Here is a 143,981-nt window from a genome sequence, read left to right on the forward strand (position 1 = left end):
GAGACTTGACACCAGTTGGCCTTGCTTATCTGGAAAAATAGTTATGGGCACAACGAAAGAGACAGGTGTGGGCACTAGAAGCATCAAGTTTCTTCTGGGAGGGCCTGAGGTCATTTCTTTGCTACTAGCGGCTCCATCTGAAGAAGCAGGCCATTTCAGGTCACTGTAAATCAAAAAATATTTAATGATCCGGGAAAGTGTTCACAATATACTGTTAAGTGAAGAAAGTACAATACAAAACTTGAATTTGAATTCAACTATTATAGACGCACCTACCAGTGTTAATAGAGGTCACCTCCGGGTGACAGGACACAAGTGATTTTTACGTTTTCCTCTTTCCTTTTCTGTATATCCCAAATTTTCTATATTTATGAATAGTATTTATATAAACCAGATAGAAAACTACTGCTGTTGTTTTTATCTGCATTGAGCAAGTCTACCTAAGTTTTCTTCATAAAACCTTGTCACTGCTTCAGCTGCAATGTGTTTTGCATAATAACCAGTGATTTTATAGCAGTTGATTCTCAGAGGACAATTACGGAACCACAGTTGAACCTTGCAAAGTCATCTTCCTCATCACTCTGACTCTATAGTCTTAGACGATTCCAACCAGATGCAAATTCCACTTCCTTGTAGTCTTCCAAAAACAAGGGATTCCAGAGGTTTTTGCACTTACGCTCTTAGATGTTCTGTCTTAAATTTCCTTTAAAATGGAAACCGTGGCTGGGAAAGATATCCTAAGCTATCAAGTAGCTTTATCTTCTCACGGGAAAGATAAAGGCATACTCAGAAATAAAAGAGCGAGGTTTCCGGGAAACTTATGCAGTGTCTGAGCTCAAAAAGAAAGAGGTAGTGGGAAATGCTTGATGCTTTATTAGAGGAAAACATGTTTGTGACAAGTGCAGTCAACGATTGCAAAAGTTGGTTTCAAGTTAAACCTGCTGCTTTCTTCCTATTATTAGTATTATTACCTAAATTATTATTGCTGTGCAGTGTTTTAATCATTTAGGAGAAAAGGGAGTAATTTTGTAAATTCTCCTTAAGGAGCACTTTCTGTTTAAATGATACTGAAAATTATACATAAAATTTCAAGATTAATCATAAACACCTATTCTTTTTACTTTTTTAACCACAAAAACCTTTTAAAAAGCAAAATTTCTATTAAAACATTTTCATAGTAAAAATTTTGAGTTTTCATGTGTTTATCAAAAACAAAATGGTTTACACTAAAATGTTAACATAATTTCTTTCTTCTGGATGATTGGATTATAAAGGATTTTCTTTTCTCCTTTTATACTTTCCTGTCTACATATTTTTTTAATTTTATCATAGGAGTACTTATTGATTTTATTGTAAGAAGAATCAAATATTATTATAAAAGTAAAAAAATGGTTTTTATAATTTTGAGCAAACCTATCTCGATGGTATTTATTTTTTTCCCATGGTGTTTATTATTCAAAATATAAAATAAGATTGTTTTTGTTCTCTGTAATTCCTTTCTTTTAAATTAATCTTCTAAATATAAAATAATGAGGCTGTTTTTAATGCTTTGGAAGGAAAACATTAAGTTACAAACTTTTCTTTTAACTTTTAATTTTTTTTTTTAATTTTTTTTTTCAACGTTTATTCATTTTTGGGACAGAGAGAGAGAGACAGAGCATGAACGGGGGAGGGGCAGAGAGAGAGGGAGATACAGAATCGGAAGCAGGCTCCAGGCTCTGAGCCATCAGCCCAGAACCTGACGCGGGGCTCGAACTCACGGACCGCGAGATCGTGACCTGGCTGAAGTCGGACGCTTAACCGACTGCGCCACCCAGGCGCCCCTTAACTTTGAATTTTTATCTTTCAGATTAATTTACAATTTACAAAATACTTGTGTGTATATTATCATTTTTGATCCTCAAAAGATCACTGTAAAATAGCAGAAACCAGTATTATTATTATTCTCACAACCTCATTTTATATGTAACTGAAGCTCAGAAAGGTTAAGCAACTTACATAAAGCCACACAGCCAGTGAGTGAGAGAACTCTCTAGATCAATTAACTTCTACAACATTTTCCCCTTCAGCTAACAAATTACATTTCAAACTGATTCATTAACACAGTAAAAGGTATACACAGAAGAGAGACATGTAAAAAATCAAGAAAATCTGTTATTTTAAAAGGATCATAGATTTATTAATATAAAAAGATACAAAACTAAAGTATCTGTACAATTAAATCCTAATTTTATATGAAAAAATATATTCATGTCTAAAAGGATCGAAAATAATTACATCAAATAATAGTGATTGTCTCTGGTCAAATTGAAGATAATTTTTTCACTTATTTAATAATTCTTTCATTTTGGGTACTCTGCAAATTTTTAACAATCAGAGTTAATTCTATAATCAGAAAGATAAACATTACAAGCTGTTGTTAATAAAGTAATATAAACATACACTTTATTCTCATTAGTGATTGTCTAATGGAATTGGTTTCACTTCCATTTTTGCTTTGCAGCAAATTTTTTATTAAAAAGAAAAGGCAGATGTGGTTTCAATGTAAAAAAAAAAAAGTGATGGGAAATCACAGCACTGTATTCTGAGGGCTTGGCTCTCTATTCTAACCCACTTAGCAATACAGGGCAAGTTTCAAGAATGTTACCTGAAAAACTATTTCTGTGGCTTTCCTTGTCTCCACTACAAGTCCCAGTGTTAACTGTTACTTGGATGCCTACCTGCCCAACAGCTATTTCCTCTTCCTTGCTAAAAGAACCTCTATTTGGGGATGGGCAAAGTGTCCCAAATCAAGGGATGAACCATGACGTCCAGTCAAAGACAGTGAAAGAAAATCTTTTAGTTCCTGGCTTCCCAGCTTCCCTTGCAGCTCTGGGTAGCCATGTGACCCAGTTCTACCCAATAAAATATTTGGGAAAGTCTTCTTGAGTGCTCCTGGGAAAGATGTTCCTTTCCAGTTAGATCATAGAGACGTGGTCAGAAAGCACATGCCTTCCTTTCATGTTTGGGTGTTGTCATAGGAGAATACTCTCTTCCGAGAGCTACAGCAGCCATCTTAGGACAAGTAGGAAAGCCAAGAAAACTACAGAGACACAGAACCAGAACATTATTGACCCACTCACACCTCTTAACTTTTATTATGTGAGAAAATTATCTGCCTGCATTACTTGCAACTGAATGTCCTCTAATGATGTAGTAACACGTAACAAAAATTTGAAGTTGAAGCTATCAACATCTTACAAAATGTAAAATAAATTAGCAAATGCCCAGCCTAAATGGCCAACAGTGTAAAGTGTCATACAGAAATGGCTAGGTAGACACAATATTATATGTCAAATAGGTCTCAATAAAGCTGGAAAATAAAAAGAAATGATTAGATTATTTTACTGGGATATTATACAGTTACTTTAAAATAATATTTAGGAAGACAGTGCGGCCACATGAGATTCTCATAGTCTAGGATTATGCGAAAAGAAAAGAAAAAAGAAAAACAACTTGGGATTATAAACGCACAATGATTACAACAACGTTTTCAAAGACTGTGAGGAAATAAACCCAAACCATTAACAGGAATTGTCTTGGGAAGATAGGATGCCAATAAATTTTTTTTTAATCCATTCCTCTATTTTCTAAATATTGGACCTCATAGGTTACAATTTTTACATTAAAAAATATTAAATAACTCATATAGGCATGCAATATAAATCCTTGGAAGAATTAATATCAAATATAAGAATATGCTTGGCTCCCTACTGCCAGACTCAAACTTCCCAGCTTGACTTTCAAAGCCCTTCCAAACATGGCTCCTGCTTACCCTGCTATCCCTGTCCGCCACCACATGTCCAGTTCCAGCCACACTGAACACTCTCGTGTGCCTCTGTGCATGTTCTTGCCTCAGCCTGAAAAGCCTTTCCTTGTGTGCAGGATAAACATTGGTAGTTGTGCCAAGACTGCTGGTTATTCCCCCAAATCCCTTTCCTGGGTAATAGAAAATAATTTTCAACTGAACACACTGCAGTCCAGGATAAAGGCTATATGTCCCAGCCTTCCTTTCAACTGAATATAGTCCTATGGCTTTGTTCTGGCTACTGAGGTGTGGGCAGCCTTTAGGCAACCTCCAGGAATGTCCTTAGTAGGAAAAGGTACTCTCTTCTTCATTCTTTCCTTCTTAGATACTGAAGTTTGAACAGCCAACTTGGACCGTGAGATGAAAGCCATGAGTTGAACTTGGAGGAACAAGATAGAAGGAAGCTGGGTCTCTGATGGTCAGTCACTGCCACACCAGCCGTGGGGCACCTACCTCTGGATCTCATCCGCATAAGAAGAGAGATGGACTCCTATCTTGCACACCCACTATTGTTTTAGGGTTTTCTGTCCTACATAATTTAAAACTAATGCTAATTGACATATTAATTTATGAGATAAGCTACTGGCAAAAATGTTTTTAGAAGAGGGATGACAATAATATCACTGAATTGCTATCCAGAAGAAATGAGCAGAAAGTTGGGAGTTTGGGGCTGGCATGCAAAGGAAAACTGAAAGGTTGAAGAGAGAAGGTGCTAGCAATATGGTGAGAAGCCACGGCCACCAATGATTATTTGGGGAGGAGATGGGGGCTAAGATTTGACCAAACAAGTTTTAAGAATAAAGATAATTAATATTAAATATTAATTCACCTATTGTACTCTGCTGCAATGTAATTCCCTGATGTTACTAAATTCCCAGTAAAAATCTAATATACACAATAGCCTGGCATGAGCAGGTTTTTTAAAAAATCAAGGGGAAAGGGTCAAGGCAGAGTAAAAAAACAGCCTAAATGAAACTCCAAAAGGCTGTACATTCAGTGGAAGCTGAAAACAGAGCTTATAATAAGCAAAAGCTTCCTCAAATCCCCAGAAAAGTAGGCAGAAATGCTGTATTTCTCAATATGGAACAACTTTTAGAAGCAATATGGTACATATATTAGCATGTTTTATGTTATATATATATATATATATATATATATATATATTGTATATCATTTTTCTTTATACCAGAAATAGAGTCATGCTAGACATATTGTTTTGCAAATTACTTGTGTTTTAACCAATCAATGTGTCTGGGACATCTTTACAAGTAAATTAACTTTGTCCTTTAAGAAACAGCATAGTATTCTATCATATGGAAGTACCATAATTATTTTAGTCCATATTGATGCAACTTCACTTTTTTGATATTGCAAATACCAATTTGGTACTGCAAAGTGGTATTTATACTTGTGTAAACCAATGTAACACCTGAATGCAATTGTGCATTAGCAATTAAATATTCCTGGAATGACAGGAAGAGAGACTTTGCAAAGTTTCAGAGTAGATATATTTTTTATTGTGGTAGCTCTTACCACATTGCATTCCGGAGAAGTCTCCAAGTGATGTATGAGTGCCTATTTGCCTGTACACACTAGGTGTTATAAGTCTTTTTCCTTTTTGCCAGCTGAAAAGTGCTATCATGTTATTTAGTGAGATTTAACATCTTTTCACATATTTACTGGTCATCTGTATTGTTTCCCTGAAATGCAGATTTATATCTTGTGCCTGTTTTTTCTATTAAATTATTTATTTATTTTTTTCATACTTATTTAGAAAAATGTTTATATGTTAAAGTTATCAATAACTGGTCTTATATATTTAACAAAAGTATCTCTTGGTCTGTCATTTGTCTTTTAATTTCATCTATGTTGTCTTTTGCCATGCACAAGATTTTAATTTTGGAAATTACTTAGATTTTGCCACTTACTCTAAAGTGTAAACAATATTTTCCAAGCTGTCATTCTATCAAAATTATATGGCAATGATGTAATAATTTAGAGTACAATCTCTAGCACCAAACTGCCTGCATTTACATCTTAATTATGCTGTATAGCTTCGGGAAAGCTATTTAACTTCTACGTGCCTTGGTTTCCTCAAATATTAAATGGGGATAAGAATAATATCTATTCCCCAGAAGGCAGTTGGGAGGATTAAATGAGTTAGTACATACTAGGTGTTCAGAATACTCCTTGCAACACAGAAAGTTTCAATAACCATTAGCTACAGTTATTTTGCTGTGTCTTAATGACAGTAGGTTTCCAAAGTGTTTTAATATCTGAAATAGCCCACAAATAAACACTCAAGAAATGCATCCAATCCCAATAATGGCCTTAACCTTTCTGCCACCTGCCAGAAAAATGAAACTCAGCACCTGAAGACAGAAAACTGAAGGCTGCAAATAAGAAGGACAGGGTGCCACAGAGCAAATTAAATCGAAGTACCAGCTGCAAAACTCAACAAGCTATAAGGAAATGGGAGAACATAAGGTAGTAATTATGTTTCATCTGTGAGTCTTCCCCTGACAGGGCTCTCAAACAGCAGCTGCACAAACATGTCTCATCCTTTCTGACACAAATGTGCCGTTCACATTCAAAGGAAACTCATTTCCTATACATTGAACCTACTATACATTCAGTAAGTCTCAGGGACTGCCTTGTGTTCAGACCTTTCAAAAGCTTTGTTTAGTCTTGGGCAACTTTATGTTGTTATTTAGAGAGCCTGATCATTGTCCTGTCAGCATTGTGGCTGGAAGACGAAGATTGTTCGTTGTTTTCACGACGATAAAGTGTGCCCACATTTTGTTAAGAATCACTGGAACCAGAAAGGCACATGTTGCCCAAGTACCGCTAGTTATTATTATACTTCTTGAATCTCTTCCATATCTGTGAGTACCTTTTTTGTGCCTAAAGCTGAATGGTGTTTTCTTAATGAGTCTACAAGAGTCTTCTCCATGATATTTACATATAGCTGAAGGAACAGCTTTTGGTTTTACTGACCAACTCTTGTTATATTTGTATTTATTTCTGATTTTTGTCTCTTTCATTTGTAATGATACAGGCAACAGAAAGGTAAAGACTACTTTTGAATTTCAGTACTCATTTCTGAGCAAGCAATTCATCCCCCTGTTACTTTCTTTGATTTACTCTGTTGTTCGTTTTCTGGTTGCTCAAGTGAAATGCTCAGTCTTTTTCTTTTCATTTGCTCTCATTTCGTAATAAAAGCACTTGGTGATAGCAATTTTATTTCAATTTCAAAGGACAGAGTGATCCAGGAGACATCTAGGCTACAAATGACTTATAAAAATAGAGTTGCTCTCTCAAAAAAGGCCTGTGTGCCACATGAGTGCCGAGAAAATGGTAGAACATTAGAACCGGGAGCAGCCTCAACAAGAGCCTAAGTCCTAAGCCCTACAAACGGGGACTCTGATCACAGGCAATGAGATAATTTGTCTGATATTAAAAAGTCACATATCCTCACACTGACCTGTGCTCTTGTTGAGCAAGAAGTCTTAAAAAGCCAAGCCAAGTCACCTCTTTCCTTCCCTTCCTTCCCTCTGCATGATACCAGATCACCTTCTATCGCACGAAGAACCCAGTTGACTCTTTCATCATCAACCCACATTCAAAATACTGTGCAAATTCTGTTTGCAAAGTTGAGCTTCAGCCAGATACTGCCCCGGGCTTCTCTCTCCCCTCCAGATTAGAAACTGGAGGAAACTTGTGGAAGGCAGAAGAATAAAGTTGGCTGCTTTGTGAATTCTACATGCAAACACTGGGAGCTTAGATGATTAAAAGTTAACTCAGTGAAAAAAAGATATGTCACAACTATTTGGGCCTCTGTCATGGTTCTACCCTTCTCACATTTTCTCCCACTCGCCACAGAGTGACCTCATTGCCTTAATCCTGCAGATCTCCTCCTCCTCCTCCTCCTCCTCCTTCTTCTTCTTCTTCTTCATCTTCTTTTTTAATGTTTATTTATTTTTGAGAGGTGGAGGGGAGGCAGAGAGAGAGGGAGATACAGAATCTGAAGCAGGCTTCAGGCTCTGAGCTGTCAGCACTGAGCCTGATGCAGGGCTCTAACCCACAAATGGTGAGATCATGACCTGAGCTGAGGTCAAATGCTTAACCAACTGAGCCACTCAGTCACCCCAATCCTGCAGTTCTTAACCAAAGTTGGGGGAGACAGGGGTATGCCTGACAGAATCACCTCGGGAGTTATTTTGTTGAAATTATATACTCTGCTCCTTGAATCATAAACAAGGATCTAATCAAAGAAGAGGGGAGATAACAAAAGATGAAAAGGAATCTAGGAATCTAATTTGGAAATAATTAGAAATGAGGACAGATGTTCATCACAGTATCAGTGATGAAAACTGATCAACGTGAATGTAAGACAACAGGAAAATAAATTACATTATAGTAATCCACATTATGGAGTATGTTTATAACTATTGCAACTAATATTTTCAATAACATGAGAAAAGACACATGGTTTAACTTTCATTGCAAAGTGCAGGATACAAAGATATATATAAAATATGATTCCAACTATTTATATGTTTAATGTATATATGTAGCAAAAAGTTTGGACAGGAAGACACCAAAATGCTAGGAGATTTTTGTTTTGAGTGGGATTAATGGAGAATTTTAAAATTCTTTTCTCTTTATAAACATTTTTGTGTTTTCACTATTTTTCTCACAAACATTATTGCATTTATAATCAGAAACAAATCAAGAAAGGTTTATAGGTAAGAACTTCAAATATGTACCTTCTATATCTTATAATCAGTTCTGCAGAAAGAAAAGAAATAAGGAAGATGGGGAGGGGAGGAGAAAGTTCTAACTCAGAGAAAAGGAAGTATTGGTTTACCAGTACTGGTGATATTCAAAATATTTATTGAGAGTCTGGCCGAGGCTCCACGCAATGAGAACACAGGATGCCTGTAGCTAACTGATTCACTCACACCGTGTATTCTCACTGAACGTCAGCTTTTCAGGCTCACTTTACAAGGGAAGGTGTTAGGAATATCCTGACCACTACTCTGAGGATTTGAATCTGTGCATGGTCTCCTTGCACAGAACAGGTCTCCCTCCATCTGCCTCTGTCAAAACTCTGTTTAGGGGTTTCCTCTTTCCTGGCTGTCCCAGCGAAAATAAGCTTCCTCTGCTTCCTGGTAGCCTTTTCCCCCATATCTCTAATGTAGTACTCATCATAAATGCTGCCTCATACTATAGCAATCGTGTGTCCTATTGTCTTTCCTGCTATTCTGCAAGTCCTCGAGGGCAGGGGGTATATCCCCATAGTACCTAACATGGGAGAAGTCACAGCTGAGTCCTCATACAACTATATAAAAAGCAGGGCTCCTTGACATCATGGTGTACCTTCCAGAAAGTCCATGGGATTAAGGTAGCCAATTGCCTTTTGCAACTTTGGATGAAGGTTTGTTCACATCCAGGATCTGAGCAATTTACTGAGATGGAAACACAGACACGTTTCCTAAACCAGCCCCTCTGAGATGAGGGAAGTTGGCCTGACTGGAAGAGAAGCCTCTACTGATGGTGAAAGTAGAACTAGACATAGGTGGGGTCCCTCCTTTATTCTGGGGTAGGGGGAGACTAGGGGAGCAAATCGGCAACATCAAGGAGGCGTCACCTGGACATACTCTGAGATACCTCTACAGGGAATACTGGGTGGTGCTTTTGCGAAATGACTAAAAAGTCTCAGCTTTGGAACATCATAGATTTGATATAATCATTCACTCAGTCAACAAACATTAATACTACATGGTTAGACCTTGTGCTGGATATTGGGTGGTTATAATATATGATAATACATGCTGTTGGGAAGGGTACATAGCTGAGTGAACTGATTTATACCCACTGTATTGATTTACTAGGGCTGCTCTAACAAAGTACCACAGACTGGGTGGTTTAATAAAAATATTTTTTAACATTCATTTATTTTGACAGAGAGAGAGAGAGAGAATGAGCGGGGTAGGGGCAGAGAGGGAGACACAGAATCCAAAGCAGGCTCCAGATTCTGAGCTGTCAGCACAGAGCCTGACGCGGGACTCGAACCCACGAACCGTGGGTTGGACACTTAGCCGACTGAGCCACCCAGGCGCCCCCAGACTGAGTGGTTTAAACAACAGAAATTTATTGTCTCCATTCTGGAGGCTAGAAGTCCTGAGATCAAAGAAGGTATCTAGGGTTGTTTCCTTCCGCAGGCTGTGAGAGAGGGATCTGTTCCAGGCCCCTCTCTTCTTAGCTTGTGGGTGGTATCTTCATCCTGAGTCTCTTCACATTGTCTTCCCTCTATGCACAGCTCTGTGTCCAAATTTCCCTTTTTGATAAAGACACCAGTGTATTAGGTTAAAATCCATTCCCTCTGTAAAGATGGTATCTCCAAGTAAGATCACATTCTGAGGTACTAGGAATTAGGTCTTAAACATATGAATTTTGAAAGGATACAGTTCAACCCATAATACCCACCCACATCTAACAGATAATCCAAAGCTAAACCTAAATGTCATCAGACAGCCTTGAACAGCTTCTCTGGCCATGTTGCATGAGGACTATCACTCAGCATCATCCCTGGGAGCAAAGGTATCAGAGACACCAATCACAGCAACAATAGGTAACGTACAAGATGGCACTCTCCTCCTTCCAAGGAGATTGGCAGCCTTCTCCTTGAGCTTGGCTCCTGTTTTCCTGTCTCGTTCCTGGCAGCAGGGTTAGTCCAACAACAAACAATATGATAGCATGTCCTGGCACTTCACTTTGGAGGGCTTTTGCCAAGGGCAAAAGACAGCCTGAGAAAAGGAGAAGCCCAGTCCTTTAAATACGCAACCCAGCAAGATAGGCTAAACATACGTAAATGCCTCTCTCAACCCCCCACATACCTGGTAAAATCATTAAGTTCGACACCACCAAATAAAATAACAATCTGCTTTTCTGAAATATTAAACCTGAATTCTCAAATACCAAAAAATATTTAAACCTCTCAACTGTAAACATGTGAAAAATATATTTTATATCACTTGTTCCCTAGTTTCAATCACTTTCCAATACACCAAAGAGGAACTAAAGTAGAAAAGACATCACTGAACAAAATGAGGATACTTTAAATCAGATGTACTGTCTTAAATGGCTCATGACACATTAACTCAATCACTTAAGTTAATGCATAACTTGGTATAGCTATTGAACAGGAAATTATCTCATTTGGTAGCACCTGGTCAAAAAGATACAGCTGAAAAAATATATATAGTCAACAATTTCCAGGATCACCTGGATGGCTCAGTCAGGTAAGCATCCAACTTTGGCTCAGGTCATGATCTCGCGATTCGTGAGTTTGAGCCCCACATTGGGCTCTGTGCTGACAGCTCAGAGCCTGGAGCCTGCTTCTGATTCTGGGTCTCCCTCTCTCTCTGTCCCTCCCCCACTCACGCTCTGTCTGTCTCTCTCTCTCAAAAATAAACGTTTAAAAAAAAAAATCTCCTATAGAGCACAAAAACAGATGAGGTCTGCTGAGCTCATGTTCGTATCCTTACTGGAAGTCCACCTGGTTCATTTTCTGTTTTATTTGTGATCTTTAAATATATTACCACAGTGAACACTTATGTTGGCGTGGTATGTGTGTAATGTGTGTATGTGTGTATGTGTGTAATGTGTGTATGTGTGTAATGTGTGTATGTGTGTAATGTGTGTATGGCGTGGTATGTGTAAGTAGGCAAAAATAAATAAATAAGTTAATTAATTAATTAATAATTTAAGGTTATGATTGAGGGTGGATTAAAGACTCCAAGAAATCCAGTTATTAAAATTTGGTATGAAAAAGATACAGGAGTTCCCTTTAAACCTCAAGTGTATCTGGTTAGTATTCTGAATCTCCTCAGAAGTATGAACCAAATGAAAAATGCTTAAAGCATTAACTACCAGTGCGCTCTTGATAAGTTGTAAAGGATTCATGGGCTAATTTCTGACCTCTAGTGGTAAATAGGATTCTCAAATATATTATACTCCATCCTGAATTACTGCTACCATTATGGAGAGAATCCATCTATAAAGTATTAAAAGGAAGACAGTCACCCACAATTTCAGAGGGCAGTCGTTAATTAATTAATGTATATATAACATTTATTATTTCATTAATTATATCTATTTAGTGTGTGTGTGTGTGTGTATACACATATATATACACTGAGTTTATTGTTTCTTTAACAACAGTACATCATGGAATGCTCTTGAAGTTAACTGGTATAGATCTGTGGCAAATTGTACTTTCCAAAAATAGCCACAACAATATACCCAGTCCCACATGCTGTTCCAGAATGTGGCCACTCTCCCACAAAAATGTGGAGTCAAAAAAATAAAAAATAAAATAAAATAAAATAAAATAAAATAAAATAAAATAATAAAATAAAAATATGGAGTCTATTTCCCTCCTCTTGAATTTTGGTGAGCCTGTGACTATCTTGACAAATAGAAGGTGGCAGAAGTGATGCTATCTGACTTCTAAGACTTGGTTATTAAAGATGATATAGCTTTAACCTATTTCTATCTCTTTCTTCTTCTCCTCCCTCTCTCCCTCTCCCTTCTTCTTCCCCTTTCTCTTTTCCTCCTCTTCCTTCTTGCTCACTCCTCCTCCTCTTCCTCCCTCCCTCTTTCAGCTACCATGTTATGAGGACGCCCATGTTACACTGGGAGCCCATGTTCTAGTAGACGGCTCTAGTTAAGGTCTCAGCCAACAAGCCAGACTGCCATACATGTAAGTGAATGAGCCTCCAGATAATTCCAGATCTCTTCCATGAAGCACACTTCTGCTTTCCACATGAGGCCTCAGACACCACGGAGATTGGACAAACCATCCCCATGGTTTCTCTCTACTCTGCCTCATCCAAATCCCTGACCCACAGAATCCATGAGCATAATAAAATTCTTGTTTTACGTCAGTAAGTTTGGGGGAAACTTTGTTACAATAGATTACTGGAACAGAATTGACTTGTCCTTTCTAGTAGCTGTATAGTGTTTTACAGCATGGCTATAATGCTGCTTGTTTTATCATTTGCAAAGGTATTCACTTTGTTTCCAATTTTTCCTACTACAAGCATTACTACAATAACTATCCTTGAATATATATCTTGAGAATTGTAGAGTAGAATTGCCACGTATTTTGATTTTTACTAGTTTTTTACCCTCTGGTTCATAAGGGGTTTATTTGGGGGGGGGGGGGCTCTTGATTCATTTATTTTTGCTACTATTTTCTACATTTCATTAATATAAGACTTTGTTTTTTATTAATTTTCTCTTCTACTGTCTTTTATGGTTATTTTTCTAATTTATTAAGACGAACACGGGTTCTTATATTTTTCATCTTTGCTTACAGCTTTCATGGGTCTTGTATGTTTGGTTATGCTGGGTTTTCCTTTTTTTGCTTTAAAGAGCTTACAATTTCAATTTTAGTTTCTAATTTGATCAAGAAATTATTTCAGAGGGTAGTTTTAAGTTTCAAATAATTGGTTAAATTATCTTTTAAAAATTTGTTTCTAATTTCATTAATTTTCTTCTAATTTCATCAGACAATGTCACCTGTAGAAGTCTCTACTTTTAAATTTTTAGTGTGTGTGTGTAAAAGTTTATGATTGGTTTTGTAAGAAGTCAATGGCCATTTGGAAATACATATTAATCGTTGTTTAAAGAATGTAAGATTCTCTACATATTTACTAAGTTACATGTGTTGATTATATGCCTTTGTATATTTCTTAATTTTTTGTCTACTAGATCTACTTCTGAAAACAGTATAGTACAAACCCACTCTAATTTCATTTTTATGAAATTATCTTTACATTACTAACATTTTGGTTTACATATATTTAGCAATTATGTTGTTTGATGCATATCTTCATATGTTATGTCCTTCATAGGAAATGTTCTTCCTGTTCATTAATAGTTCCACCCGTCTGGTGTTAATATTGCCTCTCCTAGTTTTATTTACTTGCATTTATGTGGTATTCCTTTTCTAATTTCTATCTTTTAGAGCATTTCTTTATTATGTTAAGTGTTCCCTATGGACAACATATAGCTAGGTTTGCTTTTAATCTAATATGACAGTCTCTGTCTTTTGATACGAAAACTGAGCTCATTTGCATTTAATATAATCTCTGACACTCTTGATTTTATTCCTTCTCTCTTGTTTTTGCTTACTATTGAACTATAATAACTATACTATTGAATTATAAATTTCCCTATTGCCTTAGTTTATATTTACTAGTATGATCAAGTTATAATTCATTGGGGCACCTGGGTGCTTCAGTCAGTTAAGCATCCGACTTCATCTCAGGTCATGATCCCACGGTTCGTGGGATCTCACAGTCCGCGTCAGGCTCCGTGTTGACAGCTCAGAGCCTGGAGCCTGCTTCAGATTGTGTGTTTCCCTCTCCCTCTGCCTCTCCCCCATTTGCACTCTCTCTCTCTCTCTCTCTCTCAAAAATAAATAAAAAAATTTAAAAATTTTTAAAAAGCTATAATTTATTCTTTTTCCCCTTATTAATTTCAAAATGATATCATACTTTCCTATTCCATTAGTAGTTATCTTCCTTTTTATTCTCTGAAAAGATACAATTTCCCCATCATGTCAGTCTATCTCTGGATACTTTCCCTCCACTTTAGTAAGATAATACTTCTATAATGCTTTTGCTTTCCACTCTCCTTCTCCCAACCTTACCTTTTGGGTTTTGGTGAAAATTTTTACAACTTTTGCTTCCAGGCTTTTATTAGTGGAGTCCCATTTATCTTAAGAGTCTTTATTTAACACATATAACACATAGTCCCAGTCATTCCATTATTATCCATGTATATTGCAAGGCTCAGTGTTCACTCACCACTTTTTCCTCTCTACTTCACCTTCTCTTTCTTGGGATCTCTATTCTCATTAATTTGTTGTTTAGTTACAGCTCTTTTTTCACAGTTTCCTTGGATGGGGGTTGAGTGATATATTCTTGGAATCATTACATTTCTGCGTTCCTTTCCCCTTGGCAGGTGAATGGTGCTAGGCTGGAAAGATACCTACCTCTTGGGTTACATTCCTTTTCTCTTAATAGGGATAGACATTATTCCACGGTCTGATGCTAGTCTGACTCTTTTCCCTTTGTAAATAATTTCTTCTTTCTGTCTAGAAACTTACAAGATTTTTCTCTTCAACTGTGGGAATCAGGAATTCTGTCAGAATATGTTTTAAGTGTGGGGCACCTGGGTGGCTCAGTGGGTTAAGCATCCGACTTCGGCTCAGGTCATGATCTCACTGTTTGTGTTGACAGCTCAAGCCTGGAGCCTGCTTTGGATTCTGGGTGTCCCTCTCCCTCTCTGCCCCTTGCCTGCTCATGCTCTCTTTAAAAATATTTTTTAAAAAATTAAAAAAAATTTTTTTTCAAAGGATATGTTTAAGTGTGTGCCCTTGGCACTTTCAATGGCAAAAACAAGTCTTCATTCGGCTCAGGAAAATTTGCATCTATTAAATTTTGTTTTTCCCTTGTCATTTACTCTGGAACTCCTATTAGATCTCTAGATTTGTCCTCTTTCTTCCAGCAGCTAAAGAAACCATTTAAGAATTTGAAAGGTATATTAATGCCTTTCCTAATAATACTGGATCATCATCGACATTGGCTAAACTATCTGATTATAACATCTGGTACTAGAATGCAACCTAAAGTGAAATATAATAATATGCATATCATTTGCACACTAGATAATCCACTCTATCAAGCTTGGCTTTTTGTACTGTGTTTTAAAATGTGCATCTGTTAATTGAACTATGCCTATTTTAAAAAATATTTTATGTCTGTTTATTTTTGAGAGAGAGGGAGAAACAGAGCGTGAGCAGGGGAGGGGCAGAGAGAGAGGGAGACACAGAATCCGAAGCAGGCTCCAGGCTCTGAGCTGTCAGCACAGAGCCCGACACTGGGCTCGAACCCACGAACTGCAAGATCATGACCTGAGCCAAAGTCGGACGCTCAGCCGACTGAGCCACCCAGGCGCCCCTGAAAAATATTTAAAAAGCAATATATACACAGGTTTGTTTGTTTTTTTTTAATCTGTTCAGGTAATGAAAGTAAAATCTCCCTCTCCTATCTCTGACTCCCCAGGCCCACCCCTAAGGTAACCTGCTCTTCACACTTTCTCACAAAACCTTTCAGAAATTCTTCATGTATAACAGGGACAAAAATTATTGCTGTGGAAGTATCCATAACTTCTTTCCATCCTCCTACCTACCAGAAAAAAATTTTTGACATTTGCACCCTGATGCCTTCCCACCTCCCATTGCCTCATTACACAGATGGGATAAATAGGATTGGGGGACTTATAAATGAAGAAGCAAAGAAGTTGGAGATTTACATCCAAAAAGCGCAGGCTTACTCACTACAGGGAGAAAAAAAAGAAAAAAGAAATGGAAAGAAAGGTAGAGAGGTGGTTGATGAGGCCTAGCACTGGCAAAGATGAGAGAGGATTTTGGTAAGAGGGGGAAACAGAGGCTTTGGGGTATCTATAGGATATGAGAGGGTGGGAGACAGAAAGACTGTGGAAATGCAGACTTAAAGAGATGTTTGTGAAAGTTATGTTTTATATAATTTATGTTGTATAAAATACAAGTGTTTCATAGAAGTTTTTTGAAGAATACAAATATTAAAATTACTTTCACTGTCTTATGAGCATGGTACCCTCTGAGGCTGTCATTTGAGGCCCAAAATCTATTCTGTTCATTTTATGTGTGGGTTTGCCTTCAAGTATGTGTGTGTGTGTGTGTGTGTGTGTGTGTGTGTGCGTGTGTGTGTGTGTTTAGAAAGAGATGTATAGTATATAGGTAGATGTATCTACATGTATCTTTAAAAAAATTTTTTTTTACTGTTTTTTAAGTAAGCTCTACATCCAATGTGAGGCTTAAACTCAGGACCCTGAGATCAAGAGTCACATGCTCCACTGACTGAGCCAGCCAGGCACCACTATATATATCCTTTTTGAAAAACACAAAAATGTAAATACACTTTTGCACCTTACTTCTTTTCCCCTTAAATATATAGACTGATTTATTTATATCCTGCCTACTTCCTAAAAAGATGTGATTAGCTTACAATAAAAATTTTTAACATGACTCCAAGGACAAGAACCAAAAAGGCCACAAGAGAAACTATATTCAGAAATTCTAGCTAATAGTTTCATTTCATGAATGTCAGAAAAAATTAATGTTACTTTAAAAATAGGAATCCTAAGTAGCCAAATTTTTGAAAGGAAGAAATTAATTTTACCTAAGAAAAGACTGAACAATGAAAAGAAACACTTAGCCCAGATCCTAAAAAGACAGTGAGAGCTTCCTACTACACAACCCCATCCATTTCAGAATCTTAGCAAAGAGATTCAGGCAAGGGCCATCAATTCTCAATTGTTTATACAAACAGAGATATACAAGCCAAGATCATCAAAAACAGTGGATAACTTTTAAAGTATATTTCATTGGTTTTTATATATCCAGATGGGTAAATGATCAGGAAAGAAGTGGCTTCAAAAAAAACAATGAAATCCTAATGCAAATTGTTTCAGAAAGACCTGGGAAAGTATTCATTTCCCATAATCCTCTCAGCTCCTCCTGATGACCCCATCCATCTCATCCCTCCAATATGTGCAAAACAGTAGATTAAAGCAAAATAATCCTTATAAATCTTTCCTCGAAGTGGAGCTGTGTTGAGTCAGATCCTATCAGTGTGAAGGATGGGGACCATGCAAATAAAGAAAACATGTTTTAATCCATCCATACTTTAGGCAGATGGCTTTCAATCTTCCCTTCCACTTCATTGCCTGTCACCTTCCTGTCCTAGTATGTACATAAAATAGATGATCCGGAAATTTGATATCACTTCTGTGACCTTCTCCACTCTGATAGTCATCATCTCCATGCTCAGCCACAAATCAAACTATGTTAGGAACAAATATCCACACCCTAATATCTTTTTTTTTAATTTTTTTAAATGTTTTATTTTTATTTTTGAGACAGGGAGAGACAGCATGAATGGGGGAGGGTCAGAGAGAGAGGGAGACACAGAATCTGAAACAGGCTCCAGGCTCTGAGCTGTCAGCACAGAGCCTGACGCGGGGCTCGAACTCACAGACCGTGAGATCATGACCTGAGCCGAAGTCGGACGGTCAACCGACAGAGCCACCTAGGCGCCCCCACACCCTAATATCTTGAACTCTGGTATTCTTTCCCTTCCTGCAACCTCCTTCCACCTTCCCTCTCCCCAGCACTTTCTGAATCTTTTACCTCCATGATACCTTCACTATTCACCTCCATTTCCTCAATCTACCAGCCCCTCTAGATTCCACTTGACTCCTTACCCAGTCTGTACCTCCCAATCAATCATTTCAACTTTATACATACAGCACCCTAAATTCCTTCTCCCTTCCTTTCCACACTGACTCCCTGCCATACCTGTTTGACAATCACTAACCTTGCATAACCCAACTGGTGTCTCTGTTTCTCCTCCCTTCTGAAAATTGTTGGAGAAAAATCACTTGATACAATAAATAAGTACCAGGTGTTTAGGATGTACAATTCTCGATCTAAAACCTGGCTCTGCTATTTATTAGCTGGGAAAGTTTGGGCAGGCAACATAATCTCTCTGAACATCTGTTTCCTTATCCATAGAAAGGGGTATATCCATTAGGACACTTGCAGCTGTAACAGAAAATCCAATTAAAAGTAGCTTACGGTCTCCTTTAATAAGATGGTTAAAAATCAGTTCCAGGGTTAATTCAGTGACTCAACGATATCATCAAGAACAAAGATTCTTTCCTCTTTCTGCTCCACTATCCTTAGCACATTGACTTGGGCCTTACATGTATTTCTTCATATTACAACATCAGTGACTGCAATTCCAGGCATCACATACAGACACCAAGTCTTGCTGAAGAAGAGTGCACTTCCTCCCATGTGCCTTGCTGTATTAGTGAAGAAAATCTTTCTAGAATCTTCCTAGAATTCTCCTTAGGTTCCTTTGTCTTGGTCATATATCCACCCTTTAGCCAATCATTGGCAAAGGGAAATGGGATTACCATGATTGCCTTTTTGACCAATCATAATTCACTTTCTGGGGCTAGAGAGGAGGCAAGCTTTCCTAAGCACATTGCCACTGGATAGCTAAACAAAAAAAAAGCATGATAATAAGAATATGTGTTGCATAGGCCAACAACCTCTGTCATTTGGGCAATAATACCTACTCCACAGGGTGGTTATAAAGATTATATTGGATACATTCACTAAGTACCTGGTGGTGCCTGGCACATGAGAGACATGATGATTTTTAAAGACATTCACAAATTCTTTAATATTCTTTCCCTCAAAAAGTAGAACTAATCCCCCTACCCTTGAATGTAGACTGCACTTAGCGACTGGGTTCTAACAAATAGAATTTGGCAAAAACAGTGGTGTGAGATTTCCAACACTAGGTCATAAAAGGTATTGCAGTTTGTTTTGCTCTCCTGCGTTGCCCACTCTGGAGAAAGCTGCCATGTTGTAAGGACACTCAAGCAGCCTATGGAGAAACCCACACAGGGAGAAACTGAAGATAACCAACAACCAGAACCAATTTACAAGCCATGTGAATGAGCCATCACCATGGAAGTGAGTTTCTCAGGCCCAGTCAAGCCTTCAACAGACAGATGCCCCGAGGCACATCTCGGCTGCAACCTCGTGAGAGACTTCAGCCCAGAATGACCCCAGCTAGGCCACTCCAAGAATCCTGGGAGACTGAGAATAATCATTTTTGTTGTTTTAAGCCACAAAATTTTGAAATGATTTTTTTACATATCAATAGGTGCTTAATACAGATTTTGGTACCAAAGAGGGGTTCTGCTATAACAAAAAGTTTTAATGCAAGAGTAGCTTTGTAACTTGGCAGTGGACAGAAGCTGGAAGAACTTTGAGGAGATAATTAGTGAAGGCTTAAAGGGCCTTGAAGAGACTGCCAGTGAGGGCAGTAAAGTTCATTAGTTTACTGTGACAGACCAGGTAAAATGTATCTTGGTTTTCTCCTTGATAAATTTTAAGTCTGACCATTGCCGAGAGCTAATAAGCATCATTAAATGCACAGGCTTTGGAGCCTGATTGCCTTGATTTGAATCCTGGTTCCATCATGTCATTATATATATATATATATATATATATATATATATATATATATATGGTGCCTCAATGTCCCTTGATGGATTTTGATGAGGATCACCTAAGTTGCTGCATGTAAACTAAAAAATGTGCAGGTTTCTTTCTGTGTCCCTGGCAGAGTTGATTACAGTTGAGGACCTGCAAAACAGGGTTGGGATAGAAACCAAGGAACATTAGAGTAGCCAAAAAAGAATAAAATTTTTGTGATGGGTTATCCTGCCAGAGTAGCATTTCTTTTTTTTTTTTAATTTTATTTTTAACATTTATTTATTTTTGAGACAGAGAGAGACAGAGCATGAACAGGGGAGGGTCAGAGAAAGAGGGAGACACAGAATCTGAAACAGGCTCCAGGCTCTGAGCTGTCAGCACAGAGCCCGACCGGGGGCTTGAACCCACGGACCGCGAGATCATGACCTGAGCCGAAGCCGGACGCTCAACCTACTGAGCCACCCAGGCGCCCCCAGAGTAGCATTTCTTAAGGTGTGGCCCACCTGCATTAGAACCATTGGAGTATTTATTGAAAATATGGGGCCCTACCTTCTGAGATTGATTTAGTAAGTTTAAAGCAAGGCAGAAATCTGTATTTTCACTGAGCCCTTTGTGGATGATTCTTATGTACACTAAAGTTTGAAAGCCATTACCCTGAGGAAAGGAAGTCCAAGTAAAAAGCAGAAAGGTTCATCTCCTTGACCCTACTGTTTTATCTTAAAAATGAAGGCAAAATTTCCCATTCTTATCCACAATTCATCCATTTTAATAATATACAAATAAGGTACATTAAATAATAATGTGCATAATTTGTCATTGAATACAATCAATGCTCCTGAAAATAGGCTATGTTTATCCTGAACCTGTGGTAACCCCTGGCATACACTTACCCCAGTTGACATACAAGGGTTGCGTGATAACTGTATCAACCCATTTTATTTCTAGTGCCTGATTTGACAAGTACCATCAGCGTTGTAAATATGGACGTTTGATAATTGATCCTCTGGCTCCAGTTTCTTCTAATGAGGCTTTTTGTGTTGTAGAGACTGGGAAGTCTAGAACTACATTTCCTAGACCCCTTTGGCAGGTAAAATCTGGATACAAAATAATTTGCAGCAATTAGATATACTCATGAAATGTGGGAGGCAGAAGTAAGTAAGAAGTAAGGCATCTATCCACTGCTACATCTCATTCTGATAAAAAGTCAAGTTACGGTGAGGTCAGGGTTTTCAGCAAGTTTTCTGGTGTGTAGCCACCAGCTCTGAGTATGCTGAGAGTGGTGGTACTGGTGCCATGGTGGCCTTTCAATTACAGCAGACGTGGCAGGCAGTTAATTGCATAGTGTTCTGGAAGTCATTCCCTAAGCCAAGTCTAGAATTAATTTCTCTAGCTCTTCTACCAACTTTTTAAAAACTTTTTATTGGGGCACCTGGGTGGCTCAGTTGGTTAAGCGTCGAACTTTGGCTCAGGTCATGAACTCACAGTTCGTGAGTTCAAGCCCTGCATCAGGCTCTCCTGCTTCAGATCCTCTGTCCCCCTCTCTCTCTGCCCCTCCCCCACTCACAGACCCACACAGTCTCTCAAAAATAAACATTAAAAGATAACTAAAATAAATAAAATACTTTTTATTATTGAGTTTTGAATATATGCTAAAAGTAGAACCGCAGACTAATAAACTCCCAACTTCAACATTAACCAACTTAGGCCAATCTCCTAAGTACCTTCCACCCACTTCATCTTATTTTCAAGTAAGTCCTAGATATCATATCATTTTATGTATTTCAACATAAAAAATATAATCACTGAGATAATAGAAAACATATTGGTCTCTGCCCCCAGTTCCTGGCACAGAGCTCCTGAAACCCTTTAAATAATTTAAGTGATAAAAACACTAGGAGCATCTCTTGTTCTAATACTTGTCTCTGACTCCATTCCTGACATAGGGCTCCTAAAACCCCTATTTCTGAGTGATAAGAGCACTAGGAACATTTATTCTACTGAGGTGACTCTGGGGTAGGATCCTGGATGGGGGTCGGTCACCAGAAAGACCAAACCATGATCAGAAGTTTGGAATTTTCAGTCCCAGCCCTCATCCTTAGAGACAGGAGAGGGGGTGGAAATGGGAGTTAATAACTGATCATGCTTACATGAGAAAGTCTCCACAAAATTCCAATATTGGAGAGCTTTCAGGTAGATGAATACATTCAAACAAGGAGGGTGATGCACCCCAACTCCATGGGGACAGAAGCTCCTACACTCAGGACCCTTCCAGAACTTGCCTTATGTATCTCTTCATCTGGCTGTTCATCTGTCTCCTTTATCATATCTTTTAATAAACTAGTAAACATAAGGAACTGTTACCCTGAATTCTGTAAGCCACTTTAGCAAATTTATAAAACTGTGAGGAGGTTATGGGGACCCCCGATTAATAGCCAAGTCGGACAGAAGTTGAGGGTAACCTAGGGACCTACTACCTGTGACTAGCACCTGAAGTGGGGGAGACAGTCTTGTGGGACTGAACCCTTAATTTGTAGAATCTGATGTTATCTCTGGGTAGATAGTGTAAGAATTAATTGAACTGTAGACACCCAACTTGTGTCACAGAGAATTGCTTGGTATGGGGAAAAAACTCCAATGTTTGGTGACCAGAAAGGTGTTTTGTGTGAATTATGAAGAGACACGGAAAAGAAACACACAGGAGGAAGCATTGGGTTTTTCTCTATACAAGAGAGAAAAAGGTAGGAGGGGGAGAAACTGGGTTTTCCTAATATGACCACAATATCATCATCCAATAAATAAGTAAATAAATAAATCTTTTAATATAATTAAGTGTCCAGTGTTCACATTGCCGATCGTCGTGTTACTGTCATAAAAAAAAACTTAGTTTTTGGCTGAACAAATAAAGTCCACAAATTGGTTGATATGCCTCTTCCGTCTTAATAGTATAGGTTCCCTTTCCATCTGTGTTTTTGTTTTCCTTGGCAATTTACTTGAAGAAACTGTGTTGTAAGAGCATCCCACAGTCTGTATTTGGTGGTTACATCCCATGGTGTTGGCATATTCCTCTGTTCTCTGTAATTCATATAAGTTGGTTGTTAGGTCTACAGGCTTGATCAGATGTAGGTTCAACTGGTTTGATTCCACTGATTTTTGAGTACCCAATTCTATATACTAGATCCTTTTCTGGGATATAGAAGCTACCAAAAAAAAACCCCAAAGCATTATATTGTGCATTCAGGCAGATAGACAACTACAAGGCATACCTCATTTCATTGCATTTTGTTTTATTGCACTTCACAGATTGTATTTTTTACAAAATGAAGGTTTGTGCCAACTCTGCATCAGGCAAGTCTATTGGTGCCATTTTTCCAACAGCATTTGTTCATTTTGTATCTGTCGCATTTTGGCAATTCTTCTAATATTTCAAGTTTTTGCATTATTATTATTATTATATTTGTTATGGTGGTCTGTGATCAGTGATCTTTGATGTTACTATTGTAATTGTTTGGTTGGGGGGGGGGCACAGACTGTGCTTGGTAAATGTTATATGCGTTCTGACTGTCCCCACTGGCTGCTCCCCTCTCTCTTTCCCTCTCCTTGGGCCTCTCTATTCTGAGACATAATAATATCAAAATTAGGCCAATTAATAACCCTACAATGGCCTCTAAGTGTTTAAGTGAAAGAAAGAGTCACATATGTCACCTTAAATCAAAAACTAAAAATGATTAGATTTAGTGAGGAAGACCTGTCAAAAGCCAAGAAAGGCCGAAAGCTAGACCTCTTGTGACAGTTAGCCACATTGTGAATGCACAGGAAAAGTTGTTGAAGGAAATTAAAAGTGCTACTTCAGTGAACATATGAATAAGATAGTGAAACAGCCTTATTGCTGACACAGAGAAAGTTTCAGTGGTCCAGATAGATCAAACCAACCACATAATTCCCTTAAGCCAAAGCCCAATCCAGAACAAGATCCCAAATCTCTTCACCACTGTTAAAGCTGAGAGAGGTGAGGAAGCTGCAGAATAAAAGTATGGAGGTGGCAGAGACTGGTTCGTGAGGTTTAGGGAAAGAAGCCACAACCGTAACATCAAAGTGCAAGGTGAAGCAGCACGGGCTGATGTTGGAGAAGTTGTAGCAAATTATCCAGAAGATCCAGTTGAGATCAATAACAAAGGTGGCTACACTAAACAGATTTTTGATATAGATGAAACACCCTTCTAACTGCTAATGTAGCTGGTGTCTTTAAGAGGAGGCTCATTTACCATTCCAAAAACCCTAGAGCCCTTAACAATTATGCTAAATCTATTCTCCCTATGCTCTATACAAGGAACAAAGCCAGAATGACAGCACAGCTCTTATAACATGGTTTACTGACCTGCTCCGAAAATAAAAGATTCCTTTCAAAATATGACTACTCATCAACAATACCTTGCCACCCAAGAGTTCTGATGGAGATATACAAGATTATTGTTGTTTTCATGTCTGCTCACACAACATCCATTCTGCAACCCATGGATCAAGGAGTCATTTTGACTTTCAAGTCTTATTATTTAAAAAATGTATTTCATAAGGCTATAGCTGCCATAGATAGTAATTGCTCTGACGGATATGAAAGCCTTCTGGAAAGGAGTCACCATTCTCAATGCCATTAAGAACATTCCTGATTCATGAGCAGAGGTCAAAATATCAATGTTAACAGGAGTTGGGAGGTAATTCCAACCCTCACGAATGATGTGGAGGAACTCAAGACTTCAGTGGAAGAAGTAACCGCAGATATGGATGAAATACAAGAGAACTAGAATTAGAAGTGGAACCTGAAGATGTGACTGAATTGCTGCAATCTCACAAAACTTCCACAGATGAGAAATTGCTTCTTACAGACAAGCACAGAAAGTGGTTTCTTTAGATGGAAACTACTCCTGGTGAAGAAGCTGTGAAGACTGTTGAAATGACAACAAACGATTTACACTATCAAAAAAAAAAAAAATTCATTGATAAAGCAGTGGCAGAGTTTGAGAGGATGGACTCCAATTCTGAAAAATCAGCTGTGGGTAAAATGCTATCCAACAGGATCACATGCTACAAAGAAATCATCACAAAATAAGAGTCAATCGATGTAGCAAACTTTGTTTTTGTCTCATTTTAAATTTTGCTACAACCACCCCAACCTTCAGCAACCACCACCTTGATCAGCCATGTTGGTTAGTGGTATCATTTGAATACTTAAGTTAAAATGCATACAACTGTGATTTCCTTTTTATTATTCCTAGCACAGAGTAATCATCAACAAAGATATGTTGACAGAATGCATCAAGAACTAATTTTCACATTATTTACATTCAGTGATGAAAAATGTGGCAGAAACTGCTATTAATTCCCCTAATATCCATGCTCTTTCCTCCAAGAGAATGTCCATGTTGTAGTTGAACATATAGTACACACTGAAATAAAGATAATTTTCCAGCATCTCTTGCAGCTAGATGTGACCACATGACTAAGTTCCAGCCAATAAGATATAAGTGGAAGTGTTGAATGGCAACTTCCAAATATCTATTATAAAAAAAAAAAAAATTGCTGGCACTTGCCCATTGCTCCTTTCTTCTTTGTCCTGCCTCCCAACAGAATGCAGGTTTGATTATTAGAGCTCTAGCTACCCACCCTGGTTTAGGAAATGAAGGCCACAGCTTGGGTATGATAAGGGTGGTAAGCTAAAAATTAAAGGATCCTAGATCTCCAAAAAATTCATGGAAATGAGCACACCCATCAGACCTTGAGTCTGTATTACATTAAGAGAGAAATAAACTTTTATTTTTGTCACTGGAAAACCCATGATACCAGCTTCCTTTAGATATAGGAGGAAGGCAGATTTGTAAGTGGCAGTTTTTCATAGACTTATACAGTAGAGCCACATATCTCTCTCTTACTTGGCGGTAATGGAATATTATTTTTAAGTAATAATTCTTACTTGTATGAAAAAAGTAGTTGTTCTATAGTAGGAGTTAGAGAACCTAGGTTGCAGTCTTACCTCTGCCACTAACTAGCAAATGAGTTGGCTTCTCTAAGCCTCTGTAAGACAACTATGTAGTAAGATCCTCTTGAGTCTTAAAATATAACATACATGGAAGTGCTTCATAGCATAAATAACTATGCACAGAGAGTTGATGAGAATTATAAGACACCTGTAGAGAGAAGCTCTGTCTCAGATTGTATCCCCAGTGACAAGTGCCTAACTAATATTTGTTAAATAAAAAATTTTAAGTCGATGCTAACTGAGTGAATTATTCTGCTGTGGGCTGAATAAAGTTCAAAGGTCTTTAATACTAATTAAAGTATTACTTGAGTTCTTTAGAGCCACTATTCTTAATTTTACCATCAAAAAGATAATTTATCTGGTTCAAAAGTGGACCCCTATTTGCTATAGCAAAGAATAAAAGCTGTGGTACAGAAATAAAAATTTTATGACCCTTTTCTTTCCCTTGAAATTACAAAGTTACACATAAAGATATATTTTAATATTTAAACCACTAACCCTACCACATCAAATGAAGGATTTCCTCACAGTGGACTGTGGCTAAAGTATTTTATTAAATTAAGTATGTAATCTGCAAATGGTTTCATAAGAAATTTTAAAAGCAAAGTTATAAAACATTTTCAATAAAAAAGTACAGAGTTAACAGCAAAATTACATTTTCTTTATAGTACAAATAAAAACATCTCATTTCTGATATACTGTCTGAAAATTTTATAATATATTCTCCAACTGATAGCTGCAATATTATATTTTAATGAGAAGTTTCATGGTTAAATCAATCATTTGTTAATAACAGGTTCACCATTTGGACCATAAAAATCAACTGCTCAACTTTAAGGAAAATAATAAAATTTGTCATTCTATAATGTTAAGTTATAAAAGGCTCTTCAGGATGTACATGTCTTCCGGCCTTGTTTCTCTACTAAATTCTATAAAGAGGCTTTAATAATACTGTAAACTTGAATTACATTTTAAAAATAAGCACCATTAACATACATTCTACATAAATTCACTTAACCTTTTAAATGACACTTCTTTTTGGCCACACAAACATTTAAATTTGTTTTCTTTACCATGTAAATAAAAATAAGCAATATTTAACCACTACACAGAAAATTATCAAACTTCACCTCATTGCACAATGGGAAAGCACTTAGGAAAGCACTTGGAAAAAACAGCACACATTATTTTTGTGTCTTTTTTATACATTTTGTCATTTTCTTAAATTGAGAGCAGTTAAAACATTGTCAGAGCAATTTCCTGAGTCTCAAAGTTTCCGATTTCCAGCTCAGAAATAACCAATCTCGCTATTACATATGTCCGCTTTCTAAGCACACAAAACACTTGAATTTAAAAAGAAAAAGACTGAAATAAGGACTGGAAACAACCCAACAGAATTATTTAAACTTTCTTCTCAAAATGTATTGAATAAACAAAACACTTTAAAGTATAAGTCAGAATTTCTACTACATAATATGCCGCATAAAGGCCATAGAATTGCAAATAGTATGGAAACACTAATAAATTGAAAAAAACCTCAACTTGAAAATAATATGAGTTATATGAACAGCCAATAAACCTAAGACAACATGCTTCCATAACTCATGTTGAAGTAAGGAAGTGGATGAATTGAAAATACTGTTGAAGAGTTTCCTAAGTCTAACCCCTCGTTCCCTGTAGTTTCCACATTAGTTCTCTTTTTTCTCCTGGTAGACACAGATGAGAGACTAGTGAAAAGACAGAACAGTTACTAAAACCTTCCAAACTACAGAAGTGTTGTACTTTTAAAATATTAATACATTTGCAAAGAGCCATTCTAATTAGACCTGTATTAGCACTAATATACCAATACCTGAAGATGTTGATAATCCACACACTCTTCCTTACTTTTGACACATAGGGCTTGGAAAAGAGCAAGAGAAAAATTTGATAATCCCCAAACTATGTTTACCTTTGGCATATAGGATTTAGAAATGGGCAAAACAAGAAAGGAGAAACTATAAAATTTTTCTTTCATAATTATGTGTTGTTTAAACTATGCTAGACAGTGAGGTGGGAGGCAGTTTAGGATTAAAACAACTTCATAAAAGCACATATCATGCTCAAAATTTGCCTATATACTTATGAATGATATGACGAAGAAAAAATACCTTAGATTTACCAAAATAAAGCCTAACATTAAGGTTGATACAGCAGAAAACATAGCTTCTTTCATTTGGTTTCTGCCCACAAAACACTTCATCCCTTGTTCTTTTTGACTGCTCCCACACTAATCATAATTACAATAATACTGAAATAAATCTAGCCGAAGTGCTCAAAAGTAATGCTTTTTTAAACTGGGTGAGGAAATATAAAATCATGGAAAATGAGTATGCAGCTGCACACCCTCAAGTAACCCCAGGTTTTAGTACTATTATTCACATTTCTTAAATCATATTAATTTATACATAAAAACATTTTACTTCATTAACAGTTGTAGTTTTATAGTAAGTTCTTGAAACGAATTGCTTTATTTTTAATGTATACAACTCCTCTAGACATTACAAAAAACATATGCTAAACTGGTGGCATTTTTTCTTTTTTAAACAAATTATTACAACCATGAGAAAACATTTCAATACCACTCACTAATCATTTCTAAATAATAAACATTTTATTTTCGTGGAAATAAATGTAATGATACAGGTCTTCTTTTAAAAGCATGCTTTCATGATATGCAAAAATGTGTTTTTGAGTTTTATTTTCATTAAAATGTCTGTTCTTTTGAGAAACCATTCTGTAGTTCAGGATTCTTTCAGTAATAGCTCAACCCTATAATTCCTGATCCAAATGATGTTTAAGCTTATCAAAATCCAACACAACTGTTTGTTAAATTACATATGTTGGAAATATTCTCCATATCCAAAGACAAATTTATTTAAGCCATTGTTTTATACTGAAAAACTACACTTTACCACATTAAACGTGTATAAATGAAATTTACATTTTATAGTTGACATACTAACAGGACTTTTTAGCTCACACAAAACAAAGTCAATGAAAGTTTCCTTTCAGAAAGTTGACTCTTTTTTAAAAAACAAAGGTAAAAAACTTTTAAATTGTAAGGATTCCTTTAAAGATTATATCAAAAATGTCTTCTACATTTAAGTTAATAGGCTCTTGACCCACTACTGTTTAGAAATTATATGACTCAAATATAAAATATAGCTCTTTAGTACTGTCTTAAATACCACTTACACAGACAGGTCTAGAAGCAGTTCTATTAAGACACTGATACTTGTAGATATCTAACCATTTCATCTTCTCTAAAAACTTTACTGCCTACAGAAGGTATAAAACTGCAATATAATCTCAGGCTCCAACTTTCCTCCTAGAAAATGCACACATACAGAACAAACGAACAAAAGGTAAGAGATCAAGATCATATACAAAACAGAAGAAAGTACAAACAGCATGTCTTTCTTCCTGCAGGATATGGCAAAATGAAATGATTTTTTGTATTTAGCTTTGATATCAAAAAGCATTCAAGTGCTTTTGTTACATTTCCTTTCTTTCATTACTACTACCACTACTTCTCCTTCTTTTAATACAAGCCTTTGATGGGCATGTACCAGGTCTCAAAGCACTTTAAATGCCTCTCAAAGATGCCTTTTGGATTTTACTAAATGTTAACAACAATTAACACAAAGGTAACATTTTCTCTCTGAAAAAGAATCAGAGCACTTCAAACTTTAAAACCACAGCTGATAATTTTCTTGGACACTTTATAATCAATAAAAATTCTCTTCAGTATTTTTAACAGACAACGTATTTGGCATTTGATTCAGTAAAAAATTAAACTTCTCTTGAATTCTGAAAAACATCATTATAATGTTTTTGTTATAATTGGACATTTCTAATAAAATACATGTGTACAGTAAAATTGACTAAATTACTGTAAATAAAACTAACCTACAAACCTTCACACTTCTAAGTCAAGGACGTTTATTTTACTTTAGCATGACTTTCAAGCACCCTGGTTTAATTTCAGAGAACCTATAGAAATGAGAAAACAGTTATTTTAGGTAAAAATTTCAAACTGGTTAAGGAATATATCATGTAATCAATTCCAAATATCTACGCTAAATGAAATAGTTACTATCAAAGTACTCTCCTTTATTATTAAGTCAGTATCCAGGACTGATATCTATGCTTGTGTACTTTTAATCCATTGTAAAAATAAACAATCCTAAAGCTAGAGGGATAACTCCTAACTTAGTAGTTATTTAAGATTTTTCAAAAATCTCAAGCCTGAACTCAACTTTCATGAAGAACAGCATGGTATGTGAAGGATAAGATGATGTCTGTGTTACATTATTTCTATGCATTAAGTCAGTACTAAAAAGAAATCTCTAACATAAGTCTGATTCATCAGGCCATGAAATGCTTCCAAGTCCCTCAGTGTGAAATTTAAAAAACACTAGTCTCTACAATAGATCATTAATCCCAACATGATAATGCTCCAGTCCAACTACTCCTTTTGTAACAGTAACTCTAAAACGTCGTCTGTTTTTGTGATCAGAATTAATGCTACTATTTTCTATAATGTAGCCAAACAACATTTTATTACATGGCATAAACAAAATATGCCACACTAACTAAAACTAGAACTAGGGGGAGGTAGGTACCTAATGGTATACATCCTCAGTGAATCTATCCATCAACAGATCTTTCTTCTTAGACTTCTCTTGTCATTTTCTGTTACTGAATAATAATCACTTAATAAAAAGTTCATTTCACGTTTGTCACAGCTAAGATTATTAATGGCATTTAATTTATGAAGATGTATAAATTCATACTGACTGGAGTATTTCTGCTAAAGTTTAAACAAATCCATTATAACCACATTTCAGCAGAAATTCCTTCCAAAATCCACAAATATGTATATCCTTTCAAATAAATAATTAGCAACCTTAGACGATGATACACATAATCTAATTATCTTGAATAATACATTATCAAAGAAACACAATCATATTACTTTCTGTTAGATTTTAAATTTATGAAACAGTTTTGTCAGATGATTACTTCAAAAACAAAATGTATTTTTCCTTCATTTCTGGTTTTCTGAATATCATTAAGACCAGCAGGAAAAGTTATAATTTAAGCATGAATTTGTGGCTAATATCAGATGTTTAAATTTAGTTAACTATTCTAATAACTCATTTGAGCATACTATTAGTGTTTATTATCTGTATATGGACATTGCCATTATCAATAACAGAAATCTCTACTCACCTGAAGCTATGGCTTGTGAGGTATTTAATGACGGCTGGTTTGATGCGAGCAACTCCTCCTTGGCTGTGGTTTCCTCTCCCCGTAATCACAGAGAGATAGGACTTACCACCATTCTGCTTAAATTCTGTTACAACAGGAATTGGACCAGTTAAAATTCATTTGTCTTACATTCTCAATAGAAAACAAGCTTTAACTACTCAAATACATATAAAATTACTTTCATGGGGATTTACAGATTTATAACTTCAAAAAGCACCAAAATTGATGTTTTTAAATGGATATTTCATCTACATTGTTTAAGTATGGAAGTCTCAAAGCAATTCAAGTGCCTAAACATAAGTGAAATTTCTTCCCCTGTGGGGAGGGAGATTTCTATGTGCTACCAGAATTTCTCTCTAAAATAATGATAATGACAATAGTAATATTAATGACATCTAACAATTATTACATAGTTGGAGTCAGGAATTGCTTTAAGCTACTTATATTTATTAACTAAGAATCTTCACAATGACCCTTTTAATTAAATACTCTGAAGCCAGCCAGCCAGCTTTGGTCTGATTAGGAGCTCTGCCACCAAATGACTGGGCAGTATGACAATGGACACGTTACTTGCCTATCTGTGTCTGTTTCCTTATCAGTAAAATGGGATCTAAAGCAACTACTTTATAGGATATCACCCTTCAGGAATCGCTATTAGCAAATCCACTAATTACAGCATGGACTATCTTATTGTTAAAGATAGACAATTGTTAAGAAACTCTTCCAAAGGCACCTGCCTGGCTCAGTCGGAAGAGCATGCAACTCTCAATCTCAGGGTCATGAGTTTGAGCCCCACATTGGGTGTAGAGATTACTAAAAAATAAATAAATAAAACTTTAAAAAAAAAAAAAAGAAGAAGAAAAGAAGAAACTCTTCCAAAGAGATGATTTTTAAATATCAAATGAATCTAGGCCTCTTACAAGAATGTAGCTCTTGCTTTGGATATGATCTTGTGAAAATTAAGTACATAAACCCTGAAAGTCAATAACTGCTGCAATAAAGTAACAAAAACTCTGTTAATAATAAGAGTTGATTTAATGAACTAAATATCTTCTTCCTTTGTGATAAATAGCACAAGTTTTGATCATTAGCATAAAATAGATACATATATATATATATATAATATAAATATTCTATATTCTGCTCACTAAGTTGCCCTAAGACTCCAGCAGATCCACAAACAGTTTTTCAAGTCTCACATCTCCAAGGCAATATTTAGCCTGGAATTTTAAGAGGGTATGTTGCTTATATTTCTAATTCCTTCTTTGCTTAAGATCTCCATTTCTACACTAGTCCATTACCCATTATTTCAAGCAATATTTTGTTCAAAATTCAACTCTTCCTGGGTGCTGGCTACACAGGGTATTCACTTTGTAAAAAAGTTTTTATGCTATATAATTATTACCTGTACATTGTTCTTTATAGATGTGACATTACAAAGTTTACTTAAAAGAAACCTTAGATATCTTAACTATCCATAAGTCACTCTCATCATTCCTTCACCGCTGCTCCCCTTATCAGGGCAGTCATGTATAACACCTCATTTTTATTTATATATTTTTAATGTTTATTTATTTTGAGAGTAAGTGTGAGTGAGAGAGGGGCAGAGAGACAGGGAGAGAGAGAATCCCAAGCAGGCCCATACAGTCAACACAGAGCCAGATGCAGGGCTCACTCCCTTGAACCATGAGATCATTTACCTGAGCCAAAATCAAGAGTCAGACGCTCAACCAACTGAGCCACCCAAGCACCCCATAACACTTCATTTTTAAATTCTCTGCTCTGAAAATGTTCAACAGTTGAATCACATGCTTCAAATAAAGTAGGTGTTCAAAGGATGTTTGTTGCATGAATTCAGGTATATGTTTAGGTCCCCAAATTTCAGGCTATTCCTGTCACTTATCACCTTTAAAAAAAACTACTTAACTCATTTTTAAGCCTATCTCAAATTTCTTACCATTTCTACTGTAAATATTTCATTATATATTTCAAAAAGGACTCTTACAAAATAAAAAGAACCACGATACTACCATCACATCTTAAAAACAGTTCCTTAATATCATGTTTCTAAAAATGGCTGAAAGTCTCCCTCAAAAAAATGGTTTTACAGTGACTTACTTAAATCAGGGTTGAAACAAGACCACACATTGCATTTGGTTGATATATCTCTGAAGTAACTTTTAATCTAAATGTTCCCCCTCCCCCTGGGCTTTTCTCTACAACTGGTTGAAAAACTTGGATCATTTATCCTAGATTTTTACAGTCTAAATATTGTTGATTGTATCCCCATGGTGCCATTTAACCTGTTCCTCTGTTCCCTGTAAATCCCTATAAAGTAGTAAAAACATCATTGGTGGTAGTGATGTATATTCTAATCAGAAGGCACTTAAGGGTCAGATATCTTTTTTGTTGTTGTTCATCCCCAAGTTTGACAATCATCTTTTATAACTAAAAGCAGTGGAGGGCAGAATCACAGATTTTCCCCTGGATACATTTCTGTTCAACAATACTACCATCTAGTGGTGACTAACAGTACCTACAGACTACCACAGGTGTCAACATGCACAACAGTGGGCCTGGCTTCAGAAAGGATTTGTATATTGGGTCTGACCAAGCATCACCTTATACAAGTTATTTAGCTCTTTTTTTTCTTGTAATTTTTTTAATTGAGATATAATTCATAAAACATAAAATTCATGATTTTAAAATGTATAATTCAGTGGATTTTAGTATATCAAAACACTGTTCAACTATCAATACTAATTCCAGAACACTCCATTGTCTCAGGAAGAAATTCTGTACTTGTTAGCAGTTACTCCCCAGTCCCTACTTTCTAGCCACAGTAACCACTAATATACTTTGTCTCTATTGGTTTGTCTATTGTGAACATTTCATATAAATGGGAACCATATAATAAAGTGGCCCTTTTGTACCTGGCTTCTTTCACAAAGCATGTTTACAAGGTTCATCCATGTTGTAGCATGTATCACTACCTGACTCCTTTTTGTGGCTGAATAATATTCCATTGTATGGATATACCAAATTTTGTTTGTCCTTTCATCAGTTGATGGACATCTGGTTGTTTCCATTTTTCGGCTATTATGAACATTCATGTACAAGTCTGTGTGTGGATGAATTGTGTTTTCAATTTTCTTATATACATAACTAGAACTGCTAGGTCATATGGTAACTCTGTGTTTAATCTTTTGAGGAATGCCAACCTTTTCCACTGTGGCTGTACCATTTAATACTCCCACTAGCAATATAAAGGGTTCCAATTCTCCACATCCTTACCAACACTTATTATTTTCCATTTTACTAAACTTTTCAAATTATTAATTTCCTCATATATGAAATGAAAGGAATGCTTACCCTTTATTCAATCATTTATTTAAAAGTTGCTGTTGGGTGTTGAATGAAAGGTTCTATAAACAATGATGATTCAATAATCATTGCTGACTCAATTCCTGGCCATAAAGACAGATTTTAATATTCAACTATGTAATAAGCTTTTTATAAATACTGTGATACACAGGAGTACTGCAAGAGGCTATTAGTGGGAAGCCTAGATGGCAAGAAATGACAGTGTAGATAAAACAGAAAGAGGAGCAAAACATAAGATGAGAATAGGGAGGCAGGCAAGGAACAGATTACATAGGGATTTAGGAGTTTATGCTAAATGAAACATGGCAACCTATACTCTCTTATCACGGTGCTTATTATTATGTAACTATTTGCTCACTGTCATCTACCCTACTAGACACCAAACCCCATAAAAATAGGGACTGTGTATCTTTTTCACTGCTTTATTCTTGATGCCTAGAATATACAATAACCGAATTTTTATTGAGTAAATGATGTATTCACCCTCTATAGACAGAATATTCTCTTATAATACTTCTATGTAAGTTTTTTCCTCCAGACTAAATAATATATTTAAAATGCTCTTAAATTTTCTCTTTTCAAATCTTTATTATTGTTTTCTAGATTTTCTCAAAGATTTCCAAAATTCTATTTAAAAAACAACTAGAGGAGGAGAATTCTTTACTTTACCAAAGAATGTCTAATAGACATAGTACAAACACAAATTCTAAAACACCATTATCCAACCACCAATATAATAATTGATTCAGTCAAGCATCATCAATGGAGGCTAAAATTACTAGGTGAAATATTGCAAGAGAATAGTTATTCACATAGTTGCAAAGTATCAATTGCCAAAAAATTACTAGTTAATTATAAAGAAAGAAAAGATACATTTACATAGGGAAACCTAACAGAGTCCCACCTCAGCTAAGAAATCAAACTTAACATCATCAATAATGGGGCAATCTGACCATATTATGTCTCCTGATATGTTCACCAAGGATGACCTAACATCACCTATGCAGCATTTTTTACCAAAAAAAAAATCTTTAACTAAATCTAATCACGAGGAAACAATCAGAGAAATTAAAATTGTAGGTCAATCTACCAAAGGCTTGGAGTCTTCAAAAATGTCAATAACACAGAAGAAAAAAATAGGCTGAGGAACTATTTATATATATATATATTAAGTAGTCTCTACATCCAATGTGGGGCTCGAATTCACAACCCTGAGATCAAGGGTCACACTCTACAACTGAGCCAGCCAGGCATCCCGGAACTATTTCTACATTCTGAAGGCTACAGCCATGGGACTGTCAACTGGAGAATGTGATGTCTGACTGGATCCTGAGTTGAGAGGGAAAAAATGGCACAGCTAAACAAGACATTTCCATACACTGGAGAAGTGTGAATGTGGCCTGTATACCAGACAATATTATAACAATGTTAAATATCTTAAAAGTGACAATGGTACTGCAATTATGTAGAATGGATTTGTTTCTGAGAGATAAACATGCTGAGGTATATAGAGGTAAGGTACCACAATGTTTAACATTTTATTTCCAAATGGTTCAGCAAGGGGCTCCTGGGTGGCTCAGTTGGTTAAGCATCCGACTTCAGCTCAGGTCATGATCTCACAGTCCGTGAGTTCGAGCCCCGCGTCAGGCTCTGTGCTGACAGCTCAGAGCCTGGAGCCTGCTTCAGATTCTGTGTCTCCCTCTCTCTCTGCCCTCCCCTGTTCATGCTCTGTCTCTCTCTGTCTCAAAAATAAATAAAAACATTAAAAAAATTTTTTTCAAATGGTTCAGCAAAAAGCAATTTTAAAGACATTAGGCAATATGGCCAAATGTTAACAACTGATCAATCTAGGTAAAAGATATATGAATTTTTATTATACAATTACTTCAACTCCTCTATGGGTTCTTAATTTTTCAGTATAAAAAGCCAGGAAAGAAGATAGCAGTGAGAGTACACATGTTGATATGTTGATATTGTGACATTATAACTACATGCCTGTGAGTAGAGAAATGGATACATTATGACATGACACTTGAATACTGTACAGCAGTTACAAGAAAAAAAATCAGACCATCAACATAAGTGTATCTTGAAAACTGTACTGGGTGAAAACAAATGGCTTGGTTGAAAAGTATAGTGTGAAATCATGTACATTCATTTTTTTAAATGCACAAAAGAAATACTACAGACTGATTATTGATGAAAATACATATAGTAAAGTACTTATTTTTAAAAACTAGTTAGGAACCAACCTGAAAGATGTTGATTTCCACTAGAAAGAGAAGGAAGAAAGAGAAAACGATTGGGAAGAATAGGGGTGCCTGGCTGACTCAGTCGGTAGAGCATTCAACTCTTGATCTCAGGGTTGTGGGTCCAAACCCCACGTTGGGTATACAGATTACTTAAAAAAATAAAATCTTAAAAAAAAAGTCTGGGAAGAATACAAAGGGGAGAATAAAAATAAAATATGAAGTATATATGGTAAAATATTATCACTCAGATTCATGGGCACGCAAGTGTTTTATTACATTACTGCAAGTATTTCAACATGGTGTTCATGGTAAACAGATCAGTTTTCAATCTCTGCATCAGTCATATTTAATCAAGTATTTAATTAATTATAAATAATACATGTTGAATTGATAAACCTATATAAAGTATAGTTTAAAGCCTTCATATATATATTAACCAGAATAATACAACTATTAATTAACAGGCAGGATTATGGAGCTACAGGGTCACAGCTGAAGCATGGGACTCCATGTCTCCACAATAAAATGGAAGATAAAGACAAAGGCAAGTTGAGAATTCAAAACTACTCTAGTAGTGGTAAAGGAGATGACTTCTAGTATTAGAGCATGGGGGAACTAAAACAGACTGAACTTAGTTCTAAGTGCTACCATCTGATAATGAAAAAGAAACAAGATACGTTAATGTATATGAAGTACATGATACTGGATGGAAAAAGATCCTTATCCAAAGCCCTGGGAAGAGGTAGAATTTAGAGAAGAAGCAGGTAGTGTCCTTTCCATGACCTGCAAAGACATATACAAGCAGAAAGGGAGAGAGAGGGAGCACTTCCGTAATGCAAACACTCAGAAAGTCTGCCTTTTGTGATAATTCTGTAAAAATCCTCAGACCTTATTTATTTCTGCATTTTATTAAATATCTACTGAACAAGTGACATCTAATCTATTAGCTTTAATACCTTTAATATTAGCTTTAATAAATGTCTACTGAATCTATTAGCTTTAATAAATCTATTAGCTTTAATAAATGTCTACTGAATAAAGATGTATGATATTCCTGAAAAGTCTCATTTATAAGTCACAGAAGATTCCCAGATTATACCATGTTCTCCCTTTATTTTTTTTTCAAATTTTTATTTAAATTCTAGTTAGTAAACATATCGTGTAATATTGGTTTCAGGAGTAGAATTCAGTGATTCATCACTTACATATAACCCCCAGTGCTCATCACAAGTACCCTCCTTAATGCCCATCACCCATTTAGCCCATCCTCTGCCCACCTTCCCTCCATCAACCCTTGGTTTGTTCTCTACACCATGCCCTCTCTTTAATAAATACAACAAGAGAATACCAATATAACTAAAATAGGAAAATAAAGGGGCACCTGGGTGGCTCAGTCGGTTAAGCGTCTGACTTTGGCTCAGGTCATGATCTCACGGTCTGTGAGTTCGAGCCCCGTGTCGGGCTCTGTGCTGACCGCTCAGAGCCTGGAGCCTATTTCAAATTCTGTGTCTCCCTCTCTCTCTGACCCTCCCCCGTTCATGCTCTTTCTCTCTCTGTCTCAAAAATAAATAAACGTTAAAAAAAAATTTTTTTTTAAATAAAAAATAAATAAAATAGGAAAATATAAACAAAATGTTAATGACCAGGCTAATGAGGATTCTTTTCCAAGAACGTCCCTGTGAAGAATGAACCTAATACAAACATCTATAAATGTGACACAGATATCCTGAGCCTGAAAATTCAGATTCTCCTGAATTGGTAAATTTACCAATATAAGCAAAAACATATTTTCTACTGATAATTTGTCACTACCACAGTCCTACCTTCAGTTTTCTGCTGTAAAACTGTCATCAAATGTTCTATAGCTTCATCCACATGCAGCCCGTGGAGGTCTAAAACGTTCTGTGGCAGCAAGGAGGCATTGACTTTTTCAAAGATCTCCACGGCAGCAAGGTGATTGGCTTCTTTCATCTTCTGCTCATGGAGACTACCCTTTAATTATAAAAAGATCACCAGTAAACACTTTTGATATTTGCTACTTAGAAGGCAATGAGGAAACAAAAATTGTCCCAAATAAAATGTAGAACAAGAAAGGGAACAGCAAATCTAAAATTTTAAATAATGCAATGGGCTAATATGCAAGAATGCACCACAGTTTAGGTGAATTTCAGTGAATTAATAACATATTTCTTACAATATTAAATCATCATTTCTAACATATTTCCTGATCCAAAAATCATAGATGAGGAAAACTTAAACCCTTCTCAAGAAGGAATCCATTAGTTTATCCTTTGATAATCCTGGCCTCATCCCTTTCAACACCCTGTGGTTACCCCTGAAGCCATCTCTCAAGGTTTGTTATTGGGACTCATGAGGTTATACCAGTTTGATGTCTTTCTTTACACAATCACAAAAAGTAAGCCATATGGAACCACAAAGCTAAAAAGGAAATCAGACAGGTTTCTTGTAATACCATGTCCAATAAGCCTGAGTTGAAATTTTACTTCCCTGAAAGATATTAATGTAACTTTCTTCTTCAGACCATAAAAGTGATACATTACTGGGATGCCTGGATGGCTCAGTTGGTTAAGTGTCCAACTTCAGCTCAGGTCATGAGCTCATGGTCCGCGGGTTCAAGCCCCGCATCAGGCTCTGTGCTGACAGGTCAGAGCCTGGAGCCTGCTTCAGATTCTGTGTCTCCCTCTCTCTGTCCCTCCCCTGCTCACTTTCTCTCTCTGTCTCTCAAAAATAAATAAAAATTAAAAAAAATTTTTTTTAAGTGATAACATTACTAAAAATTCAAACATGATAGAAAGCACAAGGTCTCTGTAATTCCACCCTGAGGTGGTCAATATTAACATTCTGCTGTCTTTCCTTCAGAAAACCTGTATCTGTTTAGAAGTAGTACTGAATGACAGAATTTAACCTAAAAGAAAATATGGACTGTCAGAATAAAAAGTAATTCATGTAAGTCATAAATGCAAAAGGAACCACAGAAATTGAGCATTTCAAAGGAGACATAATTCTCAGAACCATACATTTCTTATATATCAGGATACCTTATGTCACCTATATAATCTACATTCCCCAGAATAACTTGATAGTATCACCTGCTTTAAGATTATTCAGACATCGTAAGGGACAAAGAAAGAAACAGTAATCAGTTTTCCTTTTTACCTGCTGGGCATAAAACGTGGCAACGTGTTTTTTCCCCATCCGGTAAGCTTCTTTTGCTTTGCTGTAGCATTCCATTCTCTTCTGTTGATGAAGGAAAGCCTCTGCCCTGTAGTCATTATACTCTGGATACTCAAAATCCTGGAAAGATGGTTCACTTGGTATATCTTCAGTCTCTTTTGATTTCTTGGCCTGTAAGATGTTACACAATGAGTAAAATACAAAGAAAGTAGAAAAATACAGGCTTTACGTTCAGAAAATGTATGTGAAAATTGGGCTCTACTATTTTTTTTTAAGATTTTAATTTTAAGTAATCTCTATACCCAAAGTGGGGCTCTAACCCACAACTCTGAGATCAAGAGTTGCATGCTCTACTAACTGAGCCAGCCAGGGGCCCCTCTATCATTTTTTGTTTCTTCTCAGAAAACAGACTCTCCCCAGAGTCTACCTAGTAAGTCATGCATTTCGTGGCTATCATTTTTTCATGCTATAGGGCACCTCTCCTTTAACCACTCTTATCTTAGAAGATGTTGAAAAGTTCTCTAAAATTATCAAAATATAATTAGGTCACAAAATCAAGCCAAAAGAGAAAACAAACACTATTCAAAGAATAACACTCATTTATCAAATGCAAAATTTACCAAATTCTAGTTTGTAAAACCATTCAAAAAGTCTAATCACTGAAGGTAGTAATGGCATATTTCAATTTATGTGTTTTAAAAAACAATCAATAAAATAACTAAATAGTATTCTTTTTAAAACAGAAGGGCATATAGAGTGACCATAGCTAACAGTAAAAATTATAAGTAGGTTTATGGGGCAGGTCACTACCAACTAGCCACTATGGTAGTGTTGACTTCTGAGCCTTTTGAAAAATCATCTATCAAGTAATTGTCATCCAAAATACACCCTTAAATTATACAAGCAAAAGTAACTCTAAAACACAAAGTACTGAAAATAATTATGCCTCAAATACTCCCCACCAAATAGAAAATTGCATGTTTCTGAAGATGTGTCTAAAATATCAAAAGTCAGTGTTTAAAAAACAGCAAAATATAGTGACTTCTATGTCCAGTTTGGTTTTTCATTTATCACATACTTTAAAGTGCGATTTGCAGACAACTGCTCGCAAACAGGGATCTATGTTTCTTAGTGTGTCACTGGGGGGCAGAAGTGGGGATTAAATATTATAGTTTAAATGGATTTTTTTTAAAAGCTTAAAAGAATTCCAAGTATCAGGTGCCATACGAAGTAATTTAATGAACATTTTATATAAACTCAATCCCAAAATCCCCCCAAAAAATATAATCTTCAATATCTTAAACAAACCATGCTTTTCTGATATAACTGAAAGTAAATTAAATGGTATACGTTAAATTTCTAAAAACTGAAAATTGTCATTAAATTAGAAATATTATCAAAGATTATAATTATAAGGTACTCTACAATCTTTAAGAAAATGCCACTTTAATTTTTTAAGGTAATAGCATTTAATATATATTAAATATTACATTTAAATTATATGTATATATTATATAATACACATATTACCAATTGACCATTTTTTCAAATTTCCTGCCTGTGAGTAGAGTCAGAAGTCACAAAAGGTTGGGGGGGGGGGGGACTGGTCTAAAATATAGTAATTGACTGTATATTCTTTTTATTCATTACACTTTGCTTATTTAGCCCCTAGAATTCTAGAGGTTTAAAACAAGTTAAAGAATAAAGATATCATCATCCTCCAACTCATTACCGAAGTCAAAAATCTGTAAATACACAGTTGATTTACTTTTACAACAAATACCCAACTTATTTTATGAAAGAACACAAGGCTCTCTCTCACATCAGAATATTCATAGGACCCACACACATCCTTTTGTCACTCTTGCCCGTACTTAATCACAAGCTTGTTTCATATTAATGTTTAAATATTCCATGAGTAGATGGCTTGAATCTCTGGTAAAAATCAAACATTTTAAAGGAGGGGTTAATAAAAATGCTTTCCATGACTTTTGAAAAGCCACAGTGCTTACAGTATGAACATAAATGTTTCATAGCATTAGAGTCTCTGTTGGTGTTCATACTAAAAAATGCAAATCACATTTGGTTCTCTGGGAAGAGACCCTTTCTTATTCTTTTAAAAAGAAAAAAAACAGTATATAATGAGAGATACTTTCTCAAATAGCTACCCTTTTTCAAAATAAAACTATGATTTTTTTATATCCACTTCATACTGATATGGTTTATTATAACCTCATTAACAAGGGCCAAGTGAAATATATGCTTCCTAAGAATTCACCTCATTAGTGCCACTTATGCACTATAATACCAAAACCATCTCCCATGGTTAACAAACTTATAAATTTTATTAAAGGGTAAAAGGAAAAATAGTAGTATTAATAAAACACAGTTTTAAATGTTAGTTCCTTGAAAATAGATAAGCCAAAATATTACTGATACCAGGATACTCCCCTTTAGTATCTGTGGTCCCTTCGGGTCCTAGGATATCAAAGACAGAGTATTCTGCTCACAAATGTTAAAATATTTTTATCAGCATTATGATATCTGCCTATATTTTGTGAAAAAAAGCTAAGAATAATCCTCAGAATAACTTAAAGTCTACCTTTTGGCCAATGTCTACATAACTCACAAAATCTACTTTTCTTATTTGAACATCTGCCATTTTGAGCAGGCACAACTTCTTCTCATCACCTCCTCTATCACCATAATGACCCAAAGTCCCTTGCTCTATTATCAGGAGAAAGAAGAAATAATCTTCATTCCCACTTGGCCTTGACAGTCTCATCATCAACTTGTATCCTCTCTGCATCTTATGAAATATGATACCTATCTACCCATGATGAACACAGGCATATTTAGCACTAACAGATCACATGAATACAAAAATTAACTGAATCCTATATATCAATAAAGTGATGGTGATATATTGAACACAAGTTATCCCTGGTGGTCTTAATTAATAAGAATAACAGATGATTAAAAAAAAAAGCCTGAAGCTAACACAAAATTTATATACAAAATCAATTATATTTCTATGCACTTATAATGTTCAATCCAAAAATAAAATTAAGAAAACAACTTAATTTATAACTGCATCAAAAAGAATAAAGTAACTTAGAAATAAATTTAACAAAACACATGCAAAATTTACACTCAAAACTACAATACAACGTTGAAGAAATTAAGACCTAAGTAAATTGAAAGATACTCCATGTTCATGGACTGAACCCAATATTGTTAAGCTGGCAATACACCTCAAGTTAATCTACAGACTCAATACATTTCACATAAAAATTCCAGCTGGCTCAGTTGGAAGAGCATGCTCTTGATAACAGGGTCATAAATTCAAGCCCCATATTGGGTGTAGAGATTACTAAAAATAAATAAATAAATAAACTAAAAAAAAACAAAAACAAAAAACAAAAGAAAACAAAACCCTCTTTGCAGAAAATGGCAAGTTGAGAACTACAAAGGGACCAGAAGAGGCAAAACAATCTTGAGAAAAGAACACAGTTGGAAACTCACATTTCCCTATTTAAATCTTAACTACTAACCTACAGTAATCAAGGCAGTGTGAAACTGGTATGATGACAGACATACAGATCAATGGAACAGAAATGACAGTCTAGCAATAAACTTATAGTCAATTCATTTTCAACTAGGGTGCTAAGAAAATTAAATGGGGCAAGAACAATCTTTGCTACAAGCGGTGCTGTGACAACTGGATATCTGCATGCAAAAGAATGAACTTGGATACCTATCTACATATACCATATACAAAATTAACTCAGGGGAGCCTGGGTGGTTAAGTATTCGACTTCGGCTCAGGTCATGATCTCACAGTTCGTGAGTTCAAGCTCCACATCAGGCTCTGTGCTGACAGCTCAGAGCTTGGAGCCTGCTTCAGAATGTGTGTGTGTGTGTGTGTGTGTGTGTGTGTGTGTGTGTGTGTCTCTCTCTCTCTGCCCCTCCCCCGCTCACGCTCAGTCTCTCTCTCTTTCTCTCCCTCCCTCCCCTCTCAAAAATAAACATTAAAAGAAATTTTTTTAAAGAATTAACTCAAAATGGATCAAAGATCTAAACATGACAAGCACTAAAACTATAAAACTATATTTTAGAAGAAAATATAAAAACAAACAACAAAAAAATTACTATATAACATGAAAAACAAAAACACTTCACGACCTTGGATTAGGCAATGGTTTCTTAAATATGACACCAAAAGTACAAGCAACAAAAGAAAAAAAGATAAACTGCACATCATCAAAATTAAAACTCTTGTGCTTCAAATAAAAGACACCATCAAGAGCAAAAAGACAACCCTCAACATGGGAGAAATTTTACAAATCATATGTCTGGTAAGGGACTCGTATCTAGACTATATAAAGAACTCATACAACTCAAAAATAAAAAAAATTTTTTTAATGGGCAAGGAATATAAATAGACATTTCTTCAAAGAAGATATACAAATGTCCAATAAGCACATGAAAAAGTGTTCAACATCACTAGTCTTCCCTGAAGACTAGTGCAGATCAAAATGACAAGGAGATTCTTTATTAACCATTTCTTTTATTTCCTGTTTTCTGATGCTTTGACATCCAGGTCCTTGCTAACCCCTAGAGAGGCAGTACCCCGAACCCTGGGGTTAGCCAATTCTGAGAGATAGCAAACAACTCATCTGCTAGCATACCTTACATATGTAAACCCACCAACCTAGAGTTCATACCCTCAACTACTTCCTTTATGGGGTTCTCAACCTCAGGGTCACCATCCACATTGTCTAATCACCCATGCCAGATACCAGAACACCAGGGACAGTTCCTACTCCCCAGAGCCCGCTGAAACTGTTCAAACTAGCCAATCTTAAACCTGTTTACCCTGCCTCACCTATTCCTCCCCACAGAAACCACAAAAAAGGCTCTTGCCCACATTTCCACTCTGCTCCCTGTCTCCTGACTGACCCTGGTTCTTCTCCAGGTGGCCCTGGATGGCAGGCCATGCCTCCTGTTTCTAGAGATCTGTGAGTATAATAAATTTCTTCCTTCATAACATTTCCATGTCTAGGTATCTTACCATATCTGATTAAAACAAATCCCATGTACCCTTAGGACAACTTCACAGCCACTAAGATGGCTATAATCAAAAAGACAGATATTAACAAGTGTCAGAGATGATGTGGGTAAATTGTAACCCTCATACATTGCTGGCGGGAACATAAAATGGTAGAGCCACTTTGGATAAAAATTTGGCAGATTCTCAAATAGTTAAAATTTTCTGCCTAGATATTTAACATATTTACATCCTAAAACCCACCATAGCACCACCCCATCGTTATTCAATTAAGCCCCATATGCTACTGTGTAGAGTCTATACAGAAAGTTATAGAAATTCAAGTGCTTACCATACACAATGACATTGAATAAAAAAATCATAATCGGCTACAAATTCATTATTTTGAACAGATATCCCACCTAAATGAAATATGCTACTGGTGGTTAAATTTCCAATCTAGTTAAAATGTGAGAAATAATCATTAAATTACATCAACAAACCAATTACATTTTCATATGAAATTATTTACTTTATAATAAAAAATAAGTAACTACCTTTTTCTCCTTAGACTTCTGTGTAGCATGAGAAGTGATATTCTCATTTTGATGAACAAACTCTTGCGCTACAACTGTTTTCACAGGGTCTCCTTCAAGAACGCAGTTTAGAAACTGGACTGTGTGTTCTAATGAATAGCTGTAGAGAGTTATAAATATGATGTCAATAAAAAAAAAGTTATATGAAAACATTAACATAAGCAACACTTCAAACATTTTAAAATATGAAAAATTGGCTCATTTCTAAGTTTTAAACACTAACTTTATGTATCTCAAAGACTCAAGAGTGATAAGAAGGAAACAATAAGCCCCCCAAAACTAATTTCTTAAATTAATACCAAAAGGTAACATATTGATAATTAATTCACTGTCTGATCTTTTATTACAGATTGATTATCCACAACAAATCTTACTTTCATTTTATCACCTATACTTCTTAGGTCTCTTGCTGGATTCACACATGGTTTCAGTTTCCTTCAAACATCAGACAAAAGATCTTTAAACTGACATTTTTATTGTGTCAAATTTTACTTTTTACTTAAACCGTAAGGTTCTAGTCAGAGAAACTCTAAGCAGGGACACAGAAAGGAAAAAGTAAAACACTATCCGACCTCTCACCCCTAATTATTCATGCATATTTTCACAGTGATTCTATATTGCAGGCAGTATCAAATTCTACAAATTGACAAAGACTTGAAACACTCATGTTCCAATATCTAAAGAAACTCATTTGAAAGCAAATTATAAATGATTTTATACTGCTCATTATTTCAGGCTATATGCCTCTGATCTCTTCCAATGACCAGGTAATTAAGGGCTGACAAGAAAGGAATATTTGTGAAATATGATAGTTCCCCTAAGTAGTGTGACATTTTGTTCTTCTTCAATTTAATGAAGACAACCTTTGATGGAGAACCATTTTGAACTACCAATTCCACTTTAGCCCTGATCTTGCTGCCTCAGATATGCTCAACAAAACAAACAGAGGTTCCTAGGGGTAGAAGCTACCAGCAACTATCCACATCCTAAATAGCCCTTAAAATTACGGGCTTGCTTACTCAGGGGGCTGGAAGGCAGTATCTTCCATTAGTGATGCTAGAGGAGTATGGTCCTGGAACATTGTACTGTAGGCATATTCTCAGTAACTGAACCCACTTACCCTTCTTACCAGGATGATGGTGAAGCTACTACTAACTGAAAAAACTATACAGCTGCTGGAAAACAAATGGAGGCAACTGACCATCTACCCTGATGGGCCGGACTAACCCATCACTCTGGGCATCCCCAGGAAGGACTCACTCCGTCCCCCTTACCTTGTCTGGGGACCCACAACTCTAGGTTTTTTACAACTGGCCTTCTTGCCCCAGGTCCCTATAAAGGAGAGTTGCCATATACCAGTGCCACTCCCCTAATCCCCATGCCCACCCCCCACCCCACCCCCTGGGGAGATTTTAACACATAACTCTAAGAAAACAGCAAGTTAGGTAGCAAAAACAAATAGGGAAATTGTGGATTGGAATAATAACATTAAAAACTTGATTTAAGTGACATGTTTAGAACTCTACATACTCAGCAGAGAATATTCTTTTTCAAAAGCACTTTCATGTAATAGTTATAAAAACTGATCATGTATTAAACCACAAAGAAACTCTTAAATTTCAAAAAGAACTCTTCCAGGCCACATTCTTGTACCTCAATAAAACAAAACAAAATAAGCAATAACCCTCACCTCACTCACCACCAAAGCCATTAAACCATTTAGAAAATTAAAAAGCCTTGGGTAAATGAGAAAATCAATCTGAATTAGAGATTATTTTAAAAATAATAAAAATGAAAATACTACATATCAAAATCAAAGTATTACATATATATAAAAACATGATAGAAAGAAAAAATTAATGCCCGTAAGTGTATTTGTTATTAAAGACTGAAAGGAAACAAACTAGCCAAAAAGTTGAAAATACATCAACAAATTTTAAGAGAAAGGAATTATCAAAAATAGAAAGGAAATGCCAAAAATTAAAAACAAAAATAAATGATTACAAATATAAAATAGACTTTGATCAATAAAAGAAGAGCTTGTTCTTTAAAAGGATCAATCTGGTGCTCGCTCCAGCAGCACATATACTAACATTGGAAAGATACAGAGAAGATTTGCATGTCGCCTGCACAAGGGTAACATGCAAATTCGTAAAAGGGCCAATCTGATAAAGAGCAAAAACAGAACACAGAAAAATAAAAACATTAGGAAAAGAAAAAGGAATACAATCAAATACACAAAAGTGCTTTTAATTATCAAATAATATTACATATAACTTAACAATAGTAAGATTGAAAACGAAGGTAAAACTGATTTTCTAACAAACTACCAGAACAGACTCATGAAAAAAGCAATCTGAATAAAGCAATAACCTTAAGATAGTGAAAGATGCTGAAGACCTTCTCTCTAAAAAGGTACAACTCCAGAACCTTCAAAGTACTAATTTACTTAAACTTTCTAGAGCATACAGAAAAACAGCAGTCTTTCCAGGTTACTTTATTAAGTCTAATACTAAATAAAACTCTGAAACCAAAAATATGCCAAAGAGAACACAAGAACAGAAAATCACAGACCAATCTCATTTAATTGCTGGTGCAAAAATCCTGCAATCAATTCTTAAACTGCATTTAAAGAAAAAAAATCAAAAATAAAAATCTGAAGGTAAAATAGGTTTTATTCTAGAAATCTATTGTGATTGAAATACACTAATAAACTAAAGAAAAATCCATATTAGATTCTCAGTTATAAAAAGGCATCTATTCAAAACATCTCTTGCCAAAATACAAATTTAAGAAATATATTAAGATTGAAATATATATTATTCAAACCAGAAGTATTCCTAACATGCCAAACATCAAACATTGTGTGTAACACTACGATAATTAAAACAATATGGTGGAAACCCAGGACCAAACGAAGAGCTCAACAGAACTGAAAAATCTTTAAAGGAAAATGTATATTTTGGAATTTAGCAAATAATAGTGGTTGTATTTTGTATCAGTGGGTGAAGATAATCTATTCATCCAGTTGCTTATTTGGAAAAACAATTAAGTTAAATCTCTACCTCATACCATACACAAAATTTAGAGGATTTTGAAAACTTAAAAACTCCTGGATAAATGGGAAATACTAGATTATTTAAAACTTTTTAACTATTAAAAACACTGAAGAAAATATTATTATAATATTGGGGAAGGACAGACTTCCTAAAATGACATTAAACTCGGAAACAATAAAGAAAATGATTTTCTGATAAAACATATGAATTAAAACATGTATATGCCCAAAGTGACTATATGCCAGGTTAAAAGCTAAGTATCAGAGTAAAATAATAATTATAATCTATAGAAACAAAGATAACTATATATAACATATAAAATGAGCTCTCACAAATGAAGAAATACAAAGAACCAAATGGAAAACAGGCAAAGGTAAGCAATAAATAGAAAAATAAATTAATTGAAAAGGTTCAACCTTCCTAGTAATCCACAAAATTAAAATTTAAACAACAATGAAATATTTTACCCATCACGATCCCAAAACTTTTAGAGATTATTAACATCCAGGGTGGATTACACTATCAGTACATATAACACAGAAAGCCTTTATCCAAAAAAAAAAAAAAAAAAAAAAAATTGGCTTACACATACAAAGCACACACACATTAGTATATATATGAGAAAAAAACTGAGGCCTATAAACCAGTTTCCAAAACCTGCTCACTTTCTGCTTTATGTACATTGCATTTAATTGTTTATAATATACTGATTACTTGTTATCAGAAAAATTAAAATAATACACTTTCAATGACATCACAATAGAAATTATAGATAATCCTATCACTCACTTGTGGTCCTTGAAAATGTCCACCAGAAAATTTTGGTTAATAGCTGGAAATATCTTAAAAAGCTGCTTCTCCTTTAGTTTAGTGGCACAATCTTTTTCAAACATAAGTGCCTCCCTTTTCTAAAACAAACAAAAAAGACAAAAATCATCCTTCAGATGGAATTTATAACACTAATCATGCTGATCCAAAAGCATGGTTATTTTGTTGCAAAAAGATTAATCATTTAAAAGCAATCACAGACTTTCTTCACTGATTAAAGACTGAAATTAGTAATATAAGTATTCTTGCACTATTTATTTATATCCCATTTTTTGCAAAATATTTGAAGCTGTTCTTTGATATACACACACAATCACACAAGTACATATATGTGTGCAAGTGTATATAAATATACACATACTCTCACATATACATACCCAGCATATTCAGACATATTATATAAAACAGATGAAGATATATGTACACATATGTAAACAGGATATAAATAAATGAAGAAGTCAGAGAGTAAAGTAAGAATATAGGATAAAGCTAGCAAATAAAATTAGTATATAAATGCATGCCATAAAATCCTGTACAATTGCTAAAGATGGGCCACAAATTCAGTTCTGAGCTTCTTAGTGGCCAAAGCAAAGGGGGAAACAAAGATTCTCAGTGTCCATAAAATAAAAACAAACCAGTTGCTCAGGAGAAGTACAGCTTTTTCTGGTACTGAGACCTGAGAGAAATTTCTCCCATGGGTCCTCATAAAAGGGACACTGTGTGATGCTGTGAACAACGTCCTCAAAAACATATTCTCCTCAATGGGCAGAAACTACAATGTACAAATAAGTTGCAAATTCAGGTTGACAGAAAATCTTAAAATTCACAATTTTAAAAATTTTCACAAACATATTTACTCCAAAATAACTGTATGAGACCTGTCACTAATTCTTGTTTTCTCACAAGTTACAATTGGATCCATTTAAATTGCCAAACTAAAGAACTTTCTTAAAAATGTGCTTTTTAAATTCTAACCTAGGAATGTGGTAAACATTCTTAAAGTGATTTCTAACTCTGAGACAATTTGTTGACGTTGTGATGTAGGTACAGAATATTTTTGTTTGCTAGCAAGATGCTAATATCTGAAAAATAACTTCCTATAAAATTTCAAAGGTGACTCTGAAAATATAAAAATTGCAATCATCTAGGACAACCTTAACATATTTAGGTCATTTATAACACCAAACAACAAAAGAGGATTCACAACAGGTGACAATCTGACCAGTAAAAGGGACTGGTAAAGCTGAACACATCACACATCACAAGAGTAACGGAAACAAGCCACCTCAAGAATGAATTAAAAATATTTCATGTTTTATTTAAGATACACATTATAATCTGAATTTACTAAAAAATTCAGTGATCAGATTTACTAGCACCCTACCAGGTCACAGAGTTTCTAAACTACAAATTCTAAGGTCTCATCAATGAACTGAAAACTCATGACCTTATTCTACTCATATATTATGCCTAATGTTTATTTTATATTCTTTGCTTAAAAAAATACAAAGTGTATTTCTGCTTTGGAGATGAAGAGTGAAAAGAAAGCATTAAGTAAGAAATTCTCTTACTGAGGCTCTACCTAAGGAGAAGTATCCTTGGGACCAAGTAAGTTCAGCTTCTATTTACCCAACCCATAGAAAGATAAGCAAAATTCACTGATAGAAAAAAGAAAAATGCATTAAGTTGGGAAGTGAAGGTACTCATTTGCTCACTATTACACTGAGAAATTAATTAAAAGACAGATTAGAACCATAGTTTCAGCATTAAAAATGGAGTTTCAGGTAAAGGTGCCACACCATTTGGGCATAAGTTATGAGATTTCCTTATTTTTAAGAAAATACATTTCTCCAATTTATTACATATATAAATGAAGAGGATATTTGAAAGAACACTACATTATAAGACGTTACCAAAGAGACTGCTCCTTGGACTATGTAAACATGCAACAATGGTAACATATTCCCAATTTAATTCACAAAATAACTGGGAAAAATAAATACGAAGGTAGAAGAATCCCATCATTCTTCCTATGCCCCAATTCTATGTATTTCAGCCAAATATAAAGGTGCTCCTTTTGAAGAGTCAAATGAGTAAGAAAGTAAGTAAAATGTTTTAGATACATCTAAGAATTATTTCTTTTCTTTGAGAACTGGACTAAATAACCTCTAAGTTCTTCTCCTTTTTGATTTTGAAATTTTCTAATACTAATTTTCAGAATTCCAAAAAAGGCTGAGAAGAAATGCAAAAGAAACCAAATTCACTTACGGCCTCATAAAATCTGATATGCTGAATAAGGAACAAAAATAAAACTCAAAATAAAGTTTCTGTTTGAACTTGTTTGACTGAAAGTTACAAAAAGAAGAGTATTCAATTTCTTAATTCAAATTCATAAGTTTCTAAAATAATTCTCTAAAAAATTTTGTTTTGAAGTTGGGATAGTTCTTTAATAGCAAGACAAACATTCTTTTTACTGATTTATGAATAAAATTATCTTTAAATGAAAGATTTCTTTCATGTTTTTCTAAAATTAAAGAATTATAGAAGTAAATACTAAAAGCCAAAAAAATGCAGCTTAATCACCTGCAAAATTAAATCTAAAATAACAGTTTCGTACAGACAGGCTCTTTTATTTTTTTATAGAATATCAACTAATCTCCCAGAGGCAAAAACCTCCAGCTTCAAACTTCAAAACAATTTTCAATTTTAACATTAACTTCAATCAGGTTAAATACAGATTCCAGACTAGAAAATTCAGAATTAAATGAAAATCACAAAGTAAACATACAATCAACCTAGAGTCAGAGACAAAGGCTTAATGGTTAAGGCTTAATACTAACTCATACCAAATCATGTTTTTCCTGTAAGGCAATTTCTTCTGACATTATTTCTCTGAGTGACACTTTTTTAGTTTGAGTGTTCCAATGATCCAATAAGGGTAGCATTTCAGGTGCTGCTAAAGTCTTCAGTAATTTTTTGCCTGTTCTCTGAGATGACTTTTGTTCAGGATTATCAAGACCAATACTCCCAACCAGGGAAGGATCTACAAAAGCAGTATAAATAGTGTCAGACCCTCACCAATAAATATACAAATTAAGCATTACTCATTCTGTTACAACTACCTCAGAAAGACCAAAGAAACATGATTTTTTATTTCTAGCTTCTATAACATAACTCTGAGGTTTCAAAATAGATAGTCACATAATTGCAAACGAGACATATGTATAAATGTTTCAAATGAGCAAGGATGTGGGTATCATTGTAAATCAACTCAATACTTTCTACTTTTTCTAATATTTATTTTGAGAGAGAGAGAGTGAGAGAGAGAGAGAGAGAGAGCACGCGCACCCAAGAGCGAGTGTGTGCAGGCTGGAGGAGAGGGGCAGAGAGAGAGGAGAAAGAATCCCAAGCAGGCTCCGTGCTGTCAGCGTGGAGCCCAACAAAGGGCTCAATCCCAAGAATTGGGAGATCATGATCTGAGCTGAAATCAAGATCAAACCAACTGAGCTACCCAAGTGCCCCCCCCAACTCCTTTTTTTTTTTTTTTTTAATCACATCAACACAGAAAAAATGACACACACATACATTGGTAAACAAAGGGAGTTGTAGCCCGGTGGTAGTGACCAGCTAGAGTAGCTCTGGTCAGCTCTGCTCAGCCACTCCAAGGACTGAAAGGACCAATATTCTGGCAAACCTGCAACCCACTAGAGGCACACAACAAATAAATACTGAACAAATGATATATTCAACACAAGGAAGAAACTGAACATTCTAAGAAGTTCACAATAACAAGATTTAATGTATAATATTTCACCATCTCTAAGGGTAGCAGCATATTTTATACATTCCTTTGCTTTCCCAGAGAATAAAGAAACAGCAAATACTGCCATCCACATAAACTCTGATACCCTTCCAGTAACTCTAGCTCTCAAATAGCTTTAGCTCTTGAAGCTACAACTAAAGCACACCCAAAGAATCTTCAACCTGGAGTCCTAGTGTGAGGCGTATAAAAGAGGCGTCTGAAGGAAACGTGCACAAAAGGAGGCCCATTAACAGGTCCGCCACCCTGCACTAATCACTGACAACACTACCTAAATAGTTGTCTGGAATCAAATATTGTCAATTTGGCAGATGTTACAAAAGCAGGCTGACTTTTGTGCTCTAATAATATTAACATCAGTAAAAATTTTGAATAACCAAGTAACAACTGAATGATGCTCTCAATCAAACACATGAACATGTTAGTGCTCTCGAACCAGAACAAAATCTTAAACAGGCAATACCCTGACTATACGTATTAGAGGACACCACAGGTGGTCCACTGCACTCAAGAAAGTTAATTACGGGTGCTTTTTAGTTCTTCTAGCTTTATTTTATTTCAATATTAAATGTTAAATATTTTGAAAGAACTTTAATTTCAAATCCAAATTCTTGGGTAACACATTTTGTGGCAGTATATTTAATAATGCATTAAAATTCGTACACATACACCAAGTTTCAACATCATGACAAGAACATTAGAAGTAAAAATATGTGCTTTACCTCGCGTAAACTTGCCAGAGGATACTTCTTCTTGTCTTTGTCGCTCCTAAACACAAATGCAGGACAGGGGATTGGCAAAGGAGGGTGCATTATAAAATAAGATTATATTATTTTTCTCTAGAAATCACTTCTCCTTGTAAAACTATCAATTGTCCTTGCCAAATCTAAGTAAAACAATAAAACTAGATAAGATTATGAAGTAGGACTATATTAATATATTTTTGCCACTTACAGAGCTTAGACTGGTTTTGTTTTGTTTTTTTTAGCAGTTTTTGAAATTTAATCAATCAGTGCTACAAGTCTTTAGAGTAAAAACTATTTATGATTTTTTCTCTTAAAAAAAGTCAACAATCATATTGAGCTCCATCATTAGTTATATAATTTGGCCCAACTGGAAATAATCAAAAATACTAGAAAGAGGAAAAATATCAGTAACCTATTTACTGATAAAAATTCATTCTCTCTCAAAGTCAAAATTCAATAGAAATCTTTCATACAATAGATTCTATTAAGAGCAAAGTGAACACAAAAGGAGCTCTTTATAAAAAGAAGCCTACCAACCATTACAGATTCTTTCCATTTCTCATGAATCACTTTAGCCAGATTCAGATCTATATGAACCACACAATCCTCAACTGTTAGAGACCCTTGTGAGGAGGGAAAAAAGAAAAGAAAATATAATCATTACTCATTATACATTTTGAGAAAACATACTCAACCACCTTATGCATCATAAAACTAATTCATATTACTACTAACCTATATTTCTAGTTCTAAAGCTCCTAGAATAATTTTTTTATGTGCTATGTCACTGTTTTCACAGTGGTGGGTGCAATTATACAATGCTTCATATATTTAAGTTATTCCTGTCCATCAGTTTACCTGAATATATTTAAGATATTCATTTCCATTAGTCAAGACTTTTCAAGAAGTGTGTTCTAAGAAATTAGTCTTGCCTTAAGTATATCTGGAGTAGCACCACAGATTCAAAAAGGTTCAACTCTGCAAATAAGTATGAGGTAAATACCCAGAAAACTTTCAACATATGCAGGGATGGACACAAACTCCATATAAATACTATTTCTTTAAATTACATTTTTTTGAAATACTCTATAAACAAATGTGTCAAAAATAAGGTATATTTCAGTTAACATAGAACATAATTTCAAAATGGAGATAGAACCCTGAATCTGTTTCTATTCACACAAAGATACATATTTAGGTAATCTTTTTCTTTACCTGAATCAATACCAACAGGGCCAAATAATTCATTGAGCTGAAAAGCCAGCTCAGGAGGTAATGCCAATTCCAAACAGTCTATGGTCAGAGATTTGGCCATCATTGGCATGGGATTCAACATCTCAGTTTTATCTTCTTCACTAACTCCAGCTGACAAAGTACTCTCAGCCATTAGAATTTTTTCCATTTCCTGTTCATCTTCATTCATAAATTCCTCAGTGTTTGGAAATTTCACATAAGTCTTAGGAAGATTTTCATTTTTCTTTATTTCAAAAGAGTCAGTAAAATCAACTTCTTCATTTAACTCCAGATTTGAAGTGCTCGATACAGAGTTTAAAACATCAGACGAATTCAAAGAAGAATGTATACTGTCTCCAATCTCTGTGACTTCTAGGTTCTTCTCCATGTCCCTCACATCGTTAGCAGTAGCAGCTTTTAGAGTCCCTGGAAAAGGCTGCTTAATGTTATATAAACCTGGAAGTTCTGCCTGACTACCAGGAAGTACTTCATTAGTATTCTTTAGATCTGTAGTGGCATTAGGAAATAAATCTGTTATGAATCCTGGTTTTTCAGTAGTGATAGCTCTTATTTCTGCCTGCTCTGAGTGTCCCTTTTCTGAATCACAGGTAGACTGCACATTAGTGTTACTGACAACAGTGCCATGGCCAAATTCTGGCACAGAAGAAATAGAATCCTCCAAGGTTCCTCTTTGGCTAATAATTTCCTTCAAATTTAATCCCAGAGAAAACGGCCCAATTTGTGCTTCGTCGTATGATTTTTGGATATTCTCAAATTCAGTATCCTCACATAATTTAGTTTCAGAGTCCAACAAAAGGCTTGTAGCCCAAATAATATCTTTGTTACACCTCTCATATAAGTCTTTTAGGGCTTCTAATGAAAAGGACCCAAAGAGTTTACAAAGAATGTTAAGATTTTCAGATTCATCAGCACTGGTGAGCTCACTTTCTTCAACATATGTGCTTTTATCATACATTACCCTATACGGAATTGTTTCTTGAATGTCTAATTTTGTGCTAATATTGAAAGCTTTTGGTTTAAATCCATCTAATCGTCCGGTTAATACTCTCACAGAATCTGAAACACTAATTTTATTCTTTTCTATTTTCCATAAGAGAGCAAAATCCTGTGGTTCAGTCTGGGTACACATGCCTTCCTCTATTCCAGGGACTTTCTTAAGTTTTCCGTCTGGAAATTCTGCTAAAGTTTGTGGTCCTACTACTCCAGGAATAGTTGGCCCACTATTGGTAAAAGTAAGAGACAATGTGTTTTGTCTATGAATCTTTTTACTTGGACAAGTTTTATTCTCACAGGCCATTTCACTGGATAGCGATTCAGAACTTCCTAGAGTAGAACTGGAACTACCCAGTGTTTTTAGTTCTTCAGGGCTTGTGCCCCAACAGGCCTCATGTGCTGTGTAGAAGGCTATTTCATTCAAACTGTCATTAGTTCCAAATTCTAGGTTGGGTTCCTTTAAGCTGTCTTTTGGCATTCTTGATCTGTGCTCTCTCTGAGCTAAAGAATCAGATGAAGGCCAGTCACCCACAATGCTGAATGATTGTTTTTCAGTATTTTTATACAGATCAAACTGAGAGTGACTGAAAGATTCTGAAGCATCATCATACTGTGATTTCTTGTCCTCCTCTGTACTTTCATGTGGAGATTCTCGCTGCTGGATGTGATCAATATTCACAGATAGACTATTATCTAATACTTTGCGTGTCTGAGGGCGATTATACTTTTTGTCACTTTGTACAGATGAAGTTTTTTCAGTTTTTCGGTTCCTTTTTGTCCTCTGACCAATAGTCTTATCAACTGGCCAATCACCAACAAAATTTGATAGCTCATGTCTTGGGAACTTTTCCAAAGTTGATTTGCTTTTTGGTTTTCCAAAGGCTTTTTTCTTTACCATGGCTCTTTCTTCCAATATTTCACCAGGTGAAGATTTTTCATTTTGAAATGGTATAGTATTTGAAAGATCATAGTCTTGATTATTTTCACCATAGCAAATACTTGGTGACACTCTCTCTACAAAACTATCAGCATCAGTTTTACTATATTCTTTTTCAGAAGCCATTTCTACTTGCTCTTCTTTCTCACTTTTTTCTGTTGCTTGTCCTTTGCTTTCAGAATCAGAAAAATACATGTCTGAAACTTCCTGAATGAAAGCACTCTGAATGTTAGGATTCATACCACTTATTTCTCTTCTTCCTTTGTTTAAATCTGCATTAGACAGATATGTAACATTCTCAGGTAATATAGTTTCTTTGGTCCCTTCAAGTTTCTTCACTTCAGTTAACTCTAGATGCTTCAAAGATGAGGATAAAACATTTTCTTCTTTTTCAGAGGTAATATCTTCATTGTCTCTTGGGCTGTAAGATTTTTTTTTACAGTATTATAAGGAAGTCTCTTAATGTTGCTATTAACATTATGATTTAAATTAAAAAAGCATTTCACTGAAAGACAAGACACTTAACATTTCTTCTAAAACTTCTATAAATAAACTACATTAATTAAAATTATAAAAGCTAATCGTGATCTTTTCCTAGTACATTATGAACACATCCTTTCATTGTAACCCTAACACCTAACACAATGCTTGGCATATAGGAAGCACTCAAACTTTTTTCGAATAAAAAACATGAGATTTTCAGTTAAGGTGTTCATATGCATTAAATATTAAAGGTTCTAAATTTGTTCTCAGAAGAGGACACCTGGCTTCTCTCAGAACCATTTAAGCTTAATATGTGTGAAACTAGGTCTGCCTCTATTAACATCTGTCATTTGCTACAGAGGAAAATACTTAAGCTTCATTTACAAAGTCACGAAGAGTCAACATGATTTGCACAACTAAGAGAAATGAGAGAAAGGGAGGAGAGCTGTCATTTGAAATGTCACCTGTTAAATTTTTAAAACCATCCTCAATGTTAATTTCAGACTCAACAGCACTTTTGCCTAATCATTACACTTTCAACTTCAATACTTTTTCCTTAGTCAATTTATCAACTCATCTTCCTTTCTCTCTTTATTCCAGGAGCTCTCAAAGTCCCACCTCTCTCATGAAGCTTCCTAACTGAAATAACATCTAACACTGAGTTTTCTACATGCCAGATGCTATTCTAAGTCCCTTTTAAGTATTAATTCATAATCCTTATGAAATTCTTATGAACAAAGTGTTATGATTGCCATTTTAGAAATGAAGAGCTAAAGTATAGAGAGATTCTATAATTTGTCAAAGATTACAAAGCCTTGGAATTTGAAGCCAGGAAACAGCTCAGGAGCCATGCTCTAAACCACTTTGCAACACTGCTCCTCAATAAAAGAGCATTTATGAATTTTCTCTTCCCATCTCCTTTTTTTTTTTTTTTTTTAATTTTTTTTTCAACGTTTATTTATTTTTGGGACAGAGAGAGACAGAGCATGAACGGGGGAGGGGCAGAGAGAGAGGGAGACACAGAATCGGAAACAGGCTCCAGGCTCTGAGCCATCAGCCCAGAGCCCGACGCGGGGCTCAAACTCACGCACCGCGAGATCGTGACCTGGCTGAAGTCGGACGCTTAACCGACTGCGCCACCCAGGCGCCCCACTTCCCATCTCCTTTTTTAATAGAGATTCACCAGCCCTTATCATCAAAAAGTATGGGCGATTTAGACTTCTATCTATATTTAAGGTTATTCTTTAACTCACCTACTTATTCAATTGTTTATATGTCCTAAATGTTTAACAGAATCAGTACCATGCTGGATTGCAAACTTTCAAAAGGCTATGACTTGTATTACTTATTCAAAGCATTTCATTAATGATCAATTTTTATAATACTAACTTGAAAGAGTATTTTCACTAATACCTAAAGAAACACAAAATAATGACAGGCGATAACCAGTAAATATTGGAATAGTGGGAAGTTACACAAAGAAAGCAGGAGTATTCACAGTGTAAACATGGACCCACAAAACCCTGAGGACCCACAAACCCTGGGACCCACAAAATCCCATGTCATTGCTTACATAAATTTACTTCTCTTACTAACCATATACATCTTGTTTCAGGTAAGACAATGATCTAAACTCAACAAATAACAAACATCTATTTTTATTTTTAAAGTTATTTGGCAGTGATTTCACAAGCTACAAAATTTTTTAAATTATATTTCAAATTGAATTTTTGTACACAGGGACTTTAACCTACCTAGTACTTCTGTCCTCACAATAATATGCACACAACTCAATACGTTCAATTTTCTCTGGAACTGAAGAACTCATGATTATTGGCACTGAAACAAAACGCTGATAGTGTTCCAACATTCTTGTTATTTTTTCTTTGCTTACCCCATGAATATTACGCCTAAAAATTCCAGGGCAGAAAAGGGTAGAAGAAATATTGGTAATTAAAGTTAAAAAAAAATGGAACACATAACACCAAGAAAAACAATGATATATTTTTCATTTTTTTTAACGTATACAAAATAATGCTCTATTTCTAATATGTAAAAATATCTAAGCTGGTTTGTCATGACCCAATATATACAGACTCTAATTTTCATCTTATTCAAGATGTCTTAAATAACCATTTTTTAAATCATTCCATATAATCTTTTCCAAACATCTTTTATCAACTTGGAAAAAAACAACAGATCCTAATAACTTTAAAAGAAGCTATTCTCAAGCTCTGCAAAAAAAAACTTCATAAGAGTATGACCATTACTTCAAGACTTTAATTATTAACTAGTAAGTAAAAAAAATTCTACTAGTCTTCCACTTAGGCCACTATGGCAGACTAGATGTCCAAAGGGCCCTCCTGTTACAATAAAACTGAATCCCAAGTCAATTTAACCAAATGTATATTTGAATACATTTTAAGTTCAAGCAAAGAAAAAAAATTCCTTGTATCTGAAGTCTCTGGATATCCAAATATGAAATTTGTTGTATTTGTGCTTTCACTCATGGTAGCTTATTTCTTTATTTTTATGAACTCATATTCCGTTGAACCTAATACTAAAGGATCCTTAGGCCTTAAACTGGGGTTGCTTTCCTTCATACAACGTCTGGATTTGCATCTGCCAGGAGGCCAGATGGTATGCTTTAGTCTCTCAAGGATCTTAATCTTCATGAAAACATCTCAGTTGCAACACTCCTATCTTGGGTTGGATCCAAGGCTCAGTGTCTGGATCCCAGGGCTAAAATTAGTATTTGCCATGCTGGCAAATCTGGCTTTCATATTTACCTACCTCAATCTTGTCTGGTTTCAGATCACAGAGAAGCAGAGATAGAAAATATGAAAGAGAAGTTAAGAGACATAGACATAGAGGACAGAACAAAAAGGCAGTATACATCTAATCCAAGTCCCAGAAAGAGAGTACATGGGACAGAAGCAATTTAAAGAAAAATGGCTGAGAATTTTCCAGAACTGATCAAAGACACAAATCCCCTGATCTCTGAAGCCCAACAAATCCCAAACAAGATAAATAAGGAATCCACTAGAAACACGGTGCTGAAGCTGTCATTCACCAAAGGTAAAGAGATGATGTTGAAAGTAACCAGAAATTAAAGAAAGAAAGAAAGAAAGAAAGAAAAAAAAAAAAACCTAGTTACTGACAAAGAAACCAAGTATTAGAATCACAGCTGACTTAACAGTAATGGAAGGCAAAAGAGAATTAAACGTTATCTTCAATAACAGAAACTGTCAATCTAGAATCTATACACCCAGTGAAAGTATCTTACAAGAATGAAGGCAATAAAAGAATTTTCAGATTAAAAAAAAAAAATGAGTTTGACATGAAACAGAACTATACTGTAAAGAAATTCCTAAAAGATGAATGTCAGACAGAAGGAAATTCCCAGGTGAAAGATCTATGATGCAAGAAAAATTAAGGACAAAGCAATAACCGTATGAGTGAAAACACACATTGTCTGTACACTGTACAATCATAGCACATAAGTTGGAAGGCAGGTAAGTATCAGAGTTAAAATGTTTGAAAATATTTTTATTTTTGAGAAGGCTAAGAAAATGGTTTAACCTTAAATTTAAAGTTTGCATGATAAAAGTTTTAATGTAACCATTAAAAGGATAAAAATAGTGTATATAATTTCCAAATTAATAGAGAAAGAAAAAATAAGAAATTTGCATTCAGTGAAAAAAAAATCCAAAATAAGGCATAATAGGAGGGAAAGAAGTCAAATATATAATTTTCTGCGATAGGAGAAAAACAGTCACAGGAAAGGTGAGATAAAGAGAAAGTGCAGAGTGAGACAGTAAGAAGCAAGACCAATTATATGAATAACCAAAATAACTATAAAAGAACTAAGGTTAGCAACAAAAAGCCAAAGATGGACAGAGGTTTTCTGAAAACCTAATCATACTAGTTATAAGAGATATGCCTAAATGTAAAGACACTGAAAAGTTCAAAAGTAAAAGTATGGAAAAAGAAATAACACTCAAATCCTAAAAGGAAGCTGGTGAAGTTCCATTAATATTAGACAAATTAGACTTTATAACTAAAATTAACATTAAGGATAAAAGAAAATCACTTGACAAGGATAAATGGTTCAATTAGACAGATATAAAAATTTTAAGCTTCTAAGCACTTTAAAAAATATCCTCAGAATAAAGTGAAAATAGGCAGAATTATATAAGAAGAAATGAACATACTCAACATAACAGAGAGAGAGTTCAGCACACCCTCTCATGCAGATTTCCTCATTCCTCCCTTAAACATTAATCCATCAAGCAAATTTTTTTAAAAAGATGTGAGCAACAGAATAGGCATGATTTAATAATATATTAACATACTATAACATACTATATATAACAAAGCATATATCTTTAGCAAGCAAACAGGAAACATTTATAAAACACTGACAATATACTAGGTCACAAAATGTATCTTTTATACTATCAGAGAATTAGTAATCACACAAATCGTACAATCTTACCTACTACAGTTAAACTGAAAATGAATTTTTTTAAAAACATGAATTTAAAAATAACCTTTTCAGAAACTTTAAAACATAGTTCTAAATAACCCAAGGGTTAAAAAGTAAAATTAATCAAAATGCAAATAAGGGAGTAAATGATAAAAAGAAAGTATTCTATATTAAAATTCTAGGAGCATTAAACATAGTACCTAGGGAAATTCATAGCATCAAATGCTCATATAAAATAACCTAAACTTTCAAATGAAATCTTATAAAAATAACAGAATAAACAAAATAGATTTTTTTAAAAAGCAAACGAAGTAGAATAAAAGAGAAGCAGAAGTGAATTGAACATAAAACAAACTTATAATAGAAAGATTAAGCAAGCAAAGTGATGTTTATTTGAAAAGGCTAATAAAAAATCTGATCTCTGGTGAGAATAATCAAGAAAAAAAGAAGACACACATAAATACATTCAGATTAAAAAGAGGAATGTAAGTATGGATGCAGCAGAAATGTAAAGGTAAGAGAATACTATAATTATTTTAATAAAGTCTAAATAAATTTGAAAACTTTGGTGTAATGACAAATTCTGACTGAACCTTCTTACAAAGAAATCACCAGATCCAGACAGTTTCATAAGTAAATTCTATCAAACTTTCAAACTCACATAAACTCAGAAAAGAGAAACAGAAGAAACACCTTCTAATTAATTTTATCAACCCAAAACCATGCTATCAAAACCAGGCAAAGAAAGGGCAAGGAAGAAAAAATTACTGGTCACTCATTTATACAGATGCAAAAATCCTTAACAAAATATTAGAAAACCAAATCTAGTAATGTATCAAAAGCATATAAAAAGGAATGGAAGTACTGATACATGTTACAATAGGGATAAAACCTTGGAACATTATGCTAAGTGAAAGATGTCAGACACAAAAGGCCACATATTGTATGATTCCATTTATGGGCAATGTCCAGAACAGGCAAATCCACAGAGACAGAAAAGCAAATTAACATTTGCCAAAGGAAAGGGAGAATTGGGAGTGACTAATAGCAGGTACAGGGTTTCTTTGTGAGGTGATGGAAATGTTCACTAATCAGAGAGTGGTGATGGTTGCACAACATTATGAATACAGTAAAATTAGGTTACCCTTTAGTTAGCATTAAAATTAGTTAAAATTACCAAGAAGAAAATACCCTGACCAAACTCCAGTTATGCCTATCTCTAAGGGAATACAGAGCACAAAGCAAAACACATGATGTGTCCATGTCGTAGGGTAACATTTTTATTCAAGTCAAATAATCACATAAAAAAGCATAAGTTTTGGGAGATGGGCAAGGAGAGGGGAGGGTAGTGCAATACTTGGATAGTTGGACATCTGCTACCTTTTCCACCTATACCTCCTTCACTTCCTTTCAGTATTCTAAGTCATCAGGCAGCTACAATGATTTACTCCTCCCATAGCACAAGGTTCAGGTATGCCAATCCCCAGGGTCTATTCTAATTTCAAATATTGACATTATATTATTAATAAGCAATAAAGTACTGACTATATAAGACAATTGTAATTCTTCTGTTAATTAACTCAGTATTAGGAATAAGATACAAACTCTTCAAAAACTGAGAAAGAAAGTCTATAGGAAATACAAAATTTGTTACAAAAGCTGCAATCCAATCTATTTTGTTTCATTGATTATTTATAGAGAGAAAAAATCTAGATGGACTTTCTATCACTGCCATAAAATTAAAAACGTGTTAGATGGTCTCTACATTTTACCTTGCAAGTTCCTTTGGTTTGAACTTCCACCATGTGTCCGGTTCCCGGAAAAGAACTTTATATTTATGTTTTTGAGACTGTGTACAAAAAAGACAAATGTATTTAAAAATAATTACTTCCATGAAATTAAAGGAATTGTTTCCAAATTCATAGCATGTTAACTGAAAGAACCTAAAGATTATCTAATTGTGATGGGTTTGTTAAATCGGCAAAATGCACAATCTCATCGATCCAGCAATTAACTTCCAGAAATTTATGCTACTAATAAATTATTATATGACTGCAAATACACACACACACACACACACACACACACACACACCCCTAAGATATCCAGTTCATTATTATTTGTAATAGCAAAAGGAGACAACACAGTGACTATTAATATCCAACTGGCTAAATAAATGAAGGTACAACCATACAATGAAAATACATACAGAAATTTTGAAAGTTCTATATGTGTTAAAAAGAAAAGGCCCCAATATAAACTGTTAAGAAAGATACATAATTTTCACTTGGGTAAAAAAGAATTAAGCACACATTTTTACACAATATAGAAAACTTCTGGAAAGATTCTAAAAAATACTATTAAAAGCATCTACCTCAAAGGAGTAGGACTTTTTGGCACTCTTTTCTATAATTTGAATATTTATCATACATGCATTACTTTTATAATTTTGAAGCTATTTCAAATAATAGCTCATTCAATTTTTCAAAACTCTAATAGGACCATTATCTAAAAGCTATGCCCTACACTTCTGCATAGATCCAATCTCCTCTCTCCACCTCAAGAGTAACCAAGTTCAGCAATTCTCCCCTCTGAGTTATCATCAATTTTTCCCTCCATCTTGAATCAATCTTATCACATTCAATTATTTCTGCCATCTTACTCTTAATCCCCTTTCCTCTGCCAGCTCCCCATTTTCCTGCTTCCCTTTGCAGGAAAATGCCTTCAAAAGAATTACTACACTCTATCTCCAATTCCTCTCATCACTTCTCTTAAACCCACTCCAATTGGCTACTCCACTGAAACTGCCCATCAAGACCACAAATTACCTCCACATTGAAAAATGCTACAGTTAATTCTCAGTCCTCTCCTACTTGACTCTCAGCAGCATTTATCACAGCTCACCACTTCTTTCTCCCGACACTTTGTTCCTGCATACTTGCTTTTCCTCCAGCTCCACTAAAATGTGTCCTCAGTCTTTTTTTGCTAGTCCTTCTTTTCCACCCACAACTCTTCCCACAGTGGAATGCTTAGTCCTTGACTTAGTCCTTGGTCCTCTATTCTTAATCTATACTCACTTCTTTAGTAATATCATCCCATTCCTTGGCTTTGAATATCACCCATATGTTAATGACTCTAATACCTATTTTTAGCTCAGAATTCACTCCTGACCTCTGGACTCGTAGATCCAACTACCTATTCACCAAACTTAACATATTCAAACCTAAACTTTTGAAATCCATTACTCCAAAACTATTCTATCTAAATCCTTCGCCATCATTCTCAGCTCATGGCAACCTCCAACTACACAGGCCAAAAACCAACCCTAATGTCACACTGAACTCCTCTCTTTCACATCCATATCAATCCAACAAGAAATTCAGTTGGTTTTACTTTCAAAAATATATCCACAATCTAATCATTACTCATCATCACTTTCACTGCCACCATGTTGGTCTAAGCTATATGATCTCTTACATTAATTACAACTACAGCCCTCTAACTAGTCTCTCTGCTTCCATGCTTGCCACTCCAGCCCCAACCCCAAGTCTATTCTCAGCACTGGGCTACAGCAATCCTGTTAACTGTCATGGATCACGTCACTACTCTGCTTAAAACCTGGTTATGGACTGAATGTTTGTGTCCCTTCAAACCTCACTCACCCCATGTGACTCTATTTGGAGATAGGGCCTTTATGGAAGTAATCAAGATTAAATGAGGATATCAGGGTAAGGCTCTGATCTGATAGGATTAGTATGCATACAAGAATATACACCAAAGAACTCACTATATACAATAAGAGAACATGCAAGAAGGCAGCCATGTGCAAGCCCAGAAAACAACTCTCACCCAGAGAACTATGCCATATCTTGATCTGGGATTTCTAGCCTCCAGAACTGTGAAAAAAAAAAAACAAACTACTTTTGTTGTTTCAGACACCCAATTGTGGTATCTTACTATGACAGCCTGAGCAGATTAATACATCTTCCATGTCACTCACGGTAAAATCTAAAATTCTTACAGTGATCTATGAGCCCTTATATAATCTGCCCTACCATCTCCACAACCACCATTACATCTCTGACCTCATCTCCCACTACTGATCCCCTCCCCCTCAGTTTTATGACAAGATGCCAAAAGTACTCACTGCTATTTTCTGCCATTCTGACAGAAAAGTCCCAAAATCAACCAAGACACCACAGTAGGAAGTGACATAATACCCTGTAATGACTCTATTCACTTCTATCTCCTCACCTCAATACCAAATTTCATACACTTTATTCAGGGCCTGGCAACAGCCCTGGTCTCTAATGACCTAAAGGAGTGTCATATAGCTCTCAGGATCAAATTAATTTTAAATGCATACACAGAGAGAGAAAAAAAGAGACTGAATTTAAAGACTTCTCCAATTCCCATATCAATAGGTAAATCTTAATAATGTTACATTAATTGGGATGATTCTGATTTACCTTAAGCTATATGATAACTCACAAGGGAAACTACATATGTATATGTATATACATATATACACATAACTACATATATACGTGTATATATACGTTATATATATATATATTTAACTACACATATGTACATATAACCACATATATATATATACACACACATATATACATAGAACAAAGTAATCAGTTTTGCCAGATGCCACTAAGCATACCTGACTGCTCGCTACTTACTCAACTCACTACTTAACTACTTTTGTAAATGACAGTCAAGATAGTATTAGACTGTTATCTCCAATCTACTCCACTCCCCCACAGCTCTCATTATCTTGTTACCAAAAGAAGCAAAAAGGGATCCTCCTTCTCTACAGTAATTCCTATAACTACTTCTTTTTGAAGAAAAAATGAATTTGGCATTCTATGATAAGCAGCAGTCATTTATACTTTTTAAATTTTTTTTTAATGTTTATTTGTTTTTGAGAGAGAGAAAGAATGCAAGCAGGGGAACGGCAGAGAGAGAAGGAGACACAGAATCCAAAGCAGGCTCCAAGCTCTGAGCTGTCAGCACAGAGCCTGACTCAGGGCTCAAACTGACAAACTGCAAGATCATGACCTGAGCAGAAGTTGGAAGTTAAACCAACTGAGCTACCCCAGCGCCCCTTGTCATTCATACTTCTAAGTAGAATTGGGAATAGCCAAGGAATCAATAATGGAAAAATAGCTTTATAATTTCAATTATTATATAAGAAAAAAGAGAAAGAAAAATATTATGGAAGTCTGAAGGCTAAATGAAAACCAGTAACTCAGTAATGCAGGGCCTTCTTTATTTTCTACATAGGAAAATGAAGTGTTAAAGAACTTTCTAAGATGATAGCAGGAAGCTAAGGAAAACATACAGAGAAGTAAGGGTAAGGGGGAAAGCATTTCCCATGATAAATACGTTAGACTAGAAATTAGGAATTCCTGAGGCCAGAAAGCAAACTGAATTTCAACTTCCAATGGACTAAAATTGAGTCTTTGTTCCCTCTACTGCCCCTGCACAGAAGTAAAATCTCATTTGCTCTCAAATGACATTAATTTTCTTCAGAAAATGAAGAGTCACACCTTCAAAATAGTACAACTGCACTAAACACAGCAAAGGAGGCAGAGGCTGGACGTGCTGAGAACACAAAAGCAGCAGCACAACATTCATTAACTGAAGAAACATAAAGTGAGCTTTAAAGTGCCAGACATGTGCTAATATTGAGGGAGTAAAATAAAGAATACCCCATAATCACAAAAGCTTCATTCATTCATCATTTTAAGCCAACAAATACATATTTACTATATGCCAAACCCAGTGCTATATCCTAGAGAGTCAACGATGAATAAAACAGACCTATCTGCAAGAATATATAGATGGCTTAGAGCCAAATTCGGCCCATTAGCCAGTATTTGTACAGCCTAGGAGCTAAGGATAGTTTTGTTTTGTTTTTTTTACATTTATTTATTTTTGAGAGACAGAGTGTGAGCTGGGGAGGGGCAGAGAGAGAGAGAGGGAGACACAGAATCAGAAGCAGGCTCCAGGTTCCAAGCTGTCAGCACAGAGCCCGAAGTGGGGCTCAAACCCATGAACTGTGAGATCATGACTGAGCCGAAGTCGGATGCTTAACCGACTGAGCCACCCAGGTGCCCCAATTTTTTTTTTTTAATTTTTTTTTTCAACGTTTATTTATTTATTTGGGACAGAGAGAGACAGAGTATGAACGGGGGAGGGGCAGAGAGAGAGGGAGACAGAATCGGAAACAGGCTCCAGGCTCCGAGCCATCAGCCCAGAGCCTGACACGGGGCTCGAACTCACGGACCGCGAGATCGTGACCTGGCTGAAGTCGGACGCCTAACCGACTGCGCCACCCAGGCGCCCCTGCCCCAATTTTTATATCTTTAAAGGATCATTTGAAAAGAAAAGAAAAAAAAAAAAAAGAATATATGACAGAGACTGAATGTGGCTCACAAAACCTGAAATATTTACCATCTGGCGCTTCATAGAAAAAAGTTAGCCAACCCAATGACCTACTGATAAAAGCAGTGTGCTTAAGGCTATCACAAAAGTAAGCCAGGATGCCAGGAAAGCAGAAAGAGTACTCTATTCAGCTTTTTAGTAAGTTAATGAATGCTAACTTCCTGAAAAAGGTGACATCAAAGCTTGGGAAAAAAAAAAATATATGGCAAATTTGGAGAACTGAAAATAGTTGAATTTATAAAATTCTGAATTTATCCGAAGAGCAAACTTTCAAAAGAAATTTAAGGACTAACAAAGGACCACCAACTTTGATTCTGCCAAGTAATAGCAATAAGGAAAAAAGATTTTGTGTGTATACACACGTGCGCACGCACACACACACACACACACACCTAAATTATAATTATGCATATGCACACAAACATAAAATTATAATTTAATACCACTACCTTTTCATAAAAGACATCAAAAACAAAAACTATCTCAGAGTTTAAAAACTGAATCTCAGAATTTGAAAACTGAATAAATTCAGTTTTACGCAAAAATGATTCCTATTTTTTTCATTTTGCTTAAGTACACAGAAAGCTCAGTTATAGACAGTCCAAGGGCTGTTTGCTTGAGATTCACTTGTGTAATTAACATCCCCCAATAATTTCAAACTTACTACTACTGACTTATGATAATTTATGATACAAACCAAAGAAACATATGGCTTCATTTCCCATGCCTGTAGGTTTGTATTGTCTATTATTATAGGAGACACCTTCTTCTCAAATGCTTCTTTTGCTGAAAAACACAAACAGAAAATGAAAAATCACTTTTTATAACAGTATTAAGTATGCTCTTGAAATTCTGAAATCTGACCTTGTTTTCATAATTTGAAAATCATGGATATGTGCTAATTTTACTCACAACTCAACTTCTAAATATCACTTTTGAGTACATAAAAATTAAAGTACAGATAAGTGTTGGATAATAAACAATAAATACTAAAGTTATAATCAGAATATTTTTTAAAAAACTGATCTAAGTTTTATGTGTATTACATGTATAAACAGCATATATGGGGAAAAAGCTATCCTTAATATCATCCTAAAAGCAACACTGTATCTTGGATAAGATTCTAGAAGGGATAAGAACTTTAGTAGAAAAACTAATATCAAAACAAAGCCTAGAGTTTAGTTAACGATAATGTACCACTGTTGGGGCACCTGGGTGGCTCAGTTGGGTAGACAACGGACTCTTGATATCAGCTCAGGTTGATCTCAAGGTTTATGAGATCGAGCCCCATGTCAGGCTCTGCACTGCACTGATAGTGCAGAGCCTGCTTGGCATTCTCTCTCTCCCTCTCTCTCTGTCCCTCCCCTGCTTGTGTGCTTTCTCTCTCTCTCAAAATAAATACATAAACATTTAAAAATAATAACAATAATAATAATAATAATGTACCATTGTTAATCTCTTAGTCTTGACAAAGGTATCATGGTTATATAAAATGTTAACAGAAGAGGGAAATGGGGGGGGGAGTATACAGAAACTCTATACTGCCTTTGCAACCTTTCCATAAATCAAAAATTATTCCAAACATGAGTTTTAAAACAAACAAGCATAATATATACACAAAAAAACACACACAAAGATGTAATGATTTGAAATAAAGAAAACATTATTAAACACTGTATAAGAGATTTTCTTATAAAACTACCTTTTTCCCCCAGGAATTAGACCTATTCAGGAAATTAATGATGAAGCACAATAAGTACGCCTTACAAGGAAATTAGCTGAAAGTTTTTTTTTTTTAATGTTTATTTATTTTTGAGAGAGAGCGTGCACACGTGCGTGCGTGCGAGCATGAGCAGGGGAGGGGCAGTGAGAAAGGGAGACACAGAATCTGAAGCAGGCTCCAGGTCCGGAGGGCTTGTCAGCGCACAGCCCAATACAGGCTGAATGCAGGGTTCAAACTCAAAAACCAGGAGAGCATGACCTGAGCTGAAGTCAGAAGCTTAACTGACTGAACCACCCAGGTGCCCCTATTTGGAAGTTTTAAGTTTCATGTACTCTCTTACAACTCAGTAATAAAAAGGCAAATAATCCAATTTAAAAATAACAAAAGACTAAGGAGCTAGAAAAAGAAGACAAACAAAACCTAAACCCAGCAAAAGGAAAGAAATAATAAAGATTAGAACAGAAATAAATGATATAGAAACTAAAAAGACAATGGAAGAAATCAATGAAACCAGAAGCTGATTCTTAGAAAAGATCAACAGAACTGACAAACCTCTAGCCAGACTTATTAAAAAAAGAGGACCCAAATAAACAAAATCACTAATGAAAGAGGAGATAAAACAACCAACATCACAGAAATACAAATAATGGTAACAGAATATTATGAGAACCTATATGCCAACAAACTGCACAACTTAGAGAAAATGAATAAATTCCTAGAAACGTATAACTACCAAAACTAAAGCAGGAAGAAATAGAAATTTTGAACACACCAACTACCACCAATGAAATTGAATCACTAATCAAAAAAACTCCCAAAAAACAAAAGTCCAGGACCAGATGGCTTCACAAGCAAATTCTACCAAACGTTTAAAGAAGAGTTAATACCTATTCTTCTCAAACTATTCCAAAAAAATAGCTGAAGGAAAACTTCCAAATTCATTCTATGAGGCCAGCATTACCCTGATACAAAACAAGATAAACAGCACAAAAAGACAGAGAGAGACAGAGAGAGAACACTACAGGCCATGAATATAAACGTAAAAATATAGATGTAAGAATCCTCAACAAAATATTAGCAAGCCAAATCCAACAATACATTTAAAAAATCATGCACCACGATCAAACAGAATCTATTCCTGGGTTGCCAGGGTGGTTCAATATTTGCAAAACAATCATGACATATCACATCAATAAGAGAAAGGATAAAAATCATAGGATCATTTCAACAGATGCAGAAAAAGCATTTGACAAAGTATGACATCCATTCCTGATAAAAATTCTCTACAAAGTAGGTCTAGAGGGAACACACCTCATCATAATAAAGGCCATATTTTAAAAACCCACAGCCAATATCATACTCAATGCTAAAAAATTGAGAGCTTCTGCCCTAAGATCAGTAACAAGACAAGGAGGTCAACTCTCATGACTTTTATTCAACATAGTGCTGGAAGTCCTAGACACAGTAATTAGTCAACATAAAGAAATAAAAGGCATCCACATTGATAAGGAAGAAGTAAAACTCTCACTATCTGCAGATGACATGAGATACTATATGTAGAAAATCCTGAAGACTTCACCAAAAAACTACTAGAACTGATCAATTAATTCAGTAAAATTGTAGGAAACAAAATCAGTGTACAGAAAGCGGATGCATTCCTATACACTGATAATGAAGCAGCAGAAAGTGAAATTAAGAAAACAGTCCTATTTACAATTGCACCAAAAACAATAAAATATCTAGGAATAAACTTAACCAAAGAGTTGTGAAAGACCTGTACTTTGAAAACTATAAAACTGATGAAAGAATTGAAGACAACACAAACAAATGGGAAGATATTCTATGCTTGTGGGTTGGAAGGAAAACATTGTTAAAATGTCCATACTACCCAAAGCAATCTACACATTTAATGCAATCCCTACCAAAATACTAACAGTATTTTTCACAGAACTAGAACAAAAAAGAAAAAAAAATACTAAAATTTGTATGGAACCACAAAAGACCTCGAACAGCCAAAGCAATCCTGAAAAATAAAACCGGAGGTATCACAATTCTAGATTTTAAGTTCTTTTACAAAGCAGTAGTAATTAAAATCACATGGTTCTAGCATAAAAAGAAACACATAGATCAAATGAACAGAATAGAAAACCCAGAAATAAACCTATAATTATATGGTCAATTAATATTCAACAAAGGAGGATGAATATGTCATGGGAAAAAAACAGTCTCTTCAACAAATGGTGTTGGAAAAACTGGACAGCTTCATGCAAAAGAATGAAACTGGGCCACTTTCTTTCACCATCCCCAAAAACAAACTCAAAATGGATTAAAGACCTAATTGTGAGACCTGAAACCATAAAAATCCTGAAGCAGAACATAGGCAATAATTTCTCTTTCATCCACTATAGCAACATTTTTCTAGTTATGTCTCCTGAAGCAAAATAAAAGAAAAAATAAACTACTGGGATTGCATCAAAATAAAAGGTGTCTGAACAGCAAAGGAAACAATCAACAAAACTAAAAGGCAACCTATTGAATGGGAAAAGATATTTGCAAATGATTTATCTGATAAAGGGCTAGTATCCAAAATATATAAAGAATTTATACAATTCAACACCCAAAACACAAATAATACAATTAAAAAATGGGCAGGAGATATGAATAGACATTTCTCCAAAGAAGACATACAGATGGGCAATGGACACATGAAATGATGTTCAACATCACTCATCATCAGGGAAATGCAAATCAAAACTACAGTGAGGGGTCACCTCACACCTGTCAGAATGACTAAAATCAAAAACACAAGAAGCAACAAGTGTTGGCAAGGATGTGGAGAAAAAGGAACCCTCCTGCGTGGTTGGTGGGAATGCAAACTAGTACAGCCACTATGGAAAACAGTATGGAGGTTACTCAAAAAAACTAAAAACATAACTACCTTACAATCCGGTAATCACACTACTTACCCAAAAAATACAAAAACATTAATTCAAAGGGATACATGCACTCCTATGTTTACTGCAGCATTATTTATGATAGCCAAACTATGGAATATGGAAGCAGCCCAAGGGTCCATTGATAGATGAATGGATAAAGGTGACACACATACACATACACATACATACACACACACACACACACGCACGCACACACATATGAAAAATGTTATATATTATATATACATATATCATATACACACACACATAGCAGAATATTATTTAGCCATAAAAAATAATGAAATCTTGCCATTTTGCAACAACATGGATAGAGCTAGGGAGTAAAATGCTAAGTGAAATAATTCAGAGAAAGATAAACACCATGTGATCTCACTTATATATGGAATTTATAAAACAAAACAAACAAGGGAAAAAAATAAAAGAGAGAGAGATAAACCAAGGAACAGACTCTTCACTATACAAAACAAAGTTACCAGAGGGGAGGTGGGTGGGAAGATGGGTGAAATAGATGATGGGGATTAAAGAGTACACTTATGATGAAAAAAATAATTTTTTTTAATTTTTTTAATGTTTATTTATTTTTGAGAGAGACAGAGTGCAAGTTGGGGAGGGGCAGAGAGAGACACACACAGAATCAGAAGCAGGCTCCAGGCTCTGAACTGTCAGCACAGAGCCTGACAGGGGACTTGAACTCCTAAACCACAAGATCATGACCTGAGCCCAAGTCAGACACTTAACCGACTGAGCCACCCAGGTGCCCCAATAAGAAAATAAATTTTTAAAAAAGAACACAAGATACTTAGGAAAAAATGCATTTTTTTCAAGGAAAATTTTTCCCATTTAATTTTTAAGGGAAAAATTGTACCTGAATATAATTAATGTATTGAAAATCTTTTAATTACACCTTCAGGGGGAAAAAAAATTAAACAGACAACTTTCCAAAGAAGATAAACTAATGGGCAAAAGGACACACCGAAGAATGCTCAACAGCCTCAACCACCAGGAAAATGCAATCAAAACCACAATGAGCTGGGGCGCCTGGGTGGCTTAGTCGGTTGGGTGTCCGACTTTGGCTCAGGTCATGATCTCGCAGTCCTTGAGTTCGAGCCCTGCGTCGGGCTCTGTGCTGACAACTCAGATTCTGGAGCCTGTTTCAGATTCTGCGTCTCCCTCTCTCTGACCCTCCCCCATTCATGCTCTGTCTCTCTCTGTCTCAAAAATAAATAAATGTAAAAAAAATAAAAAATAAATAAATAAATAACCACAATGAGCTACCACTTCACATCCACCAGGATAGTTATAATCAAAAAGACAGACAATAACAACTATTGGTGCCACTATGGAGAAGCTGGGACCCTCATAAACTCCTAGCAGGATTGTAAAATGGTGCAGTCGCCTTGGAAAACCAGTTGGCAATTCCTAAATAGGTTAGACATAGACATACATGTTCATAGCAATATTATGCATAATAGGCAAAAGTGGAAACAATTCAAATGTTCACCAACTGATGAATGAATAAATAAAATGTGGCATATCAGTAAACTGGAGTATTATTCAGCCATATAAAGGAATGAATTACTGACACAAGCTACAACATGAACCTTGAAAATGTTATGCTAAGTGAAAAGAAGGCTTTCTTTCACAAAAGACCACATATTATAGGATTCTGTTTATTTATTTATTAGAATTTGATATCTTTAATCTCTTATTTTTTTGTATTTTTTTAATATAATTTATTGTCAAATTGGCTTATATGATTCCATTAAATGAAATGCCCAGAATAGGCAAACCTAGAGACAGAAAGTAAATTAGTGGTTGCCTAGGGCTGGGAGAGATTGGGGAGAAATGAGGAGTAACTATTAATGGGTGTAGGATATTTTGGGGGTGATAAAAATGTTCTAAAAGTGTAGTGATGGTTGTAGAACTCTGAATATGCTTAAAACCATGTGATTACTATCCCAATAAAGCTATTTAACATAGAGTTCTGCCTGCTGAGGCTCGGTGGGTCAGTCAGTGAAGCGTCCGACTTCAACTCAGATCATGATCTCGCAGTTCATGACTTCTGTGCTGACAGCTCAGAGCTGGGAGACTGCTTCAGATTCTGTGTCTCCCTCTCTCTGCCCCTTGCCTGCTCTCTCTCTCAAAAGTAAATAAACATTAAGAAAATTTTTTAATAAATAAGAGAGTTCTGCCTATTAATTTAATATTATTATTGCTAGGACTATTATAGTAGTAAGGGCATGTTCAACTGCTGCTCAGCCCTTCTTTCTCATTTAACCTTAACAACAATCATGAAGGTTAAGTATTATTAAGCCCTTTTACAGCTGAAGACAATAGGCCTTGGAGAGTGTAGATAACCTGTAAAACATCACATAGCTAGCAACTGCCATATCCAAGACTATTCACCACATCATATTGTTTTCTTTATTTTTTGTTGTGTTAGTATTTTCACATTCCTGAGTTCTCACTTTAATATTCAGTTCATGAAAAAAACACAGAAAAATTTAATGTCTTCAGATGGCAAATTCAAGAATCACTTATACAGTGCATTTATCATAAAATAAAGGTGAAAATATTGTCGATGTGTATTACAAATTCTTCATATGAAATTCAAACTGTTCATAACATAAAATATAACATTTCATGATAAAACTGTCTTCAGTGAACAGACAGTTGCACTAATAAAGATAGTAAGGTTTTGTCTCTGACCTCTCTACAAATTCAGTTTGAGGAGAGCCACTTTTACTCTCACACTGCCTCCCTTAACAAGTGAATCAATCTAGGAAAAAGTAGCAGTTAACAACACCAATCCCATTTCAGGAAACAGGAACCAGAGCATAGGAGACAACTGGAACCATCTTGAGCTCTTCTGAGACCCATATAGAAAATCTGGTACACTTGTGACAAGATTCCCATTCATTAAATAAAACTTAAACATGTCATGCAACGTTCTAAGCATTTTACAAAAATTAACTCCTTTAATCCTCATAACAACTCTGTGAGATACAATGACCTCCTTCACTTCTTACTATGTAACATAACAATTATTATAATTTTACATATTATATATAGTTGAATAATTCACTTTATTTTTTAAGTTTAATTAAAAACTTTAATTAAAGGGAATCATAACTTCCTAAAAATTATATATCTGTCAAAATACAAATACTTTATATTGCTCTTAATATTACCCAGAATCTAATGTCTATTCTTACCACGATTCTGGTTCCATTCATGTGCTTCTCCTAAGTACTTTACATCAAACTGGTACTGTCCATTTATGTAAAAATAATCATCAGTACTAAGAATGATTCCACTAGGATTATCCTCTTGCAAAGTCCTGTGAATGATAAATGGAATTGTTTTCATTAATTTTTCTTCTAAATTCTCTCTCCTAGTTTTCACAAGGTCATAATCCAAATAAAGAACTCAAGTATGGTTATTTAAAAGTGAGAATATAATAATATTCAAACAAATCACATTGGAAATGCTCTAAGCAGAAGATTGACTCCCAAGAAAACTGACCTAAAACAAACCTATTTTGTTCCTTGAATTCAAAACCAATTATGGCTTTTTAACTCTATAATCAAAGTTGAACTTATTTTTCTCCTACTCAAATTAGTTCTCTTCCACATAAAGCCATTTCTACTGATTTCAAAAGCTCACAATCTTGAAATCATCTTTAAATTTTTCTTCTATTCTGTCTCCCAAAATGACATGCTAAGATAAAATAAAAAACAACTGGAGAAAAGAGTGCTGCTATCAGCCACAAAGTAAGAAAAAATTAGTGAAAAGATTTCAGTGGTTACTAAACATATCTATTAAGCAAAAGCATTTCACATACTCATATTCTCTATCTGTTATAAATGCTCAGTTTCATGCATCATACTTTTTTAAAAACTCAATTAAACCTCATACCTTGCCAAAAAAGATTTTCCTGATCCTGGAAGCCCTCTGAGAAGAACAAGAACTAGTCCAACATAAGATGATGTCTTCTTTCTTACAACCTGAGAAACTGGGGTTTCTTGTACTTGATAAGCACTTGCTCCCTCTTTATTTCTCCATACCTTTGTCGGGGAAGTGTGAGAAATAACCGGAGGGGGAAAAGAGTAGTTGACAGGTCTCCAGTGTGTAGCGGTGGTTACGACAGGAGCTACAAAGCCATGATTTCCTTGAAAGAGGTCAAAAGCAGGAATCATTGGATTCCACATTGGTGGAGGTGGAGGAGGAGGCAGCAGTAGAGGGAGAGGGGTAAGTACTGGGCAGTAATTCACATCTTTCCCCTTTGACGGCAGTTCAGTATGTTTGTGCGGTTTGAAATTGAACTCTTCAGAAGGTACGAACATATCAGGGACAGAAGCAGATTTCTGATCCCCACCTGTACCTAGTAAATCAAGCCCCAGATTTTGCACAGTAAGGCTTAAAGCCTGAGGTTCACTGTCATCCAAATCTACAGGGGCTTGAGAGAACGGAGTCTCAACATACTCAGTTTCTAAAAGCTCTTTAGGTCTTTGACCACGATTGCTACCACCCACCATACTGTCACTTGCTACATTTAAAGAACCACTGAGAAGAGAATCTTCCAATGCCAATGTGTCATCCTTTCTACAACTTTTGGACTCATCTGAAACAGAATGTGAAGTTACGGTGTTTGCACTTAATGCAGAGGCAGAATTCTCTACATTTTCACTGTTCAAATCCACATTTTCTGTAGAAAGAATGGGAGTCATGCTACTTGCATCTGAATTTACAAATGCACTCGGGTCACTAAAACTGTTAACACTTTGCAAAGGCAAAAATGAGTATACTTGGTCATCAGAAGAGTTCAATTTCTCAAAAGCATTCTGTATTAAGGAATCCAAGTCTTCGGTTAGCTGCATGTCCAAAAATGAATCCATTTTTGAATCTTCACTCTCTTCTTCAGGAGGATACTTTTCCATTATTTCACGTCCCACAGCACTTACTTGGCTCTCAGAAGCAATGAAGCTTTTTGAAGATGATTCTTCTACCTTGGCATCAGAGGCAGATAATTCTAATAGACAATCCATTGCATTTTCAACTGTACAACAAGGACAACAATATAAATGTGTATTGAAAATAGTAAAATACAATTTGATTAAAATCCATGTAAAATTATACTTTTTGCACTGAGTGGAATATAGAAATTTATAAATAGTCAAGTAATTTTTTTATTTAATATTTTACTAGTATACCAGTCTGTATTAGTGAAAGGTTTGAATGATGGAGTCATACAATGTTGTTACTTTCAGACAAGCTGTAATAAACGAGGCTAATAAATTACCATCAAGTAGAAGGTCTCTGATAAATGTGAATTAACAAAATATTTATAAATTGTATCTAAAGATATCTATAATCATATACATTACAGTTATTTATAAAGACCCTAAAACCAGTTAATTTATTCAATACTGAGCAACTGCATGTCCTTTTAAGTACAAAGTATTTTCAGTACTCTCCTGTAAATCTGATTTGTTTATATGGTTAATGCTATAAATTTCACTTAATACAAAAAATAAGTATCAGCATATACTATATATCGGATATACATTGTACAAAGATAAATAAGACATAGTTTTTACTACACTTAAGAGATTTTTGCAATCTAATGGAGGCAATTAAAGATAATCAAATTAGACAATAATATTATTATATAGATTAAATAATGCACATTTTTAGTAATACACAAATGCCATAACAGCCTTATAAGAGCGTAAGGAAAGATTTCACGTAAGGTAATATGTGAACTGGGACTTGAAGATTAAAAAGAAACTTGTCAGACACAGGAAGGAAAGGCAAAGCTGGTCTTGAAAACACAAAGTATGTTTAAGGTATTAAGAGAAGTTAGTTGGAGTATGGGTACACAGTACTATGGTGGATAAAAGGAGACAAAACTGGAAAAGATCAAGTGAAATTGGGAAGAGTCTTGTATGTCAAGGTAAGAAATATCAATTTTACTTTCTAAAGAAACTATCTGTCACCACATTTGAACTAGGAGCTTTACATATATCACCGATACGAACCCTCAAATAATACTATGAGGGTTAGTATATCTAGCAAATAGATGAAGAAGATAAAGTTCAAAAAGTATATTAACTTGGCCCAAATCACACAGATACTAAGTGACAGAGCCAGGCCTGGTATGTCTGACTCCAATGCTGAGCTCTTTCCCTTATAACACAAATACAGAGCCATTAGAATTGTTAAGCATTTGAAATTTGTGGAGTTTTGCTTATTTTTGTGCTTTGTCTTAAGGAAATATGAAAATGAAGCACAGCACAGTAGGTAACAGCTCTGGTCTGGAGTCAGAAAACCAACATTTAAATTCCTACTTGTTGGCTATGACCCTCGAACAAGTTACTTAACTTGCGTAAGCCTTGATTTTCTCATTTGCAATATGGGGATAATAAAAGTACCTACCTCATAGGGTTGTTGTGAGGATTAAATGAGATAATCCGTGAAAAAGTGCTGTGCATAAGGACTGGCACCTAGTAAGCACCCAATTAATGTTCCCTTAAGAAGAAAAACAAAGAGGGATTGGAGGGGCAAGCCCGGCAGAGAGACCAGTTAGGAGATTATAGCAATAGTACAAAGGTTAGAAGCCCTAAACATGAAGAAAAAAAAAAAAAAAGAAAAGGAAAAGGAAAAAAGAAGAAAAAGAAAGCAAACACAAAAGGTATTTCTATGAAGAAAATGTACATGATAGAAAAACCACAAGATCAACCCAAAAAATTAATGTGTATATAATAAAAACACCGTATTATGTAAAAGTAAGTAAAAGATCAGGATATTTATATCACGCAAGAGATACACAGGGTGTTGGAAAAATTAAAACAATGGTATAAAATAATAAAAACACATAAAAATTCACACAAGAATATAATAATTAATAAGCCATATGCAAAAATGTTCAATAATCCTGTTTATTTAAAGAAAAAACAAATTAAGACAAAGCAAAATTTTATTCCTATTAAAATCGTGAAGTCATACTACACAGTGCTGAAACAGCTGTGGTGAAACCACGGTACTTATACAGTCCTGGAGGGATGGCAACTGGGCACACCTCTTGTAGGCAAATTCAGCAGCACGTTTCCAAGAGCTGAAAACTGTTCTTACCTTGTGACATGAGGAAATAAAACGTTGGGACTAAGAAAAAAAGCCAAAAGAAGGGAAAGGCGATTTGTACCAAGATGTCCTGTGCTGTATTAATTATTCATGAAAAACTTAGTTACAATTAAATAAACTAGAGCACAACATTTCAGTGGAATATTTGAAGCTATTAAAAAATAAGTATAAAGATCATAGCAACACTGAAAAAATGCTTGTTACGCTTAAAAAGCAAAATATACAATTTCATCAATGTTATCATTTCAAAATGCTCAAAATATCAGTTTTTATGAACAAGATGTAGAGAAGATCCTTGAAAAGAGAAACATTTTTTGTTAGGATGTAAGGGCAATATATTTTTCTTGTAATTCCTCATTGCTTATGTTAGTGTATGTGAAACAAATAAATTTTAAACACATCAACATTAAGAAATAAATGTTGAAGTCACACATAAAACTCTATACACTGTCATTTCTGAGCATTGTGCAGACTGCTGAAAACTGTTTTTCTGCATACATAACAGAATACTTAAGCTCACATCACAGACTGCATAAAGAATAAAAGTGAAGTTTATCATGCATTACCAAAACTTCCCCAATCCAGAATAATTTTATCTTATACTAATCATAGCTAATAGCAATACTGAGCATCAACATTTGAAGTACTAAAGTATTAAAGCAATATTTAATTTACTCATTCAGTCAACTTTGATAGTTTCCTGTCTGTCAACATACTTCTAAACAATTTATTACAAGTTATTAATAATACTATACTGAAGACTTGACCAAACAAACAAACAAACAAACCTCGGTTCTCACCGGAAGTCCTATGAGGTACATACTTTTATTTTTCTCATTAACAAATAAGAAAACAGAGCCAGAGAGGTAGTGGCAGAGCTGGAAACCTAACCCAGATTTCCTGATTCCAAAGCCAATATTGTGAAGTACTACTCTATTAGCATCAACTCTTAATAAGCTCTCATTCCCACAATTACAATCCTTTCCCTCAGAACACCTGGATGGCTCAGTTGGTTGTGTCTGACTCTTGATTTCAGCTCAGGTCATGATCCCAGGGTTGTGGGATCGAGCCCTACATCGGGCTCCCCTGCTTAAGATTCTCTCTCTCTTTCTCTCCCTCCCTCTCCCCCTCATCTCCTCCCTCCTCTCCCTAAAAAAATAAAAATATCTTTTCACTCAATAAATATTTACTGAGGTCCTAATACGAGTCATTAGCTATTTTAGGGGCTGGGGATACAGCAATAAAAATATTTTATGAGATCTGTCTTTATGGAGCTTACATCCTAAGACAGTGGTTTTCAGCTGGGGATGATTCTGCTCCCCAAGGGAAATATGACAATAGGTGGAGCCATTTTTAATTTGTCAAAAGGGCTGCTGAAGGTTGCTACTGGCATCTACAAAATACAGGCCAGGGATGCTGCTAAACATCCTACTATGCACAGGAAAGCCACTCACAACAAAGAATTATCCAGTCCAAAATGTTGGTAGTTCCAACCTGTTCTAGAGGGAAGATAAAAAGAAATAAAACATAGAATATGGTATCTATACATACATCTTATATGTAGAACTATACATATCTTTAAAGCAGAAAAAACTATGCTTTCTTCTTCCTCATATCCTTCACAATACCAAACTTAATAACTTGCCCATAGCAGATGCTCAATAAATTAACCAAAGAGAAAGAAGGCAATCATTTTTCTATATTACTGCTGGTCATGGCATAGTACATGAAGTCTTCTTACATGATGCAAAGGATTCAAACTAAACTTTTTCTCACCTTTGAAATCACATTCAGAAAGCATCAAATACACTACATCGGGATCCAGATCAGAAAACATCTCTGAGATACTGGTGAAGAGTTCTTCCTGATCAACTTTTGTCTCACACATGGAAGGAAGAGTAGTGGTTGGCTCCTCATGACTAGCAACACTGGATACGACAACTTCCTTAGAGCTTGCGGTCTTCCGAAAAGGATTTCCCCCAAGATTTTTCCTTCTCCTTGGCATTCTGACTTCCAAAACTAAAATGTTTCCCTTTTCTTATTTAAGATGTTTGATATTTAAGTCATACCTCAAAGAAAACACGGTTAAATATCTTGCACAATCCAGCAGTAATAGGACCTAAAATAGAAAGTAAGTAAAGACACTCAGACTATATAGTTATATTTCCATTTCTAAAATCGGAATGGTATCTTTATTTGACTCTAAGAAAGTACCATCAACTCTGGCAGCAAAGCCAAAAAGCAGTCAAACAACTTTTCTCTCCAAAATATTCAAGTTTTGCCAGGATTGAACATGTTAAAAATTTAAGATATTAACAAATATAATGTATCTTCACAACAGCAAGTATACTGTTTTAATTAGCATTTCATTTCAAAAAACAAAAAACAATATTCATAATGACAATGTCTACTGAACATCTACATTTGGATGTCTAATAGGCATCATCAACTTAACATGTCCAAAACTGAGCTCCTGATCACCTACTTCACACCTGCTCTTCTCAGTCTTTCCCATCTTAATTAATGCAACTCTATCCTTCCAATTGCTTGGGTCAAAAATCTTGTATTCCTAACTCTTCTTATCCCACATCCAAACTGTAAGCCAATTTTGTCAATACTACCCTCAAAATGCATCAAGAATATGACCTTTCCTCACTATCTCACTACTACCACAGCCTGTTGCCTAGATTACTTACAAAAGTCTCCAAACCAATCTCCTTGCTTCCATCCTTGCCCCTTCACAGTCTATTTATATTTAGCACAGCAATCAGAGTGACTCAGTTAAACCATAAGTCAGATCATACATCTCTTCTGCTTAACTATTTACTGGCTTCCCATCTCATTCAGGATAAAAGCCAGAACTCTTAAAATAGCCTATAACCCAGACACTGGTTACTTCAGTGCTGTCATCCCTAGACCTTGCTCAGTGCCACTCCAGCCACACTTCACCTCCTTGTTCTTTAACCACACCAGCCATGCTCTTCCCGGGAACCTTTAGATTTGGTTCCCTCTACCTAAACTACTACTCTCTCAAGTATCTATCACATTTATTTCCTCACCACCTTCCTATCATTACTCAAATGTTACCTACTCAGGAAGTCAGTCCCAACAACACTTATCCTTTCCTAACTTGAATTTCCTCATAAGACTTAATCATCTTCTAACACAGTACATATTTCATTTCGGGTTTTTTTGTTTTCTTTTTTATATTTACTACCCATACTCAAGTAAAGTGTAAGCTCCACAAGGGCAGGGACTCATTGATCTGAAGAACCCCAGACAGTCTACTTGCTCTCTTCACCTGGATGTATCTAATAACCATTTCAAATTTAACATATGCAAAACTAAATGATATTTTCCCCCAAATCTGCTCTAACCATTTGGTCTAGCTACTTTCATCATTTACTCGTATTCTGGTGTCCTAAATGTTCTTTCTGCTTCCAACTCGTGTCTCCTACAGTCTATTTTCAACACACCAGCCAGAATGATGTTCATATAGCAACATAAAACATACATACATACATACATACATACAACACATAACAAGTCAGAATCAGGGCCTGCTCTAAATCTTCAAGTGGTTCACCATGCCACTCAGTAAAACCTAAGTTCTTACAGTGGCTCACCTCCCTGCTGGCCTTTGATATATTCTTCCCCAAAATATTTGCATTGGTAATCTCACTCCTCCAAACCTTTATTCAAGTGTCAGTTAATGATTTCTTCTTTGATTACCCAATTTAAAATCATCTCCCCCAATCCCTCTGCCCCAATCAATCTCCCTTCCCTGACTTCCCATTGCCCATAATACCCATACTATAAAATTTACCTTTTAATTAAACTTATTGTGTCATAGTTCTCTCCATCTTCCAGAACGGCACTGTCAATATGGCAGCCACCAGCCACATGTGCCTATTTAAATTTAAATTAATTAAAATTAAATAAAATTACACCTTTATATATTAATAGCACATAAAGTAGAATTCAGAGAGGGAAAAAATTACCAGGGACAGAGAAGGGCCTTATATAATCATAAAGGATCAGACCACCAAGGCAACCCTAAATGTATATGCACCAAACAACAGAGTCACTAAATAAGTGAAACAGAAACTGACAATTGAAATGAGACATGGACAAATCCACAATTACAGAAACTTCAAAAGCCCTCTCTCAACAATTGGTAGAATAACTAGACAGAAGATCATCTAGGATAGAGAACACCAAGGATACAGAACACAATTAACACTATCAATTAAGGATAATCAACATTTACAGAACACTCCATCCAACAGCAGAATACATTATTTTCAAGTGCCCACTGAATATGTACCAAGATAGATCATAGCCTAGATTTTAAAACAAACCCCAACAAATTTAAGAGAATTGAAATCACACAACGGAATCAAGCTAGAAATCAATTAACAGAAAGATAACCAATACATCTCCAAACACTTGGAACCTAAGCAATATACTAAATAATCCATGGGCCACAGAGAAAGTCTCAAGAAAACGTTTTAAATACACTGAAATGAATGAAAATGAAAATATACCATATCAACATTTGTAGGACACAGCTAAAGCAGCAATGGTGGACATTTATAGCAAATTTACAACCAAATGCATACAACATTACAAAAGAGGAAAAGTCTCAAATCAATCAATAACCTAAGCCCCCATCACAAATACCTAGAAAAAGAGCAAAACAAACCCAAACCCAAACCCAGCAGAAGGAACGGAATAATAAAAATAAGAGCAAAAATTAATGAAACTGAAAACAGAAAAGCAAAAGAGAAAAATAAGTGAAACAAACTGATAGTTTTTTTTAATTTATTTACTTATTTTAAGAGTGCACACACACACACACACACACACACACACACACACACACTCACACGGGGGGGAGGGGCAGAGAGAGAGAGAGAAAGAGGAAGAGAGAGAGAGAGAGAGAGAATCTTAAGCCGGTTCTGCACTGTCAGCGCAGAACCTGAAATGGGGGCTCAAACTCAAAAACCATGAGATCATGACCTGAGTCAAAACCAAGAATCAGACATTTAACAACTGAGCCACCCAGGTACCCCACAAATTGATAGTTCTTTAAAAAGATCTTTAAAAAATGATAAATCTCTAGCATGAGCAACAAAGAAGAAAAGAGAGAAGACACAAATTACCAATGTCAGGAATGTAAAAACGGTATCACTACAGAACCCTGTATGTTGAAAGCTTTATATAAAACACTGATGAAAGAAATCAAAGATCTAAATAAATGGAAAGACATAGCATGTTCATGGACTAGAAGACTGAACATAGTAAAGATGTCAATTCTCCCCAAATTGAGACAGAATTCCTACCAAAACCCCAGCAAGATTTTTTGTGGATAAGGACAAGATTATTCTACAATTAAATGGGAAAGACAAAGGAACTAGAATAGCTAAAACAATTCTGAAAGAGAAGAATCAATCAACTGAACTTCAAGATTTGTTTTATCACTACACTAATCAAGCCTGTATGGTATCAGTGGAGGGACGGACAGACATGTAGATATGAAAACAGAATATAGAGCTGGAAACAGAAGAGAGAACCCAGAAATACACCAACATAAATATGCCCAACTAACTTTTGACGAAAGTACAAATGACAATTTAATGGAGAAAAGACAGTCTGTTCCAACAAATGAAACTGCAGCCAGTGGACATCCACAGATTAAAAAAAATAAACTTTGACCTAAGTCTCATACTTCACAGAAAAATTAACTCAAAATGGATCAAGAACTGAAATCCATAAAACTATAAACATTTTAGGAAAAAAACAAAACAAAACAAAACAAAACAAAACAGGAGAAAATCTCCATGACCTAGAGCTAAACAGAAACACCAAAAGCATGACCCATAGGAAAAACTGGTAAACTGTACTTCATCAAAATTAAAAAGTTTTGCTCCATGAAAGACTGTGTTAAGAAGATGAAAAGACAAGCTACAGATTGGAGAAAATATTTGCATACCATGTAACCAACAAAAGATTAACATCTGAAATATATAAAGAATTTATCAAACTCCACAGTAAAAAACAATTCAACTAGAAAATGGGCAAAAAGCGTAACACCAAAAGGAGGTACAAATGGCAAATAGGCACATAAAAGATGTTCAACACCTTGAGGCATTAGGTAAATACAAATTAAAACTACATACAATGAGATATTACTTACACATCTATCAAACTGGCTAACATAAAAACTAATGACAACACCACATGCTGGCAAGGATACAGAGAAACTGGATGGCCCATACGCTCTGATGGGAATGTAAAATAGTACAGCCAAAGTGGAAAACGGTTTGGTAGTTTCTTTAAAAACTAAACATGTGGGGGGCGCCTGGGTGGCTCGGTTGGTTGAGCGTCTGACTTCGGCTCAGGTCATGATCTCGCGGTCCGTGAGTTCAAGCCCCACGTCGGGCTCTGTGCTGACAGCTTAGAGCCTGGAGCCTGCTTCTGATTCTGTATCTCCCTCTCTGTGACCCTTCCCCATTCATGCTCTGTCTCTCTATGTCTCAAAAATAAACATTAAAAAAAAAAAAAAAATTAAAAAAAAACTAAACATGTGGGGCACCTGGGTGGCTCAGTTAGTCATGCCACCAACTCTTGATTTCGGTTTAGGTCATGATCTCTCAGTTTGTGAGATGGAGCCCCATGTTGGGCTCCGCACTGACAGCACGGAGCCTGCTTGGGATTCTCTCTCTCCTCCTCCCTGTTCTTCCCCTGCTTGTGCATGTATGTGTGCACAACACCATACAACAATTCAGCAATTGCATTCCTGGGCATTTATCTAAGAGAAATGAAAAATTATGTTCACCCAAAATCCTGTACACAATGTTTATAGCAGCTCTATTCATTAAACCAAAAACTAGAAAACAATTCAGATGTCCTTCATCTGAAGGTACTTCCATTCCATGAAATACTAGTCAGCAATAAAAAGGAACATACTAATGATATACAAAACAACCTAGATGAAATTCCAGACAGTTGTGCTGAGTGGAAAAAAGCCAATCCCCAAAGGCTATATATTGAATAATCTCATTAATGTAACATTTTTGAAATGACAAAATTACAGAAATAGATTAATGATTGCCAAAGGTTAAGGAAGGGATGGGAGGAAGGGGCAAGTGGGTGTGGCTATAAATGGGTAAATTGAGAGATTCTTATAGTGATGGAAATATTCTGTACTAATGACAATATCCCGGTTGTGATACCATAGTAAAGTTGTGCAAAGATGTTTCATTGGGGGTAAAAGCACAGGAGACTTCTCTATATTATCTATTAGAACTTCATGTGAATCTACAATCTCAAAATAAAAAGTTTAATTTTGAAAAAAATCATGTTAAATTAAAAATTAATTTCCTCATACGAGTCACATTTCAAATGTCCAATTACTACATGTGGTTAATGACTATCATACTGGACAGCAGAAATAGTAAACTTTCCTATCAGTGTAGAAAGTTCTATTGGACAACACTGTTCAGGAATATAAGTTTCATGGAGCAAGTGAATATCCCATCTTAGGAAGATAAGAAACTTTATAAGCAAAAAAGTACAAAGAGGAAGTCTTAAAAGAAAAAAGTACTAACACATCTAGCCACATTAAATGTAAAATACCTATGTATCAAAAACAAAATTAAGGAAAAACATGTATAACATACAGCAATGGTTTCCCATTTCTCTTCTTCCATTCTTTCATAAACAGGGTTTTGCCGCCACCATTTCTACAACTACACTAAAATTGCTCTTATCTACCAACAATGCACAAGGGTTCCTTTTTCTCCACATCCTCACCAACACTTGTTTCTTCTTGCATTTTTAATTTTAGCCATTCTTTTTTTTTTAAATTTTTTTTCCCAACGTTTTATTTATTTTTGGGACAGAGAGAGACAGAGCATGAACAGGGGAGGGGTAGAGAGAGAGGGAGACACAGAATCGGAAACAGGCTCCAGGCTCTGAGCCATCAGCCCAGAGCCCGACGCGGGGCTCGAACTCACAGACCGCGAGATCGTGACCTGGCTGAAGTCGGACGCTTAACCGACTGCGCCACCCAGGCGCCCCAATTTTAGCCATTCTAACAGGTGTAACGTGATATCTTGGGGCCCCTCGGTGGCTCAGTCAGTTAAGCATCCAACTTCGGCTCAGGTCATGATCTCATTGTTCGTGAGTTCAAGCCCCACATCAGGCTTTCTGCTGTCAGCCAGAGCCTGCTTCCAATCCTGTCTCCCTCTCTGTCACTCTCCCACTCCCATGTGTACTTTCTCTCTCAAAAATAAACATGTTAAGAAAAAAACATGTGGTATCTCATTATTGTTTTAATTTGCATTTCCCCAATGATTAGTGATGTTGAGCATCTTTTCATTTGTCTGTTGCCCATCTGTATGTCTTCTTTAGAAAAATGTCTATTCAGGTCCTCTGCCCATTTTTTTTTCAAATGTTTATTTTTGAGAGAAAGAAAGAGACAGAGCACGAGCAGGGAAGGGACAGAGAGAGGGAAACAGAATCCAAAACAGGCTCCAGGCTTTGAGCTTTCAGCACAAAGCCTGACGCAGGGCTTAAACCCACACAACATGAAATCATGACCTGAGCCGAAGTCAACCGCTTAACTGACTGAGCCACCCAGGCAGCCCTCTGCCCATATTTAATCAGATTATTTGGGGTTTTTGGTATTGAGCTGTATGGAAGGTCCTCAAAAAATTAAAGATACAATTTCCATATGATCCAGTAATTCCACTATTGGGTACTATCCCAAAGAAAATGAGAATACTAATTCAAAAAGATTAGCATTATTTTCAACAGCCAAGATATGGAAGCAACTCAAGTGTCCACTGACAGATGATTAGATAAAGAGGATGTGGTATGTGTACATACACATACACAGTGGAATATTATTCAGCCATAAAAATGAATGAAATTTTGCTACTTGCAACAACATGGATGAGCCCAGAAGGTATAATGCTAAGTAAAACAAGCCAATCAGAGAAAGACAAATATCATATTATTTCACACATATGTGTGAAATGGTTAAGCCTCTGATTCTTGGTTACAGCTCAGGTCATTATCTCAACAGTTTCTCCAGTTCGATCCCCATGCTGGGCTCTGCACTGGCAGCATGGAGCCTGCTCAGGATTCTCTCTCTCTGTCTCTGCCCCTCCCCTACTCGTGCTGTCTCTTTCTCAAGTAAATAAATAAACTTTAAAAAAAAATTAAGGGGCCCCTGGGTGGCTCAGTCGGTTGGGCGGCCGACTTCGGCTCAGGTCATGATCTCGCGGTCCGTGAGTTCGAGCCCCGCGTCGGGCTCTGTGCTGACAGCTCAGAGCCTGGAGCCTGTTTCGGATTCTGTGTCTCCCTCTCTCTGACCCTCCCCCGTTCATGCTCTGTCTCTCTCTGTCTCAAAAATAAATAAACGTTAAAAAAAAAATTTTTTTTTTAATTAAAATTAAAAAAAGAAAATAAAAATTAAAGCTAATGGTCTAGACCTATCAGCAGCATTTACAGAGCTGATATATCCCTCCTCCACAGAACACGCTAAGGACATTATCTTCTTTTAAGAACAGGGCCACTATTAGAATTTTCCCACCACTCAACTTGGAAAAAATGAAGTGTTCCAGGACTTACCCCTAGGTTCTCTTCTTTTCCCTGAATTACCTACTTCTTTGGTGACCTCACCTAGTCTCACCTAGTCTCATGGCTTGGATCTTCCACTGCAGACCTGTCCTAACTACAATCTTCTCAATCTCAGCCAATGGCAATTTCCAGTTGCTGAGGCCAAAAAACTCATTTTTGCCTCCTCTTTCCTTCATACTTCATGTGATCACTCAGCAAATCTTGCCAGTTCTAAATTCAAAATGTATTCATGTCATATGACAACTCTTTGTTTAACATTTGAGTAACTGTAAGACTATTATCCAAAGTGACTGCACCATTTTCAATTTCCACCAGCAATGTATAAGGTCCCCATTTCTCTGTATCTTCATCAATACCTATTATTCTCCATCTTTCTGATTATGGCCATCCTAACAGTATCTCATTATAGTTTTGACTGCATTTCCCTAATGACTAATGTTGTTGACCATCATTAGGTGTGGTTTTTTGTCACTTAAACTTTTGGTGTCCTAAGAAACCACTGCGAAAGCCAAGGTCACAAAGATTTATGCCAATGTTTTCCTCAAAAAGATTTACAGTTTTAGCTTTTACATTTAGGTCTTTAATCCATTTTGATTTAATTGTTGTATATGGTATGAGACAGGGGTCCAAGTTAATTCTCTTCCATGTAGATATCCAATTGTCCCAGTACCATTTGTTGAAAAAGACTGTTCTTTCTAGGGTGCCTGGGTGGCTCAGTCGGTTAAGTATCCAACTTCAGTTCAGGTTTGTGAGTCCAAGCCCCGCATCAGGCTCTGAGCTGCCAGCTCAGAGCCTGGAGCCTACTTCAGATTCTGTGTCTTCCTCTCTCCCTCTGCCCCTCCCCTGTTTATCCTCTATCTCTCTCTCTCTCTCAAAAATAAATAAACATTAAAGAAAAAAAATTTTAATTAAAAAAAAAAAGACTATTCTTTCTCCACTGAATGGTCTTGGCACCCTTGTCAAAAATCAATTGGCTATAAGTGTAAGGGTTTATTGCTGGACTCTCAATTCTATTTCACTGATCGTTATGTCTACTCTTATGCCAGTATCATATCATGTTGATTTGTAGTAAGTTTTAATATCAGGAAAAGTAAGTCTCCAAATTTTGCTCTTCTTTTCCAAGACTTTTGACTATTCTGGGCCCCTTGCCTTTCCATGTGAAATTCAGAATTAGTTTATCGATTTCTGCAAAGAAACCAGATGGTATATGGACAGGGACTATGTTGAATCAGTAGATCCTAAGTCAAAGGTTTACTTTAAAACCTCCAAAATCTCTGCATTTCATATGGAGTAAAAGCTGAAGTTCTTAAAATAGCTTCTTTAAGATACTAAACAGTCTGGTTCCCTAATAACTCTTTCCAATCATTTCTTGCTACTCTCCCTCTTGCTCTTTCTTAAATTCACCCAGTATTCTCCTGCTTCACTGCCCTTATACTTAATTTGTAGCCTGAAATGCACTTTCCCTAGATATCTGACTCATTTCTTTAAAAAATTTTTTTTGTTAACGTTTATTTATTTTTGAGACAGAGAGAAACAGAGTTTGAGCAGGGAAGGGGCAGAAAGAGAGATGAAGACACAGAATCCAAAGTAGGTCCAGGCCCTGAGCTGTCAGCACAAAGCCCGACGCAGGGCTAGAACCCACGTATAGAGAGATCATGACCTGAGCCGAAGTCGGCAGCTCAACTGACTGAGCCACCCAGGCACCCCTCCTGACTCATTTCTTACAAGACTTTACTTAAGGCACTTTTGCAGTGACCTAACCACCCTACATAAAACTGTGCACACACACGTTCTCTCCATCTCCCTTTCATTATCACTCTATAATTTGGATGTTCATTTTGTTTAACGTCTGTATACCCTAACGCTAGAAAGTGAACTCTTTGAAGGCAAATGTTTTTGCCAATTCGGTTTACTTTTGCATTGCTATCACTAAACTAAGTAAGTACCCAAACTACATATCAATACCAAAACAATGTCTAGCACATAGTAAGCACTCAATAAACTTCTGCTAGATAAGTGAAGGATTAAGGTAAGGAAAAAGAAACAAGAAGAACAGGAAAGCAATAAGTACAAGATTCTAAAAAGAAATAGTAATACAATACTCAATAAAATTTATAAGTTTAACTGCACTGAGGCACCTGGGTGGTTCAGTCAGTTAAGCGTCTGACTCTTGATCTCAGCTCAGGTTTTGATCTGAGGGTCATGAGTTCAAGCCCTACATTGGGCTGAGCGTGAAGCCTACTTAAACAACAACAACAAAAAAGTTTAACCCTATTAATAAAATGGAATTAAAAGAGAATATTATTGGGGCGCCTGGTAGTTCAGTCGGTTAAGCGTCCAACTTCAGCTTAAGTCATGATCTCATGGTTTGCGGGTTCGAGTCCCACATCAGGTTCTGCGCAGACAGTTCAGAGCCTGGAGCCTGCTTCAGATTCTATGCCTCCCTCTCTCTCTCTGCCCCTCCCCCACTCACACTCATGCTCTCTCTCTCAAAAATAAATTAGTGTTAAAAAAAGAGAGCATTATTATGTTGCCTAATAGATAAAAAATATTTTTTAAATAATAATAGCCATTGTTAGCAAACTTATAGTGAAATAGGAATTTTCATATATTGTGATAAGAATAAACTAGTATAACCTTTCTAGAAAGCAAACTGGCACTATGTATCAAGAAATCTTAAATTACAGCTGATCCCAACAACGTTGGGAGTGGTTAGGAGTGCCGACCACCCACACAGTCAAAAATCCCCATATAGCTTTTGACTTAACTACTAATAGCCTACTGTTGACTGGAAGCCTTACTGAGAAAATATAGTCAATTAACACAAATTTTGTATTATATACTGTTTTGTTACAATAAAGTAAGCTATAGAAAAGAAAGTGTTATTAAGAAAAATATAAAGAGGAGAAAATACATTTACAGAACAGTAAAAAATCTGCACATGAATGGATCCAGGCAGTTTAAACCTGTGATGTTCAAGGGTCAACTGTATTTATATTCTTTGATATAGTAATTCCACTTTTAGGAATTCATCATTAAAAAAATCAGATTTACAGAGATATTTATATAGAAATGTTCAAAATACAGTAATTTTTTACAAAGAAAAACTAAAAAACAACTAAATAATGAGAAAAGAAAGATAAAATAATTTCTGGTAATAGTAAGTATAATTTATTAAATACTTAACACATGCCAGCTAGAATGTTAAATCATGAATTTACTTAACTCTTAAACTAGTATTATTATGCCTATTTTGCAAATAAGAAAACTAAGGACTAGAAAAGTATCAAGCACAATATCCCTTTAGATTCCTAAAATGGAATCTATACAGTCATTAAAAACTATATTTTGGATAATATTTCATTGAGAGTTGTTTTTTTTTTTTAACTTTTATTCATTTCTGAGAGACAGAGACAGAGCGCAAGCAGGGGTGGGGCAAAGAGAGAGGGAGACACAGAATCCGAAGCAGGCTCCAGGCTCTGAGCTGTCAGCACAGAGCCTGACACAGGGCTGGAACGCAGGAACCATGAGATCATGACCTGAGCCAAAGTCCGACGCTTAACCCACCGAGCCACTCAGGCACCCGAGGGTTTTTTTAAGACAATGTTAGAAAAAAGAAGGCAAGACACAAAACTTAATATAATTTAATGGGACTAGATCAGACTGTAATATTAGACTAGAAATCTCTGGATAATTTGAGATTACAAGAAATTTTATTTTTAACATGTTACTCTTTTTACATACTACATTTGCATTTTCCAAATGATCTGTAATATATACGTATTTTAACAATCAGGGAAAAAACAACAATTACTATTAGCAAAGCTAAATCTTAGACTTCCCTCTATACTTGTTCCTCTACCTATTAAACCATGTATCCCTTCCACCTCTTTTTTCATTGTGTCTACTTATATGGAAAAAGATCTAAACATGTAGGCAGTTTAAGTGTCTAACATTTAATACAGTGAAGAACATCGTATACATAAAAACATACACTACCACCCAAATACTAGTTTTACTTTATATATCCATATTATTTCAATCCCATTTATTCACTTGAGTAATGTTCAACATTTTTATCAACTGATCTTATGCATCTTCCTTTTTCCATAAAGAGAGACTTATTAATAAACTAGTTTAAACAAGGTTATGTAGCTTCTTCACATACATACCTGACCTAAACAGAGAGTGTATTCTAAAAGGATATGCTATATAAGAATGGGTAACATTTGATATATAATGGAGAAATGTGAAAGAAGTGGCTCAAATGAAGAACATAAAAACAAATAATATAATAAGCCATACAGAGAAAGACAGATACCATATGGTTTCACTCTTATGTGGATCCTGAGAAACTTAACAGGAACCCATGGGGGAGGGGAAGAAAAAAAAAAAAAAAAAGAGGTTAGAGTTCGAGAGAGCCAAAGCATAAGAGACTGTTAAAAACTGAGAACAAACTGAGGGTTGATGGGGGGTGGGAGGGAGGAGAGGGTGGGTGATGGGTATTGAGGAGGGCACCTTTTGGGATGAGCACTGGGTGTTGTATGGAAACCAATTTGACAATAAATTTCATATATTAAAAAAAATAAAATAAAATAAAATAAAAGAAAACAAATAATATAAATTTTTGTTAACAATGAGACCATGAATATATAGATTTCATATACACATTTTCCAAGCTCTTCTCCCTCTATTATTTAATTTTAACCTGATAGAGAATCTAACCAACCAATACATACTTGCTCACTGATTATCATCAAAAATATTCCAGCACGGTAAGCAGAAGTCTTATCAACTCGAGTTTGTTGTTTGTTTGTTTTTTTAACAGATAAGGATGTATATGTTCTTTTAAACATTAAAAAAAAAAATTCTAGGTTAACATTTAGAGTGAACATGAACTTTAACAATGGTATGGCAACGGTCAGTACTGTCATTAAAGTGAATATACCAGTAAATACCACTTCAAAAAAAAAACCCCTTCCTATTGAAAACTACACCATCAACACAATACTGACACTAAAAAAACTCCCATGTCATTTTATAAGTAAATAATAAATTTATATAAGGACAACTAATTTTAGACAATTTACCTTTACAGAAAAATAAAAATAAAATAATAAGTTTCTATGACAATCAAGAAATATATTCTATTTAATATGCAGTATCATCTACAAAGAACAGGCCTAAGAAAACTGATACTAAGAATCAAATGTATTAATAACACCTTAGCTCCTTAAAACCATCAAAAAAGGAAGAAAAAACAAAAGCATCTCTCTAGGGGTGCCTGGGTGGCTCAGTAGGTTAAGCGTCCTTGGTTCGGGCTCAGGTCATGATCTCAGGGTTCATGAGTTCAGTTTGGGAGTTGGAGCCCCATGTTGAACTCTGCACTATCAGAGCAGAGCCTGCTTGGGATTCTTTCTCTCCCTCTCTCTCTGTCCCTCCCCTGCTTGCGTGCACTCACACGCGCACCTCTCTCTGTATATTTCAAAATAAATAAATAAAATTTTTAAAAAATGGTAATGTTTAAAAAAAAAGCATCTCTCTATAAGGAATATATATGGCAGTCATAGGACTCAAAGCATCTCTCTATAAGGAATATATATGGCAGCATAGCAAAAAAGATCAAGAAACATCTCTCTCAGGGTGCCTGGGTGGCTCAGTGGGTTCAGCATCCAACTCAACTCTTGATTTTGGCCCAGGCCATGATCCCAGGCTTGCCACATCCAGTCCTGTATCAATCGGGCTTGCACTAGGAGTGGGATCTGCTTAAGATTCTCTCTCTCCCTCTGCCCCTTCTTCCCACCCACCCCCCCTCCCCTCACTCATGCTCTTGCTTTCTCTAAAATGAGAAAATAAAGAAACATCTCTCTCATAAACAAATGCTACCAAAACCAATCAATCCATCTTAACTGGAGATTAAGTTTCCTACAAAATGATTTTAAGTGTGCTACTGCGACAAGGGTAAGATAAGTACTAATCTCATCAAAGTACCAAAGAGTGTGTCACTGAAAAAGACAGCATTTACAGAAAACGTAACTAATAATCTTAAAATGTATCTATCTATGCCCTAAGAACTATTGTACTTGATCACTGAAGACATTCTAAATATCAATGGATAAGAGTATGGCTAAAAAATTATGATAAAAATCACCTTTTAGAATACTAGGCAATTGTTATAAAATTTAAGGTAGAACGAAGAAACCATATGTGTGCAGAAACCAGAAAGATCTCTTAGACATATTCTTAAAGAAAAAAGCCAGTTGCTGAACAATATACACTTTTAGCTAAAGAATCCAGGAAGGTGTGTTTCTATAGACTTCTTCAATACTTTCTATAATCCTTCATTACATACTGCCAGTCCTAGTCTTGCTTGGTTATTTTAGAGTCTCACATTGTTGGTTTTACCAACATATTTTCATCTGTATGTGTTTATTTTCCCATTAGCCATGTTCCTTGATTACACAGATTATGATATATACTTCAATCTGGCAGTTAGCCATAGTCCCATATAGAAAATGGGTGCACAGATAACATATGCAGATGGCTAACAATATATGAAATATGAAGAAGCAGTTTAGAAGCAGAGAAATGAAAACACACATTAAAGGGGAAAACCAGGACTACAATACAGTTGTTTTATGCAACCACAAACTCTTCGAGAAATTCTAGTAACAAAATTTGTAACTACATTTTCCTTCTGAGAGATTTTTTTTTAATCACGCAAATAAAAAGGCTTGAGAACCTATGTGTAAAATATTCATACTCTATGACTTTGGTTATACTTACCATCTGCCTGGCTTTGATGCTACCAACATGCTTTTTAAGGCCACAGTTGATATCTGCAAACTCTGCAGCTCTTCCTGTTACCTAACATGTCTTCTTACTATAAATAAAAAAATAGTAAGTTACATATTTTACATATATAATAAAGACAAATTTATATCAAACTACAGTCCTAAATGATATCAAAGTTCAAAACATATATAATATTTATAATACAAATATATGAGATTCCACACAGAAAGCCATAAAAGTAAAAAAAAAAAAAAAAAAAAAAAAGAAGGAAGAAAAAGAAAAAAGACCAAACTCATTTGCCACCACTGGAGGTAACTACTACACTTGGAAATGGTTATATTAAAGGAACAAACTAAGCATTTATTTTTCAAAAAGAACATTTTTTTCAAGGTAACAAATAGCCCTAACTGATAAGGGAAAAGTCTTCATAGAAGAGGACAATGCAACAGCAATGTACAAGGAACAATATAATTTTAATATTTATAATGAATAACTGAACAGGAATCAATTATCATCAATGAAGGCTAAAATCATTAGGTGAAAGGTTGATAGTGATTTACCTGGTGTCAAAGTAGCAGGTACAGATGATTTACTAGATGCAAAAAAGAAAAGATAACTTTACAATAAAATGATCTGGTTGTCACCACCTTAGCCTGGTGATCAAACACAGAATCAAAATGATGGGACAACTAAATGTTATGTGCCTCTTAATATGAAACAATAGGAGTACAAAGCATTACTAAATATTCTTCCAAAAATCTTTAACCTGAATCTGAAACACGTTTAGATTTAACACCCAGTTTATACAAAATACAGGGTATAAAGAGGTTATACTACACCATGAGTAAATAAATGATCAGCAATACAAAAAAACATAGACATTCTCAACAGACCTACCAAGTCTGTATCACGGGGTAAGAGAGGGAGGGTGGTGTAGACAGGTAAGAAAGGCAGTGCTACAATAAAAAAGACTCAAAGAGATAACTAAATGCAATGGGTAGCTCTTAATGTGAATTTGGTATTAAGAAAAAAAAACAAAAAATGTTTGGGGAACTGAAGAAATATATGGTATGAGTATGTTAGGGAATTATTGTTATCTTGCTAGAAATAATGGTTTTATAGTTATAGTGGAGAATATCCTTTTTCTGGAAGATATATGCTAAAGATAATGTCTTCTCATAATTTAAAAGAGCAAATTACAAGCTAAATCCTTAAATGAAATTTAGGAAAGTCCAAAATATACACATATATAACATAAATGTATAATACTCAAAAAATATTATTATATCTGTTTATCTATCCATATGTACTCTGCGAAGAAAAATCCAATCATGCTATAAGGAAAGGAAGAAAATGAAAGAAGAAATTCTAATGGATAAAACTTAAGAAAAGGAGGGGCTCCTGGCTGGCTCAGTCAGTGGATGATGACTCTTGATCTCAGGGTCATCAATTCAAGCCCCGTATTGAGAGTGGAGCCTACTCTAACAAAAAATAATCATCATCATCATATATATAAATGTATGTATATGTATACACACACACGTATATATATACACACATACATACATATACAGTAAAACCTTGGATTGCAAGTAACTTGCTCTGCAAGTGTTCTGCAAGATGAGCAAACACTTCTAACAAATTTTAACTTGATAAACGAGTGATGTCTTGCAATACGATGTCTTGCAGTGCAAGTAACACATGATGCTGATGGTTACTCTTCTCTCTCTTCTTCTCTCTCTTTCTCTCTCTCTCTCTGCAGGATTGTGGGCGATCCTGAGCTCAGATGCTCGGTCTCAGGCCATGGTGTTTGGCAGAAATCAATGATTTTTCAGAACATTGCAAGGTGCCCACAATAGGCACTAGTGTATCTTTTGTCATTTCAAAGCACCTATGGACAGTCCTTTGCTTTTCCATGCTGAGAGTAAGCTTAGAAATGCTTTGCTTCATTCTAGGTCAGGGTACCTGCAGATACAGACCCTTTTCTCTGCTGCCTTATTGCCAGTTATATTAAATACAATATATGACAAGAGTTTATTAATACTGTAGTCAACAATTCTGTGAGCATATACAATGGCCCCCATGCAGAAAAAGGTTGAAAAGAAAGGCAGTAAGAAAGAGATGATTATGGTGGAAGCTAAGAAGGAAATCATCAAGAAGAACGAACAAGGTGTCCAAGCAGCCAAAACGGCAAGATTTGTAAGAAGTCTGCATCAGCATCTCATCTATAGAAGAGAAAAAGATGAAATCTCACTTCAAATGAGATTAGGGAGATGAGTAAATGTGAGAAATGGTACAAAATTTCGTAGGAAAGCACCATCAGAAAAGGATGTAGAAGTGCAAGCAACGAATGTGTTTAATGACAATGCAATGTCACATTTCCACAAAATCCTCAAAAGGAGGCAAAAACCAAGTGTCACTGGATAGGTTCCTTGTTAAAGTTGCACAAAAAGAGAAAGATTCCAATGGGCCAATAGATTGCAGTGATTCCATTAGTGATAGTGAAAGTCGTCCTACACAATAACCTTCCTCACTCTTGTCTCCCTCATACCAGCCACAAAGATTTTTAAAGGTAAATGCTTTTACCTTAGGTTGTTTCTTTTTCTTTATATATTTTCTTTATTATTTTGTACTATGTTACAGTATTGTAATCATCTTTATATGAACATTTTGGGATTGTGGAATGAATTATCTGACTTCTCATTATTTCTTATGGGGAAATCCACTTTGATATACAAGTGCTTTGGATTACAAGCATGTTTCTGGAACGAATTATGCTCATGAACCAAAGTTTTACTGTATATATGTATTTTTTTCAGTGAAGAAAAGGACTCCGAATAGCCAAACAACCTTGAGAAATTAAAACAAATCTGGAGGCTTCACACTTCCTGATTTCAAAACATATTAACAAAGCTACAGTAATCAAAACAGTATGGTACCAGCATAAAAAGACCTAAGAACAGGGGCACCTGGGTGGCTCAGTAGGTTGAGCATCGGACTTCAGCTCAAGTCATGATCTCACAGCTTGTGGGTTCGAGCCCTGTGTCGGGCTCTGTGCTGACAGCTCAGAGCCTGGAGCCTGTTTCAGATTCTGTGTGTCCCTCTACTGCTCGCACTCTCTCTCTCTCTCTCTCAACATAAATAAATATTTTAAAAAAAGAGAGAGAGAGAGAGAGGAACCTAAGAACAGTTGCAACAGATTATAGAGCCCAGAAATAAATCCTCACATATATGGTCAAGTTATCTTTGACAAGGATGCCAAGGCTACACAATGGAGAGGGGATAGTCTTTTCAACAAATGGTACTTGGAAAACTGGATATCCACAAGCAAAAGAATGAACTTGGACTCTTACCTGACACCATATACAAAAATTAATTCAAAAGGAGTTGAAGACCTAAACATGAAACCATAAAACTCTTAGGAAAAAACACAGGAGAAAACTTCATGACCTTAGACTGGCAATGACTTCTTGGATATGGCACCAAAAGCACAGGAGACAAAAGCAAAAATACACAAATGGGACTACATCAAACTTAAAAACTTCTGCACAGCAAAGGAAACAATCCACAGAATGAAAAGGCAAATCTACAAAACAGGAGAAAGTATTTGCAAACCATGTATTTGATAAGGTATTAATATCCAAAATGTACAAGTAATTCCTGCAAGTCAATAACAAACAAAAAAAAATCTCAAATTTTAAAATGGGGAAAGGACTTGAATAGATATTTCTCCACTGATGACTGATATACAAATGGCCTACAAGCATATGCAAAGATGTTCAACATCACTAATCATCAAGGAAATGTTAATCAAAACCATGAGATATCACCTCACACCTGACACGATGACCACCATTAAAAAAAAGGTGGGGGGGGGGGGGAAGGGGAGACAAGATAGGCTTTCCAAAACAAGATTAAAGTTTTTAATAGTGATAAAAAGATTTAATAGTAATTCCTGAAACAATTAAGGTGGTATCACCTTAGAATTATGAATTTATGCTTAGAATTTATCCTAAATTCTGATTACAAAGTTAATTTTAGAAATATTAGATGGGCACCTGGCTGGCTCAGTCAGAGCTCTCACTCTTCATCTCGAGGTCATGATTTTGAGCCCCACATTGGGCACAGAGATTATTTAATAAAATAAACTTAAAAAAATAAATATTAGAAAAAAACTGATTATCACATCCGTAGAACAATGAAATTTCTTAATTTGGAAATATGAAGCAATGACAAAGGAAAAGAACAACGGATTCATGGCAGAACATTTTAAACCTCAAATAAAAGTAACCAAAAACAGCAAGAAAAAGATTTTTAAGAAAAAACACTATAAAGAAGATGTGGTATGTATATACAATGGAGTATTACTCAGCAATCAAAAAGAATGAAATCTTGCCATTTGTAACTGCGTGGATGGAACTAGAGGGTATTATGCTAAGCAAAATTAGTCAGTTGGAGAAAGACAAATATCATATGACTTCACTCATATGAGACCTTTAAGAGACAGAACAGATGAACATAAGGGAAGGGAAGCAAAAATAATATAAAAACAGGGAGGGGGACAAAACAGAAGAGACTCATAAATATAGACAGAAAACAGAGGGTTACTGGAAGGATTGTGGGAGGGTGGATGAGCTAAATGGGTAAGGGGCATTAAGGAATCTACTGAAATCATTGTTGCACTATATGCTAATTTGGATGTAAATTAAAAAAAAAGAAAAAAAACACTAAACACCATATATTTGGACCATTCTCAAAATTTTAAGAGAAATAGACCTATTAGGTAATCAAAGGACATGAACAATCCATGTTTAGAAAAAGTGTCCATCATCAGTCTAATGAGGTTTAGTGAAACTGGTACACCCAGAACCAGGGCTCAGCCAAGTGCAACATATGGGTTCTTCCAGCCAGTAATTCCACTGATGGTCATAAAAACCTAGCTGGCCTAGCCACTTTCTTCCCCCACGGGAATTAATGAAATGTTGGTGGTGTTTGTTTTTGTTTTTGTTTTTTTTAATTCTTGAAATTATGTGAATTCGGATAGCACAAATTCATTAACCTGAATCCAGATGTACTAATGAAATAATTTCTGGAGGACAAGGCTTAGATCTTCCAACAGCCTGCCCAATCTAGACATATTTTAAAACTATAGTACAGTGGGTAGGAGGGTAGTTAAAACCAAAATTCAGAGTAATGTTATCATCTGTCTATATTTTAAAAGCAAAGTGAACTACTCACTATAATGTAAAGGGAAAAATGTTTATGTGACAAACCAATATATCTTATTTCAACAATTTTAAGACATATTTTTACATTTCTGCGTAAGGATACATCCTAAAATCAATGATACATCACTGCTACCTGGAGCTGTTTTTTGTTTTAATTTCATAGAGGTACATAAAACATCCCATCTTATAACTGATGGGATGAATGGTAGATATTTGGAAATGTCATGGTTTACTTGATATCAAAGGTTTTGTTTCAGAGGGCCACAAAAAGAATATGTTAAGAGTAAAGTTTCAGGTCACAAAGATTCAGGTTTGCCTGAATCCTGGCTCTACCAAATACCAATTGGGTAATGTTGGACAACATTCTTCACATTTCTCATGTTTTCTGTTTACTCATTTGTGAAACAGTATGAATAACAGTGCAAATCTCATACAACTGTGAGAATTAAACATAGTAGCATACGTAAAGTGCTTAAAACAGTGCCGGGGATATACATATACTCTTAGATATGTGGTAGCCATTTTTATTACTATGAGGATGATGGCGATGAGGCTGATAATGACTTTCGGCTAATTCAATGGTAGGCATGGTAAATATTTTTTTTAAATGCTCACTCTCTTAGGGCACCTGGGTGGCTCAGTCAGTTGAGCGTCCGACTGCAGCTCAGGTCATGATCTCATGGTTTGGTTCATGAGTTCGACCCCCGAGTCGGTCTCTGTGCTGGCAGCTCAGAGCCTGGAGCCTGTTTCGGATTCTATGTCTCCCTCTCTGTCTCTGCCCCTTCCCCACTCGTGCTCTGTCTCTCAAAAATAAACAAACATTAAAATGTTCAATCTCTTCTTTAATTCTTAATAAAACTGCTTCTAAAGGCATTTAATAGAGATCTGTTAAGATTCAATATTTGGCCTGCCTTATTCTTCACAAAACTTACACCATGAGTCTGCATATAAAAAGCTGAAGGGAAGGAAGGCAAAGATGACAGCCGTTTTCTAAAATTCACATTGACTAATACATGGTTACTGCTTTGCATATTAAAAGACATGCAAAACCATGGATAATCATGAAGACAGAAAAGGAGATTTTTTTTATCAGTAATTATTTTTTTTCAATATATGAAATTTATTGTCAAATTGGTTTCCATACAACACCCAGTGCTCATCCCAAAAGGTGCCCTCCTCAATACCCATCACCCACCCTCCTTTCCCTCCCACCCCCCATCAACCCTGTTTGTTCTCAGTTTTTAAGAGTCTCTTATGGAAAAGGAGATTTTAAAAGAAGGAAAATCCTCAGATACTGTTAAAAAAATATGCACCTACGCTGATATTTATTTACTCTCTACTGTGTACACGATACTATGCCTCCTTCAATAAAGAAAAAAATACTCTTGTAATAACTGAAGCGTACTTTTTGTATGCAGACCAATACGTGGTCCTCTTTACTCTTCCCTTCAAAGTTATTAAAGTCAACAGGTACACAAACTGACATTCCTCAGTACTGTATGCTGGGTTTCTGCACTGGGATTTTGAACTGGGTTTGTTTTTTTTTTTAATTGTTCATTAGTCTTTTTCATGAACTAAACTGTAGCCTCCTTGTACAAAAGCAGCCATTTCTTTCCTATTCTTCCCACCATTTCCAGCACCGCAGCCCCCCCCCCCATCCAGGCACAGTCGCTTAAATTAATAAAGGCTCTATGTAGCGTAGGAACTAAAAAATTGTTGATTTAATTTCTGACCTTTAAAAATGAGCAATGTTAGAAAACTGAACCACGCGATTATCAAAACACAAAACGCATGACGTTTACATTTCTTAAAGCGCGCAAGGGTTCTTTCATTGAAAACTGAATGATGGTTAAAACAAGTTACAAAACAGCTGGGTGTTTGAGAGAAAAACCATAGAAATAATAAAAACGGAACAAAAGACTGATATTAGAATGAAAAGACATTTTTTTTAAAGTGAGAAAAAAGAGGCGGCTGCAAATCAGTCATTGTTTTCGGTGAGAGACCAGGTTGATCTCCAGGATTTTCTTCCCTGCGCTCAACCAATCCCCACCTTTTCTGAGTTAACCAGTCTCCAGGCAAGCAGCGCTTCTTGATTGGCTTAAAGATATCGAGTAGAAAAACCAGCCAATCCTGCCTTCAAGTCGGAACTGTGCTATGGAGACATTACAACCACTGCATGGCGAGAATGTGTACAAACCTGTCCCTGCCACAAATATCAGATCCTACTTCTAAAGACTGTTGCCGAAAGGAAGATTCTTTAAAGCCAACACCAAGTGTGATCTGGCATCTGGCATCTACACTTTATTACTCTAGCTCTCGGGGACGGGGGAGCCGGGGGGAAGGGGGGGTAAGGACTGTTTTAACCAAAAGAGCCTACGGTATAAACTGTCCCGGTCAGATGACTCCCTTTATCAAAGACAGATTTCCAAATGGGTATCTCGGAGAGGGTCCGGTTGACAGCAGGGTCCCAGTGAGGATCAAAGTTGCGGTGGGGGAGGGGGGTGCGGACGAGGGTCAAAGGGGCACAAATACCAGGGACTGGGGATGTCTCTGCACAGTATCCAAAATCGGAACGCGTGGAGCGAGAGGCTGTCTTTGGATATGAAGAAGTGAGTAAATAAACGGCTTTGCTAAGACTACGTGCTCCAGAGGGTGGCCCAAAGTTCCAAGAACGCTCCGCCTGGGAAACGCCGAAGGCGCTCGAAGGGGCAAGAGGTCAAGTCCCGGCGGGAACCGACGAAGCCTGGGGGGTCGAGAGGGGTGTGTCTGGGGCCTGGAGGCCCGCCCGAGAGTGAGAGGCCGAGGAAGGGGCCGCGGCCCCCGCCTTCGCCCGGCCTCGGGCGGCGTGCCAGGGCCCGCCTCTCGCCGACGCCTCACTTCCCCTCCGTCCAGGCGGCCAGGCCCGCGGGCCGGGCTGGAAGTGGCCCGCGCTGGCCCACCACGTCCGGGGATTTAGGTTTCGGTGGCAACGCCGCCCGCCGCTGCCTCAGGCCCTCCGCTTCGGCTCGGGGTCCCAGGGTCCCTTCCCTCCCGGACTCGCCACCCCGCCTACCACCCGCCGCCTTTACCTGCTCCGGGAGCGGGTGGAGGGCGTCGAGGCCGGGGCCGCGTCGTCGAGTGCGCGACGCGGCGCCGCGGGTCCGCAGCCCTTTCCCGCCGCCGCCACTGCGCTCTCCGGCGCGGCGCAGGGCTGGCGAGCAGCGGCGACCGCGGGGGGGGGGAGACGCGCCGCAAACGCCGGGCGGGGAGACACTGCCGCTCTCTGTCCGGCCGGGGAAGAGCAGCCTCGCAGCAGCCAGCCGCGAGAGGGCGGGTGGGCGGCCGAATGGGGAGGAGGGGTCTCGGGGAGTAGGGAATGGCTGCCACGTCGCTCAGGTGGCTCGCCGCCCTCCGCCTCCCCCACCCTCTCCAGCTCCCCGGCGCGACCTCTGGTTCGTCCCCGAGCTCCGCCATGGCGCGTCGGCCCGCCCCGCGGGGCCGGCTCCGGGGACCCGGCCCGCGGGCGCTCCCGCCTCTCACACTCCTAGAGAGTGAGTCCCGGCCTGGCCGGTTCTGCCGCATCGGACCCGTCTCTCCACCGCCATCCCCACTACCAAAAAGCTCGCCCGAAATCCTGTTTCCCCCCCCCTTCCCTGGTCGTAGTGGTCACATGGAGGAGCAAGCCCTTTTCAGTGTGGCGGGTTTTCGGGGAAGGCGGGAGCTGTTTTGAGCCCGTGAACGTATCAATAAGGGGCCCCTTTGCCGAAGTAAAAGGGCGCGGTAAACCACAGCTGTTTCTCGCCCTCTTCACTCTCCCAACCTAAAAGGCAAAACAGAAACACAAGGTCGTACTCGCTGGTCGAGGCGGGGGAGGAAACGAGAGCCGGGGCGGGCCAGTCAAGGCGCGGGTCCCAGCGGCAAGTTGGGAGGGACCGCGCGGCGAGCCAGACCGCCTCGGCGTTCCCTAACCGGGCTGTTGACTCGGGGCGTGTAGGGCGACGGGCGCGTGAACGCCACCCATGCGCGCGCGGCGCTGCCCGCGAAGGTTTTAGGGCCCACCGGCCCCCTCGCAGCCGGGAAACAAAGAGGTCGACGGCGGCCTCCGCCCAGACGGAGACTGCCGGCCCGCAACCTGCTCTGCCCGACGTCTGTCAGAACGCGCTGGCGGAAGCACCAAAACGTGGGCTTGTTTGCGATGCCGAACTGCAGGCCCTGACCTTTGCCCTCCAGTTAGAGCTTCAGTTTTCAGGTGCCGAGAAAAAGCAAGAGGCTTTCTTTCCTTTTTCGATCACTGCTCGTCTCCTACGCCTGCTCCATTTTCCCCCGTAAACTCTGCTTTCTTTGGTTTGTTTCTTCTGTGTTCTGACATGTAATGTTCAATGTTTTAAGGTACACGATTTTTTTTACCCTTGCTTTCTGGTGGTGGTTTTGCTTATCCATGTGTTTTCCCTCTGTTCGACTCCCTTTGCAGTTACTTTTTATTCCACCTTCATTATTTTTCATAGGGAAACAAAATAGCCTCGTGACAAAGTATTCCTTTGCATCGAAGAGACTGTCAATGTTGTAGTAATTGCTTTAAACTGAGTGGAAATTTGGGAACAGTTCACGTGGATTTTTATCTTCATCTGAGTCTAAATACTCACACTCAATGGGAACATTCTAATGGGTTTTTTTTAGACTCAAATATTTGAGCAGAGACCTCGGATGGTAAATTTTCTAATGAAGCCAAATACAAACAAAAATACAAAGGAAAAAAAAGGATTTTTCCTTTTGTGTTTTTTTGTATTAGAGATCCTTGAGTCCCAGTGTTAAGAAAATTACAACAAAAATCTTTATTAATGCTTTTATTAAATTTCAAAACAGCAAACATTTTAATCAAGTACATAGAATCTCAAGCTATAAACAGCTGTTGCTGAGAACCTAACATTAACTCTGCCTCTGAACAGCCATTAAAAAAGACTAATAACAGTGATATATGCCACTTTAGAAATGAAAGAGCCCTAGTAATTATCAACTTCAAACAAATCTAGCAAATTAATATCAATTTTGTTCGTATGATACATGTTCACCACGATAATAAAAGCAGACATTTAAATTTTTGATTTTCCTTTGAACATTGTTAAAGATTCATCACATCTTGTCTGAACAATTAGGAAGTGTTCTTAACATTGGAAAATATTTTTCAAGCCAAGACATCGGCCAGCCTGAATTTTTTAGAAACAAATGCTTACTACTCCAGTAAAAGGAAAGCGTTGATATTACAAAGTTCTGAAAATCAGACTCAAAGAATAAAACAATCTTTGCTCAACACTCACAAAGCCAGCCTTCCTTTGTGAATAGTTATAAAATTTGTCTCCTTCCTTATTGGTTTAAATTCTAAACCAATAGGAAAAGAACAACACATCTTTCAAAGGATGAGACATCGGCATTGGATAAAACTTTGGATAAATAGATTGTTTATCATGCTCATTCTCATTCAAGATCATATACCTTTCAATTTCAAAGAAGAAATTTAAGAATCTTTGAATAAGTATCTTGATATACCTTAAATACCAAAGCGCTACTCCTGATCACATTCTGCTGTCTGTAATCTTCCAATTGGTACATTAAAATTAATTATGTTAAAATATTTAATTCTCTGAAATGTCAGATGAACCTGAAGAATGATCAAATGCCTACAACCTAACACTTTAAATAAGATGAACCTTGTTGTTTCTTCATATGAAAGACTGGCCTTTAAGGAAATGATAAAGTTTCTGTTTTAGAAAATGTCTTAAATTTTTATACATAGAATGACCAATGCATCATAAATAAATCTTTTGTATTTGTCTAAAGCCCTGTTTGGCCTGCTTAATGGCTAAATTCTAAACCTGCTTGTTTGTTTATATTTATGTTTAGAACGTAAGTATGATTTCTTCCCAATCAAAAATAATCTCTGCCTTCACATTCCTATACTTTGATTTTGACTCAGAGCATTCCACTTAATTATAATTACTTACATATTTATAATTTCCCATAGTAGTTCATCAGTTCCTTGAAGATAAGTTCCATAACCCATTCAATCTTTTATTCCTCACTGCCAAATGCAGAGCCTTGTACAAAATAAATACTCTATGGATATTTGCTGAGTGAAAGAATGAGTGAGCATTACTTTGTAACACAGCATATGGCAAATCAAAGAAAATCTGTCTCGGGATTTTTTCTTCCTCTACATAATAGCTAATAAATACTTGTTTTCATTCCCAATTAAACTTAGAATAGCATTGTTGCAAGAACTTTAGTGAAAGAAAGTAGGACCAACATATGCTGGAACTCCTGTGCTTTTCAATTTTGAATCTGGTAGAAACTGGATAGTGGGTAATATTGCTATTATCGAAAGTAAATAAGTATCAATGAGCTTATCTTTATAAAGGATTGCTTTACCATACTCAACAAGAACTGCAAACCCTGTGACTTTGGGAAAATTGCTTTAAGCCCTCTAAAACCCAGTTCTCTCATCTCTCAAATGCATTCATTATACCTACTTTTTGATTAATTAATAAAAGCATGTAAAAGTAAAAGCCCAATAGACGGTAGTTATTATTACTTTACAGATATTAGTGGACTCAATCAGGAAGAAGAATAATTTTTTTGCAGTTATTTATCTGTAAGAGGCAGGTATAAAGTGCTGTTTAAAAAAAATGTTTAATGAGGAAATAAATACCCTGAGGGAATGAATAGAATACTAAGAACATCTACCAAGAGGAGATAACATTGGAGAATTGAACTTTGCTAAGAGACTAGATCTTAAGTTTTCTAGATACATATGCACCCACAAGATAACCGTGTAAGGTAGCAGATGTGTTAATCATTTCACAATATATATTAAGTTATCTTGTACACATAAGTATATATAATTGTATTTATTATACATCAGGAAGGGGGGAGGGGCAGAACGAAGAGGAGAAAAAAGTCAACCTACTGAAAAACCAAACAATACAAAAAATAAGCAAGCAAACAACAAAAACAAGAAAACTAAAACAAGAACAAATAAGGAGAATGGCTGGCATTCCAGGCTGAGTGAAAACTTCATGAAAAACCAAACCTATGTTTCAGAAAGTTCACAGCTCCCCACTATTTCTATTGGCTTTTGTCAAACTGTAAGAAAATATGTAAATGAAGGATAAATAAATTATACATTTCTTTTAAACTAGAAGGCTTCTCATTGTACTCTGCTTTTCCTTTGAATAAATTCTCATGAGCTTTTATTTTGACAATATGCATTATAAAGGAGAGGAATAGTATTATATAGTTCCAAACTTACTTGACCAAAAATCTTTATCCACGGAGAGTATCTCAGGACCCAGGATTTTATATCACATTTGTGAAGAAACACTCATTTATATGTTTGAAGATAAAATCCCAACTCCTTAGCCCATGCTTCCAAATCCTGTCATTAACCCTACAGAAATGGACTTCAAATAGACTGAAAGCCTAGAAACACTGAGGAATGCTCTTGAAAATTTTATCTTTATTTTACCGAATTTCTCCATAAATGGGTAGGCAGGCATGAGGCAGTCTCCAAACTTGACAGAGAAGGGTGGAGATGGGATTGGCAAAGAGAGCATTAAAAACAAAAGCAAACAAAAGCCCTAAGAGAACTAGAACTGCAGAATAGCAAGGATAACTTTCTCATGCCTGGGATAATCCTGAGGATATGATAGCAACCACAATTCTCTGCCTATGTGGAGGATTTTTACAGGAAGCCACACTTCAGTCCAGAAGCATATTATGGTAGCTCCAGCTCTATATAACTGTTAAAATTTCATATTGTTTACCAATAAGAAAACATAACATCCAGTAACCATTCCTGTTGACATCTGTCTGTCAAATACTCTCTCATCTGTAACAATCATACGCTTCCCCATATAACCTACTATCAATGATGTTGAGTGAGCACTGGCCAACAATCATTTATTTTCATTTATATTTGTCTTTACAAACCCAGCTCAAATTCCTTTTCTCCTGTAAAGTTCTCCAGTTACCCCAAACTTAATGAACTGCTTCTTCTTCTATGCCCACAGCAATTCATATGTAGTCTCTTACCCAGTTGCAGTGGTGACTGTTTATTGTTGTATATCTTCACTAAGCTGTGAGCTCTCTTCCCCTAGGCAAAGAAATGTATCCCCAGTAACTAGAAAATGTTCTTTAGCCATTGAAATGTAGTAGACCCTTTGTAGGGTACCTTCCTTGCTCACAATTTCCGCTTTAATTTTACTTACCCCAATTCCATAGAGTGTACTCCAGAATTTAAAAAAAAATGACTCCACCTCCCCAGCCACAGTGAATTAACCAAGAGTGGGTGTCTTTATCCAATTAGCCCTTCCTGGGAAATTTCAGAATTAGAACAAAGATGAAAAGCATCATTAGTAAAATCAAAAGACAGATGGTAAGCAAAAAATGCAATTCATATCAGAGACAAATGACTGATTTCTCTAATATACAAATACCTAGAAATAAGAAAAAGACCAATAATCCAATAGAAAAAAATAGGCAAAGCATACAAAAGATTACTCACAGAAAAAGAAAAATTACTCTTATATGTATGTGTGTTCCAGCTTTTATTGCAGCATTATTTGTAACAGCAAAAAATTGGGGAAAATCTAGATGTTTATCGATAGGAACTGGTGAAATATGTGATATCAAAATGTGGAATCATATGGCATTCTCTCAAGGCTGATACAGTACAGTTTCCAGAATAAATTGCTCATTAAAAATGTATATATGCTATACTGCCATTACTGAAAAAAAAATGGAGAAGGAGAATACCTAGGTAGGTAGGTAGGTAGGTAAGTAGGTAGATGTATTTTATCACATATACATAAAATAGCTTTGGTAGGAGATGGAACAAAGCGGTATCACTGGTTGCCTTGGAGAAATGGAAATAGGTAACTAGAGGGAAAAGCCTGGAGAGAATTTTCACTGTACATTTTTGAACCAAAAGAATCTATTTACTATTTTTTTAAATATCATTTAAGTAAGAATAAAATATTCAGGATTCTAGAGAGATTCAGTTTCTCTGTTCAACTAAGCCTGTATGAGGTTAACTCAAGAGTTGGGGGCAGCTATATTCTGCAAGAAGCCTGGGAAGCAAAGGAATCTGTCCTAGAAAGAATGAAGCAGACAAAGCGAAGACACATTGAGAGTTGGGAAGAAAATACTATCTGGCTCTCAGTGATTTGGTTGTAGTCTTTCCCCAGGCTAGCTGCATCCCTCTCCTTGGTTTCTTTAAAACACTCCTATTGTTGTAAGAAACCTCCCCTCTTTCAGGCTAACTTAAGGTGTTTTCTTTTTTATTTTTATTTTTTTTTAATTTTTAAATTTTTTTTTAACGTTTATTTTTGAGACAGAGAGAGACAGAGCATGAACAGGGGAGGGGCAGAGAGAGAGAGAGACACAGAATCAGAAGCAGGCTCCAGGCTCTGAGCCATCAGCCCAGAGCCTGACGCAGGGCTCGAACTCACGGACCGCGAGATCCTGACCTGGCTGAAGTCGGACGCTTAACCGACTGCGCCACCCAGGCGCCCCTTAAGGTGTTTTCTAATAGTGGTGTCCAAGAGAGTTTATTTTAGTAGGTTTTTGTAAATGCTTGTTAAAATGAAATGTGAGTCCTTCTAATGAAATCCATTTCAGTTCTCAAAATGTGATTGTACTATTTAAAAATTTAAAAAACAAAATTAAAAAAACTCACTTTTTTCAAGTTGAGAGAGGGCAAGGTCAACAGGCATTCTAAAATATTCACCCTAAGCAAAAGTAGTATTTGCTGATGGAAAATATAAACTGGGCCTAGGGCCAAGTAGCACTTTCCACCTAATACACCTTCCTTTCAGATCCTGCCCAAGACCCAAGACTTCTCAGTTAATGTTTGGTGAAGGCATGCCTGAAAGATGAATTCTTGAATTGTGCTAATTAGGATGGAGCTTGAGGATTGGAGGACCCGTTTGTCGATTTGGTTTAAGCTGATTTGTATTTTGATAGGAAAAGCATTAGGGAACAGAGCAAAAAAAAGCACCAATCCCAGTGCAAACCAAAACCAGTGGGTGGTTATTATTTGAGCATATTCAAATATAAATTTTCAAGACCTAGGACTAGTTAACACTTTGAAGCTAAAACTTTCTGAAGGCAGTGTCTATTTCTTTTTCCATGTTTTCAAATCCATAGATAATACTATTTATTTTATATCATCCTTCCCAGTATTGAAAAGATAGAAAGTACTTGGGAAATTCCTAGAAGGTCCAGAAAGGTATTTGGTTTTTTTTGTTTGTTTGTTTGTTTTTTGGTTTTTTAATGTTTATTTATTTTTGAGAGAGAGAGAGAGAGAGAGAGAGAGGGAGACACAGAATCTGAAGCAGGCTCCAGGCTCTGAACTGTCAGCGCAGAGCCTGATGTGGGGCTCAAACTCACAGACCGTGGGATCATGACCTGAGCTGAAGTCGGACACTTAATGGACTGAGTCACTCAGGCACCCCCAGAAAGGTATTTGTAAAGCAGCTCTTAAAACAGCCTACAAATGAAGTTAAATATATTTTGTATGAGCCTGGTATTGTAATGGACATTCCAAGAATTATAGCATAAAAGCTGCATTTGCATTTATACACCTTTTATATAAGGTAAGTTTAAATAGGATGATGAAATTAGTCTGCTGTGAAATAAGTCAGAATAATTGCATTTAAACACTAAGGGGTAGAAGAGCACAATTTATTTCTATCATTGAAATCCCATTGAAAAAATTAAATAACATTATGTAAATATCAGGAGCTATTCTTTTTTTAACCAATATTTCTTGAGAATTTAGGGATATTGCATAACTAAAAGACACAGTGCCTGACCTTAAGGAGACTGTGGCAATTTTCCTGAGATAAGACATATGCATACAAAGCATCATCATTGTCATCTTTACTAAGAGGAGTAGGATGGTGAAATGGAAAATAATATTGGCTTTTTTTTTTTTTTATAAATTTTTTTTTTCAACTTTTATTTACTTTTTGGGACAGAGAGAGAGAGAGAGCATGAACGGGGGAGGGGCAGAGAGAGAGGGAGACACAGAATCAGAAGCAGGCTCCAGGCTCTGAGCCATCAGCCCAGAGCCTGACGCGGGGCTCGAACTCCCGGACCGTGAGATCGTGACCTGGCTGAGGTCGGACGCTTAACCGACTGTGCCACCCAGGTGCCCCTAATATTGGCTTTTAAACAGGTATAGGGTTCACATTTTTAGTTCTGCCATGTCATTAATCTATGAGCTCTGTGAAGGCAATTAATTGCTCCTAGCCTCAATTTTCTCAATTATAAAGCAAGGATAAGGATGCTAACTTGAGAGAACCATGTAAGAATTACATAGGACAATGTAGATGAAACTATCTAAGGAAATGCATACATATCAGGTGCTTGATAAATATTAGTTTACTCTCTAACTGAACTGAAAGGATTATATGTGTTTTCGAACTCATTTTTATTCGTTTGTAAATAATAGCGCATTAGTTCTCATTGGTGAATTTTTAAATGAAGTTAGCTAAAAACTTCAATCATTTTGAGAATCAAAACTATAACTGCTTTAAAATTAAAACTAAAAGAAATACACAGGGTTTTGTTGGGGTTTTTTTTTTAACGTTTATTTATTTTTGAGAGACAGAGAGAGACAGACTGTGAGTGGGGGAGGGGCAGAGATAGAGGGAGAAACAGAATCTGAAGCAGGCTCCAGGCTCTGAGCTGTCACCACAGAGCCCAATGTGGGGCTCAAACCCACGAACCGTGAGATCACAACCTAAGCGGAAATTGAATGCCCAACCAACTGGGCTACCTAGGCACCCCCCCAAATAGACAGGGTTTTAATCAAGTAAACTAGGTAGGGGAAAAAACTAAGAATATAATTATTTTCATAGAAAAATGTTATTTATAATTCCAACTTGCTCTTTGAATATAATAATATCACCTAACATAAGTGCTTTTCAAATATGTAAAAATATTTACAAACCAAATATGCAGGTTTTGCTTTGTGTTCCCTACAGATGTAGGTGTTTCAAAATATGTCCTATATTGGACATTTGTTTATGATAGAGCATAGAAATTTCTCATTGTTTTGGTGGGTTGCTGGGGAAAAAAAAAAAAGTGTTCCAATAGGTGAAAGTCCTATACTCTGAAAACGCTGATGAAAGAAATTCAAGATGACACAAAGAAATGGAAAGACATTCCATGCTATGGATTGGAAGAGCAAATACTGTTAAAATGTCTATACTACACAAAGCAATCTATACACTTAATGTATTACCTATCAAAATACCAACAGCATTTTCACAGAACTAGAACAAACAATCCTAAAATGCGTATGGAATCACAACAGACCTGGAATGGCCAAAGTAATCTTAAAAAAGAAAAGCAAGGGGCGCCAGGGTGGCGCAGTCGGTTAAGCGTCCGACTTCAGCCAGGTCACGATCTCGCGGTCCGTGGGTTCGAGCCCCGCGTCAGGCTCTGGGCTGATGGCTCAGAGCCTGGGGCCTGTTTCCGGTTCTGTGTCTCCCTCTCTCTCTGCCCCTCCCCCGTTCATGCTTTGTCTCTCTCTCTGTCCCAAAAATAAATTTTAAAAAGTTGAAAAAAAATTAAAAAAAAAAAAAAGAAAGAAAAGCAAAGCTGGAGGCATTGCAATTCCAAACTCTAAGTTATATTAGAAAGCTGTAGTAATCAAAACAGTATGGTACTAGCATAAAAATAGACACATTGATCAATGAAACAGAATAGAAACTTGAGAAATAAACCCACAACTATATGGTCAATTAATCTTTGACAAAGCAGGAAAGAATATCCAATGGGAAAAAGATGCTCTCTTCAACCAAATGGTGTTGGGAAAACCAGATAGCAACATGCAAAAGAATGAAACCAGACCACTTTCTTACACCAGACACAAATATAAATTCAAAATGGATTAAGGGCTTAAATGTGAGACCTGAAACCATAAAAGTCCTAGAAGAGAACACAGGCAATAACTTCTTTGACATCAGCCACAGCAACTTCTTTCAAGATATGTCTTTTGAGGCAAAGGAAACAAAAGTAAAAATAAACTATTGGGACTACATCAAAATAAAAAGCTTCTGCACAGCCAAGGAAACAGTCAACAAAACTAAAAGGCAACCTATGGAATGGGGGAAGATATTTGCAAATGACAGATCTGATAAAAGGCTAGTATCCAAAATATATAGAGAACTTTTAATATTCAACACCCCAAAAAAATCTAACTAAAAAATTGGCAGAAGACATGAACAGACGTTTCTCCAAAGAAGATATCCAGATGGCCAAAAGACACATAAAAAGATGCTCATAATCACTGATCAATAGGGAAATGTAAATCAAAACTACAATGAGGTATACTTCACACCTGTCAAAATGGCTAAACTCAAAAACACAAGTAACAACAGGTGTTGGTGAGGATGTGGAGAAGGGAGAATCAATCCTCTTACACTGTTGGTGGAAATGCAAACTGATGCAGCCACCATCAAAACAATATAAACATTCCTCAAAAAGTTAAAAATGAAACTACTTTATGATCCAGCAATTACACTACAGAATATGTATCCAAAGAACACAAGAACATTAATTCTAAGGGATACATGCACTCCCTATGTTTATAGCAGCATTATATACCATAGCCAAGATATGGAAGCACCCCAAGTGTCCATCGATTGGTGAATGGGTAAAGAAGATGTGCCATGTGTATATATATATACACATACACACATATACATATATGTATATGTATATGAATATATGTGTATATATACATACACACATTCAGCCATAAAAAAGAATGAAATCTTACCATTTGCAACAACATGGATGGAGCTAAAGAGTATAATGCTAAACAAAATAAGTCAGTCATAAAAAAATGAATACTACATGATTGCACTCATATGTGGAATTTAATAAGCAATGCGAACAAGCAAAGGGGGAAACATAAGAGAGAAAGAGAAAGAAACAGACTCTTAATATTCTTTTTTTTAAGATTTAATTTTTAAATAATCTCTCCATCCAATGTGGGACTCCAGCTTAAAACCCCAAGATCGAGAGTCACATGTTCTACTGAGTGAGCCAACCAGGTACTCTTAATATTCTTCGTAGAGAACAATCTGATAGTTACCAGAGAGGAAAAGGGTGGAGGGATGGGTGAAATAGGCTATGGGGATTAAGGTGTTCATTTATCATGATAAGCACAGGGTGATGTAACTAATGGTTGAATTACTATATTGTACACCTGAAACTAATATAACATAGATGTTATATGTATGTTAACTAACTGGAATTAAAATAAAAACTTAAAAACAAAAGCAACAACAAAAACCTGTTCCAAAGCAGAAATCAATCATGATTTGTAGGATGATGTCAATGCATTTCCTCATTTTTCTTTTGGCTGATTCCAGAATATAGAAAGATTTGATCTGCATGGAATATAAAAGAGGAAAATTAAATAAGAATATTTTTGCAAAGTTGACTGGCATTGATCAGGGTAGCCCTACTCACTACACAAATTGTCCAGTCTTCATTTCAATTCACTAAATATATATTCCTTTGATGTATGTTGGGGTCCTGAGGGAACCTAGTGAATAGCCTCTCTCTTCTCTACCCAAACTGAGAGTAAAGAGCAAAAGTAAGTTAAATGAAGGGTCAGATATCACCTTGAACTGATGAGGGCTAACTGGAGGATGTAGCTCATGAGAACCAAACTGACCTGTCACCTAAACCCCAGAATACATTGTGTCCTGCATGGGGCTATAGGCACTTCTGCCTTTTTGGGTACCCTCTTCCATTTAAAAAAAAATGTGTTTAATTATATTTTACAACACTGATATAAATATATCAAAGTTATATTTTAAACATTTTCTTTGACCTTAAAGTTCATTTTTTTCCTTCTGATTTTAAATTAAACCATTAGGGACCTCTGAAAATATGCTAGACCCTAGACATTGCATCTTCTGTGTCCAATGGAGAAGATGGCCCTGGGCAACACACTGGACCAAGTAAGTCTTAAATCCTGAAAAAAGTGTGTGCTGAGAGCAGCCTTACTCAAGAAAAAGAGATGAGGCAAGATGCCTAGTCATTCTTCCCAAATTTACCAATTAGATGTCATTCATTCTTCCCTGGGATGGGTAAAGGGATAGTGAGAAGTTAGGAGTTATACCATCCTAGCTCAATCCACATAAAAGAAAATATCAGTAGAGAAAAAGCAACCTTCCCTTAGCAAGTCTGTCCTTACTACTGAAATGTTTGCTTTCAGTTATCATAATCTGATAATTCTGACCTTTCAGATTATGCATCTAGGGGTGCCTGGATGGCAGTCAGCTGAGCATCCGACTCTTGATTTCAGCTCAGTCACGATCCCAGGATTATGGGATCAAGTCCCGCATTGGGCTTCACACTGACCGTGGAGTCTGCTGAAGATCCTTTCTCCCTCCCTCTGCCCTTCTCCCCTGCTCACTCTCTCTCTCTTTCTCTCTCTCAAGTTAAAAAAAAAAAAAAAATCACACATCTAACTCTTCTTGCTCCTGTTTCTTGTTTGCCAGAAACCTTTCTGATTATAACTATATGGCTTTCCATATAGATTTTCCTACAAAGTAAATATATCAAGCAGCTGATAAAACATACAATCTGCTCTTTGGTTTCATTTATCATTGTAAATTAATAAATTAGCACTCTGATTTAATATTATTCTTACAATAAAATGGTTGGCATGAGAATCCATGGATTTGTTTAACTCATTCATTTAAGTGATTTGACCATGTTACCAAACCAGGGAAATTGAGATTCGAAATCTAAACCATTGATGGCTTAATCTAAGGTACTATAACCCCAGAGGACCTCACCTCGGCAATCTGCAAATTTTTGTTAGTTGCAATTCATCTTTCCCATTCTGTAACCACAACATCCCTCTGCCCTCTCAGTTTCTAATAATAGTCTACCCTCAGATTAGACGGGTAGTGGGGGGAAAAAAAGGAAGAAACACTCTGTAAATTTTTTCCACAACTGTTATTGCCTTCCAGTTCTATCCAATGTCAGGGAATTATAAATACATGACTTTTTTTCCATGGCTCATAATTAGGGAAGAATTAATCATTATCAGTTAGATCTGTGTAAAAAATCATATTCTTTGCCTTTATTTTTCTTTTAATTTTTTTTAATGTTTGTTTATTTCTGAGAGAGAGAGACAGAGCACCAGCAGGAGAGGGGCAGAGAGAGAGGGAGACACAGAATCTGAACCAGGCTTCAGGCTCCGAGCTGTCAGCACAGAGCCCGATGTGGGGCTTGAACCCACGAACTGTGAAATCATGACCTGAGCTAAAGTTGGAAGCTCAACCAACTGAGCCACCAAGGGGCCCCTCTTTGCCTTTATTTTTTAAGTTTATTTATTTATTTTTAGAGATAGAGCATGCACACAAGTGGGGAAGGGCAGAGAGAGGGAGAGAGAGAGAATCCCTGGCAGGCTTTGCACTGTCAGCGCAGAGCCTGATGTGGGGCTCGAACTCACAAACCATAAGATCGTGAACAAAGCTGAAGTCAGATGCTTAACTGACTGAGCCACCTAAGCGCCCCAAAAATCATATTCTTTACAACAAATTATCCATTGGAAATTTTCATTTAGTCTTACCTACTTCCCTGGGCAGACAAGATGTCATCTTGGATCAAGATGAAGAGTAACTGGTAACACAACAAAGTTTATAATGGAACATGCCGATACTTATTCTTCATTAAATATATATGGAGAGCCAATGATGTGCCACTCAGTAAGCTTCTAACATAACTGGAGACCAGGAAGCATTATCTAGCTGTGTGCCCAGGAAGAAAAGGAAATAGATCTTGGTAAATATATATTAATTTCTGGCTCAACAACTGGGATTATTATCCCTAATTTCAGAGAAAATGGAGGCACAGAGAGAGTAAATCGCTTTCCTAAGGTCATATCTAGAGATCATAGACCTAAATCCAAGCCTGTTCAGTTCAATAGACATTTGTTGCATCCCTACTCTCTGGCAGGCCCTATGGTGGACATTGAGGGTACAGCCCTGGTCTTTTCTTTAAAAACTCCATTAGTTTCCTGACATCAATTCAGTAAACCTACCTCCATAGCCACTCATGCTTTCTGCCAGCCCTCTTGGTTGCATAGGAGAGGCATAGCTCCTAATCAGGAGTGTTTTTACCCTATGATCTAGATGCCACCTTTCACCTTTATTCCTTTTTAAAAATATTTGTAATATGTTTTGTTTTTGTCTTTTGAGACAGACAGAGTGTGAACAGAGGAGGGATAGAGAGAGAAGAAGACACAGAATCTGAAGCAGACTCTAGGCTGTGAGCTGTCAGCACAGAGCCGGACGCGGGGTGGGGCTGGAACTCACAACTCTGAGATCGTGACCTGAGCCAAAGTTGGAAGCTTAACCACCTGAGCCACCCAGGCACCTCAATGTCTTTTTTAACTTTTTGTTCTGAAAAATAGTTTTAGGCTTACAGAAAAGTTATAAAAATAGTACTGAGTTCATGTATACCCCTCACCCAAGCTTCCTCTAAGATTAACAATTTGCATAACCATAGTTCAATGATCAAAAGCAGAAAGTTAGCATGCTATAATGCTATAGACATTATTGAGATTTTACTGGTTTTTGCCTTAATGTCTCTTTTTTATTGGCAGGCATTTTGCAGAATGTCTCTCAATTTGGTTTCTCTGATATTTTCTAATCATCAGATTGAAGTTATGCATTTTGGGCAAAAATACCATAGAAGTGATAGTGTATTCTCAAAGTATCATATCAGAGGGTAAATGATACCAATACATCTTACTGGTGGTATTAATCTTGTTCACTTAGTTACGCCAATATCTACCAGGTAGTAAAGCTACTTTTTTTTTCCTTTGTATTGATAAAAATCTCAAGGGAGTTACTTTGAGACTATGCAAAAATCCTGTTACTCCTCAAATTGTCACTCACTGATTCCACCATGCATCAGTGGATCTTGTCTGCAGCAATGATTTCTGTTGCATTTGCCTAATAGAGATTGTATATTTCCCTTATTCATTCTACACTTACTAAATGGAATTTTTCTGTGAGGAACAGTAATTCTTTCTCCCTAATTTATTTGCTTAATTATATCTATGTCAATATGGACTTACGGATATTCTATGGGTTATAATTCAATATTACTATTTTGTTTCTCAAATTGTTCAACTTTAGCCATCGGGAGTTCCTTCAGGCTAGTTTCTGTATGCTTTTGACCTGTCTACTTCCTTTTTTAAGCACTTCCTTATTTTCTCATACCACAAGATATTCCAGTCTCCTTGGAATCAACAATTTCTCTCAGGAGCCCCTGGTTCCCTTTATTAAGGGATGGCATTTAGGAACCAACCTGGGTGCTAGATGTGCTCATTGCTTCTAGGGTATCTTAGTGAACAGAGCTAAGGGATTACATGTATGTATATTAGTGCACATATGCACCACACATATTTATATTTATTTCTGTGTGTGTGTGTGCATAACCATGAGTTTTTCTGACACCACTGATTTCAGATCACAAAGTTTGTTCTAGCCTTTTCTCTTCCTTTGTTTTTTTTAAATTTTATTTATTTATTTTGAAAGAGAGAGAGAGAGAGAGAGAGAGAGAGAGAGTGCATGCACACTCACACTCAAGAAAGGGGCAGAAAGAAAGGGAGAGAGAGAATCCCAAGCAGGTTCTGAGCTGTCAGCACAGAGCCCAACACGGGGCTCGATCTAACAAACCATGAGCTCATGACCTGAGCCAAAATCAAGAGTGGGACACTTAACTGACTGAGCCACCTAGCACCCTTCTCTTCCTTTATTTGTAACTTTCTTTCTCCAACAATAAGAAACCTGGCACTCATTAATCTACAATTATGTTAAATCCTAGTATACACATAAAGTAGAGAATGCTAACTCATACCAATGTGAGAAACAGATTTATTAAGCACAGTATTTGTGTAGGTTTTTTTGTCTTCAGTCTACAGTATCTAGTCCATACACTGTTCACTTGTATTTTTAGTATCTTTTTTTCCCAACTAACATCTTCATTTACTAAAGTGTAAGTAGATTTAATCCTTTTTTAAAGTTTTTATTTAAATTCCAGTTAGTTAACTTACAGTGTAATATTAGTTTCAAGCGTACACTATCACTCAGAATAGAAGGGGAAATAAAGAATTACCCAAACAAAAACTAAAGTTCATGACCACTAAACCAGTGCTGCAAGAAATATTAAAGAGGACTCTTTGAATGGAAAGGAAAGCCCCAAAGTTACAAAGACAAGAAAGGAATGGAGAAAATCTCCAGAAACAATAACAAAACAAGTAATAAAATGGCACTAAATACATTTAATACCTTTTTAATGCCTTCTTATCAGCATTTAAAGACGTAAGCCCTCTCCCAAATGAAAACCACTGTTCTCTCACCCCACATCCATTGTTCACAGTCCCCAGGGCTGAAGGCAGTTGAGTAGTACTATATTCACCATCTCCATTTCCTCTGCTTATATTCATTCTTGAACTCATTGCCCTCAGACTTCCATCTTCACTACTCCCCAGAAACCACTCTTACTAAGATCACTTCTTATCTCTGTATTCCTATAATCAGAAGACAAATTTTTGCTTGACCTCTCAAAAAAATATTTCACACTGTCCAGCTCTCTCGTCCCTTGACACCTAGGGCAGAGATTAGTTTTCCTGTTTCTTCTCTGGCTAATCCTATCTGTTCTTTTTATCCCTTAACTGGTGATGCTTCCTAATTCTTTTCAGCACCCTCTTCCATTCTTACTGTCCAACTCCCTGAATAATATCAACATATCTGATGATTTTCATTACCATCTGTATGAAGGACCCAAAATCTAGAACTGCAATTTAGCTATTTCCAGCAGATGCCAGAACCATATAACCAAATGCCATTTAGCCAATCTTCACTTGAATATCTCAGAGAAATTTCAGAGGTAACATGTTCAATTGTTAACCTGTCGTCAAACCTGATTCTCCTCAATAAGCCTATTTTCAAACACTTTATAAAACTCTCTTTCCCTTCACTTAGTCTAAGACTTCAGGTATAAATGAATTAATCCTTTTTCATACTTAGTTTCATATTTCATTCAGTAATAATTCTGAAATGTGATACCTATTGCTGAAAACAACACACTTTCTAGTATTTAAATCATACTTGTCTAAAATCAAATAGAAATTTACTCTATAAACACTTTCAGAGCAGGAAAACTTTTTTTTTTTTTGTAGCAATGAACTCTTTGTATACAAACATCATCTCCTGGCTTCTCTCAATAAAAAATAATTAAATATTTCTATGTTCCATTTACATTGCATTCATTTCAGTTCCAGAAGTTTGAAATGTATATATTTAAATTTTGTTTAAAGTACCAACTAATGAGGAAAATCCATATTTAGTGTTCCTTTAATTATACTTGCAATGTGTCCTGAAGTTTCCAAAGCCAAAGATTCCTGGGTTTCCTTCATGATTTTTCTGTATTATACCCTTTGCTCACCTACACACAATTAGCTATATTGCAAATGGAATATTCTTTCTAAAATGTAAATCTGATTAGGTCACTTTCCTATCAAAACTCTCTCTTTGTGCTTCAAAAGATACCATCAGGAAAATGAAAAAAACAATCCACAGAAGAGAATTGTTTTGCAAATCATATATCTGATATGGGACCTGTAGCTAGAATGTATAAAGAACTATTGCAACTCAACATCAAAAAAAAAAAAAAAACAAATAACCCAATTTTTAAAATGGGCAAAAGATGGGGCACCTGGGGGGCTCAGTGGGTTGAGTGTCTGACTCTTGATTTCTGCTCAGGTCATGATCTCAGGGTTGCCAGATTGAACCCCCTGCTGGGTGTGGAGCCTGCTTAAGGTTCTCTCACTGTCTCCCCCTCTGCCTCTCTCCCTTTCTCTCACACAAGCAAGCTCTCTCTCTCTCTCTCTCTCCCTTTCTCTCTCTCTCAAATAAAAATAAATAAATGAAAAAATTTTAAATATAAATAAATAAAAATTAAAATGGGCAAAGGATCTGAGCAGATACTTCTCCAAAGAAGATATACAAATGGGCAATAAGCACATGAAAAGATACTCAATGTTGTTAACCATCAAGGGAATTTTATTAACCATGTGCTGATGCTGAAGCACCAGTCCCTCCAGGGCTATCCAATAAATACTTAGATAGTAAAGGACTTGCCTGCATGTGCCTTTCATATGCCAAACCAACCAACCTAGAGCCCATATCCCTAAACACTCCCTTATCACTCTTATACTCCAGGCTAGTATTTCCCTACCCCAATTACCCCAAGGCCAGGTACCAGACAACTGGAGCAGCCCCTTTACCCCAGGGCCTGTAGAAATTATTCAGCCTAGCCAATTCTAAACCTGCTTACCTGCCTTGCCTATTTCTTCCCACAGAAACCACAGTAAAAGCTCTGGCCCTCCCCTCTTTACCTAACTTGGTGCCTCCCCTTTGGCTTCCTCAGCCATGGCTTGGTGTACCCCTTCCTCTTGAAATCTGTGAGTATGACAGCTGTCTTTTCAATGGCAATCTGATCTGTTGGCCTTGCCATACTTGAATGATAACAAAACATACATTTTAAAACAGAAATGCAAATTAAAAATATAATGAGATGCCACATCACACCCACTAGGATAAGGGTTATCAAAAAGATGAATAACAAATGTTAGCAAGGATGTGAAGAAATTGAAAACCCTCATTCATTGCTAGCAGAAATGTAAAATGTTGTACCTGATTGGAAAACAGTCTATAAATTTCCCAAAAAAAATATGTATATGGTTATCATATGACCCAACACTTACACTCTTAGGTATATGTCCAAGAAAAATGAAAACATGTACACACAAAATCTTGTATGTGAATGTTTATAGCAACATTATTCGTAATAGTCAAAAAGTAGGAACAGTCCTAATGTCTATCAACTGATAGATAAAATGTGATATATCCATGCAATGGAGTATTATTCAGCCATAAAAAGGAATGAAGTATTGACACATGTTGCAACATGGATGAAACTTGAAATCATGGTAAGTGAAAGAAGCCAGTCACAAAGGACCACATAATGTACAATTCCATTTATGTGAAGGGCCCAGAATAGGCAAATCTATAGAGACAAAAAGTAGATTAGCTGTTGCCTAGGAACAGGTGGGATGAGGGATAACAACTAAGGAGTACAGGTTTCTTTTGGGAGTAACAAAAATGTTCTAAAATTGATTTTGATGATAGATGCACAATTCTGTGAATATACTAAAAGCCATTGGATTAAACATTTTCAATGGATGAATTATATGGTTCATGAATTATATCTCAATAAAGCTATTTTAAAAAAACAAACTATGGGGCGCCTGGGTGACTCGGTCGGTTAAGCGTCCGACTTCGGCTCAGGTCATGATCTCACGGTCCGTGAGTTCGAGCCCCGCGTCAGGCTCTGGGCTGACTGCTCAGAGCCTGGAGCCTGTTTCCGATTCTGTGTCTCCCTCTCTCTCTGCCCCTCCCCTGTTCACGCTCTGTCTCTCTCTGTCTCAAAAATAAACGTTAAAAAAAAAAAAAAACAAAAACTAAAACTCTTCAATGGCTTCTCACTGCCCTTAAGATATAACCTAAATCAATAAGATTAATAGGGCAATAAGAAATCAGGCTCCTGAGGCACCTGACTGGCTCAGTCTGTGGAGCGTGTGACTCTTGATCTGAGGTTTATTAGTTTGAGTTCCATGTTGAGTGTAGAGATTATTTAAAAATAAAATCTTAAGAAAGAAAAGAAAAAGGAAGAAAGAAAGAAAGAAAGAAAGAAAGAAAGAAAGAAAGAAAGAAAAATATGGCCCCAACTCACTTTTCCAATGTCATCATCCACTAGTCTTCTCTTCATCAGTCATTACTCTCCTCCTTTTACTCTAATTCTGGCCATGCTGGACTTTTTTTGCTCATTTCCCCAAACATGTGTAGCAGTTTTAAAATACGTTTACTGGGCGCCTGGGTGTCTCAGTCGATTAAGTGTCTGACTTCGGCTCAGGTCATGATCTCATGGCTCATGGGTTTGAGCCCCACATCGGGCTCTGTGCTGACAGCTCAGAGCCTGGAGCCTGCTTCAAATTCTGTCTCCATCTCTCTCTCTGCCCCTCCCCTGCTCACGCACTCTCTCTCTGTCTCTCTCTCAAATATAAATAAACATTAAAAAATTTTAAATAATAAAATAATAAAATCTTAAAATTAAAGAATAAAATTTTCTGATTTCTGGAAACAAAAGAATATTTCTAAAAAGAATATATCTTAAAAGAATATAAATTGTTTTGAGTTGAGAGAAAACATAAGGTAACATTTGTATGTACGATGTTTATTGCTACAAAAAAAATTTTCTTGCTCTTAAAGGATTGTAACCAATTTTAATTTAATTTTAGAAAATATTGTTTAAATACTAGAAAGAATATTATTTTAGCAGTATGTGTCGTATTTCAAAAATATCATTAAATAAATATGGAAGAAGATATAATTAATTTATATCTGAAATTGTAAACCAATCCAACAAAAAATATTTTTTTAAGTTTAAAAAGTGTCTCCATGGGGCACCTGGGTGGCTCAGACAGGTAAGTATCTGACTTTGGCCCAGGGCATGGTCTGTCTCACAGTTCATGAGTTCAAGCCCTGCATCAGGCTCTGTGCTGACAGCTCAGAGCCTGGAGCCTGCTTTGGATTCTGTGTGTGTGTCTCTCTCTACGCCTCCCTTGCTTGCACTCTGTCTTTCTATCAAAAATAAATAAATAAACTTAAAAAAAAAAGTGTCTCCTTGCTCATAGAAAACATTTAAAAATATATGTAATGCTTGAAAGGAGACCAAATAAATAATATGAAATATACTTAATTTTTAAGTGGGCCAAACCAACCTATTCCCTTTTATTTCTCCCCCCAGGAAACTTGAATATACCACCCTATTATTATTATTATGTCCAATTAAAAAGATAAACATCATCATACAAATTTTTTCCCCATTCCAAGTTTATTTTATGACACAAGTCCTGATAGGTATTTGATGACTTTCAACAAAAGGGAGAAGTTTTGGTAAGCAGAATTCTAAGATGGCCCTACAGATTCCTGCTCTTTGATGTATATGCCTTGCATATAATCCCCTCCCCATGAGCATGAGCCCAGTGAATATGATAGAGTATCATTCCCATGATTAGATAACTAAATTGGACTTCGAATTAATCAAAAAGGAGATTATCTTGGGTGAGCCTGCCCTAATCAGGTGAGCCTGTTAAAAGAAAGTGAATGTCAGATTTTCCTCATCCCTTGAAGAAAAAGTAAACTATCATTGTATCATATCATATCATTCCTTTATCTCAGGAAGGACCTGAGAGCAACCTCTAGGAACTAAGAATAGTCCTCAGCCAATAGCAAGCAAGAAACGGGAACTTTAATCACATAACCACAAGGAATTAAATTCTGCCAACATCCACAGTGAGCTTGAAAGAGGACCCTAAGTCTCAGATGAGATTGTAGCCATGGCCAACACTGATTTCTGCCTTAGGAGACCCTGAGCAGAGGACCCAGCTAACCCAAGACAGACTCCTGACTAATGTGAACTGTGAGATAATAAAATGTGTGTTGTTTTAAACTATAAGTTTGTGATAATTTTTTATGCAGCAAAAATAACTAATACAAAGGAGACAAGAGACAAGCCTGCTCCCCACAGATTCTTTTTATTATTATTATTATTATTATTATTATTATGGTCAAAACACAGAGCATAAAATTCACCATCTTGTCTATTTGTAAGAATGTAGTTCAGTAGTGTTGTTTATTCACATAGTTTGAAACACATCTACAGAACTTTTTCATCTTGCAAATCTGAAACTTTATACCTATTAAACAACAACTCTCCTTATCCCCTGGCTTCAGCCCTAATAACCTCTTTCTACCTTCTGTTTCAATGAATTTGTCTACTTTAGATATCTTGCATAAGTGGAATCATACATTATTTGTCTTTTTGTGACTAGCTCATTTCACTTAGCATGATGTCTTCAAGGTTCATACATGTTCAAGAACATGGCAGGATTTCCTTTCTTTTTAAAGCTGAATAATATTTCACTGTGTACATATCTATACCACATTTTGTTTATACATTCATCTGTCGATGTGTATTTAAGTTTCTTCTACTTCCTGGCTATTGTGAATAATGTTGCAATGAACATGGATGTGAAAAATATCTCTTTGAGATCCTGTTTTCAATTATTTGGGGATGTATACCCAGAAGTGGGATTGCTGAGTAATTCTATTTTTAATTCTTTGAGAAAGTGTCATACTGTTTTCCATAGTGGTTGTACTATTTTATATTCCCACCAACAGTGCACAGGGTTCCATTTTCTCCACATCCCTGCCAACACTGTCATTTTTTTTTAATGTTTATTAATTTCTTTTGAGAGAGAGAGCAAGCAAGGCAGGGACAGAGAGAGAGGGAGAGAGAGAATCCCAAGCAACTCTGCACTGTCAGCACACAGCCCGATGCGGGGCTCAATCTCAGGAGCCTTGAGACCATGACCTGAGAAATCAAAAGTCAGACACTTAACTGATTGAGCCACCCAGACACCCCTGCTTTTTTTTATAGTGGTCATCCTACTAGGTATGAGGTAATATCTCAATGTGGTTTTGATTTCCTTTTCCCTGGTGATTGGTGATGCCAATAATCTTTTCATATATGTATTGACCATTTGTATGTCATCTTTGGAGAAATGTCTAGTCAAATCCTTTGCCCATTTTTTAATTGGGTTCTTTGATATTTTTATTGTTGATTTAGAGTTCGTTATATATTCAGGACATTAATCTCTTATCAGATATATCAAATATATGATATGCAAATATTATTTCCCATTTAGTAGGTTGCCTTTTCACTCTGTTGACTACGTCCTTTGATGCAAAAAAGTGTTCATTTGAAGTAGTCCCATTTGCCTATTTTTGCCACTTGTCTGTGCTTTTGATGTCATATCCAAGACTATTGTCAAGTTCAGTGTCATGACTTTGACTCTTTCGAATCTCAAGGAAGAATGCTCAGGGCACCTGGGTGGCTCAGTCAGTTGGGCATCTGACTTCAACTCAGGTCATGATCTCCCAGTCTGTGACTTCAAGCCCTGCATCGGTCTCTCTGCTGACAGCGCAGAGCCTAGAGCCTGCTTCGGATTCTGTGTCTCCCTCTCTCTGCTCCTCCCCTGCTCACACCTCTCTCTCTCTCTCTCTCTCTCTCTCTCTCAAAAGTAAATAAATATTAATGACAAAAAAACTTTTTTAAAAGAAAAAAAGAGGGGTGCCTGGGTGGCGCAGTTGGTTAAGCGTCCGACTTCAGCCAGGTCACGATCTCACGGTCCGTGAGTTCGAGCCCCGCATCAGGCTCTGGGCTCAGAGCTTGGAGCCTGTTTCCGATTCTGTGTCTCCCTCTCTCTCTGCCCCTCCCCCGTTCATGCTCTGTCTCTCTCTGTCCCAAAAATAAATAAACGTTGAAAAAATAAATAAATAAATAAAAGAAAAAAAGAAAAGAAAAAAAGAAAGAATGCTCTCCAGATCCAAATTCTTCAAATTATCTATGGTGAAAGCCTAGTTCTTTTACTTTCCAATCCATTGTCAACTAACACTTTTATAAAGTATGATAAACATTAATTATGAGAAAATGAATTTAAAAAACAGACATCAGGGGCACCTGGGTGGTTCATTCAGTTTAGCACCTCACTTTGGCTCAGGTCATGATCTTGTGGCTCATGGGTTTGAGTCCCAAGTCGGGCTCTGCACTGACAGCTTGGAGCCTGCTCCAGGTTCTCTGCCTCCCTCCTTCTTTCTGCCCCTCCCTTGCTCACACTCTCTTTCTCTCAAAAATAAATAAATAAACATTAAAATAAAAAAACAGACATCAAAATACAAGCTGACATTTAAAAAAAATTAGTGTTTATTTTTGAGAGAGATTGTGCACGTGAGTGGGGGAGGGGCAGAGAGAGGGAGACAGAGAATCTGAAGTAGGCTCTGCACTGTCAGTGCCAAGACATGGGGCTCAAACCCACCAACCTCCATCACGATCTGAGCCGAAATGGGTTGCTTAACTGACTGAGCTACCCAGGCACCCCCAAGCTGACATTTTCATTATTAAATTAAACAGACATAAGTTATTCTGTCAAACTGCTATAACAATCTCTAAATGCTTGCTCTCAATTTCTACAATTATGTGGACACAGACAGGTAACACTAATTTAAGAACGAATTCTAGCCCACAGTGCAGACTCTAAGACTTTGAGTAGCACTTCTCTAGATCTTCTTCAAGGTGTAATATGCAAAGATGAAGTGACCACCGTCTTAACGCTGGTGCTTCTATGGCTTACAGACAGAGCATCCCAAATAGTTATAATTTCCTATAACCACACAAAAACTGAGAATGCCTTTAAAGGAGCCACTCCAAAATGTGCCACTATGGCATGTGGATCATTTTGAGCTGAAGTCAGTCAAGGCCCAGCAGACTCAAGGAAAACTTACCTCTCCTTTAACTACCAAAAAGAATTTAAATAGGGGGCTTGGCCCAGAAAAAGACCTATTCAGAGACAACTTTTATCTGTGTGGCAGGACAACAACTAATTACCAAACAGGCTTTTGTTATCTCCTGAGAATCACCCTCCTCCTCTTTGAAGCCCCAGGCCACTATCCCATTCCTTAGCTGAGGATGGCATATAAGCCTCAACTACCTGACATGCCCTTGAGTCTCATATCTTTGGGGCTCTGGTATATAGTAAATTTAATTTGTTTTTGTACTGTTAATCTATCTTATGTCAATTTATGTATTAGACCAGCCAAAGAACCTAAAAGGGAATAAGGGGAAATTTTTCCACCCCTGCAGTTGGCTATCATAAAGGGACTTTCACTGATTGGACCTTGCTCACTCTAGGACTGCTCAGCTGAGAGATCCTGAGACCTCTGAAAAAAGCCAGCAGAAGGTTAGAATTCTTCCATGTCAGTCTCCCAAATCTCTACCTGCAGGATCTGATGGAAGCAAGGGTGGTGAGAGTCCTTTCCTTTTTCTAAACATAGATTAGCAGGATGGGAGCCTGGGTGGCTCAATCGGTTGAGCATCTGATTCTTGATTTCGGCTCAGGTTTATGATATCACAGTTCATGGGATCCAGCCCTGTGTCAGGCTCCACCTAGCAGCACGGAGCCTGCCTGGGATTCTACCTCCCTCTCTCTCTGCCCCTCCCCCATTCACATACATTCTCTTTCTCCCTCTCTGTCTCAAAATAGATAAACTTTAAATAAAAAAAAAAAAAAAGATAAGCAGGAGAAAATATTTGTGTAAACTAAGTTCCTTGGGTATAGCAACACTGGTAAAGATTTGGTATCAGTACTCTTGATCCCTATTGATCCCTTTCCTCCCAGAGATGGTCATTGTTTTCTTTTGTTTCTGCCATTGTGGGCTTGGCTTTATGACCAATGAGACTATTCTGTCTGGTCTCCATCAATTACAGGATGCATGTACCAGTATGCATCTGGCAGACAGCCACATAAGCTGTGGATCCAATATGAAAAACCATACTGGGTCCAATTTGAACTGGACTAGGTCCAGTGTGAGGCAGCATTCCCTTTGTCTGACTGTGCCAGCTCTCAGAAGACTTTTTATAAGGAGTCCGGTCTGTAAGGGGCCTTTCTCGTCTCAACCTTGATTGTCTTCGTAGTGCTAAAAGCCCCATTCTGGGGGCGCCTGGGTGGCTCAGTCGGTTAAGCGGCCGACTTCAGCTCAGGTCATGATCTCGCAGTCATGAGTTCAAGCCCCGCATCGGGCTCTGTGCTGACAGCTCAGAACCTCGAGCCTGTTTCAGATTCTGTGTCTCCCTCTCTCTGACCCTCCCCCGTTCACTCTCTGTCTCTCTCTGTCTCAAAAATAAATAAACGTTAAAAAAAACAAAAAAAAGTCCCACTCTGGCAGCATCTGCCTGGTGTCACAGAGAGCAAGTCTGTGACTGGGGACATCTCACGTTCTTGTAGGAAACCAGAGAACTGTTTTCACTATATCATTCTTGCCACCTGTGACAATGGATGCCTCTGCTTTCTTAGGCTAACTCTGGGAGTGAACTTATTGGATCTTGTGAGGGCTGCATCTTTTGCACTGTCCTTTGAAATGCCTCTTTTGTTCTTGGTTGAGCCGTGAAAAGGCATATTGGTTGAATCACTATTGAGATTAATATAAGATTCTATTTGTCAATGGCCATATGATGGATCCTTTGAATTGGCTATTTTTGAAAGAAAAAAAAATTTAGAGAGCTCCCATCCTAAGCAATTGTCTTATTGGTACTAATGGAAGCACCAAATTAAAGAGAGGACACAAAGGAGTATTATAGCTGGCCTTAGAGACTCCCTTAACAAGATGAAAGAACAGAGATTAGACTTAGAACAAAAATGAATGTCCACATCCAATGTAAATTCCCCTTCTTAAAATCTGGCCCCATTTGCCTATTTTAACTTCCCTCTTCCTACAAGACTTGCAGAGAGCACTCCAGACTAATCTTCAGGCCCAGTGCATATAGGTTACTCATGTAAATGCTGAGAGCCTAGAATTGAATTTAGCAGAAATACCTGAAACAGGCAACAGGGCTCACTTTGCTGTTCCTACAAATTCTACTTCCCAGGGCTCTATAATCTTGCTCTTCCAGCTTCAGGCCTTCCTATGCAATGTCCCTTGTGGATTTATCCTGGACCCTGCTACAAAAGAATTCATGTCCTGTCTACAGCAGCAGACCTTTTAAATTACAAAGCCACATCATCTCCACTTTCAAAAGCTCGTACCAAATTTAGAGAAGAGTTAGAAAGATCAGTGGCCACTCACAATTCCACTCACAGGGAACTTGATTATCTGTTAAGGGGTGTTCTTCCCGCCCACAGTAATGCGTAGTTAAAAGAAACCAGACAGCTCCCTGAGGAAACCACCCACCCTCACCATTAACAGAGGAAACATAACCAGAATTTCCCCTAGGCCTTCCTACAAGTGATCAGCTGAAGGCCGATGCTTAGGGGCTGATAGAAGCAATAGTAGAGGCTTTTCCCGCTAAGGTAAAGTGGTCCAAGGTTGACTTGTGAAGCAAAATCAAAGGTATCATAGTTGGATGGATAAATCAATCTACAGTGCCATTTAGGCTGCAATCCAATTGTTTGAAGAGTTGACAGCAACTGTGCTTCTCTTACAAAACTTTGCAAAACTACAAATGCAGCTCTAGAAGCAGTTCAAAGTTCACCTATTCCTTTTTACCAACTCCCAAATCTCCCCAATTTATGTCAAAGGCTTATAAATATGGGCCTCAGAAAACCAAAGTCCTTCTTGGAGAAGTGTGTATTCTTTCTCTATGCCTTTGTGATGTAAGCGTTCATTTATCTAGGCCATTTCTATAAAGTACAAACTTCAGGGAAGTATTTCTTACTAGACGAAGAATGAAAAAGGGAAAGGTCATTTGAAACTTAAGACAAATGAAAAAATTCTTAAGTGTCTTCTCCAGAAATATTGGGTTTTTTTTAAATGTTTATTTATTTTTGAGAGAGAGAGAGAGAGAGGGAGAATCTCAAGCAGGCTCCAGGCTCAGCACGGAGCCCAATGCGGTGTTTGATCTCACCACCCTGAGTTCAGGACCTGAGCCAAAATCAAGAGTCGGATGCTTAACTGACTGAGCCATCCAGGCTCTCCTCATGGCAGTAATTTTAAAACAGAAGCTATAACATCTCTGTTTCTGTCTGTTTGTCTATATATATATACATGTGTTATAAATATATGGCATTTTCCTACCTCCAGATGGTATACTAAAATTAATTTGTAAAAGAGCTCTAATTGACTTAAAGAAATTTGTTTAGGGGCGCCTGGGTGGCGCAGTCGGTTAAGCGTCCGACTTCAGCCAGGTCACGATCTCGCGGTCCAGGAGTTCGAGCCCCGCGTCGGGCTCTGGGCTGATGGCTCAGAGCCTGGAGCCTGTTTCCGATTCTGTGTCTCCCTCTGCCTCTGCCCCTCCCCCGTTCATGCTCTGTCTCTCTCTGTCCCAAAAATAAATAAATGTTGGAAAAAAAAAAAAAAAAAAAAAGAAATTTGTTTATATAAATTAAGTATTCCTAAAAAGTTCAGAAATAGAATAGAAATGAGCCCTAACACTTTCAGGTTCGTGTAACCTGAGAAAATAAATTTAAGTCAGTTTAAGTTGATTGGTTCAGTTAAAATATGTACATCTTTAGAGTTACCAACATTAAATAAAATATATTTATTCTACCTAGGGTTACTAAAGGTCAAATGAGTTCATGTTATCTGTTACAAAATTTATCAGCAAGAAAAATAGGTTAGTATGATGGCTGACTTTTGTCTAATGTCTCAAGAAGTTTGTGTGGGTAGCCTAAAAATTATTGTTAGGAAAAGTAAATTAAATGGATATGAGTAGGATAAAAAGGTTTTAGGTGAACTTTTTAAGTAGTTTCCCCAAATATTTTTGGTAAGTTGAAGCCTTAAATTTTGCTACAATAAGTTAAAGAATGAGTTACATTCATTAACTATCCAATTCATTTCCAAATAAGATAAAATATTGAAATATTAATTACTGAGCATAGGCTTATCCACTTTTTGCTTCCTTATACAGAGGAACTGAAGATATTTGTATGTATTAGTAAACATGTTTTGTGTCATGCTGAGAAATTTACCATGAGAAATCACATGTTCCAAAAAATTATAAGTGTTTGTTAATTTGCCAAGTCGCAGAATGCTAATATAAAAGGAAGTTCATAATAGTTTAGTTCCTTATTTTCACTAAAAATAGAGGTTATTAGGGGTTAAAATTTTTCTTTTTTTTTTATGTTTATTTTTTAGAGAGAGAGAGACAGCACATGCAGGGGAGGAGCAGAGAGAGGAAGACACAGAATCTGAAGCAGGCTCCAGGCTCTGAGCTGTCAGGACAGAGCCCAATGTGGGGCTTAAACTCAAGAACTATGAGATCATGACCTGAGCCGAAGTCAGACGCTTAACCAACTGAGCCACCCAGGTGCCCCAAAGTTTTAAAAAAACTCCAATGTGTGTATTACCAAACATTTAAGGAAGATTTAATAACTATTCTCAAACTATTACAAAACTAGAAGAGAAAGGAAAGCTTCCAAATTCATTCTATGAAGCCAACATTACCCTGATACCAAAAGAGGGTAAAACCACTACAAAAAAAGACAACTACAGGCTAACATCCCTGATGAACATAGATATCCTCAACAAAACCCTCAACAAAATATTGGCAAACTGAAAAAAAAATATTGGCAAACTGAATCCAATAATACATTAAAAAAATCATTCACCATGATCAAGTAGGAATTATTCCCGGGATGCAAGTGTGGTTCAATATTCAAAATCAATCAATGTGATACATCACATCAACAAGAGAAAGTATAAAAAACATATGATCATTTCAATTGTGCATAAAAAGCATTTTACAGATGGCACAAAAATAGACACTCAGTTCAATGGAACAGAATAGAGAACCCAGAAACGGACCCACAAATGTATGGCCAACTAATCTTTGACAAAGTAAGAAAGAATATCCAATGGAATAAAGACAGTCTCTTCAGCAAGTGGTGCTGGGAAAACTGGACAGTGACATGCATAAAAATGAACCGGGACCACTTTCTTACACCATACACAAAAATAAACTCAAAATGGTTGAAAAACCTAAATGTAAGACAGTGAGCCATCAAAATCCTTGAAGAGAAAGCAGGCAAAAACCCCTTTGATCTCTGCCACAGCAACTTCTTACTCAACACATCTCTGGAGGCAAGGGAAACAAAAGCAAAAATGAACTACTGGGACCTCATCAAAATAAAAACTTGTGCACAGCGAAGGAAACAATCAGCAAAACTAAAAGGCAACCGACAGAATGGGAGAAGATATTTGCAAATGACATATCAGATAAAGGGTTAGTATCCAAAATCTATAAAGAACTTATCAAAGTCGGGGTGCCTGGGTGGCTCAGTCAGTTGAGCATCTGACTTCAGCTCAGGTCATGATCTCACAGCTCGTGAGTTCGAGCCCCACGTCAGGCTCTGCGCTGACAGCTAGGAGCCTAGAGCCTGCTACAGATTCTGTGTCTCCCTCTCTCTCTACCCCTAACCCACTTGCATTCTGTCTCTCTGTCTCTCTCAAAAATAAATAAACCTTAAAAAAAATTTTTTTAAAAAGAACTTAATCAAAGTCAACACCCAAAAAACAAATAATCCAGTGAAGAAATGGGGAAAAACACATGAATAGACACTTCTCCAAAGAAGACATCCAGATGACCAACTGGCACATGAAAAAATGTTCAACATCATTCATCATCAGGGAAATACAAATTAAAACCACAATGAGATACCACCTTACACCTGTCAGAATGGCTAACATGAACAACTCAGGCAACAACAGATGTTGGCAAGGATGTGGAGAAAGAGGATCTCTTTTGCATTGTTGGTGGCAAGGCAAGGTAGTGCAGACACTCTGGAAAACAGTATGGAGGTTCCTCAAAAAACTAAAACCAGAACTACCCTATCACCCAGCAATTGCATTACGAGGCATTTATCCAAGGGACACAGGTGTGCTGTTTCGAAGGGACACATGCACCCCCATGTTTATAGCAGCACTATCAACAATAGCCAAAGTATGGAAAGAATCCAAATGTGCATCGATGGATGAATGGATAAAGAAGATGTGGTATATATACACAATGGAGTATTACTTGGCAATCAAAAAGAATGAAATCTTGCCATTTGCAACTACATGGATGGAACTGAAAGGTATTATGCTAAGCGAAATTAGTCACAGAAAGACAAATATATGATTTCACTCATATGAGGACTTTAAGACACAGAACAGATGAACATAAGGGAAGGGAAGCAAAAATAATATAAAAACAGGGAGGGGGACAAACCGTAAGAGAGTCTTTAATATAGAGAACAGAAGGTTACTGGAGGGGTTGTGGGAGGGGGGTATGGGTAAGGGGCATTAAGGAATCTACTCCTGAAATCATTGTTGCACTACATGCTAACTAATTTGGATGTAAATTTAAAAAATAAAATTAAAAAAAAATTAAATGGGTTTAATTTTTAAAAAGGCATTCTTACAGAATACAATGTCCATTCATGATAAAAACCCTCAACAAAGTAGTTTAGAGGGAACATACTTCAACATAATAAAGGCCATATATGAAAACCCACAGCTAACATCATACTCAATGGTGAAAAACTGAGAGCTTTTGCCCTAAGATCAGGAACAAGACAAGGATGTCCACTTTTACCTCCTATTCAACGTAGTGCTGGAAATCCTAGCCACAGCAATCAGACAAGGGAAAAATGGCATCCAAATTGGTATGCATTAGTGAGAAGTAAAACTCTCACTATTTACAGATGACATGATACTATATATAGAAAACCCTGAAGACTCCACCCAAAAAAACTACTAGAACTGATAAATGAATTCAGTAAAGTTGCAGGATACAAAATTAATGTAGAGAAATCTGCTGCATTTCTATATACTAATAATGAAGTAGCAGAAAGTGAAATTAAGAAAACAATCCATTTAGGAGCACTTGGGTGGCTCATTCGGTTAAGCATCCACTTGATTTCAGCTCAAGTCATAATCTTGCAGTCATAAGATTAAGCCCTGCATCAGGCTCCCTGCTGAGCGTGAGCAGGCTTGGGATTCTCTCTCTCTCTTTCTCTCTGCCCTTTCTCTACTGGTGCTCTCTCTCCCTCTCAAAATAAATAAGTTAACTTTAAAAAAAGAAAGAAAGAAAACAATCCCATTTACAATTGTATCAAAAATTAATACAATACCTAGGAATAAATAAAAGAGATGAAAATCCTGTACTATGAAAACTACAAAATACTGAGGAAAGAAATTCAAGACAATACAAATAAGTGGAAAGATACTCCATGCTCATGAATTCAAAGAACAAATATTGTTAAAATGTCCATAGTACCCAAAGCAATCTATACATTTCATGCAATCCCCATCAAAATACCAACAGCATTTTCACAGAACCAGAGCAAACGATCCTAAAATTTGTATAGAACCACAAAAGACCCTGAATAGCCAAAGCAATCTTGAAAGGGAAAAACAAAACTGGAGATATCACAATCTCAGATTTCAAGTTATACTACAAAGCTATAGTAATCAAAACAGTATGGTATTGGCACAAAAGTAGACACATAAATCAATAGAACAGAATAGAGAGCCCAGAACAGAGAGCCCATGAATATATGGACAATTAATCTTCAATAAAAGAGGCAAGAATATGTACTGGGGAAAAAGAAAGTCTCTTCAACAAATGGTGTTGAGAAACTGGACAGCTACATGCAAAAGAATGAAACTGGACCACTTTCTTACACCATACACAAAAATGAACTCAAAATGGGATAAAGACCTAAATGTGAGACTCAAAACCATAAAAATCCTAGAAGACAACCCAGACAGTAATTTCTCTGACATTAGCCATATAAATATTTTTCTAGATATATCTCCTGAGTGAGAAAAAGAAAAACAAAAATAAACTATTGGGATTACATCAAAATAAAAAGCTTCTGCACAACAAAACAAAACAAACAAAAAACAATCAACAAAACTAAAGGACAACCTATTGAATGGGAGAAAATATTTGCAAATGACTTATCTGATAAAAGATTAGAATCCAAAATGTATAAAGAGTTTATACAACTCAACACCCAAAAAAACAAATAATCCAATTAAAAAATGAGCAGAAGACATGAACAGACATTTTTCCATAGAAGATATACAGATAGCCAGCAGGAACATGAAAAGATCACTCATCATCAGGGAAATGCAAATCAAAACTACAATGAGGTATCACCTCACACCTGTCAGAATGGCTAAAATCAAAAACACAAGAAATAACAAGTGTTGGGAAGGATGTGGAGAAAAAAGAGCCCTCATGCACTGTTAGGGAGAATGCAAACTGGTGCAGCCACTGCGGAAAACAGAATGGTGGTTTCCCAAAAAATTAAAAATAGAACTACCATATGACCCAGTAATTCCACTACTGGGAATTAACCCAAAGAATTTGAGAACAGTAATCCAAAAAGATATATGCACCCCTATGTTTATTGCAGCATTATTTACAATAGCCAAGATATGGAAGCAGCCCAATGTCCATCAATAGATAAACAGATAAAAAGGAGCTAGTATACATATACAAGGGAATATTACTCAGCCATATAAAAGAATATAATTTTGCCATTTGCAACAACATGGATGGATCTAGAGAGTATAATGCTAAGCAAAATAAGTCAGTCAGAGACAAATATCATGATTTCACTCATATGTGGAATTTAAGAAATGAAACAAATGAACAAAGAAAAAAAGACAAACAAAAAAAAACCCAGACTCTTAAATATGTATATAGGGAACAAACTGGGGAGGGGTGAAATAGGTGATGGGGATTAAAGAGTACACTTACTATGATAAGCACTGAGTAATGTATAGAATTGTTGAATCACTATATTGTGCACCTGAAACTAACATAACACCCTATGTAAACTATACTGGACTTAAAACTTTTTTTAATGTTATCTCTTCATACAAAAAAAATATATTCTAATATATGTAATTAAACCTACTCGAAATAATAGGGCAAACATCTAAGAATGCAGGGAAGGTACAATGTGTGTTTTCAAAAAAAGAAGTATGAGGAAAAGAAATGCATTTTTGTTAAGGGAAAGGAAGGTAATTTTGTCCTAAAGGGAGACTGGTTATTTCAAAATGGGAAAGAGGGAAAACCATAAGACAAAATCTGAAAATTATGCAAGGTTTGTGGAAAAGGAATCTTTAGAAAGAAATTTTATGCATGGTCAGGACTGACTGAGATTGAAATGAATTTAATTAGATGAATGAGTTTTCATATGAAAAGTAAGCTGGTGCAAAATTGGAATTTAGTTTTCTATCTGTACAAAGGGCAAAGTTTTCTTAGACTATTGGTCTGCTCTTAATAGATTATAAAATGTTTTTTCTTTACCTGTTAAAGTAATCTGCCTAGAAAACAAAGACCCTTTTTGCCAAAATAATTTTCTTGTGCTGCCTTTATCCGATCTTTGCTTAAGAAAGCTGAATCTTGGGGCACCTGGGTGGCGCAGTCGGTTAAGCGTGCGACTTCAGCCAGGTCACGATCTCGCGGTCCGTGAGTTCGAGCCCCGCGTCGGGCTCTGGACTGATGGCTCAGAGCCTGGAGCCTGTTTCCGATTCTGTGTCTGCCTCTCTCTCTGCACCTCCCCCGTTCATGCTCTGTCTCTCTCTGTCCCAAAAATAAATAAACGTTGAAAAAAAAAAAATTAAAAAAAAAAAAAAAAGAAAGCTGAATCTTGGGGCACCTGGCTGGCTCAGTCGGGAAAGCGTGCAACTCTTGCTCTTGGGGTTGTGAGTTTGAGCCCCTCACTGGGTATAGAGATTACTTACAAATAAAATCTTTTAAAAAAAAGAAAAAGAAGAAAGCTGAATCTCCTCTATTAAAAGATTTAAGCTTTTTTTTTTTTTTTTTTGACAACTATTTAAGTTTTTGCCTATAGAATCTTTAATTGTCACTGTGGTAAAGTAAATAACCAAGTATTGCTTCACAGTAACCTATAATCCTATTTGATCAAATGTTTTAAAACTTTCTGAGGGGCGCCTGGGTGGCTCAGTCGGTTAAGCGTCCCACTTTGGCTCAGGTCACGATCTCGCGGTCCGTGAGTTCAAGCCCTGCGTCTGGCTCTGTGCTGACTGCTCAGAGCCTGGAGCCTGTTTCAATTCTGTGTCTCCCTCTCTCTCTGACCCTCCCTCGTTCATGCTCTGTCTCTCTCTGTCTCAAAAATAAGTAAACGTTAAAAAAAATTAAAAAAAAAACTTTTTGTTATTTTTTTACAAACTTCCGAAAATCAAATTCTGAACGAAGTCTTTTTGACCTCCAACTTTAGGATTTTCCACTGGGTTCCTGGAACATCTCAAAGGTTTGTTCTCTTGTTACAGAAAGAGAGATGTTACACGAATTAGGCTTATTTGCCATGTTAAATTTAATGGGAAGCATCGTCAAATAATTGATCTTAAAGCTTCTCAGAGTAGATTTGTATGGATATGTTATTAATATAAGTGTTCTTGATATTGTATGAAATGCCTAGAAAAATTGATATGTCCTGGTACAATGGTATCAGTCATAATTCTAACTATTCCCTTAAAATGTATGTCACATAAACAGATTTCCTTGTCAATTGCATTATAATGAAATCTCATCAGATCTTTAACCATGGCCATTTTTGGTGTTTTGTCATTGACAGTTATTGTTTTGCCCCTGATCCTTTTATAAAAGTCTTCCTGCATGTGCTTCAACTTCAAGGAGATTCACGGCAAGAACTTGGACAAGTACAGGTTTCTGATAACTTTTTGGTCATAAAATGAATTGGATGAGAATTTCCAGAACTGATGAAAAAACTGGATTCAAGCAGAACAAATATTAGTTCAATGGGACTGAATGAACTGGGGAGAATGATTATAATTTTTTTATGGCTTTTTGTTTGAAACATTGCTGTTTCCTTAATGTTTTGTTTTTCCAGATTTAAGGAAACCTTTTCTCTTAAGGTATCTATGACTTACAGCAATTTGGTAAAATACACCTTTGTAAACAAAGATGAAACACTTACCTTTTCTCCCTAACTGACCCCCCCACCCCCACCAGAAGTCAGAAACTCTTGACTCCTCTTTTCATGGCAATATAATTATTTGCATAAGTTCAGTAAGAGTCTGTTGTCCTTGTACCAGGACACAATTGGACACACATTGCTTACATTACCAAGGCTTTGGCTGGAATGTCTATTTGGAGAATGTGCATATGACCAGACAGCTTTAAGGGACTAAGGTTGGCTTTATGGAGCCAAGAAAGACCCTTGGAAAGATTGGCCTGGTAACTTGCTTACAGAGTTCCTGATAGCCTTACCAGGTGAGTAAGGAAGGCCACTTCCTGGCAGGCTCAGAAACCTCAGTCTATTTTTGGGGACCTTGAAAAGAAAGAAATTTACTCAAATCTGTTAAGTACTGCAAGCAAAGTCAGATGTTGAATACTTGGCTTGACTTCCTAGCCTCAAGAGGCTTTTAAAAGTCCAATCTGAGATTCCTTATGAAAAGTCTCAGCAAAGCAGATTTAAAAGAGCCTATTTTATCAATCACTATTCTTGCTATACTTATATAAACAATCAGGCCAACTTTATTGAAACCAGACTTAATTTGCAAACAAATCAGTCTTACTGTGGTTATCTTTGATAAAAGTGGTAGTGATTATAGACAGAAAAATTATGTTTCAGTAATACACCTTTGTGGATATAAAATTCTAGGGATATAAAATTCTAATTGTCTTTGAGGTTTTGTTTTCTACCTGTATACTGGACTAGATACTTAATTCTTTTAGTTTCCTCCAATATGTGGCTACAACTCTCCAAACTCACATTTTCAAATTTCTCTCACCCTTCTGACTTGGAATCATTGAAAACTAAAACTGCCCTTTACCTGAAGCCACGTATACTAACGCTGGACAACTTGTTACAAACTTTAAAGAAATCTCCACAATAGCTCACATATGGACAATCTCCATGAGCTGTGTGGCTACTCAGAGAAATCACTAGAGACATTCAAAGTACAAACCAGCAAAGTTTATCAGATTGCCACTGCCAGCCCTCACTCCATCTGAAGATGTTTCAAGCCTGGCATCTAGAAAGCTTCTTGATTGGCTGCCTTCAGAACCCAGAAACAAATTATAATCTGCTCCAACTTTTTTTCATGTTTATTTATTTTTGAGAGAGAGAGAGAGAGAGACAGAGCGCGATCAGGGGAGGGTCAGAGAGAGAGGGAGACACAGAAACTGAAGCAGGCTCCAGGCTCCAAGCTGTCAGCACAGAGTCCTCCGTGGGGCTTAACTTCACGTACCCCGAGATCATGACCTGAGCTGAAGTTGGACGCTTAACCAACTGAGCCACCAAGGTGCCCCTGTTCAGGTATTCCTATACCTACTATTAAATAGAGGCGAGTGTCAGAAAAGGATCCTTCCTTCTTAATTACAAGATTTTTGTTGGCTAAGTGGGAGGTGGAGGAGGAAAGTGTTTTGGCTGCTATGGGGCACTATGATGCAATGAGAGTAAATTTTTTTATCCTTTTGAATTCTTGTTTTAATTAGCTATCGTGATGTAGGTGCTTCTTATAGACCACTGTGCATTAACACATGAAGAAGAGTTGTGTTAAAGGTGTAGGGACTGAAAAATTTTCCCTTCTTCCTTTTTATATTCTTTGGCTGGTCTATTAATTAAATTGACATAAGACAGATTAACAGTACAAAAACAAATTAAATTTCCTACATACGAGAACCCCAAAGATATGAGACTCAAGGGCATGTCAGGTAGTTGAGGCTTATATGCCATCCTCAGCTAAGGAATGGGATAGTGGCCTGGGGTTTCAAAGGGGAGGAAGGTGATTCTCAGGAGATTAAAAAAAAAAAAATGCTTGGTAATTAGCTGTTGTCCTGCCACACAGATAAAAGTTGTCTCTGGTAATAGGTCTCTTTCTGGGCCAAGCCCCCTATTTAAACACTTTTTGGTAGTTAAGGAAGAGGTAAAAGTTTTCCTTGAGTCTGCTGGGCCTTGACTGACTTCAGCTCAAAATGATCCACATGCCAAAGTGGCACATTTTGGGATAGCATATTCTGCTCCCTTTAGTCCTGCCCTTGAAATTTCCCCAAGAAGTTCCATGGTCTAGAAGCTGAGTTGGTAGATTGCTCCATCTCACAGAACTAGTCTTTTAGTCCTAAGGGTAGGTCAGTTCACTTAAAAAGTTGTGTTTCATTTCTGGAAGTGGAGATGTGGGGGGCTCCTGAAGTTCGATCTATGGTTCAAATGATCAGGTATTTAATAAAAAGCATTTCTGGGTCCCCTGGGTGGCTCAGTTGGTTAAGCATCTAACTCTTGATTTTGGCTCAGGTCATGATCTCGCAGTTCATGGGATCGGGCCCCTCTCAGGCTCTGTACTGTCAGAGTGTGCTGGGGATTCTGTCTCTCCCTCTCTCTCTGCCTCTCCCCTAATTGCACACATATGCGCACACTCTATCTTAAAATACATAAATAAACATGAACAATTAAAAAAAGAAACACCTGAAGAATTTATTTCTTTTACTTCATCTCAAGGTTTTTAGCAAAAGAAAATCAACACCAGAAAAATTGAGAGGATGTGTTTCTGATTTTGTTGATGCCATGGCCTCTTACTAAAAAAAAGCTGTGGACCTGATTATATAGGCAGCCCCATATCTGTCCTTTTACATTTTGCAACATGTATCAATAAAACTCTGAAATCTCAGGGTGCCTGGGTGGCTCAGTTGGTTGAGCATCTGACTTCAGCTCAGGTCATGATCTCGAGGTTCATGAGTTTGAGCCCTACATGGGACTCACTGGTGTCAGTGCAGAGCCTGCTTGGGATCCTCTGT

The 143,981-nt window shown here is 36.4% G+C and overlaps 1 protein-coding gene and 1 non-coding gene across 7 annotated transcripts; one reads left to right on the forward strand and one right to left on the reverse strand.

The window, feature by feature from the left end:
- Nucleotides 1-22,841: 22,841 nt before the first annotated feature.
- N4BP2 (NEDD4 binding protein 2) lies at nt 22,842-97,299 on the reverse strand. Of its 6 annotated transcripts, none has more exons than XM_043604751.1 (19): nt 97,201-97,241; nt 84,590-84,672; nt 82,540-82,882; nt 77,539-78,679; nt 76,836-76,960; nt 69,638-69,726; nt 64,251-64,327; nt 59,744-59,899; nt 55,538-57,927; nt 54,860-54,945; nt 54,299-54,344; nt 52,603-52,799; nt 49,718-49,836; nt 45,831-45,969; nt 40,206-40,394; nt 38,852-39,020; nt 31,354-31,477; nt 30,036-30,111; nt 23,018-23,117 (listed from the first exon to the last, which is right to left on the reverse strand). In XM_043604751.1, exons 3-18 carry the CDS (start codon nt 82,766-82,768, stop codon nt 30,066-30,068), a joined length of 5,322 nt encoding a protein of 1,773 aa, XP_043460686.1. In that variant the 5' UTR covers nt 82,769-82,882; nt 84,590-84,672; nt 97,201-97,241; the 3' UTR covers nt 23,018-23,117; nt 30,036-30,065. The 6 variants fall into 6 exon arrangements, with proteins under 6 accessions (XP_043460658.1, XP_043460667.1, XP_043460695.1 ...); XM_043604742.1 differs by having other exon boundaries at nt 30,028-30,111; XM_043604723.1 differs by lacking the exon at nt 30,036-30,111 and having other exon boundaries at nt 22,842-23,117.
- Nucleotides 47,934-48,040, forward strand: LOC122479230. The gene has a single exon (XR_006296295.1). It is a non-coding gene; the product is annotated as a U6 spliceosomal RNA (small nuclear RNA).
- Nucleotides 97,300-143,981: the final 46,682 nt, after the last annotated feature.

The sequence above is a fragment of the Prionailurus bengalensis genome, chromosome B1, assembly GCF_016509475.1.
Source record: "Prionailurus bengalensis isolate Pbe53 chromosome B1, Fcat_Pben_1.1_paternal_pri, whole genome shotgun sequence".
In the NCBI taxonomy this organism is placed as follows: Eukaryota; Metazoa; Chordata; class Mammalia; order Carnivora; family Felidae; genus Prionailurus; species Prionailurus bengalensis.

Bases quoted from the DNA above. Each gene is read 5' to 3' on its own strand.
- N4BP2 (XM_043604723.1), bottom strand. From the start codon at position 82,768: ATGCCAAGGAGAAGGAAAAATCTTGGGGGAAATCCTTTTCGGAAGACC. The intron at 54,345-54,859 runs GTTGGTAGGCTT...ATTTGTGTTTAG, and splicing joins AATGGAAAGAATCTGTAATG to GAGCGACAAAGACAAGAAGA. The intron at 31,478-38,851 runs GTAGGACTGTGG...CTGTTGTAACAG, and splicing joins TTTACAGCAGAAAACTGAAG to AATTTAAGCAGAATGGTGGT.